This window comes from Tinamus guttatus, unplaced genomic scaffold (genome assembly GCF_059628265.1).
Source record: "Tinamus guttatus ecotype Peru unplaced genomic scaffold, ASM5962826v1 Tinamus_guttatus_pri_ptg000153l, whole genome shotgun sequence".
NCBI classification, from domain to species: domain Eukaryota; kingdom Metazoa; phylum Chordata; class Aves; order Tinamiformes; family Tinamidae; genus Tinamus; species Tinamus guttatus.
The window spans coordinates 331,257-459,015 of record NW_028288687.1 but is presented as its reverse complement, the minus strand read 5'-3'; the positions used below and the strand labels follow the sequence as shown (position 1 = coordinate 459,015).

The following is a 127,759-nucleotide window of genomic DNA, read 5'->3' as shown; positions in this document are numbered from 1 at the left end:
AGCTGTACGGCAGCTGACACAGGCAGGTAGCTGTCACGGAGCAAGCGTGATGCACGTGTGCTTCTGTGTGGCCTGGTGGGATCTTCCACCTGATGAGGGTGCTAGCTTGGGTTGTGGGAAAGCCACATGAAAGTGCTTCCTAACAGCAGGTATCCTCAGATTTTATGAATCATCTACCTCAGCTTTCCACTCGTAGGAGTAATCTTTTCTTCAGGATGCTCCTGAAAGAATAGATCTATTGAAAACTGTGAGGCACCTGTGTGCTGCAGGGCTTGCAAAAGAGCCACGACTGAAGCAGGGGGAATCTGTCACCTATCCACAGCTGTGCTGCTGTGACATGGCCATGGACAAGTCACTTTGTCCAATACTTACTTCCCCTTGGCCTGTGTTGTCTACAAGAGTAGTAAGTTCTTGAGAACAAGGACAGTTTCTGTGATGTGCTTAAATGTTCATAACCAGTCCAGTCGTCTCTGAAAACACTGTGCTATTTCTAAAGGAAAGCAGAACATTTGGAATTTCCTTTCCAAAGAAAACCCTCATATTAGCCTTGTAATACATGAGGATTTGTTAAGTCTTGTGTGTTTTGTGTATATGTGCGTGTTTACCTCTGTTGAAACCTGTTGCTTAATTTGATCGAGGAATGTAACTAGGAGTTGTGTAAAAAGGCACAAAGATTCATCATGCATAGACTTAAACATTTGTATCTGGCAAATTAATAAACTTTCATGGTCCAGAAGCACTACTGGAGTCAGCAGGCACAAAGTGGGTCTGAGCTGGTGCCAGCCCTGCCAAGCTGGTGTCTGAAGGGCAGGATGGTGTCTGTGCCACGTCCTCGCGAGTGTCTTTGGGGAAGCTGATAGCAGCCTTGATTGCAAGGGGTGTATAACGGGGGAAGCCATAGCTTGTGTTTCAGTCTGTAGATGCAGATGATACCGCTTTAATCCTGTTGAACATGCGTGGAAAATGTTTCCTGCTGCAGATGCCTCATGTCTTTTCTGATGGAAATGGAGCTCCAGATTTGCCTGCACACAGAGTGAATGGGACCCCGCGCTGCAGACCTTTAAATTTCACACCTCTTTATGAGCTCTCATCTGTGACCTTGCTCAGTAGAACATCCCGCAGGCAGAGCGTGGCGCACACAGCGCGTCTGCTCCGTGGCATAGCGGCTGCATTCAAGCAAACGTTGTTCCGTCGTATTTTGTTTTTGTTTTTATTTTAAAATCAAGAAGAGCTAACCGAGCGCAGGTGCCGCAGGGCCGTGTCTCTGGTTACTTGCTGTGCTTTCACAGGGGCGAGCGATGTCCCCGAAGGCCCTCGTCGCCAGCGCTGCGGCCGGACGAGCCCCTTGTCCTCTAGATGGCAGCTGCCCCCCGCTTCCGAAACGCCTCGCTCCAACCGCAGTGCCAGAAGGTACAGCCTGTCTACAGCTGCCTGTAAAAGCCCTTTGGCTTTTCCATAGGCAATGTATTCTCTTGTGGGAGGGTGTTTAATGCAGCACAGTCGGAAGATCCATCAAACGCGCAGCTTTCCTGCTGCCTGCATCGCTGCTGAAGGAATGGGGCTGGCGCGGGTCCCCTTGGGCCAGGCTGTGCCCTGTGCTCACCCAGGCTCTAGGAGGGAGATGCTGCCCGCTGCCCTCCCGTGCAAGCCTGGAACGTGGTGCAGCCCCTGGGAGAGGGCCGGGTTGCGGAGCCGCAGCGGGAGACCTCGGCTCCCCACGCTGCAGCCGTGTCCTGCCGCGCAGATGTGCGCCTGGGTGGCACTGCTTCACATGCATGGGTAGAATTAAGCACAGAAGTAGTGCAGAGCCTGTGTGCTGTCCTGTGTGCTGTCCTGTGTGCTGTCCTCCTTCTGCAGAGCACATCCCAGTGCTGGGAGCAGACGCGCTCACCCGGGCAAAGCGGAAGGCCTTGGTCTCCTCTCTGCTCTACTTTCCGTGGGATGCACTAAAAGCCTCAGTAATAGTCCCCTAACACTCCTCAGCAGATCAGCAAGCTTGCATGCAGAGCACATGCTCTGTGTAAGTGTATCCCAAAGACATCATATTCAGGGTAGGCTGAAAAGTAGTTTCAGAAGGGTACTAAACCCTTCAGAAGGGTTTAGTAAGTGCAGGAGCTCAATCTCATAGCAAGAGTCAAAAAGTCAGTAAATATTTTGTTACCCCTGGTAGCAACATCCACCACTAGAGTATGTGTAACTGTGTTACACTCGCCAATAAAAGTTTGCAAGGTAACAATTGTCTCCTGCTTCTGACAATAAGCTTTTCTTTCTTCTTTTTTTTTTTTTCTTAAGGGTGACCTTGCTCAGAGTCCGGCCCTAGACTTTGGCAACTTCAAAGTGCTGTCCAGGATCAGCAGGGAATTCTGCCGGCGAGGGGCTGCTGCCTGGCTGCCTCCTGCTTCCTTTCTCACGAGGGGTGTCCTGTGGCTTAACATCCAGCAGGCAGGTTGATCAAAGGTAGCCGGTGAGAAACAACAACCAGGGGTGAGAGAATGAAAGTGGAAAGATGCCTTTTATCTCGAGCACACTGTAATATATGTTAATAATTTAGAGCATCCAAGGACAAAAAGAGAGCCCTTGAAAGGGAGGTGAGAGAATGGCAGAAGTTTCTGCGAGTTGTTTACAAAGCAGCTAAATCAAACAAATCTCTCATTTGACTCTAAGCATAAGAAAGAGGTGCGAACAAATTCTTAATTAGATTGATGCCTGAGGCAAAGTGCCTTATGCTGAAGTTAGGTTGCCTAGTGTTTTCTTTTTAAAGGAAAAAATAAAGAAGGAATAATCTGAAATCTGGAGGCCAGATCCCCTGCTGTGTTGATTGCTGGTGTGAATAGCCCTAAAGGTTGCAAGGTTTGCCTTGAAGTGGAGCCCAGTCTGCGGGAAGCTTTTGCCAGCCCCACAGTTCCTACCTTTCCCTCTCCCGGGGCTCTGCAGGGCAGCTGCAGGGGCATGGACTAGCCAGGGCCGTTTTGCTTTAAGATGGAGCAGCCCTCGTGCTGCCTCTCTGCAGCTTTTAATCCGGGATTTTGGAAGTTTAGCATAGCTCTGGGCTAGCCAGGCAACGCTCCTTGGAGGCACTGAGCCAACTTCTGTGCCTTTTGTCCGTATTGTCCCGCGCTGCGTGTGCATAGCACTGCCTGCCCTATTGGAGAGCGGCTGCTTCACCCACCTGAGCACATGCCCTTCCTGCAGTTCCTGTAAAAGGAGTTGTATCAGCAGATGTGTCATTGCAGTTCCTTGGGTACGAGCCAGGCAATATCCTCCGTCCTGGACGCAGGGCCGGGGGGAGCGCAGGGACAACTCAAACGGCTCCTAGCCCGAGCCCGGCTCTTGAAAGCCCTCAGCTATTACCCCTCACCCGAGCCAATGGGCTCCGTGTGTCTGCAGAGCAAGGACAGCTGCGATTTAAACCAATGGCACATTAATTGTTAAATTACATTGGAGATCCCAGGAAATGCCTGTTAGTGCCACATTAAAGCCGTGTTACTTTATCATGATTAATTGCACAAGGGATATCAAATGAATTATTGATTGGGCTCCCATTACCGCAGCAGCTGCCTGTCATTACCGTGCCTGGCGGTCTGTGATAAGTATTGCTGTTGTCGTTTTCTGGGCTAAACTCTCCAAGAGGAACCGGAATCTACATTCCCACTGCTAATAGATGCCAATTTTCCTGCTTTCGGTGGTCAGCGGAGAAGGCATTAAAGGATAGTCCAGACACAGAAGAAATAGTCTTAAGTTGCTTTTAGTACTTTGTTAAGGCCTGAAGAATTAAACCGGGCTAGAAATATAACCCAGAAGGAAGCAACCTCCCCCAAAGTGTTATTAGTGCAATCTTTGAAGAAGGCAACCGCTAGGCACAGCATGTGGAGATCAGCTTTGGTTTCTACTGTGTTTGCTCCATATCCAGCGTTACGCAGAGCAGATCGGTTCTGCAAAGTGGGGCAGGGCTGGGCGTACTCTGGTGTGAAACGTGTCCGCTTCTGCCACTGCTTTCTCTCTAACTTCAGTGGTGTGTCAGAATCTCTTTACTATTTTAGCTTCAAACGTGCTACGTTTTAGCTGCAGGTCAGTGGTAGAGCAAATAGCCTGTTTCTGATGATGCCTCCCAAACGCAGTGCCCGCCAGCAGCTTCCTGCAGAGCCTGCTCTTCCGTGACGTCCCTGAACGCGCTTTGTTCCTGGCACTATAGGAACGACGTGGCGGGATGCGATACGTGAGCGCTATAATGCGCCGAGGGGCTATGACTAATTGCCATGACAGGGCAGAGCGGGTGGGTGCATTGCGGGAAGCGAAGGCGCACGCTCCGCTCCGCGGCCGGATCCGCGGCAGCGAGGGGCTCCGAGATGGCACCCGAAGCCCCTCTCAGCCAGCTGGCTCCGTCCTACGCGTGTCCGAAGGAGCCGAGCTCACAGAGGGGCCGTTTGTGGTGGGTTAGTGAAAAAAACAGAAAAATACAGGAGCAAAGAGGAAAAGCGTCTCCTTAGGGCCGTTGTTACTTCTGCTGTTGTGACTGCAGGATGGTTCTGCCCTTGCCCAGCATTCTGCACCGTCTCAAAGCAAAACTATCCATTTACGTGGTTTTCCATTCCCGCAACTCTCAGACCAAGAGGAACGCTGCAGTTACCAACAACAGCACATCAGAAAGCATTATTAGCTTCACTAAGAAAAACATTATCAGCGTCTGCATTTTACAGTTGGAGAAGCTCAAGCCGTGAGAGGTGAACTGATCTACTCTACGATAAAGAGCAACCATTTCCTAAATCCTGCAGAAAAGGGCTGAGCACCTATCAGCCACAGCCTCTGCCAGTGTTTGGGAGTGTTGGGTGCATTGCCTTGGTTCTCAGTGCTGCATTTTTCCCAAACAGAAAAAGGCTGATAATGATTCTGACATTGCTCTTGTTTTTATTAAGCATTTCACTCAAAGATTTTTTTGAGATAGATTAACTAGTTAAACTTGAAAAGTGAATTGATGCACTTGTTTCTGAATTCACAGACTCACAGAAGGGTTGAGGTTGGCAGGGACCTCTAGAGATCATCCAGTCCAACCCCTGCTCCAGCAGGGACACCTAGAGCTCGTGGCACAGGGTGGTATCCAAGCGGGTTTGAAGATCTCCAGAGAAGGAGCCTCCACAGCCTCTCTGGGCAGCCTGTGCCAGGGCTCTGTCACCCTCACAGCAAAGAAGTTCTTCCTCACATGGAGATGGAACTGCCTGGGTTTCAGCTTGTACCCATTCCCCCTTGTCCTGTCACTGGCCACCACTGAGAAGAGCCTGGCCCCATCCTCCCTGCATTCACCGCTCAGGTACTTGTACGTGTTGATCAGATCCCTTCTGTCTTCTCCAGGCTAAACAGGCCCAGCTTGCTTAACCTTTCCTCATACAATAGATGCTCCAGTCCCTTCATCATCTTTGTGGCTCTCCGCTGGCCCCTCTCTAGCAGCTCCACGTTCCTCTTGTCCTGGGGAGCCCAGAGCTGCCCCCAGTGTTCCACGTGCCTCCCCATGGCTGAGCAGAGGGGCAGGATCCCTCCCTGGCCCTGCTGGCACCGCTCTTCCTGCTGCAGCCAGGAGCCCATTGGCCTCCTTGGCCATGAGGGCACGTTGCTGCCTCGTGGGGAACTTGCTGTCAACCAGGACTCCCAAACCCCTCTCTGTGGAGCTGCTTTCCAGCAGGTCAACCCCTAATCTGAAAAAACAAAGGTATAAACATCTCAACCTCTGTTGCTGTGCAGAGTGTGCAGATCTTGACTCTGCCTGGTTGTGTGATATTTTTAAAATGCTCTTCAAGTGCATGGAAAGCCTTGTGGTTGTCTCTGGTGGGAATAGGAGAGGAGCTATTTATGAACTTACAGCATATATAACCAAATAACCTGCTATGTGTCTGCAGTTGTGGCCATTGGGCCATCATGGACTCTTTACAAAAACAGCAGCTACACCCTCAGCCACTGAAGGGAGGGAACAGCCAAAGTCTGTACAAAAGACCTGAATGGAGAGGCATTAGGAAGAGCACCAGGACTTGCTGGGATCATCACACGTGCACCTGCTTTGGGATACAGGAATGGGAGAGGAAGGAAGCGAAGGTTTGTGTTTGTTACCATGGTTCCAAAGAGAGCTATTCACTGCAGTTCTTACGTACAATCTGTGTAACATTCCTGTGTCAAGGCACACTTGAGTGTGGGTTAGTCCTCCTGCACTAAGCTCTTGCTCACTCCTTCAAAACTTGCCTAGCAGCCAGTTTTTCCAGCAATAGTCCCTTCTGCTCTAAATGATGCCATTGTCACTGTTGCAATCCCAGTACTGAAGTTTCCATATGTTTTGCTGCTTGCGTATTTTGGGGAGAATGGAGGGAATACTTCTGTTTCTGGTGTGAAGAAGCTCGCTCTCCATGCACTCCCTGTTTGGGAACGCCTCTTGGCCTGGTGCCCTGTCCCTCTGTGTGTGCCCTTTCGTGACAAATGTGCTCTGGATTCAGGCAAGCAAAACCGTCACCTGTGGGACGTGCCAGCCTGGCAGCACCGTAGCAAACCTTGGACCTGCCGCAGTGAAACGGTCCCCGCGAGTCCTGCCAGGGTAGGAGGCTGGTCCCAGCGCTGGTGTCCGGCTGTGCATCCCATCTGTGATCCCGGAGTCCCTATGCCAGGGACACTGCCATGCTCAGTGTCTTTGCTGCTGCCTTATTTTCAGGGCAACCTAATTCACTGTGTTGCAGCGTCCTTGGTGGGGACAGCCCTTGGAACTGCATCACCAGTTCCATCCTAACAATTCCTACTGGTTCCAACTCCTTGTCCTCTGGCTGTTTGAAAAATACCATTTCTGTAGCCCTCACAACACCTTTGCAAAGCGAGGAGTTGGTTTGAGAGGCCCCAAACTGGCATTGGCAGAAACTCTGCAAAGGAAGCCCTTCATCACGGCCTGTCCATCGCCTGTCGTCTCCAAGCCCCCACGTGACAGTTTATAGGCCACCGTGAAAAACAGATGTCATGATCTTTTACTGTTTTTGAGCAAAATACATGGAAATCCAGAGATCTGAGGAGCTCGTGTTCCTAGGCTACTGTTTAAAGCTGTTTAGAAATAGATTGAAACTGGTCATTTAAGCTATTTATAAAGGCACTTAGTAATCCATACAGCACTTTTTACAAGGAGTAGCTGTGTGGCCATATCTGCTTTGTGTGTTGAGGGGTATCTCGGAAGGAGTAGCAATGCCAAGGGCGATGCAGAGCAACAACATTAAAACCATTGTGGTTTTTAAATATCGTAATTTTCAATTCTGGTAATAATGAGACTGGTTAACAATTTTGTTGGTAGACTGTATCATTCATCAGGACCATCCATAGGGCAGACTGACTGCTGGTGGTTTTCTATCATTTGTGGATCAAAACTGCCTTTGCTAAATATTCCAGGTGTACTGTGACTAAACAAATAATCGGTTGGCTGCTAAAGCAAAAGCACATTAGTGCCACGATAGTTAGAGTGAACCAGGCTTACCAATTTTATATTTCCTGCATTTAATCAGATGTGCCCTGCTAACTTTCATCAATATTTTTTTTAGGTTTCTATCTATGATAATGTTTTATTTCTGGAGTGTCTCTGGAGGACTGAAAATTGAAGAGTGATTTTTGCTTTTGCAAAAGAAATATAAACCAACACACTGCTAAAACAAGGGCACTTAATAAAAATAAATGAATTCAATTAAAATAAGCTCACTCAAAAACATGCCTGTAGTGCAGGGCTGCTCTGCATGTTCCTTTTAAAGTCTTGAAGAGCAGGGGCTGTAACTGCAGAAAAAAAGAATGTGTTCGAGATGAGCACTGGCTGCAAGCTTGACCTTGCATTTTATTTTTGAGTGCTCTCTCCTTCCAAAATTAGATAATTCACAGTTAATGAATAGCAGCTAATGAATAGCAGCTTGCTTCTGTATTTCTTAATATGCCAATAGCATCCAATCCAATATCGGCATAGATAGCAAAATATAATCTGTTCTACGTGGGAGAAATTTATGGTGCTATAGAAGCTCGAGCATTAAACATTGTATGTGGATTACTGACAGCCTGCTCTGTTCCTCACAGCCTCATCTATGTAAATGTTATTAGGCACCAAACGGGGGGAAAAGTGCATGAAATGGAAAACTCTGATTATGCTCTTCATCTGCAAAGTCGTTTAAGTAGTATCATTTCAGTGCGAATGTGTAATTTGGCATTAAAATCCCCTAACAGGATTACCCCGTGGCTCGCAGCCCTGCAAGAAGCGCTTCGAGGCAGCTACGTGTACGGAGGAGCCGGGACGCTCGCGCTGTGGCCGTGCGGGCAGCGAGGGCGCGAGGGGCTCGTGCTGGATGGAGGTGGTTCCTTCCAGGAGAGGCTTCCCAGTGCCTCTCCACTCCGTGCATGGGAAATGGCCCGGGCTCCAGTTTGCGGTGGATTTGTGGTGATTGTGGATTCAGTCGCACGCTGAACTAAAATGAGAATCGTCTTGCAAGCCCTGCTGGCACCGCTAACCCATCGGCTGCAGCCAGGAGTGACACGAGTACCTGTGCTCACACGTGGAGACCAACAAAGACTGTCAAGATCCAGCAGGATGTTCTGGTAGGAAACCAAGTTAGTCCCAACCCGTGCAGAAAATGCACAGCAGAAAGAGCCCAAACCGACCCACTGCACAAGAGGCTGGAGCAGGGCAAGGGAGAGGTAGGAGGGTGCTGGGAGGGTTGGGCACTAGCAGAAGGGATCAGCGCCGGGTGCCAGAGGACAAGGATGGTCTGTGGTGAGCAGTGCCCGTGGCCCAGTACTCGAGATCCATCTTGGGACAGAGCAACATGACCCTTTCCAAAGGACACATCACATGTGTCATGTCTCTCACGGGATTTCCTAGGTCAAGGTGATGCACCCTGAAGTCTTCGAGGTCATTCCTCAAAATTCATGGGGAAGAATCCAGGGATGGAGCATGCACTTAGAAGAAATAGGTTTTATCAGGGAGTTTTCTACAAGCCCAAAGATACCAAAAATGAATCCTTTGCTTTTAATCATCCTGCAGGAATGTAACCCAGCCTAGAGACATTTTCTCACATCTTTTGCTGCTTATCTGGAAGGGCACTTTTGGGGCATTAAAGTAGGTTTTGAGCATCAGTTGCAAATCTCAAGCCATGGCTTCCCTTGGAAAACATGGGAGGAAGCAGCGTTTGGAGACGCGCTCTCCCTCTTGGTGTGTCCTGGCTCTGCAGAACGCCTGGGAAGCGGCTGCATCATGTTTTATTTCATTGTCATTTATCATCATTTTTTTCACCTTATTATTCATCATCTTATTTTATCACATGTAGTAACATTTATGGAGCAGCAATGCGCTTTGGCTGTGTGTGTGTCAGCAAGCCATGGTTTCTTACCCAAAATAACTTAATAAATTCCCTGCTTTTCTTCCTTGTTCCCCAAGTTCCCTGGCTTTCCTCCTTGCAGCACCCACCTTTCACCTGACCAAACAGTGCTGGCCCTCGGAGCGGTGCATGCAGACACCAGCCCAAGTGTTTGCATTCCTTGGAAGCTGAGGTCCGTCACTGCTGCTTAACCAGCCTTTAATGAGGCAATATCCTCCTTGACCTCCCTGGGAGCCCTGGAGCAGGAATGGCAAAGCCCGGCCCTTGGGAAGCGGCCTGTGCTAGCGTCGGTCCGGATCACCCGGTGCGATTGATCGAGCAAGGGGGCAGTGGAGGCAAGGGAAATCCTTGGCTTTTCCTGGCAACCAGGAGCTGATTCCTGCTTTGGGACACGTTCATTTCCAAAAAAAAAAAAAAAAAAAAAAAAAAAGCAGCAGTGGCAATGCAGCCCTATCACCTCTTCTTTCCTCAAGCAAAATCCGCTTTTTCCATTGGAAAAGCAGTATCGTTCACCTCGCCGCGGGTCCCCGCGGGCCGTGCCAGGCGCCGCGTCCCCGCGCAGCGGCTGCGGCGCTCGCGGCTTCCCGCAGGCAACCGTGAGCCGAGGAGCCTAACGAGGCCACCTGGATTTCCTAAAGCACTTCAGGGCTTGCTTTCTTCATGCATCTGATAAAAGCGGGCTTTTTTGCTCGTTATTTATAATGGTTCCTCTTGAAAGGGGAATTGCAGAGTTTCTGCCCGTTAGCTGCAGCGCTCAGCACCGAGGTGACAGCTCTTGCCGGCAGATCTGAAGGTGTTTTGGGGACATGGGCTAATTAAGTGTGACAGCAGGGCTGTCGGGAAGAGGTGCCAGCTTTGCCGCCCGCTGCAACGTAGCAGCACTGGGCCTGGGCTCAGGGCTCATTTCCCAGGGAAGACTCATTTTTATATTGTTTTTTTTTGCCGAAAAGCAAAATGATGAGCCCTGGCTCTGAGCCTTGGTTTTGGGAGACACATCCTAAAAGAAGAGTGTTTCCCTGGTCTGCAGAACCCGGAACGAGCACGTTGGGGCTCTGCAAGGCGACGGGGCGAAGGACAGAATGCAGAGAAACGCTGGCAGAAATGCAGTTAAAAAATTACAAATGTGTTTTCCTAAGCCCTGCAAAGTGATGCAGAAATGATGTGGTGAATAAATCATCACGCAAGTGTTGCTCTCTGGCACCGTTTGGCTCTGCCCAGCGATTCCCAAGTCATTTCCAGGCTTTTGAAGCATTTTATGATGGGAAAGGCAACTTCCCCCTGCTTGCCTGGCACGGGAATCTTTATGGAAATGGAGATGAGTGAAGGGTTATGTTTTCTTATCTAGGTTTTCTTTCTAAACAGATAGAAGTAAATTAAAAAAAAAAAAAAAAGGTTTAATGAAGGCATTTGAGAACCATGTGGCTTTGCAGGGTAATTTAAAACCTTTAATTATTTCTTAAATCTTAAAACCTTCACTAGCAGAGCCAGCCCAGGAGGATGACCTCAAGTGCAGGGTAGTGGGAGGAGAAAGTCATGCACACTCTGCCTTAAATAAATAAATAAAAATAAATCTCTACAAATCCCACAACCACCACCAACAAAAAAACTCAACACAAAAAAACGCCAAACATCCAGAAAAGGAAATCCTTCCAAACACCTAAAACACCGCCAAAAAAAATTTAAAAATACCCTAAATAACTAAAAACAAGCGAAACAAAAATTGCAAAACTAACTACCCTTAAAGCCTCTTTCGGGAGCGCGCGGACCCGCGCCCCGCTGCGCGCCCGCGGGGGGGCGTGTCCTGGCGGCGCGGGGGCGTGGCCGGCGGAGCGCCCCGCCCACTGCGGCCCCGCCCGCGCGGAGGCGCCGCGACCCCGCCCCGCCCCGCCGTGCGCGCGGCGGCCGCTCCGCTCCGCTCCGCTCCGGGGCCGCCGTCCACGCTCCGCGCTTTGCGTGCGGCCGCGGCGGCGCGCGCGGGGCGCCCGGTGCCTGCGCTGCCTCCGCGCCGCTCCGCCGCTCTCCGCGCTGCCTCCGCGCCGCTCTCCGCGCCGCCCGGCGCTGCATGGGGGCCCCCCGCGCGGCGCCGCAGCCCTAGCGAGGCCGCGGCCCGGCGGCAGCGATGGAGGAGGCCGCGGGGCCGGCGGCGCGGGGCCGGGGGCCGCTGCGGCTGCTCGGCCTGGCGCTGCTCTGGGGGCTGGGCGCCGCCGAGGCGGAGTTTTCCATCCTGGACGAGGCGCGCGTGGTCGCGACGCAGATGAGGAAGCTGGCGGCCGAGGAGCTGGGGGTGGTCACCATGCAGGTACGCGCCGCTCCGCGCCGCCCTCTCCTCTTCCCCCCTTTTCTCCTCCGCGAACTTTTCCCTCCCCTTCGCGCGGGCTGCGCGCGGCCGCCTCCCCCCGCCGTGTGTGGGATCAACCCCCTCCCCGCAGCGAGGGGCTTTGCCCAAACGGCCCCTTTCTCTCCTCAAAAGCGGCCCCGTCCCGCCGCCCTCGCGCCCCCCGCGGTGTCCCCGGCCCTCCCGCCGCGGCCTCCCTTCAGCAGGGGGTTGCGGGCTTCCAGCAAATACAAGGAAATCACCATTTTCGTCTTTATTTTTCTCATTTTTTAAAAGAAAAATCTCTTTTGCATATGGTGTGCATATGTGTGCGTACGTTTCCCTTCAAAAAAAAAAAAAAAGCAGCGTTGCTCTGCAGACGGTGGAGAGTTTACGTAAGAGAAATTAAATCGGTGTCTGCTTTAAGTCTGAGGTAAATCTGTTTCCCCGGTGGCTTTTAAAAAAGGAAAAATCAAAAAAATGTGGTCATCTGCAGCCTATGTTCCCTTTGCCTTCAGCTTTAAGTACAGCAGCTTGTGTGAAAATACGGGGTTGTCTCCCAGGCCGGCACCTTGCTGTGCTAAACCTAAGATAAGCCGGGTCTTATATAAAAAAATACGTAAGGGGCAGTCTGGGTGTCACTGCACGGGGATGTGGATAACATAAAGACAACATAAAGTTGGATAGCTTAATGCCCAGAAGTCGTCTGCTTTGGTGAAACCCATGGTTAAACGCCAAAATGCCTTTTTCTCCTGAGCTCTGGTTTTGGACGTGTAATATTTTGGCTGTTTTAACGCCTATCGAGCTAATAGGTCTGTCCTTTGCTCCCCCGTAACCTTATTCCAGCCTTTGGTGGTTAAAACGGGTGAAGACCGACGTCCCCTGGTTTTCAGAAGCTTTCTTGCTGACTCGAACAGCAAAACAGAAATGGTAGCACGGGCACCGCTGCAGCCTCGGCCCCGGGATGGGGATTTTGGGAGAAATGCCATGGAAAGGCAGAGGGGTCGGCCCAGCTCGTGCAGAGCTGGGGGTCCTCGCCCTGTTTTTAGGCAGGGGAACGTGCGGGGCGATGGGGACGGCATCGTCCAGGACGAGCGAGGTCCGCGGGATTGTTGGAAGAACGGCGGGAGCTCTTGTGCTGTGCTTGGTTATGAAGCTGTCGATGTTCCTTGGAGTTTAAGGAGCAGTGTGACAGCAGGCCCCAAATCCAACCACACAAGGGCGATGGAGGGACCTGTTGGTCCTTGCAACTCAGCCCAGCGTAGTGGATGTCCAGACGGTTGGAGCGGGAGAAGAGCTGCTTGTAGGAAGCCTCGGAAATGAAAACTGCTGTGGACCCTCGTGAGAGGCCAAAGACCTCCTGTGATGGAAGGATGCGGCCGCCGGGAAAGGAAGGGTTAATGTTGGCTGTTTGGGAGCTGCCTTTTTGTTGTGGTTTTGGCAATTGTGGAGGAAGAAGCAGCCGGGTTTGGTGCTTCTCTTGCTCCCTTCCGTGGCGTTTTGTTCCCGTGAGCCCCGATGTCCATGGTTGCGATGGGCAGGAGGTGGCGTCGGCAGCGGCCGCGTGGGCCGTGACGCTGGGAGAGGGCTGCGGAGCCCGGCTCGGAGCAGGTGGGAGCGCTCCAGCAGAGCCAATCTCTTCTACCAATATAACTACCTAGTCAGTATAGCAGTAATAAGGACTCAGTGTTTTTAATATAACTGCATCTCTTTCCGTTGCTGATAAAATGAGGTACATGGACACTGCGCTGGAAGCCAGGGGAAGGATGAGGAGGGAGAGCCTCCAGCAGTGGCTTTTGGCACTAGCATCACAGCCTCTTGCTCGAGTGCATCAGCACGCTCTCTGCCTGTTACTTTTAAGCAGTGCTTTGTTTTCTCGCACACGAGAGCAGGGCATTCGTGGAAGTGCTTTGATTTCATCAGGAAATGTGTTCCTTGGATGATACTGCAGAGAACAGCTGAGGGTAACGGAGCCAAGGGACGACTTGTGAGCTGCATCCACCGTGTGCTGAGCAGCGGCTTAACAGCTGCTTAAGCGTTAATTTAAAATATATTGGGAATACATTTATAGATACTTTGGATGATACAAGTGATGTGCACTGCTCTATAGAAAGCTGCATGGGTTCAAGGGTATCTTGGATGTTATAATTTTTGCTATTATTCTGCTAGAAGCAATTCAATGCAGAAAGTTCATAAATAGTCTGCCTTGCTGTCTTGCCCCTATTAGTTATTGCTCCCACAACATTTGACAGCTTTGCAAAACAAATGCAGTTGGTGACATTGTTGTATTCTTTTGCATCGTGGCTAAAATACTATTTTAATAAAGGATCGTGTGTACAGGTATATGTGCCAGCTTCTAGCCCTGCGTAGCAGAGATGATCGGCGCTGGTTCTCAGAGTTCTTCCATGCTGCTTCTAAACTGTGGTCGAGGAAGAGCACTCGTGTTGTTTGAAGCACTTTCCGTAGTGGTGGACGAGCATGCTTAGGTTTCTAAAGGTGATGCAGTAACATTGGAGAGATGGAGGGGATGATTTCAGTTTGGCAGCAGCCCGTATTTGTGCAAGACGAGGAGCGATCGTAGCTTGGGGGCTGCGCACGTTAAATAGTCCCGTGTCATCGGGCACAGGGAGCCATCGCTGGGTGAATGAGCAGCTCGAGAGACAGCCCTGAGGATTCTCCTGGGAGAGCTGACCTCAGCAGTGATTAAAAACTAAGCACCCTTTTGTGCTAAAATTATAACTAAATTGGTAGCTATGCCGTGACCTGGCCTAACAGAGGGATTTAACTCTCCTGTTACCTGACTGATCTTTGACTTTGTGGAAGCTTCAGAATATATTGTTGGCTGAAACGATTGAATTACTTTGACCAAGAGATGGAAAGAACAGGAGAAGGATAAAACGGAGCCACAGGGAATATCTTGTTTGGTTGCAGCATGGTTTAACTGCCTGAATCTGCACCGAGGATGGCTGCATTGTACCTTACGGTGCCCAGTGTGCCAAAATACCAACATCTGCACCTGAGAAATGGAGAAACAGTCTTTATTTGTAAAGAACTGCAAGGATTAAGCAGTGCTCTGAAGATGTTGGTAGCTGCTGTTACAGCTTGCAGCTCGTGTGTTGATGTTATTGCACGGAGAGCAGCAACAGTTGTAGGCCCAGAGAGCCTTGAAGATTTTTGAGGACAGCCCTTCCATCTTGCTCCTTGCACAGAGTAAGTCTGAAGGATTGAGGTCTTTTTCCTTGTCAACTACTGGCTCTGGGAGGATGGAAGAAGAAAAAGAGCATTTTTGACTTGGAAAGTAGCAGTACGAGCCATTTTTCCTTGCTTTTTCACTGTGCTGTTCTTTTCTTTGCATATTAACACATGCTCGGGCGCGGTAGGCATGCGGAGCAGTTCTCCAGATTGCCTGGCAAGCATATTACTTGTTTTCCTCGTATCTTGTCCAGCCCATATGTTTTTTCAAGCAAAACAGATGGAAGGCGGAGCAGAAAGCAAACAGACTGGAGATGTCCTCGGGGCTTGCATGGGGTGGGTGACACGATGCCTCCCTTTGGGAAAATCCACGCGGATTCCTGGGTGGCAATTGGGAGCTGTAGTCCCAAGGACTGTCCCCTCATTGAGGCTCTTTGGAAATAATCAGCAGCCAGGGAACAAAACATTTCACTGAATGTGATGGGTATCCAAGAATGGTCCCCTGGCTAATCATAGGGAATTTGTGACTTGGAAAAGGTAAGTCCCATTTTAAGTTGCACTGCAAACCAATTTAAATACCAGAATTATAGTTTGCTGCCTCTGAAATAAGGGCTTTGCCTGTTCCCCTGCTTGCTCTGCGCATTTGAGGGTAAATCAGTGTTGGTGAGCTACTTAGGCAACAAGTGTGGAAAATACTGCAAATCCTCAAGCATTGGCTCTAAAATCTGGACCTGTTTGTGCAATTTGGAGATCCCTTTTCTCCCCTTTCATATGCCCTCACATAAACATTCCTTTTAAGCAAAAGGACGGTATGGAGAGAGGCTTCTGTGTTGTTTTTTTTCCTTGTCACTTTGGGGTTGTTTCCAGCTTGTGAAAATGCCATAAAGCAAGGCAAAAATAAAAATACAGCAGGAAGATAAATGCTTGACCGTACCTTTTTTATTATTTGGCAGGGGTGCACACTTTAATAATTACAGTGTAGAAACCAGTGGAGTAAAAATCTCATCTGTTTCACATGATTATGTCTGGTTCGCATCCAGCTCCACCAGCCCTTTGCAAGGCTCTCCGAAAGCCCAAGACGGCAACAGTTTTTCAGCCTGTTTCCCTTGGATTTTTTTTCCTTCCCTTTGCATGAAACGCCTCAAAAAGACATCGCAAGGCCCCGTGGCAGGAGGGCGGAAATCGGGAGCGAACCCGAGTGTTTAACCGGGCTTTTGAGCCGCCGCTTCAAAGCGCCGAGGCCCCGTTGGCGCCGCGCTGCGTCCGCCGGCACCGCCGTCCCCTTCAAAAGCGGGGACGGCAGCTGCCCTGCGCCGATAGGAATGATTATCCGGGAGAAATCCAGAGCCGGCGTCGCGGCCCGGCTGCCACGGGGCTGATAACGCCCGCGAGGAAGAGGCAGCCCCGTTCCCGGCTCCTTCCCTAGCAGAGGAGCAGCGAGTGCCTTGAACGGAGCGGGGACGCGGCCGCGGTGCCAGCAGCTGGGGGAGGAGAAGCAGCAGTGCCAAGCAAAATTAGGACTTTGCCTTCCTTTTAAGGAGGAAAAGGAAAAATAAGGCTGACAGTAGAAAGAAGTGTTAAGTATTAACAGATCCTTGTTGTGTTTATCAGTTACTGCGTCCGGTTTGTCAGTTTTGGGTGTTCTCTGCAAAGGAACGATCGGAGCCTTGTTCGTGTCTATGGGGGATCTACCAGCTCTGCGCTCGTGCGTGGAAGCCCCAGTCACAAGGAAGTATCCCAAATTTCTGCGTTTCCTTTTAGCCTTTCAGGGCTGCTCATAGTTTGTCTCCCTTAAAGCCATGATGTGGGACTCCTCGGGTGTGATTCCGACTGTGAGTGAACCCGCTAATGGCAACGTGTGTCCTTCTGCTTAGGAGACAGCTTGGGAATAAATGAAACGTGATGGGGAGATCTCCCAAGGATGGCTCACCCATCCTTACCATGAGAGCTTAGGAGAGCTTCGCTTAGGAGAAAATAATAAGTCTTATTATTTTCTGAACGTAGATAATGTAACTGAAAGTTTTGATTAACTTCTTTGATCAGCCCTCGTTTCATATGTCAGAAATTCCGCGGGAGTTTTAATTAATTGCTCTGCCATCTCCTACCATAGTCTTAGTGCAGGTTGCAGTGTAAAGCTGTGAGCTACGGACGGTCTCAAAAAGCAGAGCACTTGGCAGCCAGAACTGTCCTGCACTTCACTGGTGCTGAGTAACGTGTGGTGTTAATAAAGCCTGAAAGCACCGCAGGTTCTGTTTTGCACTGAAAACAGTTTTTAAAAGTTAATATTTAACCCACGGCCTAAGACATGGAGGTTTCCAGTATAAAACTGAGTACACACCGAAGCAGAGCTTGAATCTCACTTTGAGTATTCCTGGTTTCCTCGTGATACGGGATGTGGGATGGTGAGTCTGGAGTTGGTGGTTCTTCTTCTCCGTTGATCCTGGGATAAATTAGCTTCTCCCCGGTCTGGTTTTCTGTACAGTACTGTGCTATGACTGTTTTGCTGAGAAAATTTAAGCTAAGTTTTGAAACAGGTGCAGCAATGCAGGTCGGTCACTTCCGATGTTGTGACAAATTTTATTTTTCTCTAATTTTTATTTTTTCCTCAGTTGCTTGCGGGATGTCTGTAGAGAGTCTCTCAAATGGGTTTGTATTGAGCACATTTGTTCAGTTACAATCACTAGTGTAAACAGTCGTGTCTCCAGCAGCCAACTTTTTGCTGGTACACTTCTCCTTTAAATGCACAATTTCAGTCTGCTTTGCCTATGTGGTTCAAAGTTGCAATTTTTCTTCACAGAGAAGAAAAGTCCTAACAGCTCTCTGAAAATAACTGTAATTGTACTTCGAGGAGTTCTTTAGAGCTCTCTAACGAGTGGTTTCTGTCCTTTTCTGGCTATCTTTTCCACATGCTCCCGAGATGTACCAGGAATTTTTGGCTTTACTTCTAGTCATCGCAGGTAGGAATAAGGCCCAGAGAAAAGGCTTTAACATAGACACATCTGCAGAGGTTTTCGGAAGCTGGACCTCCTTCTGAAGCATCTCCTGTGCCTTTTCTCACAGGGATGCTGGTTTTGGTGCCACTCTCGGTGTCTCTCAGGGTACCATTTAAACGCAGGTCCTAGAGATGGAATCTCCATCCCGGTTGGGATCCGCAGTTGATTCCTCTTGGTGCAGATGGTGCGATGCCAACATGCCCAAGGATCCGGGCGCTTTCGCGAGCTTCCTGCTCCGCTTCCTGGTCCTCTGTGCTCCCAGCAAAGGAAGCATTAGAAGCATTTCCCCTTGGCCATGCTCCCGCCTCCGCAGGAATACCGAACAAAGCCCGGGAAGGTGTTTGCGGAGCTGGGGCGGCGGGAGAAGGTGCAGCCTCCCAAAAATAGCTGTGGTGGGAGCCTTTTTGCCTGCAGCGAGTTTAGGCTTGAAGCCAAGCGTGGAAACGGTTCCCCAACCCTTGGGAAGGCTGCACGGAAAGCCAAGAGGGTTTTCCATGTTGAACGATGGTTGGGGAAGCAGGGAACAGCTCCCACTTAACCAATTTGTACAAAAGTGCTCGCTTTTCAGAGGTGTTTGAGTGGAGTTTGCCTTGTCTGAAACGTGCTTTGGGACAGCAGGAATGAATGGGATCCGTGTAGCCCTTCCTGGCCCTCTGCTCCTCCTTGGACCCAACTCCACCTTGCGTTTCTGTGCTTTCCTTCACGTTATTGGGGGAAGCCTAGGAAAAAATGGGCAAAACCAAAGTAATATTCTGCTGGAACCCTTTATTAGAAACTTGTCTGCAGAAGGTGTTTGCTGGTATTTGGATGCTTCAGAGATCTGCTTTCCCCGCCCGCCTTTCCCTTGTGTTTGTGGGAACCTAAAGGAACGCCAGCTCGTGTGGGTCACAAGCAGGAGGTGGTACTAAAATGGGTAGCAAGTTAATAGAACATCTTCTATTAACTGCCCGGAGCTTCTGCAGGAATCCTCTTACCAGGGCAGCCAAACGAAGAGCAGCGACCGCCTCAGCTCCGTGCATCAGGAGCTGCGCTTGGGAAATCTGTCCGCCCCGGGGGCTCCTGGAAATTCCACTTCCCAGGAGCCGGTTTTATGGAGACGTCTTGGGCTGCTGCCCTTCAGAGGGGCCAGAGCAGCCTTCCAGGTGCAGCATTTTGGGGTGATCCCCGGGAAAGCGTTGTGCAGTGAAGGAGCATCTAGTTTAAATGCACCGCAGCTCTGCTCTGGGCGCTTTCATAGCCTTGTTCAGCCTGGCAGTAGCTTCCTACTGCCTTTTATTTCTTTTGCCCGTGGCTATGGATGAGTGACAGGTGAGATGTGGGATTTACATCCTCCGTCTGGCTTGGTGGCGTTCAGCTACAGAAAACAAACATGCAGGGAAAAATGCACTTTCTGGGCCAGACAGGAATGGAGCAATAGGCACTGAGGATGCCTGGTTTGACAAATTATACAGGAATGGCCATGCTTCTGTTTTTGAACTGGAAATTTCAAAGTCTTGGATCTGCTGGATTAAAATTAGCAAACATTATTGCTGGATGCAGAAAGTCTCTAGTGTTTTACTTCTGGGAAGCTTTGGTTTTCTTTAAGCGCTGCATTGCACAGGATTTAAGGTGAGAAGTAAATATAAATATTAAAACCTTGACCTAATCGAGGAATAAAAACAAGGACAACTCCACATACCTAAATTTAACTAGTGGTATGGCAGCATCCTGGAATGTAACATCAAACATTGGCATTGCCATCCTTCCCTGCAATCGCAGGCCAGTAACTACGCTGGAGTTTGTTCTCTAAAGAGGAAATAGAATACAATTTTCAAAATATTAAAGGCAAGGAAATATTACCTAAATTTTAAAAGCTTATCTTTATTTTTTAGAAACTCTTAAGTGTAAATTTTCCTGAATGATTGATTAAAACTGAGGTCATGTAGGCAGCTCACCTCTTCTCTCGAGTTACTGCTTAGTGTAGTGTGATTTGGGACTAAATAAGTATTTTTATTTTTCATTTACTATTTTAAAGTAGATTAGAACTATAATTTTAAATTAAAATAGTCTCTTACTTTTACTAAATCATATCCGTTGGTTTTCACAGATGTTTAGGGCATTGCTTGTTGCAGGGAAAGGAGCGTGTTGGCTGTTCTCGGTCTGTGTTTTCTGAACCTCCGGTGATCCCAGGAGCTGCTCCGAGGGATATGCCTGGAGCTGTTAAAATCCCCTGGCTGAAGGTCCCACTGGTGTTGGCCAAGGTACCCGCATTGTGCTGAGCTAACTGCTGGGAATGTAGGATTTTGTTCCAAAAATTCTGCGCAGTTTTTAACACTTTTGATATTCACCTGCTGTCTTTCCATTAAATTATACTGGTTTTGCATTAAAGCTGCTGGATACAAAGACCAAATTAAGATAACCCAGCATAGACATAATGGTAGATAACTAAAACTGGCCTAATCTGATTCACTAGTCATTTATTTCCATTTGATTTAAAAAAAAAAAAAGCAGCATTTGCAGCATGTGTTCCACCATGATGTCACATAAAAATAATTTTGCCTCCCCCTTCGTATATACTTATTTATTCAGTTAACTGCAAGTGGGGAGATGCATAAAAAACAGATTCTGGTAACATCAACCTCAGACTTTCAAGTGTAGCTTTTTATATATGTCCAGGAATAGATTCCAGCCTCCAAAAATAAATGAAGCCCAACATGTATTACCACAATTTTCTGTGTTTGGGCTGGTGGATTCGTGTTTCGAGGAGCAGAGGTGCAGTGACAAGGGAGAGGAAGGCTCGGGGTCACAGCTCGCAAGGTAGGCAAGCTGCTGAGTACTTGTCTGCAAAATGAGGCTTGCTGAGTTTCCTCTGCTTCAAACAGCTCTTCTGAATGATTTATTGCAGGTTAAAAATTCATGCTAGAGAAGAAGAGGAAAAATAAGCGGCTAGAATAAAGTGATGGAGTCATTAAAAACTTAAGAATCGCCCTGTTTTGGGATCACTTAAAAGCATGATGAAAGCTGTAGCCACCGTGGGTGAGGTTAGATGACAGCGACTTGCTTTAGAGGTACCTAAAGATTGTGCTGTATAATTCGGGCTTATTCCAGACTGCTTTTTTAAAATCCACATCTTGGTACTCTTTTAATACACATAAAAAAAGTGCTCATACGGCACCTGTCCGCATCCAGCACTGCGGTAATCCGACCGGTCCGTACAGAAAATAACCCGATTATAGCAGATCCCCTGACATTTTATACTCGATGGAAACTTCCTCGGCGGGGAGCTGGCCGGACGCCTGGGGCTGCCGACGGGACGCCCGGGCCATCGGCTCCTCCGGAGCGTGCGGACGGGGAGGAATTTGGGGATCGGCCGCTGCCGTGTCGCGCTGACACTTCATCCTGATAGTGCAAACAGATGCACGGCCTGCTAGGGAGCCTTGCCCTGGGGCGATGGTGGAGCCACTGTGAGCAGCAGACCCTCACCCTGGTTGCCCACCTCTCCACAGATATGTTTAAAATACTAAACTCCCGCTGTAGTGAGTCTGCGGGCTGCCTATGTGGCAAGCTGCAGGTTCTGAAAAGGCCAGTTTATAAAGCTGGAGTAAAGCCATACCCAAGCTGGTAAAAATTGTCAGCTTGTGGCCTTGCTTTGATGAAGAAAAGATAGATTCTTTCCCCTTTTTTTCTTGTTTTTTTTTTTTTTTTCCAGTGGACCAAAATAACTCGCTATCCAAAGCAAACGGGCCCTCTTCCGAAACTTGCTGTTCCTGACCCGCAGGAGCCAGGGTGCTGGTACCAGCAGGAATGGGTGGAAGCACGGGATGCCTCTGGCTAGAAAGAGGTGACAGTGGGGCAGGGAATAAAGGTCCCTGTATCTGCCTTATGTTCCCCCATGTCTGGTGGTGCAGCTCTGGGAGAGATTGGTGGACATGGATGCAAAATGCAGGATGGGAGGGCAGAAACTCCTCGGGTGGCTTCTGAGCCATTCAAATGTTGGCGCAGCTTCACGTGGGTCGTGGCGAGCGGAGCTGTGGCCCTGCGCGACCCACCGGTCACCCCAAAGGCTCCAGCGCAGCCTCGGAGCGTCACGTATCCCCGTACGCGTCGGCACTGTTGGGACTGGAATCATCCTCTTTATTTTGTGCTTGAATGGTCCATAATGTGGGATGCTCATGGGTAGGAGTGCTTGTCTGTTGCCACATGAAAACCCAAAGCATTAAAACACAAAATAAGACCTGAGCTGTCTCATTTAGGTACCAGACTTATTTGAACATTACTACAGGGGAGCTATGAAGCATTCCCAGCTACTCACTTCCAATCCCAGTTTTCCAGTAATAGACTTAAAAATCCTATTGTGCAGTCGGGTTAGTGACTGTGAGTCCTCATAATCTCCTTATAAAAATGTGTGCCCACGAACAGGACATATTTAATAGACACACTGCCCAGATGAAAGGCCGCATTGTGGAAGGGAGCCTTTGTGCCGTGCTGGATCTCCCGGCAATTCCTGCGGCGCTTCCCAAGTCTCGCTGACACCGGCCGGCAGAGGGAAGGCCCTGCCGCCTTTCAGCTTCACTGGAGAAGAATGGGAGCGGGCCGGGCGCCGCGAGGGAGCCCGCGGAGATCGGCACCCGGCGCCGCTTTGAGCCCTTCCCAGCCCCGGCCGGGGCTTTGCATCGCAATGAGGGCCGCGGAAAGCCGGGAAAGCGGCAATTCCAGGCGTTGGGCTGCATTCCTCAACGCTGCTCCTCGCGTGGCCGCGACACGGGCTTGCTCAGCCCCGAGTAAATAAAGGCTCTGCAGCCTTCGCTGCCCGCTAGGTCCAAATACTAGGTCTAGCTGTCTCATAGCCATCGTAAGAGCAACAATTGTGGGTTTTTTTTCCAATTCGTTTTCTTTTAATTGAGATCTGATGTTATTTTTAATCTTCTGTTCAGTCAGTTGGATTTTGGTTGTGTTTTCTCTCTCTGGCATAGCGCAGATTCTTGGCAAGGAAAAGGTTTTCTGTCTCAAAAACTAAGGTTGTGAGGTCACGTGCGCCCAGGCAAACAACTTGGGAACAAGGATCTAGTGGGCAGATAATGAAAATCTAGGAAAAACAACAAAACAAAACACCCTGAACTCGGGCAAAAAGTCAGGGAATTTTACATGAGAGAAACTCGCATCAGAGAAATTTGTTTAATTCACATGCTGTTTGGTTACAAGAAGGGAGAGCTGGACCCCAGCAAACGCATTCTGAGGTTCGGAAACATGATTTAAAATTCACAGAGAAGATCAGAGGGGTGAGAAAAATGCCACACACTTTAAATGACAGTGTTAGTGCTGGGTAACCATGGTTGGGATCCTTTAGAATAGGGTTTCCTACCTGGTCAGCCCGTCTGACCTGGTGGGAAAGAGGGGTGTAGTCTGTCTGTCGCTGATTTGTTGCTTGTTGGCTGCTCTGCGAATGCTTTTTACCTATTTCTACCAAAAAGATACAGGAAAAGACAGGGGGACTTGCTGTGGGTTTGGTGTCTCCGGACGCGGAGCGGCTGCTGGTTGCAGATGGATGTCCTGGTCTGCCATGTAGCAAATGCTCCCTGGAGACTTTGCCTCTGCTTCCTGGCTTGGACATCAGCTGATTCCCTTCATCAGGTTCCTCTGGGTTTGGGATATTCTTTCTGAATGGGGTAAGGGCCCAAGAGAAGGAGCCAAGAGAGCAGAGGAGGGAGGGGAAGGATGGGGTCGGGATTGCCAGCCTGATCTGAAAGAGACCTGGGAATCTGCCCATGGGCAACCCTGGCAAAGACGGATACGGAGCCTGTGATGTGCCCTTAGTTTCTCCTTTTTAATCCCCAAAATAGGTGGGTGTAGTGAAATGTCATCTAGCCATTCGTTCACTCACGGATTCAGCTTTCAGCATGCCAGCATTGCTCTAGCTTCATATTTTCTGTTTTTTTTTTTTTTAATTATTATTTTCCTTCCTCCTTTAAGTCAGCTGTATTCCTGCACAGTTGTTGAGCTGCATGAGAGCCTCTCTGGGCTAATCCAGCCTTTGTGTGTCTCCTCATCCCGAAGTGCTTTAGCGTTCCCTTCTAGCGGCTGTCGTAGTGAATTTTCACTGATGTCCTGCATCTGCGCTCACAGTGGGGAGGGTCTCTTGTTATTACTTCAAATTCTGATAAATTCCCAAGCAAGGTCAAGCCAAGAGTGAAAGTAGCTCTGTGTTGGCCTTGGGTTGAGTGTCTGCAGGTTGCATCGAAGAGTGAAGTTATTGGTCTGGTTAAGCCCCGAGGTGGCTCAGGGAGAAAGCTGAGGACTGAGAGCTCTGAGGTAGCTTCAAAGAAGAATGAAGGTATTAAACTGAAAGATATTGCAGGAGCAAAATATATTATTGCCATATATTGCCAAAGTTTCATTTGAGTATGAGTTGAGAGGAGGAAATGGGGGAAAACCAGACTCCCTCCATACTCCTTGAAGACCTGAAAGCTCCTCATTTTGGAGAAAACCGAGATGTTCTCCACTGTGTCAGTGCTGCTACAGAGAATTTCAAAAGCTTTTTGAGACAAATCACCCCTTTTTGCCAGCAGCCCCAGCGCGTCCCTCTGCTGAGTGCCTGGCTGTTTGGTGGAGACACAGGCCCTCTCCAGGTGTTTGTAAACTGAGTCATTTCAAGTGCCACCCACTTGCATTGATCTCTTCTTGCCAAAGAAAACATGTCACCGAAATGTCCATAAATTCCCAAATCCCTGATTTAATTCTGCCCCGTTTAGCTCTGTTTGGTGGAGTTCATTCCCTGGATCACGGCTTTGCAGGACTTGTGTCTCTCCAAGCAGGGAAACCCATGCAGCGTACGCGGCGCTCCTCGCGGTCAGCTATGAAGACGCGCACAGGTTGGGAAAGCTGGAGGGAACTTCTGCCAAGTTTTCATTAATTTCATTGCATGTGCAACACAACATTCACTCAGGCCGGTGAGGCTGCCAGCGTGCGCTCCGAGCCTCGTGTTTGGATACTCATTTACTTCAGCTTATTCAAAGAGAGTTGAACATGGAGCTGAAAATCGGGTTCTCAGTTTGCCAGATGAAGACTCCGGCTGTGCCCTAGGTCCACTTTGCTCCAGTTTTTAAGGAGTTGTTCAAGAAGGGACTGCGCAACAGTTCATGCACTTAATTCCCTTGCTTGCCTGTCTCTGCCCTCATTCCTTCCTTTCACCACATTTTCACAGCAGTTGGGACTATATAAAAAAGGAATTTTGCTGCTGCTGCTGTGCAGAATGGAATAACAAGTATTCATTATTTTGCTTCTGGAAAAAAAAAAAAAAAAAAAGAAACCACTATTGTTGTTTTTACCATTTTGTTTTTTGGTGGCTAGAAATTGAAACAGGAAGTGACCCGAGACACCGTTTCCATGACAGCCTGTCACTCGGATCCCGGTTTCAGGAAGATGAAAGGCCGGAGCTGCCTTTTGATAGGAGCGGCTAATTGGTTGGCTGATAGAGGGAGTTTTTTAATGTGCAAAATTAAAGGAGGGAAGAAGTGGAACAGCTGTGTTTTGGTACACGTGTGTCATCCCAGATAAAGCTCTCCAAGGAAACCTGGCAGTGCCTCAGCCAAGGGAAAACGAAAAATTCTCGAGAGCAGAAATGCGGCGTTTTGCAGGGAACTTGCGTTTGAAATCCAGCGCTTCCCAAGGAAGCTGTTAAGCACCGCACATATGGGCTCTTGCTCCGTGCAAAGTGTGGTCTTGTTTTGTGTTTCTCTCCTGGCAAATTAGAAGAAAACAGCAAAACGCTGAACTTCCCTTGCTGTTCTCCTGGTCAGGGTGTTCCTGTCCACAAGCTCCTCGGCTGTATCTGGCGGAGCAGCCGAGCACGCTCCTCCCGCGGCCCTATTGAACAGAGCTGCCCTACACGGAAAGTTCTGGGATTTGATCAGTTTGCGGCGTCGTTTGCTCCTGCTCTGCGAATGTTTGTTTAGAATAAAATAATCAGTAGGGGGGAAAAATGAAATCTCTTCCTGCAGGAATCTCTAGTACCGAGGACGCGGTGCTGCCTCTTGTGCATTTCCCTCCTCCTTCCCCCTTAGCAAGCTGGCTAATTACATTTCTCCTCCAGAAGTGGGTCATTTAAATCAATATGTAGAAATCCAGGGGTGAAGCAACCTCTGCTTTTCCTGGTTGCCGTCGCTCGCGTGTTATTAGCGTGCTCATGTGGAGCAAATGGGGAAGTGAACTGTCAGAAAACTGTGAAATTCCAGCTGCGCTTTGGGCATATGCCGTTTTTGTTGGATGTCGTAGATATAAATCCGGGAAGGGGCTCTGGCTAATCCGAATTGCCATGGTTCAGCACGGCCTGTGAACCCGCGCCAGCCGGCAGCGGGAACGCGCCATCCTCATCGCCCTGCTCGAGAAGGGGGCTCTAGTTCTAACGGGCAGGAGCAAAACCGCGTTTCCTTTTAGCAGGAGGTGCAAATAGGGTCATTTAGCTCTTTTGTGAGTTCTCTTTTTTACGAGTTTTTAAAAGTAAATGTAGGTGGCACCTTTTGCAGGGTTGGCATGCAGCTGGATGGGAGCTATGAGCTCTGTTTTTGCCGTGTTAAAGCACGTTCTGCTATAATATATATAATGAACAGGACATATTGCTAATATAATGGAAAAAAAAAAACAAAAACCCTCTATGTCTTCCTAAGTGTTGAATGCGTTTGCAAAGCCTTAAATGTTGCCCTGCAAAGAGCTGTAAAGGGTTTGCTGTGATTTGAAGGAAACCTCTGAGCCAGAGGAGCAGCTTGCAGCAAGGCACCAGCTTTGCAAATCCCCTTTTTTATGAATAATAGCTTTTGGTTGTAATAGGTAGAATAGGCGCAAATAGATGAAAAAATACTGAATTAACAGGCAACTAGTGATTGCTCTGTTTAGCAAACAGCTTCGTGAATTGTTGTAAACAATCACGAATTTGTGAATGTTATTCTTCAGGTGCTGTGCTTGGATATTTCTTGGTGGTCTCTTGTGTACTTAGGAAGGGTTGGGTTATCCTCCCACTTTTTTTGTAATTTAACGTGAAAGTCACCACCTTGTAATTCTGAACGCGGGGAATAGAGTACAAACGTTTTCTTCTCTCTGGATAATTTGTGTTTTCCTTGGTGAACGTGTTGGACATTTCCCTTGGTGCTGAGGAATGCTCATTCCCGAGCGTTCATCTCCTCGATTCCGTCCACATTCAGAGTAACATAAAAGCTTTTATTTCTCTCCAGTGTCTGAACTCGCATAATCCTAATGCAGAAGTGGATTACAGAGGAATTCCTTTGCACTCAGACGTACGTGCAGCACGCAATTATGTGGAAAAGCAAAATAAAGGGAATTTATTCAGGTTTCCGAGTTGCAGGTGGTCTTTATGCAGCCTTAAATCCTTTATTCAGTGTCAGATTTAACGTAGGGGTGGAGCCCTCAAAGGCCCCACTTACCTGTTACTGCTGCAGCGCTTGGGCCATGACAGCGGGTGACGTGGGCAGTATATAAATACATATATATATGCATGTACATACACATATATATACTATATACGTATATGTATACATGTATATACACATATATACACTATATATGTAAATGTATACATGTATATACACATATATATGTATATAAAAATCTATCTGCCACTTGTGTGCTCACATGTCATTAAGAAATGGTCAGGCAAAGCGCTTCAGGAGTCTAATGTACAAATTCTGCTTGTTTTGCTGGATTACTGAAAAATGCCCAGATTTGGCAGTGTGCACATAGAGATGTTCTGTGTCAGAGCATTAAAACAAAACAAAATAACAACAACAATAAAAACAGCAGCAGAGAGTTTAAATCTCGCTTGCACAAACTCAGGCTCTTTGGTTTGTTCTCTCACGGGGAAGGTAATGAGGTTGCTTTGAGGGTGTTACTGTGAGTGCAGCGATAGCAGAGCTTCCCCCATGGTGATTTTTGGTGTGCACGTTTCCTAAACACCCGCATTACCACATCCCTTGGAAAAGTTTGGGGGATTACGACAGTCAGGAAAATACTGTTCCTCATTTTCTAATGCAACAGTGTGCAGCAAATCTAGGTTTCTCATTGACATCTTCTGAGTTTGCATAAAATGTGCTTTTCACCATGGAAAACCTTGGAAAATGTACTAAGAACGAACTAAAATATATTCTGAGGGAGAAGCTGGCGCTGAGCATTCTGATTTCAAAACCCCTTTGACTGATAAATATTTTACGTGCGCTGGAGCATCCTCAAACGTGAAATATGAATGAATGTGGGGAAGCCTTGCAGGGCTGTGGATCCGGGAGACTCCGGAGCTGCAAGTGCAAATGTCTGCCCAGGGCAGCGGGGTTATTTTTCATGAAGATGCTGCCGTGCACAGGGTGGGCAAGGGCACCCCTCCACTAAGGGGGTTCATACAGGCAGGATCTTCTGGAGGAAACCACAGCAGAGATTTATTTGGAGTAGATGAGCAATCTCTAGAGCTTCAAAAATTCTTCATCTGGACAGAGTTAGACTTAAATTGGGATTTTTAAAAGAAGTGAAATAATTCCGTTCTGAAACAAAAAACATTTTAACTGTATTCATTTAGCAGGAGCAGTGGAGCTCACTGTAGAAATGGTAAATGCTTGAGAGGAAAAAACAGCTTGCAGTAATATTTACAGAAGGAATGAAAAATAGTAATTGCCTCTGTCATTGTTTTAATTTTTACAGTGTGTGAATGTGAGTCCTCTTTGATCCTCTCTAGTAGATACCCCCCCAGCTGGCAGTGAACAGCACATCAAAAAGGATTTGACGCTACCATTGCATATTTCCTGTTGGGCTTTTTGTTTGTTTTTCTTGAAAATCTGGTTCCTTCCATTTTAACTTCCTTTCTTTGCAGTGGAATCTGTTCCGGAATTCTCTCGTTTGCCCCCCAAGTTCTTGGCCTGATGTTGCAGGGTCGTGCGGGTGCAGAGGGTCCTAGGGCTGCGCTCCCCGGTTTGCAGCCGTCATCCGTCACCTCCTGAGCTGTCTTTCATGTTGCAAATCCTAAGTTTAATGACAGCCGGTTCTAGATTTTCCTTCTCTCCCCAACACCTTGGGTCCTGCAGTCCTCAACTGAGCAGTCATCCTCGCTGGGCTTTAAAGGTTGCACCAGGAGAAAAACAGCCCAAAACAGAAAACCCAGGTGCTAATTTAAGGAAAAATCTCAGCTATTTTTAAACATTATAGTCTTTCCTTCCTTTTTTCTTCTGTTTTTTCATCTCTTTTGCATACTGATTTTGTTATGTGCATGTTTTCTTAGATGTTCTTCAGCTACAATATAGGCAGGATCAAGTCCAGTCTTCCAAAAATGCAGTTTTCCAACCAAAGTTGGATTCTGGGGCCGTTGAACTTGCCACCTGCCGTGTCGCGAGTTCGGATACTGACACAGCTCGTGAAAAATGGGAATTTTTCCTAAACACGTGCCAAGGACCCAGGAGCTGCCGAGCGACCCGGCACTTCCCAGCCAGGCCCTGATCACGGGCAGCCCTGGCCAGTGCAGGAGGACCCGTTTAAAGGGCTTTTTTAATGGAAATGCCTAAGAAGTGACGTGATTTAATCTATAAACTCAGGTACAACTTAGGAGAATTAGTCCTTGTACCTTTTCTTTTAACTAAATCTCAGTGAGAAGGAATCCTGCTTCGAAAGAAATACTTGGCTTCCCTTCAATATCGGTGTAATTTTTCTGTTCCCACAAATATTACGAATTAGTGAGTATTTCAGCGTTCGTTTTCATACAGTGCAGCAGCACCTTCTGCAAAGGCCTCTGGAAAAAAAAAAAGGAAAGAAAGGAAGGGAAGAGCTCGCCAGAGCGGGTAGACAGCTCCCATGCGAAACCGCAGGAATGTGCCCACGCGGGGAAGGGTGCCCGATATGTTGAAATAGCTGGAAAACGGCCATTCCGGAGGCAGCAAGGAGCGTGGGGGAAGCTCCCCGTCCTGCGCCGAGGGGTCGCCTCCGGAGGCGGGAAGCACGCGGAGGTTTGGGGGGATTTCTTCCATCCCACGTCTCTTGAAGCAGCGTGGAGGAACTGAACTGATCCGCGCTCTAATTGAACCCCGAAATGACTCAAATGTTACCCCAGTGCTGCTAATCATGGAAAAGAGGGTGCTCTGGCTTTTCATTTTTATATATATTTTTGAAATTCTTCAGTAGAATTCCTCCCTTCCTACCGTTGGAAAGATAAGAAGTGCTGTAATAATTTCAGCAGTTTTTGGAGGGCTGGACTCTTGCCGTTTTCAGCTAGGAAGTGCTCCAGCTGCTCCTTCACTTCATGGATGACACTGTTTTCATGGTGTGTGTTTATGATAACATATTTAAAGTGGTAAATAGAGGTTTGCCTGTACTCGTACAGCAGATTAGAAACTCTGCTTTGCTTTTGGGTTTTCTGTGGGCCTTTGATGCTGTTTAGTCTCTTGCCTTGAAATATGGCTCCTGCCAAGGTTGCAAAAACAATAAGAAAATAACGTTTGTTTTGCTTTAAAGCCCTAGGTAAATAAGGACACCCTGCATCATGGCAACTTGCTGGAGAGTCTCAGAGACCAATACAGTAGCCACAAAAGTTTGTGCTTAGCTGCCAAATCACCAAGTCTGTTTAAGTGCAGCGAATACCTGCGTGTGCCGGAGTGCTGGTGAGCGAGCTTGGACCTCCTGGAGACAGGCAGGAACACGATGTATTGGATGTCTGTGTTGGGGAGACCCATTTAGAAATGGGAAAAGAAGTTTGCCAAAGCTATGTCCATAGTGAAACCCAGTTCTGCCCGCCTGGAGCCGAGGACGGGCGCGAGCTTGGCCTCCAGCAGCTCTGCTGCTGCAATTTTGCTCTTCAGCCCGTCCCCTCATTAAAACCTGCGTTTTCTCTCCCTCTTCCACGTTGGAAGCTCCTCCGCTCTTGATTAACACTGAAGTTTTTGTTTGTGTGCGTGTGTGTTTTTTCTCCCCCCTTTCATGTAAATGATGTCTTGTGATTTTGCTTGCTTTTTTTCTTTTTTTAATTAGAAGAATAAATGCTTGCATTCATGCCCAAATGGCTTTGAAGTGCTGCAGGAATTCAATTCATGAGCCTCTCCTTTTCTTTCCCTGATTTTTCATCTCTTATGAGCAGATAGCATCTAATGGCCCCGCTCTTCCCAGATGATCCTAGCTGGTTTCTGGGGGTTGTTCTGCAGGAGACCAGGGCAGAGTAGCTGGAGGATGAAGCAGGACCTTGCTGCACGTTGGGGCTCTCGCCGTTGCCATCTGCTCTGCAGAGTGGGATTCTCTTGCATGGACTGTCTCCAGCCATCGCCTTGCAAATGGTTTTAAGAGTTTCCTGCAGAAACGGGTGTTTTTGGTTCCCCTGGCCTCGCTCTGCATCCACACTTTTATTTTCCCCTGCGGGATGCGGAGTGTTTACCTCTGTTGTAGCTCTGTTTGGTTTTGTTGATAGGGTCAGGCTGTCTTCTGGCTCGTGGAACAACCACACGGGGAAAAGCAGACGCAGAGCTCGTGAGCGCGCCGGCGCGCTGCGCCCGCTCGGCCCTGGCCTGGGAGCAAAAGGAGGAAGCAGCATTTTTGATGCGGGTAATTGGGATTTTGACAGCATCTAGGTGAAACGCTGTTTCCTAAAGCTCCCAGGGAATATCAGGGGCTTTCAAATCTCCCGTTCAGGAAGCAAAAATTAAGCTATGCCTCAAAAAATCCACGGCAAATTCTCTCTTGCAGTGCTGTACGCTTCTGGAATGGATGAGCCAAATTGTTGGGGCTGTTTTTCCACCTGAGAAACGTTATCCCTCAACACCCGTACCCAGGACACGGCCTGGAGTTAATGTACGAGCACGGGGACTGAGCTGCTGGTGCCGAGGGAGCCACCATAAATGTTGCCAATTCATCACTTATTTCCAAATAACCTGAAAACCAGCTTAGAGAGGAGGCATGGGGTAGTTAAGATAATGCAAAGCCTTCATCTCTGTTTTCCTTTTATTTCTTCTTTTAAAACTGGATTGCGAAGCTGAAAGTTTTTAGGAACAAACTTAGACTTGCAACTTCCAGGTGCAAACCCGCAGCAGGGAAGGCTGCCGGAGAAGCAAGGCGAGCGGCCCGTGGGGTGTCTGCACTGGTGGTTCTTGCTGAGAAATCCGGAAAAACGGAGCTCTTGGGCATGGGAAGCAACCGCTGCTGTGACCGCGTTGGCATCAGCGCGTTCCTCGTGCGCGCAGAAGTTCAGTGTGCTCATTTGTGACCGTAAATTCTTTCGTTTAAACTTGTTATTTGGGGATTTTTCTTCTCCTCCAGTCAGGTATACATTTTTAAAAGAGATATATAAAATATATATATATATTTATATACCTTTTAAAAAGATATATAAAAATATATCTTTTGATACTTGTGCAGTGCAGTGTTGTCCCAAACAGCACAACTCCTGCCTTGGTGGTGCTAAATGGAAAACAGAATCACGTGCACCCAGGGCCTGCTTTTTTTTTTTTTTTTTCTTGGTTTTACTGTAAAATTATGCAGCCCTAGCTGGAATGTTAGGCTGCTCAGTGTTTTTGCTGCATATTTGCTCTGTATTGAATTAATGACCAAAGTAGAGAAGTGCAGCAATTAGACTAAAACTATATAAAACCCATTTGGCTGTAGGACTGCATCTATTTACATGTTTAAGTCTGCTGCTTAACTGTTTTGCTCTTTTTACTTGGTCATTTTTGACATTAGCTCAAAAAAAAAAAAAAGAAAGAAAAAAGGAATCCAGAGGTAGCTGAATAGAATCAAATGTCACTTTAACTCCTGATAAATACTTAAATTAAAATGAGATGCTGTGGAATAAGGAGAGTCTGCAGGACTGGGACAGATGGAGGCTGGAATGACAAACTGGAACTATTTGTATTTTAAAATTTGGACCTGTCAGGCCTGGGTTAGTTCGGTAGTATTTGAGCTTCAAGCCCAGCGTGGCCTAAGAAGCAAGAGGTATAGCTGAAAGTCACCATCCTACTCATGAATAGAATCATTAGCCATTTTAAACTTTATTTTAATCTATTTTAGCTGAGTGCAAAGCTCCCAGACAGCATTTTCCTTTATTTACTTTGGTATCATTTGTTATCTTCAACTATGGCTGGTTATACACTATTAATTACTTAAAATATACTGTAAATATGATAAGTTCATGGAAGTATTTAATGTTTTACATCCTATAGGCAAGAATGAGGGATAAGTGTAGGGAGGAAAAGAAAAGCCCCAGTCCTGTTGGAAGACCATCTGCTTTGTATTTTAGGGCTGGGTAACACTAACTTTCCTTTTCTGAAATACGGCCATACACGTTGTCAGGAGTATGACTGTGGTCAGGTTACACTGGCTAAATGAATAATCTTTTTAACATGTGGAACTAATTTTCTAGAGGGTATTTTACCCTCTCGCTCTCTTTTCCTCCCTCTTCCCCAGGCCCTTAAAGAGGAAGCGGGAAAATCTGCTGGGTTCCTGATTGCATTTTTGGCAGTCGTTCAGTTTTCCCGGAGTTTTCTCTCGCTGTAAATGCCTGGCGTTTGCCAAGGAAACGCGTTTACGAGGCGCGCGCGCTGCTCGGAGCTTTCCAGGAATGCCCTGCCCCGACCACCTGCCCCTCGGTGCTCCTCGGGCCTCCCGGGGCCTCAGGGCATTTCATATGTGTGTATGTATACATATATATATACATATGACATGTAGAATAAGCAAGAGCATTCAAAGGGAGGTGCCAAAGGGCTGTTTCAGGTGATGGTGCGGCCTCGTTCCCATGCTCAGCGTCCCCGAGCCCCGTGTGGAGGCTGCAGGGGACAAGTCACCTTCTTGCCCCGTCTCCCAGGTGTGTCGAGCAGCGCGGGTCCTCTGCAAACCTCATTTGCTCGGGTACAACCTGCTGTTTCCTCGTTTCACCCTCATTTTGCAACTGCTTGCCATGGAAATACCCCTTCGTCTGGAGACGGATGTGGGCGTTCTGGAGCAGCAGCGGCGCCTGGGACTGGTTAAAAGCAGACGAGGCCGTTGGAGGGATCAGACGTGCGCTGAGCACGTGTTGGGGCAGAGGCAACAGAGGCCTCTACATTCAGAGCCAGCAGCTTTGCCTTTCCCTTCAGTTACCTGCTGGGCCGTGGGGTAAACTGCAAAGATGGGGCTGATGATCCCCCCCGAGATGACTTTTCTCGCACGCTGCTTGTTTCCTCGAGGTGGAAGTGTTGGTGGCCGCACGCTCTCCTGCCGCTTCCCGTGCGCCTCTGCGCATCCGTTTGAAACTCAGCGGCAGGAAATGCAGGAGGGTGCGAGAGGCCCGACAGGTGAAGGCCGGGGGTGAAATCCTGCAGGATTCCCCCTGCTTTGAATGAGAATGGGCGTTTCACGGAGAGCCCTTGGTGGTGGGAAAAGTCAGCTCGGGTTATGGCTCTGTCCTTTGTCTGCGGGAGCACCGGGCGGCCGGATGGAATTCCTGGTGGGAGCCATCCCGGCAGGAGGGGTGGGTGAGGAGGGGGCTGCATTACTGCATGCACAGGGAAGCTGTTTGGAGAACAAAATTAGAAAAGAGAGGGATTGTAACAGGAAACCTGAAGGAGATGGTGCTAAGAGGACCTGGGGCAGGATTCCTTAAAATTCCTCATTTTTATTTAAAATGCTGCTTTTGTAACAGCTCCCGCCTCAGGACTCAGCACGTCGACCTGCATTCTCTGCGGAACTCTCTGTTCTGTCCAGGGTCTTTTCCTTTCTGATAAAGGCGTTTGTTGATGCTTGACAAATAATACAACTAAGCAGGTTCATTAGGGAGATCTTTCCTACAAACAGCCTGTCTGTGCGGCAGGGACCGCAGTTTGTGCTGCCCTCATCGCTGCCCTCATCTCACTGCCTTTGCCCCGTGCTCTCTTCCTCCAGTTCACTTTAAGTATCTTAAAAACGTGTTGTGAAGTCTTAGAGGAGAAGATCAACGGCTCTGCCTGCTGCACCCTGTGGAGGATTTGTCAGGTATTGGTTTGCCCACCCCTTCCTCCACCCTTTAACATGGGAAAAGGGCCCTGGCGGGGCCTGGCTTTAAGCAGCCCTGCAGTCCCACCTGGTTGTATCTGACACACGTTTTGCCACGGCTCTTTATTTGCTTGCTTTCCTAATGTCTCTCTTCTCTCAAATGTGACAGCTAAGGGCAGCCCGCATCCCACGTTTGCTCTAAAAAAAAAAGTTTATCAGTGACAGTTCTGCAGGCTTAAAAATAAGCATTTCTTGGGAGCAATGTAGAATCATAACACAAATAAGTAGAGAAGACAAAGGCGGAATAACAAATACGTTCAATTTGAGGATGTTGCTGTTGTCTTAAAAGTCCTTTCACCTCTCTGAGTCTGTTTGCGGTGGCACCTTTGGTGGATGCTGCCCTCTGAAACTGAGAGCGCCCTGGGTTACCTGAAGGAATGAATGTATGTATATATATATATACATACATATATATGTATATGTGTGTGTTTTAAATAGTGTGAGTGTTGAACCACCTTCCATCTCGGTGCACTTTGGTGCTGGGGGCTGTTTCCTGCCCCCAACCCTCATTTAACCCCGAGGACTTGAGGAACCGACGTGGTTGATGTTTTACCTTTCGTGCGGAGCTCGGTTTAAGGTGTTCTCTGAGTTTAAAAAGCACAGTCTTCAGCTTTGACTTTTGACTAAAATGTCCCCATTTCTGTACGTGGCCAACGGAAGCTTGGGTTTGCTGGGAAATGTGACTTCTTTCTCCCTGGAGATGTCCTGCCTTGGTGTCCTGCCCGCCCGTTGCTGCTGAGCTGCACCCGGGGAAGTCTTAGCTGGTGTCTTCCCAATCCGTCCTGGAAAGGCTGCCTGGAGGACGCCAAGCTTGAACCCTGCTTTACTCCCAATTTACCTTGCTCATCAAATATTTGCTTTGTTCCTCAAAGCTGAAGGTGAGGCAGACCCAGCTGCGCTGAAATGCAGATCTGGGAATTCAGATCTTGAAAGGCAGCTCAGAATTTGGGTCAGAACACATGACTGGTAGTTCTGTTTTTAAGTGAAAACCATGGCACGAGCAGGAACCAACTCTCTGCCCGTGCCGCTGCGTCAGAGCGAGTCCCCTTGAACATTTAGGCTCTTCCTATGAGGCTGTGCAGCTTATTTGCTCGTCACCTGCGAGGCTTCCTTAGCTTTTCTTGGAAGCAATCGCTTAGGATGGTTTTTCCACCTAAAAAGCAGGACGACACGGGGTGCAGGTGTGGGCTTGCACCTCGCACGTGCCTTGGAAGGGTGCGCGTTGCTGTTCCCCAAGTTCCCCTTTGCTCTGGGGGTGCTCGAGGCCTCTGCACGTTCAGTCTGTGGTGGCCAAATTTGTCCCCAAATGCTACAGCCCTTCCTCAGTTTGGCTGTTGGTTTAGGTAGGTCCGACTGTTGGGCTCACCTCTCTGGGGCATCTGCAATTTTAATTAAAAAGAAAATAGTAGTAGTAGTGCTGTAAAATTTGCAGGGCCTTGGTAGAAGTGGAAATCCAGCTGAATAGGCTGAACAACATAGCTGAGTGGCCAGGTTAACTCTGCTTGTGCTGCGGCTTCTGTGTAACGGCGTGAGATGTTCCCGGCCGTGATCCGGAGCGCTCCGAACCCCGGCGGGGGATCCACCAGGGACCAGGCCCGGGAAGCTCCCTCTGGAGCTGAGGGGCCCTTTCCTTCGCCCTCCTTTTGATGTCCGGAGACCGAGTGCCGCGCGGAGGGAAAAATTCAACGCATTGAAAACATTTTACAGCAAAACAATGTGCTTTAATGTACTTCCCTCTGATGTTTAGATTATCTTTTCATCTCGTGAGGGGGGAAAAAAACATGTTTGTCGTTTAAGCGCAGTTTTAAACAAAGGGCTTTAAACAAAGGTCCGGGGGAAGGGGAGGTCTCAGCGCAGGGGCGGCTTTTAAGAGGAGCTGCTTTTTTTAGCTTGCAAGCTCTGGGAGACTTGTAAACGGAGCAGATTTACTGCTGCCCTTCCAAGTGCTCCTCGAGGACCGCGCGCTCGCGTTGCGGAGACGCCCGACCTCCTCGGCGGGGAAGGCGATACGGGGAGGGATGATCCTGAGCAGAGCAAGGCCGTGGGGTTTGCAGGCCGCTGGAGATCAGCCAGACCTGGAGAGCTCCAATGGCTGCAGATATTAAGCCTTGTAATTCCCGACGATTCCCCCTCTCCCTGCACAAAACCCCAGGAAGGGGCAGACCCTTGGCCAGGCTCCGCTATAGCAGGCGTTCCTATAGCACGTACCAACCTGCATCTCTTAGGGCTTTGGGTTGCGTTTTACAGCGTTTTTCTGGTTGAAAACGTGGACAAGTATCAGCATTTTCATAGGGACCTGCCAGAAAAGCAATTTCAGTCTCCCCTGTGGAATCCTTGCTTGGAGAGAGCGCGCTTGCTGTAGGGCAAAGAGGCGGCCTACAGGAAACCTACAGCTCTCCTTGTCACCATGAGCTCCCTGTTCCCTGCTGTGCAACCGCATGGGAGCCCAGATGGAAGCTGGGGGTGCTCTGCAATAGTGGTTATGACAGCAAAGTCTTGTCACCTTCACCTTGACTTCTGATGAGCAATAATCAATACCGCTCTCTTAGGTATTATTATTTCTTAGGTCTCTCTGCCCAGGGAAGCCCTTCCAAGCGGAGGTTTCCATCCAGGGGTGGAATATTAGCAAGGTTTGGAGCCCCCGTTGCCGCAGGTAGCCCCGAGCCTCTTGTGCTCTGGCAAATTGTTGGCACCTGGCAGCCATTTAGCGGATTCTTGGAATAGTTGGGAGCAACCGGTACTTTAGGAAATAACTCTGTTAAGTTACATGTTGAGCATCAGAGAATAGTCCCAGTTTGCGGGGGCGGTACCTTCTCAATGCAAAGCATTTTTAGTGCGTTTTACATCTGTTTGATGAATTAGCAGATGTTTTGAAAATACCGTTGTGTGTTTACCTTCAAAAATATAAGCAGCTCTCTCATGTAGATGCAGGAACGTGGATTGCTTACATCAATGTCATTACCCATAGGTAAATCTGACGTTTTAGACCTCTCCCCCAAATGAAATGTTCCTTTTCTGACCCAGACTTCTTCCCCCATGTGCATTTGGGAACTGCTTTACGTGCTGCCTGTAGCACCGTGTCTCTTACGCATCCTTTCTGGTTGTGTTTCAGAGGATTTTCGACTCCTTCGTGTACACGGAGAAAATCTCCAACGGAGAAAGCGAAGTGCAGCAGGTAAGCCCGACCCCCATCCCTGCGACCTGCTCTGCGCGGGGAAAAGGGCTCTTTGGGTTTCAGAAGCAGTTGTCAACATTTGTGAGTGGTTGGGAGTATCCTGCAGGGACAGTTTTTTATTAGGGATTTTCGTTACTTTGTGCATTTTTTCCTAAGGGAGCAAATTTGAAAACACTTGGACTCTTCAGTTTAGCATTAAGGCAATGCACCGTCTAGCACTTGGGCTGTGTGCACTTTAGTACTTGTAAATGCGCTTGAGGAATTAATTTGGGGTAAATTTTAAAACAGCTCCAGTGAGATTTAATGTCATCCTTAAGAAATTAAAGTACTAATTCTCACAGCTTCATCGTCATGGTAAATGCAATCTGTTGTGAGAGGAGGGACAAAAATTGTCCTCTCTAGGCAGCCCGGAGGCCAGAACAAAGAACTGGCTTTTCATCCCGCTTTGAGCAGGGGCTCATTTATACAACGTCAGCAAGTAACCTGACCTCCTTAGACCCCTATCAAACCAGCCTTAATGCTGAGTAAAAACAAGAGTGCCTCAGAGGGGAGGTCTCCCGGGGCCGCGATCGGCTCTGCCGCCGCGCAGGTACTTTGCCCTGTGCACGGGCTTTGCATGCGTGCGTGCATCGAAACAGAAATGTATTTAAGCAAATTAAACCTCTAAGTTATGTTTATGATAAAGTATTAAAGCTACCAGACCAGAACGTGTATTTTTCCCAAGTCAAAGTCAAAGCAGAGCTGAATCAAGTGGGGTTCTGCATTCACATACAATGCGCTGAAGCTTCGGGCTGGTCTGAATTGGAGGGCAGGGCTCAGCTGCTTTTCTGTTTCAACGGATATAGGGTGGCTTCTGATAGGATTATGATCAATGTAGGAACGAGGTTAATCTGCAGAAAATAGAAGAGTGGAGGGAAAATTCCAGCAACCCCGGGTTTTTTGTTAAACAAACAAAAAAAAAGACAAGTCTTTGGTGTGAAATTCTTATAGCAGTAAGTGTGTAACAAAGTTAACACATAACATTGAATGCAGGATCATGGGATCTGTGAGCTAGAATTGAAATTTGATTTTTGAATTGAAATGATAGAAATGTTTAGGTTAATCTCAGCGTGTGTTACAGTAAAATTGCCAAGGTTTGTGGAAGGGGCTTGGGGGAGGAGTGTGCGTTTCCCTCTGGTTTGGCTTGTGCCCATCCCTTATTCCCAATTTTGTTTGCTGTGTTAAACCTGTGTATGGGGAGCACCAGAGGAAACTAGAGCAAAGCTTTAATTCCAGTAAAGCCCATGTTTCTCCTATGAACCATTGCTACACGCTATGGGTAATAATGTCCAAACCCAGTAGCAGATGTTTTGCTTTAAAGGAGTTTTTCCTAGCTTCGGTCAGCGGGGGGATTGGATCCTAGGTGTGTGTTTTGTTTTGCATTTCCTTCTCTTTCTCTGGATTCGGCTTGGCCAGGAAAAGCAGGTTCCCGTTTTGAGTCACCCAGCTCTCACTTGAGAAGATCCTATAGCACAGGGGTAGAAAACTTGCCGTGCGGGTTGGATGACAACGCAGATGACGGTGCCTCTCCTGGGTTTGGTTCCCTTCTCTACCCTAGGTCACTCTGGGTGTTCGCTTCTCCAGGGAGTTGTGAGGACCTTCCAGGTCTCCAGTTCTTTCTGTCCCCCCTGTATTTGTTTGATTTCTGCTTTATCATTTCTTCCCCTCCTGCCTTTTTCCTCCTTCCCTCTTCGTAACAGCGATTCCCGTTTTTCCGTGGTGTGTCCAGGTGCTGCACGCACCATGGTGTTTGAGCAGTCCCTATGAGACTCTTGCTCTTTTTAATTTGCATGATGTAACTTCCCGTGTGTGTGTGCAGGTTTTGTTGGTGTATCAGTGAAACACTGTAAATAAATAAATCTGCTGAAATCGGGACTTAAAATCTCATTGGCGCTAACAAAGCTCTTTAACCTAAGCTGCCAAACAGGTAATCTGTTTTATTTTCTAAAATAGCTTTTTAAAATCTAGAAAACGAGGGAAAATGAACTGGGTGTGGAAGTCCCGGGGTGCAGGGCTGTCAGGTGCTGCTGCAGCCTTTGGAAGGGCCGGTTGGGTAGGAGAACCAGGCAGGAACGGGTGCTCGGACCCTGGGGAACCACTTGGTGCCCAGGGCTGGATGTAGCAAAATGGTGACAGGGGGATGTTCAGGGAGGAAGCTGCCTTAATACACACGGTGTTAGAGCCCAAAATGCTTCTCTAACCTGCTGTAAAGAGACCAGCTCCCCGGTGAGGATGGGCAGGTGCATGCGCTGTACCCAAAGCACCCACAAAACGGGGGTTTAAATCCGAAACTCTCCGGACTTTGAAAAGGAGGGATCACCAGCTCCGCCTGGGAGATAGGGTAGGGTTTTCCACGAGCTTTGCTGGGTGGTCTGCGCGCCACAAAAGAGCCATGTGGGCTGGATTAGACGTATCAGATGGCTTTTGAAAGCCAGAAGTGTTTGGGGGAAACTGAGAAACTGAATTGAAACTTCTTTGTAGTCTCAGCTATAGATTCTCTGCTTAAAATCTCCACGGCTTGTTTCCCACTCGCAGATGTATGTATTCACTCTTGAGGAGATATAAATAACTGTCTAAACATTATAGGTAGTGTGATGAATGCTTAGCTGTCAGAAGAGAGGAACGAGGCCCCAGCAAAGCATAATTACAGTGGTTAAAAGCTCAACAGTGAAGTGGATGGAAGAATAATTGAGCACTTCTGTTTCATTAATGGCCGGGTCCTTTAGCCCTAATGAATCGCAAGCAGGAGAGCTGGAGTTTTACGAGTCAGAGCAGGACATCCAACTGGATCGTCTCGAACAAACGCAAACAAATGTAAGCAAATTAAATCCCCTGTCGCTCATTCCCGAGTTTGTCCTTCATTAACGTTTTTTAAGCAACTGATACCCAAAGGCAATTAATTACGGTTTTATTTCTGCTGGGATTTCTTTTTCTCTGGCAAACCGCTGAATTGTGTGGGGATTTTTTTTCTGTATGTTCCGAACTGTGTAAATAATGACTTTATTTGCCGGGAAAATGACAAACTGCAGCTGTGGGCCTGCAGGCCAGGCAGTTTAATGTGCTTGCCCCATGCCATGCAAGGAACGGCTTTACCTGCTGGCTAAACTCCCCAAGTCCACAGCTATCCGCTAATAATAATGCCATGTAACCCTTTTCTCTTTGAAGAATTTATTAAAAAATAGATGGTAATCAGCAAAAATGGTCTGTTTCCCTTTCCCCTAAGTTTTGTGGCTTATTGTACATGCGTTTTTTTGCTATTGAAGTGGTGGTAGCGTGAACGAGGGATAGAGGTTGGAAAATGGCTAGCTGCAGGTCAGGAGGGATCGAGGGGGCGGTTTTGAAGGAAGTCAGCAGATATTGAGCAGCACGAGGGGCCTCCCCTTTCTGACAGCACCGGGGAGAGGAGGCCAGAGTGAGAAGAGGAAGAGGGGGAGGTTTTGCGGCCTTGAACAGGGACATATTCACGAGAATCATGCACAAAAGTCTAATACCTTAAATGCTAACAATTTGCCTGAGAATTCACAACGTAGCAGCAACAGTATTGGCAAAATACTGCGCTGAGCGGGTGCTCCTGCTCCACAGGGATGATCGAGTTGTTATTTTAGCTCTGCTGATGAATAAAATGGAAAGTGTGTTTGCCTTTAACGTGGATTGTTTCCTCACCTGCCTGGAAAGCTGAAGTGTGGCTTCATTTTCAGGTTTTCCTGTAGTATTGGCCATGGTTCTCTGTCTTTTTTTCTATCCCTAAGAGTACAAATGGCAGAGATTCAGATCAGAAGATGCTAGGATTGCCCACCCACCTTTTTTTTTTTCCTTTTTCTCCCCAAATTGAGGAGATTTCTTCTGCTCAGAGCATTTACAGTAATGTTTCAGTGCCTCCCGCTCCAAGGCCACCTCTGCCTTCTCCAGGTTCTCCCCTCCATCCAGGTTTTTCTCTGGCTCTAACTTGCCTTTCCGAGGCCTTGCTGTAAATTCAGCCCAGCCTGGCTGAGCCTGGAGTTTCCACTTCCCTGGCTTTGTGCTCCCGCCGCTCTTCCCGGTGCACAGCGACCCTCCGGATCGCACGCAGACGGGATGCTGAGGGTCGCCGAGCTCTCCCGTCTCCAGCTCCTTGGAAATCTGCTGCTTCCTCCTGCCGGTGCCTTTGGGTTTCCCCTTTCCGCGCTGCACTGGAGCCCTGCAGACCTGCCCTCCACCAGGCCGCTCCGGGAAGCCCTCCCTGCAAGGGTGTCCTAAAACTGCCCCTGGGGCAAACACCGACGTCTCGCTCCTGCTCCGGATAAATCCCCTCAGGATCACCGGCTTGTTGTGTTGTTGGGTTGGCTCTTCTCTTCTTCGGCCCAGCCAGAGCCTGGCGCTCCTGGGCTCTGCTCCCAGGAGTTCCTTCCTCGCTGCCGTGGTCCTGCTGGATCCTGCAGGACTTGGCACGGCCTCCGTGCGGCTCGTTAGGTAACGCGGCGCTTTTCCCAAGGCTGCTTCCCAGCCCGGCTGCCGCTCTGCTCCTTCTCTTGCTCCATCACCTACTGCCAGGTGGTGAAATTACTTCCTCCTTTGCAGAGCTCGAGCTGTTCCATATTTTCCCTTGTTTCCCTCTGCCAGTTCATTTGCATTGTGTTGTTTTTACGAGCTGTGGGAAAGGACACGGTGATCTATAATGTGTTTTGCTCTCGGCGTATGCAGCGCTGGGGCCAGCGTCGCTTCAGATGCCGCCCGCGCATGGCATTCCCGCCTGTTCCCAAAGAATGGGCTCGTTGCAAAGAGAAGGAATGAGATTACGACTGAGGAGACACTTTGCAGTCACACTAATGGAAGAACTCCTCATCAATACACGTATTTAAAATCAAGATGGGATGTCTTTCCAAAATTACCCCGTGCCTCAGTCTGAAGGGCCAGGCTTGGCACAGAAAAGGTTCGGTCCTCGGCCTCCGCTCACGTCCTGTGGGATTTCAGGTCAGGTAATGGGGAGTGCCACGATGAAGGGCTCCGTGTGCCGCCTTCGCCATGTTCCTGCGATGATTTTGCAGGAGATGAGGCCCTTTTTTTTCTGTTTTTGTTGCGGCCACTTTGGAAATCACTTGCCTGAGGGAGCCCCTCAGCAAACCCTGCCCAAATGGCTCGCAGATGGGAAGCCTCAGACAAGTGTTGAAGTGAAGAGGAGTTTCCTGCATCTTAATGAAATGCTATGAATATAATGTTGCTCTGCTCCAGAGGAATACGGAAGGCTTGAATCCATAGTCATGTGGATGCAGGAGTGCCTGGTTGTCATCCTGAAGTCCCTCCAAGACAGAAGTCCCTGGTGGCCCCTGAACCCCTCTGGGCTGGTAGAGCAGCAGATCAGTAGCAAATCTGTTTGAAAATTCCCAGAATAAGGATCTGTGGATCCACAGTACCACTAACTCATGACCCGTCTCTCAGAGCCAATTCCCTCCGTTCCCTTTTAAAAAAAGGGAATACTTCAGAGCTGGAGAGCCTTGAGAGGAGAGCAGCTTTTCGGGGAGCTCCGGAGAAGGGTGCAGACGAGCCGAGCGGCTCTGGGACGACGCGGGAAGCGGCGCTGACACGAGGGCCTCGGCGGGGACGGCGCCAGTCGCGGCGCGTTAACCAGGGGCTCCCGGTAGGAGAAGCCGGAGCGACCGTCCAACCTCCCCACGAGTTGCAGCCCCTTTGGCCTCCTGCCCGCTGCTAAAAACAGCAGCTGGTGGCGCCGCGGCCGGAGCAAAGGCTCCTTCCTCGCCTCGAGCTCGGGCACGAGCCGCCCTCTCTGTCACTCTGTGCCGGGCCGGCGCCGCGGCACTCGCTTTCCGCTCTGTTAGAATGGTTGAGGTGGTTTGTTCAAGCGGTTGCATGGTTAAATGCTCTGCCCTTTTGCAGTTCTCCCGTGTTTGCTTTCTGCATGTCTGTTTTTGTGCATTAAAAAAAAAAAAATGTGGCTTGGATCTTGCACCCTCCAGTGTGCAACAGCGCTGCGGCTCGGGGCAGGTCCGCGCCTATGTGAAATGGGAATAACACGGAAAAAACAGTGCGTGGTATTTTGGTGCAAGATTTTCTTAGGAAAACAAAAAGCCCATTTGAGAGTGCAGGGTTTATTCTGCCACTGTCTAGCAACCAAGCAGAGTGTTTTGCAAACAGATTGCTGTGCCTGAGCTGGTGCAGTCTGCGCGTGCATGGGCATGCAGGGAGAGGCAAGCCCGGAGTGTGCTCTATTCCTGCTCTTATTTCAGTCACTAAGAGCTAGAACGACTCTGCACTGTTACGAGTTTTAGGAAGTATTTTGCACTCCAGTGCGAATAAAATGCTATTCCAGTGGAATTGTAATTTTTAATTAATAAAATTAAGCTTTTTTGTTTATTTGCTTGGGATGAAGCATAAAAAAAGCGGAAACCTTTTTGATTTGACAGATTAGAACTTTTTTTTTTTTTTTAAATAAGTTTTCAGCTGCCCGGTGCATTACTCCCAGATTCTTAACCCAATGCGTGTGCGGTAATTGATTTTCAGGGGAAACTTGCTTTTGGATACTGTTGCCATTGGTATCAGCTGGGTTCTTTTGAAGCAGAGGGGGCGGTTGGCTGTTTTTCGAGTGGTTTTCGTTGCTGGGGGTGTTGGCTCATAAGCAGAGATGGGGAATCTCCGGGTCCTTGGTCTGGATGCCCCCCATGACACAGTTTTTCTGCCTTCCAGAGCTTTAGCTCGGCACTTGCCAGCAGTAGCAGAGTGTTGCTGGCAGCCTGCCTTGCTGCAAAGCAGGTTTTTGTGGAGAATCTCCTCTTTGGAGATGCCTGGGGGTCTGTTTCACGCTGGCTTCGGTGGGGATCCCGTTTGGGATGCACAGGGATGCTCTGGCTCTTCCCAGCAGGCTTGTCCCACCCCGTGCGGGTTGGAGCAGCTGAGGGTGCCCGAGTTGGGTTTTTGCTGACCATCTTCTTCCTTGAAGATAACAGGGGCAAAGCGTGTCCCGTCCCGGTGACATGCGCTCGGCGTGGAGCCCGTCACGGCGTCCCTTCTTCCAGCAAATGTGACCCCTCTGCTCTCTCTACGCTTTCAGGTGGGGAAGCCAGGCAAGAAGCACACAGCTCCGAGTACCTGCTCGAAGCAGCGCTCGGCGCCCAAACTGAGAGGGGAGCTTTGTGACCGTGAGGTTTAAATGCCCGAGTGTAGGAATCTTGGCTTGTGCACGTTTGAGACGCGCCAGAAGGCCACGCTTTGCAGGTCACGTTTGAGCCCCCGCAGGGCGCAGCCGGGCAAAAAGAAAGTTACCCTGAATATAGAGACCCTGCAGCTTGTTACGGAGCAATTTAATAGCACTGGATGCCTGGTGTGTGGGGGGCTTTCGTGGGCCTCTGATGTCTTAGCAATAAATCATTCTGCAAAACCAATTAGGTCTAATTCTGCGAGTCGTTTGGACAAGGGTCTATTAGCGGCGGCGCTCCTAGGAGACCTGTAATGGAGCTGCAGCATTCGAGGGGAACAAAGGCGGCCAAGCCGCTGCCGCTGCCGGCGCCGGCCTCCTCGTGCACGTCAGGAGGTAAATCACGGGGAAACGGCCTGTTAATAAGAGTCAGGAGAGATATTGGTCAGTGCAGGGGTCCCGGACACCCGGCGGCGTTTCCCAGAGCACGGATGTCATGGTGCCGTTTAAGCCGTTGCTCTGTGTTTCGGATGGCACAAGGAAGAGCTTGGAGGGCAGAGCAAGAGGGATGAAGGTGATGAGGTAAAGAAGTAACTCTGGCTCCAAAGAGGTGAAATATTCCTGGATATCCAGGGCCAGTAATGAATGGCATGGAGATGGTTCCTGTTTTGGGATGCGAGCTGCAGGTGAGATGAGTTGCAGGAGGTGCGGAGCGGGCGCCAGCCGCGTTGCGCGGCCGGGGCTGCTGCGTGACACCGGTTTCCCCGTCGCCTGAAAGCCGAGGACCAAAAGTCTCACTCGGTGTTTCCCATAAAACCTGACGCTTCCCAGGAACGGTGTTTGCTGTCGTGTTTGCTCAAATCCTTCACGGTTGTCACCTGCAAGGCTGCCAGCAGCCAGGGACTGGCTGTCGTTTCTGCCTGCTGTAGCATTAGTTAAACTGCTGGAGCTTATGGCTAGCCAACCATAGGGCACAGTGAATAAAGAGCTTGGATGGAAGGTGCTCAGCCCTTCCTGATGCCGCCCGGAGAGCCCCAGGAGGCTCCAAGGAAGCAGCTCCGGGTGCCCCGGCGGACGTGCTGTCGTCTCTCCTCTCCTGAAGCGGTGGCAGAGGTGACCACGGGTTTCTGTTGCAGAACCAGTGAGGTCTTTGGGGGGCTGTCCTACGGGATCCATTTGTGGGCCTTTCTTTTGCCCAGCTTTGCCACCCATCCATGGCCCTCACCCCCTTGTCAGGCCTGGACGGGATCCTAGGAGCGGGGAGAGCAGTCACGTCACTGCGAGTCACCCCGAGGTGCCAGCCCTTAATGGAAGGGGAGCTGGAGGAAAGGGAAGTTTGGCTCTTCCCTCATGCACAGCTCGGTGTTCAAGCACCCATCCCTCTATGATAAATGTATTTTATCCTCTGGCATATTCCCCTTTCCGGCCAGTCTTACTAGTTACTTGTCTTCCCAGTGGCTTAAGCCAGCAAGATGGAAACACAATGAACAAGGCAGACAAGAGCTGCCTTTAACATACGCAGCTTTCCCTTTTCTTTCAAGTTTGCTAGTATGAAAGGTGATAATACAAAGAGTGACCCAATTCTCCTATTTTCCTCTCTGTTTTATTTTTCTTTTTCCAGTTGGCAAAAAAGATCCGTGAGAAGTTTAACCGCTACTTGGACGTGGTGAATCGGAACAAGCAAGTGGTGGAAGCGTCGTACACGGCGCACCTGACGTCGCCGCTCACGGCCATCCAGGACTGCTGCACCATTCCCCCGTCCATGATGGAGTAAGCACGGGACCCGGGAATCGCTTGTGCTCGTGTGCTGCTTATCGCTGCAGTGGTGAAAAAGATGAAAATGTTTCACTTTTTGCAGCAGAAAAGCCTGTTTTTTGCTTTTCTTGGTGACGTTGGGGAAGGACCGTATTGCAGGCGGTGCTCCTTACCCCGTCCTGTTGAGAACATGTTTAATGAGGAGCTCTAAGCAAGGACTAGGACTCGGCGGTAATGGGCTGGGAATTAAATTGAAAAAGACTGTTCAACCCTTAATTGTAGAGAAGAGTCTTTTATACAGAATAAATCCGATAGCATCTCAATGACCAGCTAATATCTGAGATGTGTTATATCAGGTTCATATATTATGTACATTTTAGCCTGAAGTTGGCATGGGCTTTTTTTTTTTTTTTCTTTTTTGGAAATGCAGTGACTCCTGCATTACTGTTTAAACATGTGGATGTTCCTGTTTGGTGTGCAGGGAGATTTACAGGAGTAGGATACACTGTGTGGAACCTGAGTTTGCTCGTTTAGCATGTTTGGAACAGCCCAAATCTAGATGATCAGTTTTATTTAAATTATGCTGCATTTTGCTGGGTAGCATAATGGGTTTTTCCTACTTGTAGTATGTAAGGTCTAAGTTCTCGAATAGCAATATAATAATTTATTTTAAACAATGAACACTTTAATAGTGATCACAGAAAGTTTGAATGAAGTAGAGGTGATGGACTTAGGTAGATTTTTTTTTTGTGGTTTAGTATTTTTACGTAGTCTTTATGTTTTTGTTAACAAAATCACTGAAGTTTGGCCTTCACTTTGCCTGTGTTTGGCTTGAAAATCTGAGCTTTGACTGCAGGTTTGTTTGCTGTGTTACTCAGAATACTGCACCCAGTCACTATAAACGAGTGATGTGGGGTAGGACTTAGCAGCCAGGACCTGGTATCTAAAATGAACTTGGCATTTAAATTGCCCCTTTAATTGAGTCGTGAGATATGGCAAGGATAATAGTATTTATTTTATTGCCGTTATATAGTGTTTGGTTTCGCAATGAAGAGTCCAAATGACTAACTTGTGTGGTTGCTGTGTGTGGTGGAGCTGCCTTAGGCCGTTGCTGCAGCCTTATGATGCATTTTATTGGAAAACTGCTTCAGCTCTCTTTGGATTTGCAAGCCCTGACCAGGGCAACTACAGTTTTGTAGATTTTTTGTGATTAATTCCTAGCGTATTGCAATGAAATGAAAATATTTTTGCCGCCTATTCCCTCCTTCCCCATGGTCTAGGTGCAGCAGGGGCTGTTGATGCCATCCCAGCAGCCAGGGTCGTCCAGAGCTGGTGCTGGTTCTGGGCCAGGGATGCAGAACAAAACTGAAAACATGGTTTGTCTCTTAAAAGCTTGGGACGTGCTAATTTAGAATTAAAATATAGCTCTCAATTGCTGTATTCTATCATATGCTTCCGCTCATCCTGCTTACCAAGGCATTCAAGCACATGCTCTTGTAAATGGGAGATAATCATGTACTTAAGTATATACTTAAGTACTGCGCAGTAGAGGTGAGCTGCTATGTTGGTACTGCAGGGCAGAGGGTCTGTGTTTTTCTTTGATTTTTGCTGTTTGCGTTTTCAGTTCTACTTTATAAGGTTTGGAAATGGGGAAAAAAAGCAGGATGAGCTTGGAGGAAGGGGCAATGTTTGAATAGAGCAGCTGGAGGGTTCAGCTTTCGGAAGCAGACGGGACTAAAATCCGATGTCCGGGCGCGCATCCGCGCTCTGTCTGTGGCCGTGAGGTCAGCAGGAGCCTTGGGGTTCCCAAACCTCTGCCCTGGGCTGGGAAAGCACCTGGAGCAGCCCTGGTTCCCGCTGAGCAGAGTCCATCCAGATAACGTGCTCCGGGCACTAGGTGAACTGGGGGAGATAAGGCAAGTGGATGGCCAAAGTGGCATAGCTCTTCTAATCCCTGAAGAAATCCCTGCTGGAAAAACAAGGCTTCCTGTTTCCACACTAGCAGAGGCCGCTGAAGAAGCCGTGAAAAGCAAATTTCATGGAACAGTCACGTGCTAACCTGATAGGAGCGGGTGGCCCTTCACGAAACAATGTTTAATGAATTACCTTCCTTCTTAGAAGTGTAATATTTTAGTGTGCAAGATGATGTGTCCTATTTATCATGCTCAAGATGCTGCTTTCCTGGTAAGTTTGTTGGGAAAACCAGGAATCAAAACGGCCAAACGTGTGGGCTGAGCCTTGGCCTGCAGCCGGCTCTGCAGGTACCGCTAGATCCCCTCCTGCAGCGCCAGGAAGAGCTCGTGTGCATGAGGAGGGATTTTGGGAGCCCTGTGTCAGGTGAGGCCACCCCCAGAGGGGACCGTCGCGAGGGAGTAGAAAATAGAGTTTATTTGTCAAAGGTCCTGAGCACCTGCAGCTTCTCCACAGCTCCTGGGGGAACTTGCAGGGAACTTGCGGGTTGGGAAAAGTGTCCCAATAGGGCTTTAAGAACCATGTCTTGAAGCAGTAGCTTTCCATGTGGTTGTGGTTTTAAGAGTTCTGAATTACAATCAAAACAGTTTTTTTTCATTAAAGAAGTGCTGTTCAACAGGATGGCAACACTGAGGGGGAACATGAGCAGCACTGAGTATTTGCAGAAGGAAAATCCAAAGGCGGGAGCGCGCGTTTGTGTGTGCCTTGCTGGAATAGTCACCGTGCAGCTGGGATGGGGTTGCAGCAAGAAACATTTCACCTTTTTTTGTTACAGACAAGTGCCACAAGTTTCCAAAAGCCGGGCATCTCGTAGTGCAGTGTTACAGGTTTCAGGCTTTTGCTTCTGCTGCTAACGTGAATGTTTTGAGGCGCCTTGAAATCTGGTTTTGTTCTGTAGGTAACCTTGCCCAGAAGAGGCTGTGGAATGCTTTTATCTAAATTGGCCAAAAGAGATGGAATGGGGAAATATTTGTTAGCGTAAAATACTACTTGACAATTTCTCGTTGCAAACATTAGTGCAGCTATTTACACAAGTGAGTTTACAAACCTATTTTTGGAAATCATTTACTCCCAGACTGCGATACTGCCTTCACAAGCGCTCCTTTTTTTTCCTCTCTTTTTAAACAGATGGTTAAATATTTGCTAATGCCATTCAGTTTTATTGCAGCCCTTTCTGTGTTTATCCTTCCTCTCGGGAGCAGTTAAGTGGGAGATAACAGCAGGCCCCATGAGTTCCTTGGGTTGCTCCGGTATCTTAAGAGCTGCACTTGCAAGAGAGAAACGAAATGGAGCCGCTTTTGCTCATAGGCAGCAGCAGGGACTTAGTTGAGGACTTTAAAGGAAATGCCACATTTTCAATGCATGTATGTAATTTCATTTGCATGCAAAAATCATTTTTAGATTTGTGCAAATGGAAGCCAAGAGGAAATAAGTGAATCTTAAGACAATGAGACCTCCTCAGTTGATATCTGAGTGCCATTTTTAGATATTGTGCCCTTATTTTTTTCCCCAAACCGAAACTGTACAGAAGTTGATTTACACTGTAAATTCAGGCCGAACGAAATCCAATTGGAACTCACTTGAGCACTGTTTTGATGTAAGATTCAAAGCTTCTGCAAATTTATTTTATCTTCTGCATTTGCTGATCTCCTGCTTGTAAATCCTGTTGAAGGAGAATAAAAATGAGTGCAGCCTGATGGGAATTAAATGTCTGAAGTTCAAAGCAGTTTGCACATCAGAGCAAACGTCAATCAAGGGAACATCTTGCAGGCGAGGCAGGGAGCACAGCCCTCCGTGGGGAGGAGATCAAAGTGGGAGTCGCAGCGCTCTCCTCTCCCTCGGGATGCAGTTTCGATCGGTTGTTCATTAAAGTGAATCCAGAAGGAAGAGTTTTTTGTTTTCTAAAGACAGGGAAGGGGAGGAAGGGGGATGGGGTGACTCTGGCTTCTCTTAAAACTGAATTTCAGCCAATGTTTTGTTGTTGTTGTTGAAGGGAAAAAAGTACATCCAAAAATAAAGGCGTTCCTTATTTTCTGGTGAGGATCCTGCAGGGCTTCCCTGAGCCTTGGTTCGGTGCTGTCATCTAGAAGCTTTGGGGCCAAATGGAAGAGGGGTCCCCAGACCATGGAGCGGGCGCCGCTGACAGCGGTGGAAGGTGCATTTGAAACATGGATCTTCCTTGCAGGCAACAAGACGAGGGATCAGCTCCTGCCTGCGAATCCCGCCATAAACCAAATGTTTTAGCATTTTCTTCCAAAATAAATGGTGTGAATGAATGATGTTCAAAGGCGATACTCTTGTAGAAAATGTGCAGCGTAGAGGATCGTATCACAGTACGTGCAAAAATGGTTGTTACGGCCAAGAAAACAAGAGTTAACGGTAAACCCTCAGTTGCAATGTTGAGGCTTTAATTTAAACATTGCTTTAATGCTGAAGATTGCTGAATTGTTTAATACTGCAATCTTAATTGGAATGACTTGAATCCAAACTCAGCAAATGGAAAATTCTCCGGCGTAATTAAAATGATCACAAATACTGAAATATTAACTTGCCACAGTACTGGCTATGGCATATCTCTGCTCTGGGTTTCAGAGCATCTGTGTTTGCAGTCAGAATTTGTCTCTGCAGTGCTGCTCTTTCACGGATCCAGTTACAGTTTTAGTTTACATCCCTCTGCAGAGGGATGAAGGATGCAGAGAAGTCAGGGCTAAGGTAAACCGCATCTGAAAAGAGACTTTAAGGTGGACTTTAAGCACTGTTTCCAGGAGGGCACCCCTTAGACCCAGCCAACAGGCCTTGTGCAGGCTGGTGGTTACCTTCTGGGGTTTAAAGGTTCTTCTTCTGCACATTGTGCTTGCGTTGCTGCCTTCACTGCCTTATTCTCCCTTTGCCGGTGGTAACCGCAGCAGGGCCGGGCCGCGCGGTCGGAAGCGCAGCCTGCAGGGAGTTTTCCCTGCTTTTCCCGGCGTTCATCTGCTGGAGACCTCGTGTTCCAACCCTGTGCTCCTGTGCCTGGGAGAGCTGCAGTGCACCTTGAAGCCTGCTGGGAAGAAACCCAGCGACGCACTCGGTGTTTTTCAGCTGGATGCTATTACTTCTCCAGCTGGTAATTCAGAGCTGGTGGTTTGGCCATGCAGTAACCATAGGCAAGGTGTGTATGTCATTGTGGGCAAGCTTGGGGGGGGGGACTTTTGGCATGCAATAAAACTGGAGCAGAGAAAGGTTCCGGGTGCCTTTGAATTAAAAAAGAGCATTTACCCCTGGTGTTCAGAGCCGTGAGCGGTGTTTGTTGCCACTACATGAGCCTGTTGCCATTGCTGGTAGGTTTTGATGGGAGCACTGGGGTAATTAGCTAACATCCCAAAGAGTCATCTTCCTTCCCTGAGAGACTGCTCTTTAGTAGCCCTTGGAAATACTCTTCAGCACTGAAATGTTTAATTTGCACAGTCTCTCTCATCTCCAGCTGTTTTTGCCCGAAGTAGACACATTCCCTGTGAAACCCGTCCGTTTTCTATTCATCTTGGTCCTGAGAGTTTTTTTGTCTGGCAAAACAATTAACATTTCTGCTTGCTTGCTAGGAACTGTGCATTTTCAGAGCAGTTATATTTGCATGGGGGTGGCAAAAGGCAAGAGCGTGGATCCAAAGCCCACCTTGCAGTGAAATGCCGGGGCCTTTTCTCGCAGGAAAGGGCCCTGGGAGCTGCTCCAAGAGCCCTGTCGGCGCTGTCGGAAAGAGGGAGCTGCAGCTATTTCCATACAAGCACGAGTCCCTTCTCTCTCTTTTCCCCTTCCTTTTCCTGAGGCCTTTATCCTTTTTTATCTTTCTTTCTCCTGAGTACAGCTTTGTGAAGATACTAAATTTTTGGTGCCTTTGTCACTGTAATTGTCTGCATCTGTCTGGTGCATCTCTTACAAGAATAAAGCAGGCACAGGTGTGGTGTTTATGGATATAGCTTGAACTGACTTTAAATCATATTGGTTTAAAACGACACTGCTCGCATTGTGGTATTTCTACATAGCAGTGAGGATATTGCAATATTAACTGCTGAAATTTTATTTGCTTTTTGCATCATCAGAAATTAAATTTGATTATAGTCTTCAGACACAACGTGTGCTCCAAGCTGTGACTGTGCAAGACCAGGTCTCTCGCGACTCTGCTGGAGTCACGATGTACAGTCTGATTTAAGCCCTAACGAGAAACAGGCTGAGGAGTTTTGTGCATTTGTGTAGCAGGCTATTATTTTAATTGTTCTCAATGGACAAAATCATTAAGGAATTTGGTGCTAAGGTCTTGGGAAAGACCTTTTCGACTCGTAGGGCAGAGTTTGTAGCTGTGAGAGGAGAGGCTGCTTTCTTCACCCGTACCAATCCAGCCCTAGGCTGCTTGGGGCAACTCTGCCACCTTCCTTTAGGAAGGAATTACTTTCAGTTGGACTCGGCGAAAATCCATTGGGTTAGGAGAGATTTAGTTTGCTTTACAAGGCTTGCTTAGTGCTCCATAACTCACAGCTCCCTCGCAGGACCCGCTCCCACGCGTCTGCGATCTCAGGTTTTGCCTTTCCTAATTTAACCGTGTTTTGCTCCCTTGTCTGGAACTGCTCGGGCAGAGCACAAGGGGAAACGGTGTCTTCTCCTTTCTCCATTGCTGAGTTTCAGCAAGCCAGGAGAACAGCGCTGGTTTTGCACTCTTGGAATACTGGGAAAAAAAAGGATAGTGGAGCAAGTGTTTATGTGCAGTTAACAATAAGCAAGAAAACAAAGAGCCCTTGGCACATCCATAATGTACATATGCTAAAATGTGCTCAAGAGAGCCTGGGTGAGCACAGCATTATCTTGAGCGAGTCGTGGGTATGCCATTAATATTAATAAGTTGGCCAGTGTCTGCTGCTGGAGTTGTATTTTGTGTATTTGGCTGTTTTAATCTTGACAGTACTGAGCAAACCTCCGGTCTGCCCAGTCGAGCTCCAGGATTTGCTGCCTGCCAACTTGTGTGCGAGAAGGAGAGCAAGGAGCTTCCTCCAGGCTGGGCTGTGTGCAGCTTCTGCATGCAAGAGTCTGCGTGTAAATTCAGGAAATTCTCAGAAATAGGTTAATGGTAGAAAAATTTTTTGATGTCAAGTGAGTAGTTTTTGAAGGCTCAGAATAATCAGAGTGGGAGTCAAATGTCACCATATTGCTCAAGATGAATAAAACGTTAGGAAATAAAATTATCCTATGTAAATGATACGGAGTTGCATTACTGAAGTCCTTGAAAACTTCAAATGTGTAACCCTTTAAAGCCCTTTCTTAAATCTTGTTAAAACATTGGTTTAATTTATTTGATCATCATAAGAATTATGCACTCGGAGACTTTTTGCATTATAACTAGGAGCATATTTAAACTGTTTTACCTAATAAAAATGTAATGAAGCCCAGACTATAAAGCTTGTTACCCTGATTGAAAAATAAATCCTCCAGAAAATAAGCTTACAATCACTCTAACTTTTTAGACTTTTTGCTTTCTAAAGGCATAAGGAAGAAATCCTCTTCATGCACAGTACTTGGAATAAATTATATTAAAAGAAAAATAAGGAGAGAGGAAACACTAGTGCTTGAAGGGTTCTCAGTATTTAGAGAAGTTTGGTTCAGCAGCAGGAACAAACACTCCTTCTGGCACTCTCCAACACTGGGCAGATTTCCCCAGCTAGAAGCTCTACTACTTAAATCCACACTAAGCCAACCTACTCTTATGTTTGTACCTCTCAGTGAATATTACTGCAAAAAAAATGCAAGATACATTGAAGAGCAGATGCAGGCCAGATCCAATGAGCTCTGGATTTCACGTTTTTTCCTGGACCCTTAAAATATCTATAATGTTTGCGTTTCCAAATAAATAATGACTTTTCATTGAACCTTCAGCAAGATCTGCTTCCGTGTCAAGTCCTGTGTATGCTCAACAGATAACGTTAGCTTGCTTTGCTAATCTTGTTGTTTGTCGTTTCAGATTTGATGGGAATTTTAACACCAACGTTTCTAGAACTATTAGCTGTGATAGACTGTCCACCACTGTTAACAGCAGAGCCTTCAATCCTGGGCGTGATTTAAATTCTGGTAAGTAGTATAACTTTGTGTCTTTCTCTTTTTTATTGTAGGTTTGTTGTGTTTTTCTTTTTTCTTCTCCCCGTTAGACTTTAATGTTTCCTTGGCATAGAGAGTTAACATCGATTGTCATAGCAACAAGCTCTTACTCTCCTTGAAACTGTCACACTCTTCTTAATTTGAGATTTCATGATTGAAAGATGATACCTAAAGTAATGCCCTTAGACCGAGTACTTTATAAAAATGTCAGGAAGATTTATTCCAACCTACCGTGGATAATTCTGTTGCATTTTTTGCACTTTTTTTTTCTTCCATGATATTTTCTTGTTGGGCCTGCCCACGCCGGCATCGGGAGCGTCGGCTCCAAGCGGAGAACTTCCTCTGATCTTCCTAGCTGAGTTCAGCTAACGGGAGGTTGTGTTTGTAGCGATACGCAAAAATACAAAATAAAAGGACAGCCTAAAATATTTCCTCCCTTTGTCTCGTCAGGGCGTTTCTGTCTTGACAGTCGACCCATTTGCTTGACACACTTAAAAAACTGGAGATCTTAGAACCAGAGACACATGACTTATCCCTGAGGAATTCAGTGTTTGGTCCTCCTGCAAGATTTTCTTTCGTTACATCTGGTGAACTTGATTTAATGCAGGGATTTTTTTCTTTTTTTTTTTGGTCATGAATTTACCCAGCTGTTTTATCTTGTGTTTTAACTTTTTATGGTGACTTAGTGTTTTATAACTTACTGCGCTATGGATTCTGATTATGGACTCCATTTCGCACAGGTTTGGGGATGTTTTTGGCTAGTGATGCTGTATCCCTTCTTAGAGCTTGACATCAGCTCTAGATAATTACTCTCTTAATGACATCTAAAATACGTAATTAAAACCCCAAAGAGAGCAGAACAAGCAGCCCTCACAAGTTCCTTTCCATCCCATGCAGTGTACAGCACATCTTGAATGCAGGTGCTGGCCAGACAAGCTAATTGCCTGATATATGTGTTAGCATTATTATTGGTGTGGAGTTTTCCATGCTAAAGATAAGCAGTCTCTGGTCCCTTTTTATTCCTTGGACCTTGTTTGACTCATAAGCTCCCTCTTTAAATGAAAAAAATGGTTACTTATAATGTTTAAAATTGTGCAATTGATGATTAATAAAAATAGTTTTTGAAAGCAATTTTTTAATCACCACTATAGTAGCAAAGCACTGGATGAATCCCTAACTCAATGTTTTTAAGCAGACTTTTCCTTCTCTACTGCAGAAGATATTTATAAAATAATATATTAAACAATTATCCTACTTGAGTGGATACAAATAACCTAAGCCAAATGTTTAAGCATACTTAAACATTTACAACTTTTAATTTGAGTGGAAATTTGTGCAAAACCAAAGGGTTCAGGTGTCTTCTTGTCCTGACTTAGCGGTTAGGTGGGACCTGGCAGCAGGAGCTGGGCCCCGTGTCCCTCCTCTCCTGCGGCTGGAGGGCTGCCTGCCCGAAGGAGCGGGCGCTGCAGCAGTTGTGTGGGCAGCAAAGGGCAGAGGAAGAGAAGAGGGAGTTGAGAGCAAAAAACTATGGACAGGGAGGGCTGCTGGTGCCGGGGGTTACTGCAGCAGCAGCCGTGCATCCCGTGCATCCCTGCTCTGGGGCTCCATGCATCCGTGCTCTGGGGCTCCATGCATCCCTGCTCCGGGGCTCCGTGCTTCCCGTGCATCCCTGTGCTGGGGCTTCATGCTTCCCATGCATCCCTGTGCTGGGTCTCCGTGCATCCCATGCATCCCTGTGCTGGGGCTCCATGCATCCCGTGTCCGGGAATCCACGTGCTCCCACACATCACGTCTGCAGGCATTCCCGCGGGATACAGCGCATTGCAGGAGCCCCCTGGACTTACAGAGAAGGAGCTCCTGGTTGGGAGCTCCTTGGGAGCACCTCTAGTTGGGGGCTACTGTTTTCAAAGAAGTAGATTCAGTTCTGTTTTGACCCTTCAAAAATGCTCTGTCCGCTTCTTTTCTTTTCTTTTTTTTTTCCGTTCTTTTTTTTCAAGTCTTGACAAGTTTTCACTTTGTATTAGCTAAAACTTTATTTGCATTAATTTTAACCATTACTGCAGAATAGTTAAGGTGAGGGTCTAATCTTCAGATTAAATGGTGGCCTTCAAGCAGTGTTAGATAGCTGTCCCCACCGGTACAAATAGTCCTTCATTTATCAGAGAGAAGGAGAAAAGACCACACTTACACAGAGCTAGGACATGACGTTAGCAGATTCCTTATTTATTTCTTTTGAACCAACTAAGGAACCAATAAATCTTTCTTCCTGCCTTCCCAAATGTCTGTCACCTTCCCCTGGAGCCTGTGGAGCTGCAGTCTCCCCGTGACTTGGTCCTAGCCTTATTCACCCGGTTGGTGTTTGGGTGAGTTAAGATACAGGGGTTACGTCCCCCCTCCCCAAAACACGCTCCTCTGCTCAGCTCCTCTTGCGTGGGGAAGCTGGACTCACTCTTTAAATGACATTTGGAAATGCCTTTGCGCTTCAGAGTGAAAAGACCCACCAAGGAGTAAACTGGGGTTTGTTCTGGCTAATCCCCTCCGTCGAATTTTAATTGGGTTTCAGTTGCAGAGGCTTTTATTTCCAGGGAAAATGAGCCAGAAATACAGTTTGCTTCAGAAAAGCCTGGGTCAGATTTGTAGGCCTGGCGAGCTAAAGAGAGAAGGTCTTGACTTGTAAAATGAGCACATTTGCTTTCTGCTCAACACAGAGCATTTCTGGGAAGCGCTCGGGATCTCCATGAGGATTTTCTAAATGGATATTCTCCAGTGGGATGCATCAGGCACAACAAAGTTCAAATTTTTTGCCGGGTGAGAACTGTGTGGTCGGCAGCTCTGTAAACGTAATGCTCAAGAAGACTCCAAGAAACTCTTGTAATGAGCAATTATGTTCCATAGTGCCTTTTTTTTTTACTGACTATTTGTGCTGTTCTTTGAAGATTAATTAGTTAATGATTTGACTACGCTTTGAAGATGCAAAGTGGTATCTAGAAGTGCTAAGTGTTATCATATCACATTTCCTTTGAAGTTTTATGATCTCTGTCACACAGGGCTTTCTCTCTAAAAGTCCTTTTTGCCTTGGTTAGATATTTATAATTGCAGAGAGGCAGATCGCTTCCGTAGGACCATGCTGGTGCTTCCCAACTCTATTCCATGGGCAACAGAATCCAGGGTCAGCGCTGCCGCCCTGGGCACCACGGGGACAGAGGCTCTCCAAGCTAGCAAGAATAGTCACAATCGGCCATTTATAGCCCCAATTTGTGCCTGGAATTAATGGATACCACTAAGATTTCTACCCCTGTAAGTTTTAGCTTCCCCAAGCAGTGTGATGTCGAGCCAGAAAAGCAGAATCACGACACGTGCTCAGTGATGCAAGATGCTTCCTGCTGTATGTTGAAGTAGGGGAACAGGGAGCTGATTCTCCTTGGCAAAAAATGGCTTGGACCTGACCAGAAAACAAATAAAAAAATACTGCTCGAGTTAAAATGAGACCCACAGATCTGGATTCAGCATAGGGAAGCCTGGGAAGTTGTGTAATTAGTGAGATGTTGTGTGCGCGTTGCTGCGACTTCCCCTGTGGTTGAGCACAGGCAGGTTGCCTTGCCGGGTGTTTTGTTGTTTGTTCAAGAACGTGATGGTAGGGCTGGCAGGAAAAGAGTTTATTTTTAAATACGCACTTAAAGCTGATATGGTCCATTTTGAATGGTAGAAAAACAAAAAGAATTTAAATATCTCATGATGGGCATGTACAGGAAGCCAGGAAGGGAACCCGGGAGCCAGGCCATGTCCCTGGCACATGCTCACCAAAGGGCAAACCTGATCTTACACTGCCTTAAACCTTCAGTTAATCTAGAACTTTTAATTAACTTATTTAATTAAAATTAATTTAATTAATTAAATGTTGCAGTGATGAGCAGTGCTTCCTTAAAGAATTTTCTCTTTTTTGCAGAGCTGTATGTTTTAATGGGAAGGTCAGTAGGTTTTAGGCCTGGGAAGTGGAGGAGGTCTGCAGCCCTACCCGGCAGCTGCGCCCTGTTCCTGGCTGCTCCGGTGACTCGGGATATGTCGTTTGCTTCCCTCTTTCTTTGCTTTTTCCTCTTTATGATGAGTTATTAATGTTCACCTGCTGCAGAGGAATTTTCTGGGAGGAATGTTGCTCCATACTCAGATGTTTCCATTTTGCCTGAATTTCGTAATTATTCTGAAAGCTGGAGCTGGGAATTGATGCCCAGTCAAGACGGTTGAAACCCAACGAAGCCCCAAGTCACCGCCCGACCCGTTGAGGGTGCTGTGTGCTTGTCCTGGCGGGTGCTAATTCTCCAAAGGAGACACGTGAGCAGCCCACAGTCCTGTTCATTATAGCACAGCGAAAATGAGAAACTTCCGCTGTAAAAGAAATACATATTTTTCATGATGTAAGCTTATTTTCTTTCTGAAAACTCCATGGATTTCTCCCATGGTTTTCTGTCATCCCGGCGCTCTGCTGTAGCTGTCCGATGTGGATCCGCTGCGTTCCTGCGGCACTGACGGGTGCGAAAGCGCCAAGAAGACACGATGCCCTGCAGGACATCGCGCTCATCCACTCTTCAAATTACCTCCTTTTTTCGCAGAGATCTTTAGGGCATAATTCTTAGAAATCTCTCCAACGAGGTGGCAATTGCATGTTAAGCGAAACTCGGTTAAACAAGACCTAGTGTTATATTTCCAGGAGACTTTAATTGTTTGCAGGCCAGATGTGAAGTTTTATCACTCCACAAAGAGCCCTGCCTGTGTTGGACCCTGGATCTTCCCCGAGCACATATCTGGGAGGCCTGGAATAAACATCCCTCCAGCTTGGTCATCCCTTGGGTAACTCCCTTTTTCCTCTTCAACCTCCAGTTCTTGCAGATAATCTGAAGTCCAACCCGGGGATTAAGTGGCAGTACTTCAGCTCCGAAGAAGGCATTTTCACCGTTTTCCCAGCCCACAAGTTCCGGTGCAAAGGCAGCTACGAACACCGCAGCAGGTAAGAGCGAAAAGCCAAAAGATTATAAAACCTCAGGCATTGTTTTCCTTTCAACATTATCCCTGGCCAAGAAGGCAGCAGTTATACGTAACCTTTATTAGGGTCTCTTGAGTTCTTTTAGGTTTGTTTATTTTTTTTTAAGCAGCAGTTCTTTCTTTTACATAACTGTAAAGTAAAAATTAAATGCACACTGATTCCCCACTTCTCATCAATGGAATAAGCTCCATGTAGCAGCACCCTGTAAATTCTGGGTGTGCCCATAGGCCAAGTTTGTCTCTGCAATTTGGCTCAGCCTTGAGCAGCGTGTGTGAAGCAGTAGGTGCGTGGTGGCCTTGGCTGGCAGGGGCAGGGGACAGCGGCGAGCAGGGACACGGAGGAGCCGTGTGCCCGGCTCCACCGGACCCACATCCTTCCCTGGCACCTCCGTGACAGACTGTGGTGGTGGAAACTCTCTGCTAAGACCATTCAAAACAGAGTTTGTACAAGTCGCTCAATCTTTGTCTCAGTTTCAGCCTGTCTACATCACTTATTTATTTTATTTTACTTTATTTTATTTTACTTTATTTTATTTTACTTTATTTTATTTTATTTTATTTTATTTTATTTTATTTTATTTTATTTTATTTTATTTTATTTTATTTTATTTGCTAGTGTTTCCCTCAGAGGGTAGTTCGCATGGATTAATTAGCTAATACTTCAGTGCTTTGAAGATCAAACGCTCTGTCTGGGTCCTAGGTATTAACACCCGTGCAGAGCTGCAGGCTCTTTTACAATTAAGGGCTGATTTGTGCCAGTTGTTTATGGCGGTGCCTTGTCTAAAATCTCCTGCGTGTCCTTTGCTCTTAATAAGATTGCTGTGGTTGCCTTTGATATAATAAAATGTAGATCCCCAAAACTCATATGTGGAGTTAAGTAGCTTTTGGGTCTGGGCTAAAGGGGAAAGAGAGTTCTGCCTCCTGTTAAGGATTCTTCTAATTCGTTCCATGTTGAAACCTTGAAAAGAACTTGTTAAACCTTTCGCACATACCTCACAGTATTGAACCATATCTGAACACCGCCTCGCTGGGAATATGGGTTTTGATGTTAGCAAAAAATGCACACATGGAAGCACTAAGAGCCCCTAGCAGACTCTACCAGGAATGGGCAGCGCCGTTCCAGGCTGCCCGGATCCCCCGGGCTGCGGAGCGCGACCTGGCTAAGCCCATTCCCGAGCACGAGCCTGACAGTAAAAACCACACGGGAAAGCCAGGGTCCTTCTGGCTGTGCCCTCCTGTCCTCCAGCCCTGCTTGTCCCCTTGTGAACTTCCATACAGAGCTCTCCTTTCCCCACAGAGTTTTCTTGAAGGCAAAAATTCCCTTTGCAATTCACTGTTTCTTTGCGGGGTGCTTTTAATTCCTGCCTGCTCTCCCTCGTAACGTTTTGGTGGAAATCTCCTCCAGGCCTGTCTACGTTTCCACGGTCAGACCTCAGTCTAAACACATCGTTGTCATTGTGGACCACGGGGCCTCGGTGACGGAGACGCAGCTGCAGATCGCCAAGGATGCAGCTCAGGTTATTCTGAGCTCCATCGACGAACACGATAAGGTACCGTTTCCCTCAGCCACGGGCATGTTTTCAGTGGTTTTAACTATACCCAGTGTTTTCAGTTTTTATCCAAAGCAAAGTGCTCTGTGGCCTCCTGGGGACCCGTGGTCTACCTCTAACGCGTGATGAAGGCTTAAACTTGCTAGTGAAGCCTGTATTACTACTGGGAAATGTTTGGGCATCCACAAACTGAAAAAAAAATCAAGGGAAAACCACCAATGTAAAGCAAAATCATGTTTCTTAGTAATTTTTCATCTTGGTAGATGCTTTTGGTAATGGGCAGCACTGTGATGCAGGTGTAATTCTCTCTCTGAGGTGAGAGATTGCTTTGTGCAGCTCATTTAACCTCTGAGTCTGTCTGTTTTTAGCCTGTGCAAATGGAAATGATTTATTCCCCTGCCATACTGGAGAACTCTGAAGTATAATTAGTGTTTGAAAGGTTCCCAGAAAACCGAGATAGCAGCAGGAGAAGGTTAAAGCAAAGGCCTGGATACATCAGGATTCTTTTCCAGGCTCTGCCACAGATACTCCATAAGGCAATGAGAAAGTAGCTTAACCCAGAATTTTTTAAAGTAGGGATTACAACACAGGGGGTGAAAGAGTGCTTTATAGGACCACAGGTTGCCCCAGCTCCATCTGCACGTTCAGCACCTCTGTGATTGTGGAGGCTTTATCTTTCCTCTTTTGAATTGGAAGTGAGTTTCAATCAACTTAACTGAAGTGCTGTTGATTATAATCTTTGCTTTAAGTCAGCCCATTAGTAGTGTATGGCAAAACACTTCTAGCTAACGTGGTTGCTTTCAGAGCATTTTAATATGGTATAAGAGTGCTGGTAGTTTAGCAGAATTGATAGTATTTAAAGTGTCAAAAGTATTTGAATGTAGAGCTCTAGCAAAGAAAATATATTTAGGATACAGTGTATTACTTGGTCAGTAACTTAGTGGTTTTGAAACCTATTAGATAAATAATTATTGTGACTTTCTTGCTTGAGTCATAATTTATAATGAAGTATGCCAACACTTAGCAAGACTAGTATCTTATGCATATTCATTAATGCAAGTGTTACCACTGCATGCCTTAACTTATCTACAGGGTGAAAGTTGATGGTAGATTTGGCTCATTTTCACTGATACATTAAAAACCACATTGCTTTATGAAAATTTCTTTAGGTATCTCATTTTCTGCAGGCGCTCTGCTTTTCTGCAGGCTCTCAAGGATTTACTGAAAGTGCTCTGTGTAGATTTTGTTCTGAAATATCTTTAGTTTGCTTGGGTTTCTGCTCAGCACAGTATAGTACCTATTATATATGAGCAGTGTGAAGCTGACTTCATCTGAGAAACAAAGAGCAAAGTCTCTCTTGAAATCACCATAAGTCTAATCCTCATCAAATTTGATGGATTTATGCCCCAGGCATTTATTTTTTAACAATTGAATTTTAAATCCACAGAATCTCTTCTATTGGCTTATCATTGTGTGTTCTATATCGGCACGTAAGGAATTATAAATGGTAAGGTAATCCAATAGAGTTTCTTCTCTTTTAAGATCTCTGTGTTAACCGTGGCAGACACAGTCAGAACCTGCTCGCTGGATCAGTGCTATAAGACGTTTCTGTCCCCCGCCACCAGCGAGACAAAAAGGAAGATGTCCACCTTCGTCAGCAGCATCAAGTCCTCTGACAGCCCTACCCAGCACGCGGTGGGATTTCAAAAGACATTTCAGTTGATACGAAACACAAACAATGGCACAAAGCTCCAAGGAAGTAAGTTTCTTGTTGTGCAATCCTGATTCATTTTGAGGTTTGCAAATTTTGTGTATGATTTTCTCACTTTGGCAGAGGTCAAAGTAGTGTAACTGTGGGTATTTAAAATAAATGCACATGTTTTTGTTAAGGAGCATTTGCTTGATCTGAAATCTTCACATTAGCTTCTATTTTATATCACTTGGGGACTTCGTTTTGAGTTGTAGTATGAAATTAATGCAGCGAGTTGCTACATTGCTGAATTACTTACCAAGGATTGGAAGGATAGCAGTGGTGGTCTTTAATAAAAAACAGTTCATGCTGCAGCTTCACTGATTCATTGCCAAAACATACATGTATTATGTGCAGTCTGCTTAACTGCAATCCCAAGGACGAGGTCACTGCTTCTGGAGGAAAGGGGGGTTCTGTTTGGTGGGTTTTTTTGTGTGTTTGTATTGGGGGGGGCATTTGTTTATTTTTTAGAATACCAATTATGGGTGATGTTTTGTGGAGTGTGAGGTTGGCCTGGCTGAGTTTGCATTTAACTGATATATATTAAAATATATATATTGTTTTCATGAGTTTGTTGATGCAGTGCAGAGCCCACAGCTTGATACTGCTTTTTCATTGTCCTGAAGGGCACCAGCTCAGTTCACTGCACATAGTATAAAGAAAAAAGAAAGAAGACACGTACCTTGCTTAGCTGAAAGATAGCCTTGTTAAGGGCAGATTTTTACCATCCTCTGGCAAAACAATGAAAAGGGTGCATCTTCCTGGCAAAAACAAGTGAAAAAATAACTCAGAAAGCACACACCACATCAACAGTGCTGGATTATGTGGGATAGGATGTGTGAATCATTAGCAGCTATTCCAGGAGCCTTGGCTGTGGAGTTTTACAGCATCCTCCTGCATCCCTCATCTACCTGGTGCTCCTTGTGATTAGGAAGTCTTGGCGTTTCCTTCGTTAACATGAAACCACATGTTTTTACTAGGTTTCCTACAATTCTGAGGCGTGATTACATAGGGGGAAGTACATGAAACCTAAAACACAAGGCAAATGTTTTGCATTTAGTTGTTTTTGTAAGAATGGGAGATTTTAAGATTCGCTGTGCAAATCAGAGCACATTTCACAATCCATATGATAAGGCGCAATAGGTTTGAGAAGAGGATATTTATAAAACACATCTCCTTTTTGCAATTAATCCTTTCATCTTTTCTTTTTTTTTTTTTTTTTAAAAAGTAAAACAAACATGGTACCTGTGCTGTTGCTGGGAAAAAGATGAATATTTCCCCTAGAAGTGCAGCCAGAACTGTATTACAACTGCCCTAGCCTTCTGCTTCTTCTTGTTTTAACTCCTGAAATTAAAGTGCAGCTAACGTTACCCCTCCTGTTAACAGTCCCATATAGTTCTTTATCTCAAAAGTTCTGGCCAAAAATGATTTCAAGTCACTAGGGACAAAATACAGAAGTCAAAGTGGTCATAGCATTAAAACCTCTTTATCAGCAAAAGGCAGGTGGGGCAGCTCTGGGAGCTCAGTAGCTTTGCTGGGTAGCAGAGAGATGCTGAAAGCAACAGCTGCCTGTGAAATTCTGTAAATTACAGTTTAATGAGGAACAATAAAATTCGCAAGGCTCCAGTGTGTTTATCCCCTGTAGAAACAGGACTCTTGCAAGTAAAGCCGTGGGCAGCGCATGCCTGTGTGGGTTTGTAAGCAAATGTGAGAACTCTTATCCTGTTTCTCCTTCTGTTAAAACCCTAACGTACTTTCTGCCGTGTGTATTTCTTTTTTCTTAGATACCGATATGGTCATAATTTATCTCTCAGCTGGGATTACATCGAAAGATTCCTCAGAAGATGATAAAAAGGCCACTCTGCGTGTCATCAACGAAGAGAACAGCTTCCTCAACAACTCGGTGATGATTCTCACCTACGCGCTCATGAACGGTGAGAAATGTCCTGTTCCTAGTGGTGAGGTTCCCCCCTCTGCACCTCCTCCTAGGACTGGCCTTACCCGGAGGAGGATGTTAATGGGTTTGGGCTCAAATATTACCTCTTTGGTGTAAAAAGCATGTGTAACGTAAAACAGGACCTCAAGGGCTTCCATACTTCAGGGCCAGACTTAAGAGGGAGGTTAAATTTGCAGATCGCTCACACAGCAGCTTGCTGTCCTGTGCCCTTCCCAGGAAAGCAATCTCAGGGAGAGGGCTGTACGTTACATTACTAAAAGTGGCACGGACTCTGGCCAAGGAAACTAATACTTAAGCTAATGGATCGTTTCATTCCAAGTTTGAATACTTATTTGAGCTCTGATATATCCAAAAGTCTTTGATTTGTCTGCAGGAATTGAGCTTGGAGCTTGCATAAAACATGCAGCAAATGTCCAAGCTAAAGAGCAAAGCCTGTTTTCTCCAGAGCTGGATAACAGGCTCCTAGTCCTTCACATGTACCAGCCCTGGACAGGAACGGCAGTCCTGGGATTTATGGGTCACATAAATCTTTGTTGAGAGCGATGGTGGGAACAACATGTTGAATTTTTGTACAGTGTGACAGTGTAAGAGGAGATCTTGTTAAATTTTGTGCTGGTTAAGAGCACAAAACCATAATAGTCATTATCATATATGAATAGTTGTTCAGCACTTCACCTGATTGCTTAAATATGTTCAATCCTATGGTATAAATATATGTATCGTTTTGCTTTTACTTCAGAGTAAGATGAAGGAATATTGATGGAAAGCAAGTTCCTTTTATCTCCTTCCTTGTGTTATTTCTTACGTTTCCCTTTCCTCAGAGGGAGTGACGGGTTTAAAGGAGCTGGCCTTTCTCCGGGACCTGGCGGAGCAGAACTCCATGAAGTACGGGCTGCCAGACCGAACGTCCTTACCCGTGATCAAGGGCAGCATGATGGTCTTAAACCAGCTGAGTAACCTCGAAACGACGGTGGGGCGGTTCTATACGAACCTCCCCAACAGGATGATTGATGAAGCAGTCTTCAGCCTGCCTTTCTCGGATGAAATGGGAGATGGTAAGTGCTTAGGAAACACGGAATTTAGGCGTAAAAGCGTGAAGATTAGGTTTCCTTTTGCTTGCCTGTGTCCCAAAGTATTGTAGACTTAAAAGGTGACGCTTTTAAGTGTATTCCCAAGGCAAATGTAAAAATAGCCAGTCACCCCAGCAGTACGTGTGAGGTTTATATCTGCAGAAGGGCTGGTTATGAGAAAAGCAATAACAGGGCAAGAAGCGGGTTCATTTAGGTGGGATTCACAGAGGACAGGCTGGGAACAAGCTGGATTTAGTGGAAAAGGGCCATTTAGCACATTTCCCTTCAATCAAAACGGCCCATTGCAGCGAGGAAGGGAGCAGGGTTCAGCGTGTCCTGGTGCTGGCAGAGCTCCCCCGGCTGGACGAGCACCCGCTTGCAGGTTCCCCTGCTCTTGGCAGATGCTCTGGCTTCCTCCGTTCAAGTTGCAGTGATTTTCTCTCTCCTGCAGCCTCCTGCCCTTCCTAAACCCAGAGCATTTCCTGGGAAGCTCAGGGCTGCAGATCCGTTAGCTCCCTCTAGCCCTGCTTGTTCAGCAGCTCTCTTGACTTCTCTAGCTCTGCTCCCATGCTCTCCAAAAAGGTGTGCAAAACATCACAAAGATGAGAAATACAGCAGTGATTGTCTTTGCTTTGACAGTTTAACAAATTCTGTATTTCTTAGCTTGCAACTTTGCACATTCTTCTATTAGTTATTCTGTAGTAGCACTCGAGGCTTATGCTGAATAGTTCTCAAGGATTTCTGAGTTTAGGAAGGCCATATTTGCCTTGAGCATTATGTCCCCCCATGTGGGTTAGGACCCTCTTCTGAGTCAACAGGGTACTTTTATATTTTTCAGACATCTCTAATTAAGCTCTTATTTTATCCATCTCTCTCAAAGGGTAATGGAAAATATGAGCCTTAGAAATGGTGCAGTAGAGAAGATTTGTCTTACATAAATGTCAAGATATGTTTGAGAGCACGTGGACAGTTGTTATATTTGAAAGAAGGTTTGAAAGAAAAGGGTCACAGAGTTTCCAAAGAGAAATAAAGTGTTGCCTAGACTTCCTACCCTCTTGAATCATTGTGTGGCTATGTTTATAATTCCCAGTACAATGGCTGTATTGGGCTCTAGTCAAGCAGAGGAGGTTTAATATTTGGAACATACTAGATGAGCAACAATTCATCCCTATTGCTGCTTTACAAGTCCAAATTCCTTCCCTTTCTCTTTTGGAGTTTCCTTAAACAGCAATGCTAAAGGAACAAATTAGCAGCTTGACTTCTCATGCTACTGCATTTCTTATTTGCATATGTTTTATATATGTATGTTCCAATAAATCATGTAGATTAAATGAAATTAATTTTAGGTCACTGTCAAAGGAGTAAAATTAACTACTTAGTGTAAGAAAACCCAGCCATGATAATCTCTGGAGCTCCCGACAGGAGCCCCGGCTCCTCCTGCATCCCAGTTTCTGGCGCAGCTCCGCAGGGATGTGTTGGGAGCGCTGCTTGGACATCTCAAGCCCAAGGGTCAGTGGTGGGTGCCGAGGCCTCTCCCATCTTCCGTGTCATCCTCCTGTGATCCCACATGTCCCCTTGTCGCTGTCGCTGATGCCGTGTCCCCGCATGGAAGCACAAGGCACCCGCTCTGCTGCCTCCAGTGCTCATTAACTGGAGGTCGTTGCTGATCTCTTCTGTGTTCTTTCTGTCTCTTGCAGGCCTGATAATGACTGTAAGCAAACCTTGCTACTTTGGAAACCTGTTGCTGGGGATTGTTGGAGTAGATGTTAATCTTGCGTATATCTTGGAAGATGTCACCTATTATCAAGATTCCTTGGGTTCCTACACATTTCTCATAGATAATAAAGGTAACTTTTTGGTTCACATGATCTCTTCCTACCCCACTGATCATCAAAAGCAAACTGCTAATTCTCGTGTCTCTAATCTATAAATAATGAACTATAACGTTTATTAAAAGATTAATTGCAACTTGTTTAGTTAGTTTTGCCTAAGGATTGCCAGATAGCTAGAGACTATAAGTGCATTCAAGATTTGAAATTTCTGCACTGGATCTCTAATATCGAAATCTTGACTGATACTGAAAGGGATTTTCTACATGTATAAATGATTTTTTATTGGATGTAGGGCAAAAGGCAAAAATGGAGTGTGTGTATGAAGTGCTTTTTACTATTTGTCTTTTTTTTTCTGATCCCGTATTCATTCACCTTTTGTTTGCAGTTTACCAAGCTTGCAGTTTGCAACTTCTTTGGTGATAACATTCCTTGTTTACTTACTTTTTGAAAGCATTTCTGAAAATAAGAAGAGCACTTGTATGTAGTTACTGTATTTGTTCTTTGTTCTCTCTGTCCTTAGTGGATATAATGCATTCAACGTATGCTTCATTATATGCTTATCTCCAGTGTGTGGATATAACGGATTCGATGTGTTTCTGTTTCAGGATACACCCTGATGCATCCGTCCCTCACGAGGCCCTACCTGCTGTCGGAGCCGCCGCTCCACACGGACATTATTCATTACGAGAATATTCCCAAGTTTGAGCTGGTGCGGCAGAACATCCTCAGGTAAGGATCCTCCGGAGTGCAAATCCACACGCTAGCAGCCCTAAGAGCACTGGAAGGATTCTCAGAGGGGAGTTTAAGAGAATATATGGTGTAGATTCCTCATCGTTATCACTGAAAGTTGCTTTTCTTACTATGTCTGGATGCTCAGATGGAATTGAGGACCGATCTTCTTTTGCTAATGCAGAACAATTCTGTTTTTATTTTTCCTCCAGCTTTCTTCATTGTCTCTGATGTGCTAAGCAGTGGTTTCCACAACCCATGTAGGGGGAGAATCTTTATAACCCCGCAAGTCAGGAAGATTTTCCAAATATTTGGTCTGGGTTTTTCTTCCTATCCAGTAATTCCAGTTTCACTCCTGATACCTTTTCTCTCTGTTGGAAGATCAACTATTTTAGCTGTTGGTAGATAGTTATTATGGCTGCTTAACATTGTAAGATCATAATCATAAGGCTGGCTGGTTCCCATCTGATCTTTCTCTTTGCTTTTCTCCTTTCCCTCTAGTAATTTTGATGTTCTTCTCTGTGTTCTCCAAATTTCAGAAATCATTTTAGTGTTGAAGTGCCAACAATTGAACTGTTATTTAAGATAATTAACTCCTGTTAATTCCTTTGCACTCATTTTTTCGCAGCATTCTGCAGCATGCCAGAATATTTGTACCTTAGGTTATGTCCTTCCTTCTGTCTACCTTTTTTTTCTAGTTGGATCTGGGTGTCTTTTTTAAGCTTTGAACATTTCTGGTCTGAAAGCAACGTTAGAATAGGCAAAGGTGCACTATGATATGCATGAACAGTTCTGCATGTTTAAGCCTTGCTATTATTAGGTATAATTTAAAGTCTACCTGCTGCTTCTTATCCTGTATTTAAATTGATAGGAAATGAGTACCATTCCTGTATTCATAATGTATCAGAAAATGATAAGATCGTGTCCTGTATGACGGTGCAGAATAGAAGATTTTTAAGGCTTAAGATATTTTTTTAAATTCATTTTGCAGTTGAGAAAGTCAGGTTTTACTCAAAATATGCTTCATTGCATATACTTGCAGGAAAATATGCAGGTATTTTCAGGAAACCCGGGCAATCTTTTCTTCACCAAAGATATATAACATTCAACCCCTTGGCTCTTATGACGGCTTTATGGAAGTGCAGTAGATGAGTTTTGTTGAAGAGCTTTTGCAGTGTTTAACAAAATGCTGGCTCTTGTTTTTACCAATACAGCATCCCCCTGGGCAGTCAGATCATTACGGTCCCTGTCAACTCCTCGCTGTCTTGGCATGTAAACAAACTGAGAGAAGTTGGAAAAGAAGCCTACAATGTCAGCTATGCCTGGAAGATGGTAAGTCCCTCAAAGAAAACCAGTGCACGGTTGCATAGAATAAGTTAAATTATTACAGAGTGTATTAATATATTGAATATAGTGACGTATGAAGTATTGCTCACACGGAAGTATGAAAAGTTTGGATTACATGGGAGCATGAATGCTGTTATTTTGTAAAGTTTGCATTATTGGAACTGAGGAGGATGTATATGCTACAGGCTCTATTACCTACTGGAAGAGTTGTGTCTTTTTCTCCTTATCAGTAACAGAAATAACAGTTGTACACAGAGACCAGTGTGGTCTGAATGTTTTGTCTGCCTGGTTCTTTGCTGCACGATCAAATCCTTGTTAGATCCTGGAAGGGGAGTTGTCTGTTGTCAAAGAGAGTGGGATTATGGTCCTGGAGAGGAAGGCTAAGTGGGTTGCCACCTTCCCAAACAGGATGGCGTGAGCGTTTCAAGAAAACATAATAAGGGCTAAATAGAAAACAAATGCTATAAAACCTACATGCTTCTGTTTGCTTGATGATTTGCTGTGTTTTTCAGGTCCAAGACACGTCCTTTATTCTGTGTGTTGTGGTGATACAGCCAGAAATACCTGTCAAACAGCTTAAGAATCTCAACACCATCCCCAGCAGCAAGCTGCTGTATCACCGCTTGGATCTGCTGGGCCAGCCGAATGCCTGCCTGCACTTCAAGCAGCTGGCAACCTTAGGTAACGCCTTCCTGCGCTTCATCCGTGCCCTGTGCGGGTGGCCAGAGGAAGAACTCTTCCCACAGAGCAGTGGAAATGCCCTCCTCTTGAGGAGCTTTCCTGCGAGGCAGGTTTTCTAATTCGTGTTGCCTTTGTGCAGCCCTGCTCGATCCTCGCGAAGCTGCTGAGCACTTGGGCAGCGAACGCAGCAGAGCTCATCCTCAGGGTGGGAGAGAACTGACCTGTGGGTCTCGCTCGATCTAGTTCCAGCAACAGGATGGGGAGAGATGTCCCCCGTGGCCTGCGAGTCGCTCCTCTTGGCTATGAAGCAGCTTATTGGCAAATGGCTCGAGCGTGGTGGCCGGGCACACCGCACTGCTGTTCTGCTGACTTGGGATCTATGCAGATTTTTCACTGCCATAAGGATTTAATGCCATCGATTTTGACACTTGAAAGTCAAAAGTTCAGTCTTTGAGGGGAAACTCTGAACTTTAATGTGCAAAGTTTCCAGATCTTCTGTACCTGCAGAAGGTTCGCAGGTCACTGACACGTTTCAGAAAGGCAGGCTTCTGCTGTTGACAGCTACAGTGATTCTCTTCCACCTTACTAATTTCAGCAGTTGTTCAAGCACTTGTGAAAGAGGCAGGGTCAACATGTCAGGAGAAGCTTTAATGTCTGGAAAGGACAGGGAGTTTCCAAAATCTTTTCAGAAATGTAACATATCCTAAGAATATGTTAGTGAAGGGAACACATCCAACACATCATAAGTTGCAAGCTTTCACAATAATTATTCAATTTTTGGTTCTTTAAAATTTATGTTATATTATAGAAAGTTCTGAATTAACTATTGGTTTTGGCAAAGTTTGAAGGTCTGATAGCAGATTATAGAATAGTGATAACTGTCTTGCTACATGGCACTGCTGCAAATAATTAAGTGAAATTAGACTGAGGAGTTGTGGAGGAGCTTGATAGTCCTATGGAAACTGCTTTGCCAGTTGTTTAAAACACAAGAGATTTTGTTTAAATGTAGTGCCTAGTTTTGGTTGTCTTATATCCAAAAATGCAAGCTGAAAAATGGAAAATATCTCAACAACACAGTGCTAAGATGAGAAATGGAAAAGCTTCATGCAAGAGAAAATGCAGTCACAATATTTGCTCTGCTAAGCAGATGAAAGACTCAAATAAGTGACTGCTGTAGATATGGTTGCTTGATGTATGGTGATGGGTTGTAGAGGAATATGAATAAAGGGAGACAACTTCACTTAGTCTGGTAGGATTTTTTCCTCTGGAGACCCTTGCACCCCTGAGAAATCTGGTCTTTTTGACAAGAAATCCAAATTTACGTTGTATTTAAAATATTCAAGAAAAGTCATTCTTAGCCTTCAGCTCTGCATCATCGTCATGGATCTTTTTCTGCTCTTCTGTGTTTTCCTTAACCAATGTAAACCAGATCATTAATTTCTTCTTTATCGTGAAACCTTCTTTTCTGAAGGTTATTCAAAAAAATTGCTTGAATTATGGCTATCACTAGAAACTGCAAACTGTGTTAACTACCTATGGGAAGTAGCAAAGCCTGGTGGTCCCAACCCTCACGTCCCCTCACGTGCAGCTCACTTGCACCTGAAGCAGGGGGGCCCTTTCCACTTTCCGTGCTGAAACCGGAATAGCGGAGAAGCCGGCGCATCCCTGCGACTCCTTCCGCTGGCCGCACTCCCATGTGGGCCTTCACGTCAGCTCCCCGCTCATGGTCAGAGTCTGTGCAGTTCATTGTCCTCTTAATTTCCTCCTGTTTCGTTCATTTTTAGAAAGCCCCACGGTCATGCTCTCTGCAGGCAGCTTCTCCTCTCCTTACGAGCACCTGAGCCAACCCGAGACCAAGCGGATGGTGGAGCACTACACCGCCTACCTCAGCGACAACACCCGCCTCATCGCTAACCCTGGCCTGAAGGTGCGCTGCCGCCTGTCCCCCCGCCGCCTGTGTCACACCGCTGGGGGGACCTCCACGTTCATGAGGTAGCAGAGGCCCTGCAGCACTTCCCTCCCGATGCCCATGGCGTTGTGGAGCTGCAGCGATGCCTCCCACCCTGCGTGGGCAGGAGCCCCGTCCCCTCCTGGGCTGAGCAGGCCTGGAGTTGTTATTGGAGGGCTTTGAGGCCAGCAGGCAAGAAAGAGCTGAGAGAGGAAAGGAGGCAGAGGATAAAGAAAATTTGCAGTGACAACCCTAAAAATGAATGCTGGAAAAGTGGAAGCTGTAAGGAATTCTTAGAGGGAAGTATCTTTGGGCTTTTAGGCATATAAACAAGAAAATTCTGTTGAAACATTGACATTTTGCAAAGCAGACTGTACTGTGGAGCTAGTAGCAAGGGCACTTCGTTATAACCAGCCTTTCCCCCACGTAGGAAGCGCAAGGTCTTGCTGGTGCGAGGTTAGATGATCTACTTGCACTTAGATGGTCTCTGATGGGTCATTGGGACACGCCGTGAGCAGCTCATCCTCTGTGAGCGCCTTGGGGGGACCCTGTCAGCTCTGCCTTTTGCCTTGCAGTTCTCTGTCCGCAACGAGGTGATGGCCACCAGCCACGTCACGGACGAGTGGATGACCCAGATGGAGATGAGGAGCCTCAACAGCTACATCGTGCGCCGCTACATCGCCACCCCCAACGGGGTGCTGCGCATCTACCCCGGCTCCCTCATGGACAAGGCCTTCGATCCCAGCCGCAGGCAGTGGTGAGTTGGGGTCCCGTCACCCACGCGGCAGGAAAACATTTAGTTTCAATTCCATGGAAAACCTGGTTGCTGTGGCCGGCTCTAAGCTATTAATCCCAAAATGTTTCTGCAGCAAGTAAAATACTTGATGCTTTAATGCAACTAGCTAAAGCCTTTATGGCTGTAATTTCAATCCTTTCGTTTTGAGTGGTAGTTTCTGTTTCGTAGGCCCCTTGTAGCAGTGGGACTATAAATACACAGAAAAGCAGCAGTGCTGATCTTGTCATGCCTTTTTCACCTGTGAAGGATTGGCTGATGTGGCGCTCGGTGACCTTTGCAGCTCCTTGTGGCATTCTTAGTCGTTAATACTTTAATGGCTTTGTTGCTGTGTTTACAGTGGGTTTCCTCACTTAACTCCGGGTAGGAATTTGCCGGCTTCACTGTGCTCTGTTAATTATGCACTAGCATCTGATTTAGGAAAATATTTGTATAAGCTGCAGATGAGAGCCCGAGACACTAGAGCACTCGAGCGTGTTTTGGCATGTGCTTTGCTAGAAATGAAGGAGCCAGGGACTGCTCAGCTTCCTGCAGCCCGTGGAGAATAGTTAATGTTGTTCCGAGTGTGTAGGTTTTCTCCCATTTTGTTGTTTTCTGGGTTTTTATGGACAGATAAGGTGATGGAATTTTTCTCTTTTGGCAAGATAAATGACAAGCATTCCTGCTGCAAATGGACTGAGCATGCCTTTCCAATCCCGTGTGTCCATTTCTAAAAGCTCCTTTTTTTTTTTCTTTTTTTTCTACCTTCACAATTTTTTGCTTTTTTTTTCTATCTTTAGTTTTAAAGTTTAGTTTAGATAGTTTAAAGTTTTTAGTTTTATACACCCTGAGGTAGTTGTTGTGCACATGCAGCCCAAGGAGGAGTGTTTTGGAAAGAACATGCAATCCAGAGTACCAGACTAGTAATAAAACAGAACTCGGTTAAGCTACTTGTACAAAACAAGAAAAGTGATTTTAACAATTAGAGTGTTTTATAAGTTTTCCTCTTGCTGTAGAAGATGTTTGACTGCATTGTGGCTTATTTTATGTTGCAAGCAAGTTTTCTGAGAAACTCTAGTTTGCAATTGTTTCCTGGCTTCTTTTTGCCTATAAGACTGGCTTGCTCCTGTGCTTGCCCTGTAATGATGTGGATTGTGCTTGCTTCGAGAGCTCAAGTCTTGTCTGGCTCTGGCCGTGTGTTGTTCTGGAAAAAAAATAGTAAAATTACTTTATACGTATTTTACCCTGAAGTGAATTGAGCTATTTTAATACGTTTGTTTCACCCTGAAGTGAATTGAGCTATTTTAATACGTTTGTGCTGAGGAATTATTTCTTGAACCAATCTGAACTATTTCAGTTCCGGGTTTTAATTATGCGTGGGTTAATTTTAAGATCCGTAAGCAGAAACATTAATTCAGGAACATGTTGTTGATGCTTGGCAGAAGTTGTGTCTCTGGGAAATCAAGGGTGCTGCCTGCAGGTTTTAAGCTACCAGTTCTCACTAACCCAGGTTGCTTCTTCTGCCCTCCGTAGGTATTTGCACGCAGTGGCCAACCCAGGCCTGATAACGTTCACGGGGCCCTACCTAGATGTCGGAGGGGCCGGCTACGTGGTCACCATCAGTCACACGGTCCATTCTTCCAGGTAGGCTGTGGTTTGAGGTTTGTGCCGAGCAGGAAGACTCCGAGTTACCTTCTAAAGAGATTTGCATAGGGGAGAGCAGAAATGCAGGTTCCAAGAACTGAAAACCAAAGCTGTTCTTAAAGTGCTTTTGAAGAAATATAGCCTTGTTGGTGCAGTGGAAATAGTATATTGAAATGCTGCAAAATAATCCATGCATATGAATAGGTTTGTATTCTTTAGCTTCATTAATATATTCATATATATTCATTAATATATAGTGTATAGAGGAAAAGATTGATTGGCTGAGAACGTGCTCCTGGTGACATGAGACAGGGATTCGTGTATCCCAGACGAGGACGTAGGAGGGGGAGAGGGAGCCCTTTCATACGGCAGTTTTGGATGTGTTCCCTGTTCCCTCTCTGCTGGTAGCCAAGCAGACTGATCTACTTTTTCATCAAGACAGCTAATCTCCAGATTTCCTGCAGTTTGCTGAGGCTGCTTGCACACAGAAGGGGCAGGAACCCGTGGAGGTTTGGAAGGGAGCGAGAGGTGAAAGGAAATCTGCCTGCCTGCTGGCAAGGCTCAGTCCACGCGACTGTCTCGAGTAAAGAGCCATCCTGCACGCTCCAAGCAGTGTCATTTTATCACGGAGCTGTTTTATGCCAGGGCTCTCAGGCATGAAAGAACGTAAGGAAAAGCCTGTAAACTTTGGCCTGGACTTGCAGTATTGCAAAAAAACGGGTGACAACACTGGTCTAGGGATTAAACAACCACCTCCAGCTAAAGGACCCGTGGTGTTTAATTAGCCATCTGTCAGTGTTGATAAAAGGAGTGTTAGTGTTTCCTTCGTTCTCAGCAGTTAGTATTGCCGCCATGAGAAGTGAGGCCTTCCTCTTTTCTGAATATTTTTACAGGGCTGAAATGATCCTTTCCTCAAGGACTGGGGCATTTTTTGTTTCAGTGATCCAGCAGCCGAGATCCCGCTGGTTTGAGATGTACAGAGTTAAAGGAGCTTGTGAGCAATTAGAAACACCAGAAAGTTTCAGAAATACTGGTTGTTCATTTTGGCTTTTATGTGGAGCCTGTCCCAAGGTTTTCACTGAGCAGGTGGCTTCTCCACACTCCATTTAATATCTGTCCAGTAGAAGGGAGCTTTTAACTCAGTGCTGGTAAATACACTCCCCAGAGCAGCAGAGTTTAGGGCAGTTGCTCTTCCACTCTTCTCCAGAGACATCTTGGCTTCGCCTGTGTTTTCCCACCCCACAACATGGCTTTATCTCTTTTGGCAGGAGTATTGTCAGGCTTGTTGTCTGTGTGGTTTTGCACAGAGAAATTGCTTAAGAAAATATGCCCTTCTCCGAGGAGAGAGAGAAGCGTGATTAATGAAAACTCTGATTTCTGTCTCGAAGGGATGGTTCAGTTCACTTCAACAACTGCTGGCCTGGCTCATTAGGCTGTGATTAAAGAACAGTTAAACAGGGTTAGGCAGATGGGAATGTGATTCCTAGGTAAATATGACCTCTAAAGATTATAATCATATGCAGTTATAATCTCCAAACAGTTCTTAGTTAAAAACAAAAATTTTAAAAGTGCAAAACAGTAGAATTAATGGACATGCATCCATCAGAAACTAATATGTGGGTTTAAATTACAATATTCATTTATCTGGAACTGAAACCTGTCTCTTTGCCCAACTTTATGCACTGCTCTGCTTTCTTTTTCTGACAGTTGGGAGTAGGAGATTGATGCACGAAATTATTTAAAGCAACTTTCATCAGAAAACCAGAAGGAACTAATGCTTAAAAATTAAGTTAAAGTGTTCCTAGTGTTCCTAACAGCTTTTTGCCTACTGGAATTCAGCAGTAACTTCAGAACACCACAGCTTCACGCCTTGTCCCACGGAGTTAAATGTGCCTGTGCTCCTTCACTGTCATCCTTTGTCCCATTCATTCTCCCTGAAACGGGTAGAACTAAAAATAAATCAGATTTTTCAAATAGGGATTTTAGCTTTGAGGCTGCCGTGTCGTGTCCAGCGCGGGGGCAGCCCAGGGCAGGTCGGCCGGGGACCTGGAGCGGGCTGCGAAGCAGAGGAGGTTGTTGGATGGACGTGCTTGGGGAATTCTTAATTCTCACTTGTGTCAATAAGAATTAAATGGAAAATAAGTGCTGGTCAGATCTAAATTTTCTTAGAGGACAGTCTTCAATTTAAGAAAACAAGTGAAAACTAAATTCTTGAATACGTAGGAATGGGTTTGAGCTGATCGTTGATGTGCTAGGGAACCTAGTCCCTCTTATTAATTAGAGAATTGAGTTATTAAGCAAAAACATTTTCAAGTCTGTTTTCATGTTATTTTTTCCCTTTGCAGTGCACAGATGTCATCAGGACACACTGTGGCAGTGATGGGCATTGATTTTACCCTGAGATACTTCTACAAAGTTCTCATGGACCTGCTGCCGGTGTGTAACCAAGACGGAGGAAACAAAATTAGGTAAACCTTCCCTTTCAAGTAATACATATCTTTGGCCTCCTTTTTTTTTTTTTTCCTCTTTTTTCTTTTTTTTCTTTCCCCTACTGTTTTTCTTCTTTCACCAGAGGAGGTCACATGAGGGTGAAAAAACAGCAGTAGTTTGGGTATGCAGTAACTCGATGACATGGTTTTGGCATTGTCATTACTTGTTTGTTTTTAAACCTTAAATTTAGGAAGGGAAGTGGCTTTCTGCTATTGTGCCATTTCTTTCTTTGTTTGATTTGTGGGGGTTTTATGTTTGATGAGGCGTAACAGGCGTATCAGGTTTTTGGTCTGGAGTTCTTTTTTTTGGTTTTGTTTTGTTTTTCTTTTCCTGTTTAAAAACTATTCATAACAAAAGGTCTCTGCATTCCAGAAATCAGGAATGTCAGGCACATTGTTAAATGCTTTTTTTAGACCATACACAGAAGCCGGATGTGCAGGTATAGAGAGAGCTAGTTTTAACAGTTCAGCAAGTTTGTTTATTTATTTATTTTAATGCATCTCTACAAAGCATTCTTTGGGTAATGACACGTGCTGGGGTACTGATAATCACGAATGAATCCAAAGCAGAGAACAGAGGCCTGGTGTAATGCATTGCAGAGCCAGGCATTGCAGATTAAAACCTCTCAGCACACTGTTTTCTAGGTGAGGATCCTGGGGCACAGATAGGATATAATTTCACTGAGATCACACGGGAAGTTCATAAAGAACCAGAAAGGGGAGAGGAAAGACAGAGAAAAATGAAAATTAAATAGAGGTCATTTATCACCCCTCAGTTAAACTTGAATTCAAGGCTGCTTCTAAAGCAGGAGGTCATTAAATGAGAGTGTGAAATCTGTGTTCAGTTAGTCATAGGATAGATTAATAAACTGTTAAGTCTTTTGAAGTTCATGATGCTTTATATTTTATTTCTGTTTGTTCTCAAATCAGACTTGACAATACGCCGATTGGCCTTTCTTTTTGTCACTAGTCGGTTCTATTTTCATGTTCCTGATGTCTGTCCAGGCTTGCTGCAACAGAAACAGGTTTAAAAGCTTCAGGGAAATACGCTTATATTCTTTAAATACTTTTTCCAATGAACTTTTTTAATGGTCATGTTCTTCTTATTAAATGGAAGCCTTATTCCAGGTGTAAGGGTCGTATTATATTTCACAGTAGTTTTTCTAAAAGCCAAGGAATTCTAACCAGAGGCTGTACCCTTGCTTTGTTGTGGGGCAGGTGCTTCATTATGGAAGACAGAGGGTATCTCGTGGCACACCCAACCCTCATCGATCCCAAAGGACACGCGCCGGTGGAGCAACAGCACATTACACACAAGGTTTGGCTCTTTTTTTCCCATGGCTTAGAGCTACCTTTAATTTCAGAGATTGTAAGGAATGCAGACAAGTTGCTGTTTGTGCATGTTTTTAAAAAAGGCATAAAATCCTATATGTCTCCCTTTAGGAGCCTTTGGTGGCCAATGACATTCTCAACCACCCCAACTTTGTCAAGAAGAACCTCTGCAACAGCTTTAGCGACAGAACAGTCCAGCGGTTTTACAAATTCAACACCAGCTTAGTGGTAAGTGTGTGTGTGTTTTTAGTTTGCTTCTGAGCTTGCTTGGTTAGGCTGGATTCCTTTTGGTAGGAACACAAATCCTTGCCAGCACCAGCTGAAATGACACCAGGGCCACCCTTTTGTGTGGGTTGGCCTCTGTCTGCCCTCTGCAAACACGAGGTCGGTGATCTGGAGCGCAGGCGTTTGCTTGCACGAGTCAGCTGCCCACCATGGGGTACGGATGTGAGAACTGGCCAGCTGTGCCTGCTGTCAAGCACTAGTCTAGAAGAAGGTCTCTAGCACGAGGTTAGAAGTTTCCAGCAACAGTTGGGAATTTTTGCATCGCATCCAGCCATCGGACGTCTCATTTCCAACTCTGACTCATGTCATATCCTCCTGAGATATGGACAGCAAAGGTCTTTAGTAAACTTCTAACTAGGTGGCCAGTGCATTTACTGAAAAAACGTACATGAGCATCCAGGGTATATAATATGTCAGACCACAGTCTTCTGAAGAGCTGGCCACATGATCCTCCAGCGTGTTGTGCATGAGCTTCCTCTTGCCTCTGCCTTGCTCGGAGAGCAGAGCCAGAAAAGGCTGTCATCTCTCTCTATGTCCTGGATGCTGATGGCAACGGATCCACTGCTTTAGGACCTCTATAAAATAACGCAAAAGATGCCAAGCTCCATGGGAGAAGCCGTTCTTTAATACTTTCCAATTATTACTGGGAGGAGAAGGTGGGAAATGAGCGTCAGAATTATTTGAAAGTTATGTCATGAGGCATTGATTTATGTCAGATGAGTTTGAACATTTTCCCCACATTTGAAATGCAAAATAGCAAAGTGTAAAGGAAATGGTATGGGACAGAGCAAAAACTTAAGATTATGTCATGCAAATCAGTACAGCGAATGAGTTTGCCTCCCAAATAGATTGCAGCTGTGGGGCACCGTGGTGTGTTTTTATAGTACATGTGCCAGGAAGCTTTCAGCGAGTTTTGGTGGTGCCTCCCAGTCAGAAGGAGCCTCTTTGGGAAGGGCAGAGCTGGCTGCCACGCAGGGAAGGGTGGGTGAGCGGCACGTCGGAGAGCAACGTAACCCACTTGTGGTGGCGTTTCAGACGAGGCCCCCCCCAAAAAGCACATAGTCGTGGTGCTTCTACTAAGGCTGGTTCTTCTATCCTCACCAAAGTCTTCTCACCCCATGGTAATTTGAAAGATAGGGAAAACACAACAGTTGGAATGATTTTATTGCAAGGCACCTGAAACGAAGGTGCCCTGGGACACCCGTGTCCCCAGCCCTGCTGGGGAGGGGGACGGACCCCAGCACCCCAGCAAAGGCTCCCTAGGCCGCCTTGCAACCCACCTTGCTTTTCCGCAGGGAGACCTGACCAACCTCGTGCACGGCAGTCACTGCTCCAAGTACCGGCTGACGCGGGTGCCGGGCACCAACGCCTTCGTGGGGATCGTCAACGAGACCTGCGACTCGCTGGCCTTCTGCGCCTGCAGCATGGTGGACCGGCTGTGCCTCAACTGCCACCGGTGAGCGGCGGCCGCGCTGAAACGGGTGTTCCGAGAGCTCCGCGCGGTGCCACCCGACTGAGAGCAAAGCAGTGGCTTTAGCTCACGCCTGCTTGCCCTTGGTCGTGCTGTTAGCGGGTTAGGAAACACTCAGGGTTGTTTTCTCGGACATTTTCATATGCTTTGTTATGCATCAAAGACCATGACTGCTTAAGTTCCTCAGAGAGGGAATAATCTGTGGTTAAGGCTCTTTGCTCTGGCCTATTAATACCCACTGTTTTATGTGAATTAATGTCTTTTCTTCCGTGGAGGGGGGCCTGTGCTTGCAGGAGGTATCAGCATGACCGTGTGTGTTGCACTGGAAGGGAGCCTTGTGTGTAGGCTGAGGTCTAATAAGGCTTGTCTGGGGGTTGTTGTCTGCCTTTTGGATGTAGCAAGGTGCCGACTGTGTCCTAGCCGTGAGGTCGGATCCAGGAGGCTCTGTTAAAGCACGGAGCCAGGTCCCCGTGGCAGCCAGGAGCAGCCTTCACCGAGGGCCAGGGAGGCCTTGGGGTGCCGGTGCTGCGCGCGGGCGGCCTGATGCTCATGCTTCTCTCTTTTTCTTCTTTTCCTGCCACTCAAGAATGGAACAAAACGAATGTGAATGCCCTTGTGAGTGTCCTCTGGAGGTAAACGAGTGCACTGGCAACCTTACTAACGCAGAAAGCAGGTGAGGACCCGTGTTCTGCTCAGCGGCATAGCTGATGGGTGACAGAACGGACAAAACGGGCTGCTAGCTCATGCTGTCTTCCAGCTGATGCGGGATTCATCATACAGTACTTTTATAAACATAATTAAGTTAATCTGATTTGTAGTAAGTCATTTTTTTCAATGTTTGTGCTTTGATTACTCCTTATATCACAAGGTTTTACTTTCTGCCCCTGCAGGAATCCTAGTTGCGAAGTTCATCAGGAGCCGATGACTTTCACAGCGATTGATCCCAGCCTCCAGGATGCTCTGCCACAGTGTATTAATACTCAGTGCAATCAGAGAACAGAGAGCGGGTAAAGTGGAGTCTTCCATTCCTGAAAATACCCTGTGCTCTTGAAATGATTAGGAATGTTGTTTCTTCAAATTAAGATAGCTCTTCTTTATGAAATTTAGAAAGGAAAGGAGAAAAGTCTGCTGCCAGACTGAGCTGTTATAACACCCACTCCTGATGCCATTAGGCTGCAGGGCAGAAATATAAGACCTCAGTATTCCTGCTTGAGTCACGTAGCACATTAATAGCAAACAAATGGCTTTCCTGTCACACTTTGTGACTGCCTACATGAGAACCAGCAGTTGTGCGGTGGAAGAACAGATCTGCTGTTCAAAAGACGCTCCTTTTAGCAGAAGGGAAGTGTTTGTCTGTCTTGTGTGGGATTTGTGGACCAGAGTGCTCATGCAAACCAGAGAATGCTGCCAGGGTGGCGAGCTGGGAGCACACAAGAGGTCTGAGAGCTTCCTGGTGGTTTCTAGTTTCCTGCTTCTCTGTTCTGCTGCTGGCATTGCACAGAGCAGCTTAATGGCTTCTCCATTTTTTTGCCAGCTATGAGTGATCTCCACAAACTGGAAATTGTGAGAACACCCTGTGTTCTGACTAGAATTCCCAAGCTCTTACCTCTCTCTTCTTCCCAAGCATTGCAGAAGAGGGCTGGGACCTTACTTGGGCCTCACAAGCCTGAGAAATGTCTCACTGGAGTTATGAGTGGGAAGTTCTCCATTTGCTCAGTCTGAGCAACAGAGAAATAGTAAAATAAAACAAGGAGTCTTGCAGGATGCTTGTTCAGATTGCAGATGGTCTTGAAAGTAAATCTTTTCTGTCTTTGTTTCAAATTTTCAGGGATTGCTTTGGTGTGTTGGACTGTGAGTGGTGTATGGTAGACAGTGATGGAAAGACCCACCTGGATAAATCCTACTGCGCCCCTCAGAAGGAATGCTTTGGTGGCATCGTGGGAGCAAAGAGCCCCTATGTGGATGACTTGGGAGCTATAGGTAACTCTGGTTTTCTAAATAGCTGCTATTTTAGCTGCTGGTGTTTGGTAAGACACTTTCAGTCAGTGCATGCTTCAAGTGACATGTTTAACTTTTATGCTAACTGTGGGTTATCCTAAAATAGTACATCAGGCTGTAAAGGCTTGGCATCAGGACTGTTGTGGGTATTATGTTTTTGAAAGGCTTCATGTAGCCCAGTGTGTCTTGCATATTCCCGTCCTTAGGATGAGTGTTGCCCTCCCTGAATTTCCCTTGGAAGCGTGCTTCCCTGTGCCTGCCTTCCCTGGAAAGCCTTCTCCAGCCTTCAGAGATGTTGGTGCAAACTTCTCAGCAAAGCATTTATGTATTTATTGTACCTCTGATTCGTCCCTTTGGCGCAGGGGACGAGGTGATCACTCTGAACATGATCAAAAGCGCCCCGGTGGGGCCGGTGGCCGGCGGCATCATGGGCTGCATCATGGTGCTGGTCCTCGCCGTGTACGCGTATCGTCACCAGATCCACCGCAGGAGCCACCAGCACATGTCACCTTTGGCTGCACAGGGTGAGCAGAGAACTCCGGAGAGAGAAGCAGGGCTTGAGAATTTAAAAGAGATTGAATTTAAAAGAGAATTTAAAAGAAATTCACCCATGCATGTAGTGTCAGAAGGCGTCCCGTGGTTTTCTCTCCCCTCAAGGCCTCACCCTGTTGTATTCCCATTTCCAACGTTTATAAAGGCAAGCTCTTGTCCACATGCTTGTGTATTACTGCCCTCTCCTGGGTGCTGCCAGACCTGCTGCCTCCTGGCAAATGTGCACAGAACTTCATGTTTCCAGGCTGGAGGCTGAAGTCTGTTCTAGAGCAAAGGAGGTCAGCCCAGCTTTACGGTGTTCTGGACCTTGTGATAGCACCTTGGTCCTATCCGTTTCTTGCTCCTCAGCACTGCTGATGTTAGTGTTACAGTTTTCACACCCCTGTTGCTAGGACTCTTTTGGCTGTGTCCTTTTTGCTCATATTCCTACTCCTCTTCCATGTGATGCTCATGTTCATGGGATATTTATTATATATAGATCAAAACAGGAAAAGAGAGCAAAATGCTTTCTTTTATGACTCTAGGGAGCAAGGCATAGAAGCCTTTCTAGGACCTTTAGGGCATGATGAGAGACTGTTTTTGTAACAACACCATTAAAGTCTGAGGGAGAAAACTGTTTGGGAGAAAGGAATGCAGGCAAGAGAGTGATCAATCCTAATTACCTTTATTTACCTTATATACCTTATTTACCATAGATTATCTTGCCTTTATTTTGAATCAGGTCACTGTCTTTAAAGCTCTTCCCTGCTGTAAAGCCTGTTCCTCTCAAGAATGAGGCACGTATCGTTTTCCTGCTATTCCTAGTCCCAACTGCCTTGAAAATAGCTTACCAGGCTCCAGCCATATCTCTTAATGCAGTACTGCAAAGTGCTTCTACCCCGTTATCAAGGTGATGGTTGTTAGCAAGTTCATCCAAAATTCTTCTCTTAACAGTTGCATTTTTCTGTTTGTAATGGTGTGTAGAAATGTCCGTGCGCATGTCGAACCTGGAAAATGATAGGGATGAGAGGGATGATGACAGCCATGAAGACAGAGGAATCAGTAAGTACCCGCTCACTTTTCTGTAAAAAGTCCTTATTTAAGAGTAAATGAACTGTTTGCTTTCTTATGTGCTAGAAAAAAAAATGTGAGGAAATTCTGTGCTGATTAGAAAATGACTGGACAGTGTTTTAACTTAAATTGTAATGTAGGCTGCACATTCAGCCTCCTGCTGAAAAAATACCCTTTTTCGTAAAAGTTTTCTGCATTACATGAGCAGGAAGTTTGTCTGTTCTGCCCCTCTTAGTCCACTTCTCCATGGCCAGTCTCAGAGATGGTTCTGAGGCAGCTCTAAAATTGCATTTGTGCCCGTGTAGGGGTGAAAAGCTCCTCCCTTAGTTCAGCCTGGCCAAGGAGAGCACCGCCTGGCACGTCCATAAATCTCCCTTGACTTGGGTTGGTAGTTCTGTACCGTTCAGCAAAAATAGCACTTTATACATGGTGCTGCTGCACTGCGAGTGTGTCCAGAATCTGGGAGAGCTGCAAAGTCAGGCCAGATCCCTGTCTCTTATCCCCAACTCAATAGGATTCAGTCAAACACAGGATTTGATACTGTAAATGTGTGAAGACTGCAAAAAAAAGCACGTCTGAGATTCGTGGCCTGCATCTACTGCTTCTACAAGTGCTTTTTAGTTGGGGCCTTTGTGGGCGCTTGGTGCCTCCTGGTTTCTTCAGTGCTGTTACAGTCATTCTCTAACTTCTGTTGATCCAAGTAAATGAAGCAAATGCGTTTCTTCATTTCGATCTGTTCCACATTTGAATTTACCCCTCCCCTGTGGTCTCGCTCCGTGAGGGGAGCAGCTTTGGGAAGAAGGGGCTCCCGGGCAGCCTGGAACCCGTGGAGCCCCGGGGAGCTCCCTTCCCCACCGTGTGCTTGTGTTTCCCCCGCAGTCAGCAACACGCGCTTCATAGCGGCGGTGATAGAGCGGCACGCGCACAGCCCCGAGCGCCGGCGCCGCTACTGGGGACGCTCGGGCACCGAGAGCGACCACGGTAAGAGCTGGAACCGAGCCCTGCTCCGCGTCCGCGGGTTTCCTCGGCAGTCTGGCACCTTGCAGATAAGGTCCCCAGAAGAAAAACCCGTGACGGAAACCTTTGCTCCCTGTTGCCTCGCGGTGAAACGGTCCTTTCGGCAGTGACGCTGTGCAGCGAGGGGGCCGGGGTTGCAAAGAGCGGCTGGTGACACCCAGTGCTCTGTCTCCGAGGCCTGGGTTTTGTCAGCTCGCCTGGGGGATTTCAACATTCGCTTGAGGTGATGGAGCTCGCGTGCTTCCCCGGAGCACGGGGACCGCTCCTTCCTTAGATGTGGCATGCCTGGCGTCACATAAAACACCCATTATAGCAGTGCGTGCTGGCAGCCCGCGTTGGCTGAGCTGCAGTTAAGCATGGATTAAAGTCGATGAGTCAGAAGCTTCCTTGGCCTTTCTGTTGCACATTCAGTCAAGGCCATCACCATAGAGGACATCTTATGTCACCTTTAAAGCAACTAAAGTAAACAAACGGTCAACATTGTCTGTGTGTATGAATAGCTATGGAGAATACCCAACTATGGGTTTTGTTTTCTCCTTTTTTTTCCCCACTCTATTATAACCCCTCACAGAACTGATTTCTCTCTCTTGCCCCTACAACTAGGTGGTCTTAAATCATAGGAGCAGTTAGAGGGGTGTCGTGCTGCTGACTCCTGAGGAGGGCTCGGTGTAAGTTAAGAGGAGGTTGGCCAAGGCACCCTGCCACGGACGTCAGCCCGCGCTGCGTGGCTGGGTGGCTCTGTATCTTATAACAGACCTGTTCTATTATTAAGACAGTGGTTGCACTGATGGAATTGCTCAGGGACAGCAAACCTCAAGACTACAGCCTTGGGACACAGATGGACGGATGTCTGAAAGAGGCACAGTCTTGATCTAGGAGGAATTATCCTGGATTTGGGGTCAGATTACCTGTGATGAGGCTAAGATAATGCTACTTTTGCTCCATTTCTTATAGTCCTAGCAAATCCTCACCATCTTTCTTGTCAACATGTCAGGGCTATGAGGGTAACTGTCCACCCTCTTCATAAATGTGCACTTCTATTTTTAGTTTCTGTAATTTCCTCTCCTTCAAAGGCCTGTCCAGTTTTATTCCCTCATTCCTCTCTGCCAACTAGAAACAAGGGCCAAGGCTGTGGAAAGTGAGAACCAACTTGGGGTCCTTAGCCTGATATTTATAACACCTGTCTTAGGTGTCTCAAGCTGAAAACCCAACAAATTGAGATGCTCAGAACCACTGTTTTGTTTTGTTTTGTTTTCCAGGTTTTAGCCAAAGTCTTCTCTGAAGGCACGTTTTCTTAATTAACACAAGGTCTTTTTCTTTGGAATTATGTTTGCCTTTTTGCATTCGGAAGTACTGAGGTCTGGTTTTTAGAACAACGCAAACCAGACCTGACCAGTGGTCAAGCTCAGTCCTGTAGCAGGTGCTAGCGAAAACCTGACCTTGTCTTGCAACAATCAGCAATTACCAAACTTTCTAATGAGGTTCTTTCATTAGAAAATGCCAGTGAATATAATGTCTCATTATTTATATAGATGCTTCATTTTTTTTTTTTAACTTCTCAGACGCCAGGAATAGATACCTTGGAGGAAGGAGAGCCTCAAGTTAATCATGTTATGTGTGCATGTTCAGTGGAAAAAGTCTGCATTATTTGACTAAATGGACCTGTGTAAAACACTTCCATATGGATTCAACGATTAATTTTCTGGAAAGTTCACCAGTCTTAAAAAGAAATATCCTTGGGTTTTTTTTTTTTGAAAATAGATCCCAAGAGCATTCTTTTCCATTTAAAAGCATAGTATTGTGTTAATATAAAATATGATAAGATCATGTGAAGAAGTTTTGCTGGTTACAGAATAGCTGGGGATCCTTACTAGCACAGTTGCAGTTTGGCATGAGTAGAGGTAGAGAAAGTGGGCCCCACTTGTTAGTGTGTAAAATCCAAGTAATCTCTTAAAAGATAAAACAGAGGATAGCAGAATTTTGGGGAGAGTTGTTAAAAATCAGCACTAACAAACCTTCCATAGTGAACTGCTGTGTGCCTAAATTGGTTTTGCTGTTTGGTATGGCCAGGCCTGTAGGCTCCCCAAGGAAGACTGTGGCAATAAAAGGGCTTCTGTTTCAAAATTACAGAGGATTTTTACCCCCCTTTTCTCTTAATAAAAGCAGATGCTACTTTATTCTGTCTGAAGAACAGACTGCCCCTGGTCGCGTGATGTTTTGGGGCAGTCAGCGCTGCGAAACACCGAGTTTTCAGCCCTGCTTCTGGCTTTTCCAGGCTACAGCACGATGAGTCCTCAGGAGGACAGCGAGAACCCTCCGTGCAACAACGACCCGCTGTCGGCCGGCGTGGACGTGGGCAACCACGACGAGGACCTGGACCTGGACACGCCGCCGCAGACGGCCGCGCTGCTGAGCCACAAGTTCCACCACTACCGGCTGCACCACCCGACCCTCCACCACAGCCACCACCTGCAGGCGGCCGTCACGGTACACACGGTGGATGCCGAGTGCTAATGAGCGGCCGCGCGACGATCCGTGCAGCAACGGGCAGCCCCGGTTTGTGCTTCTCGCCAGGAACGATTTAACTAACTTCCCGAGTAAACTGTTAGGCATAAAAAAAAAAAAAAAAGCTTTACATTTTCCTAAATGGAAGGTTGGCTCTGGAGTGGAAGGGAAGCGTGCGTGATGAATGGGCCTGCCATAACATTTAATAAAACGGAGCAAGAGGCATGTTAGACCTCCAAAAACAGGGATACAAGTTTATACAGCAGCTGAAACTCTGGAAGCCCTGTTATGCTGAGCCAAGAGAAGGGGGAGCGAGCGAGCTCAAAAGAGCCAGAGATGATTTGGTTTCCTTAACTGGAAGAGCAGAAATGTGTGCAGCTGAAAACTTAAAAAGGTGCCAGGCAGAAGGGGGAGAAAAGGTTTTTCTGCCATTTCTGCTTTGTGCGTAGGAAAGTTCACTGCTCCGACCATTGCTGTATGGAACCTGGGACAATGCATCTCAAGATTTTTAAGAAAAGGATTATTTTTCTACTATTTATTGAACTTGGAACTTGGGGGGGGAGGGAGGGGAGAAAACATGTTAGCAATTCTCAAACGACCACATACAATCTGTGATGGCGAAGTGGTTCTTCTGAGGAAGACGCCTGTTTCGTATTAGCTAATGCTCATCCACTGCCCCAGTCTGCGGAAAGGGAAAATGAAGAAATCATCTCTGACATGTTTACATTAGGAGTACTTTCTTTGCCACGATGGTTTTCTGTAAATTTTACAACCTGAGTTCTATTGCAGTATTTTCTTCCTATTTGCAGAAGAGAAGTCCTGTCGTTTGCTACTAAAATTCGGAGAATCCTGCCCATCTATCTCTCCATCTTTATCTCTTCAATCGCTCTTAAAAGCTCTTAAGGTTTTCTTTGTGGAAGTACTCAAGAATTTATTTAGCGTTAGTTATCCAAGAATTCCAAATGAAATCTGTGCCATTCTTCTGTTTCTTTAGGATGCAGTCAAGATCAGAAGTAGGGATAAGCCAGTGTTTTGTAAAACTTGGGTTACTGTGGAAGGTCTCTTTAAAATCGTAAGCTGCTGCTGTTTGTCTGGAATTTAACATTGCTTGGTAATTGAAACAAAGGTTATTCAAGTCTGTCTGCCTACAACACAGGGCATCATAATTATAAATTAGTTTTAAATCGCAGTGTTATATTTTAGATTCACATTTTGTGATTACAATGATATAAAAACATTCTTGCACTGTGCATATGATAAACATCCATTTATATGTAGGTTTTTTTAAAATCACTTGTTTTAATTAATATGGTACTTAATACTGTATTATGTAAAAGAAAAAATAATTGGTTCTTAAACAGTACGGTAAAGTAACTATATGTGTGATATCAGGATACCCCTTTATACTATGTATAAAATTAAAATCTCTAGTGAAATAAACTGTACATAAAGTATAGTTCTGTGGATAACTCTTTAGGTTGAAATTATTCCGTTTCACTGTGAATTTTTTGACTGAGTATGACACAAAATATGTATACAAAACGATGCTCTGATTCTTCCTATCAACAGTCTCAAAAGATCTAATCTTTATAAGGTGCAGTGATTCAAAGCTTCCTATTTTTTAAGCCTGTCGGTCGTTACTTGGGAAATGAGCAGTTCTGGAAATGGTCGGTCGCTCTGTAGAATCACCAAAGCAATTCACTTTTCTTCTTTTACACCAGTTGAACACAAGCTACCAAGCCGGTTGGCTGTATTTATCGTTCTTATGTTTTTGTGTAAAGTGGGCTGTAGGGTTTTTTTGCTCACCGGAGAGCTGTAGAAATCTATTTTGGACTGTTTTGTGTTCTCAAAGGGCTGTTTTCTGATGTCCTGTAACTGTTTTGGGGTCAATTTGTGGGCCAAACTTGCTAGAATTTCTGATTTTTGAATCTAAAAAAATACTGGCTGTTGGGCAGTGAATACACTGGATTTTTTTTCAGATTTGCCTTTAGAAGACAATACATTGGCCTAGTAGTTTTGCTAGACTAAATAAAAATACCAAGAAGCAGAATTTTTCAGTGTAAAGGTAAAATACCTTTCAGTGTGAAAATTATCAAACCTTATGTAAGTTTTATTAATAGCTTGTATTAAACACCAGGGAAGATGCTTTAATTTCCTAGTACTATAGAATCCTTAGGCATCAAGAAAACCACTTTAATTTGCTAGTCCTGTAGTCCTTGTCCTTAAATGTGTTCCCCTGCAGTTTGCTGGTAGATGAGATCTGAGGTCTGGCTGATTTTGATGAAGACTCTGATCTAGAAGGCTGATTTTGGCCAAAAGCTGTTCCCATAGGGCAAAAGGGGAAGTTATCGGCGTGTCTGGTGAAATTTAAATAATATTTTGTTGTATATCTGAAGTGTTGTATAGCACCTGTCTTTGAACAGTTACCAATAATAACAGGATATCTTGTTTTTACCTGTAAAAGCTTTTGTAGAGCTGTACCTTATTGCTCCTTCATCACGTGAGATCTAGGACATACAAATTGTTCCTGATTCCTGCAGTCCAATCATGCTTGAAGCAAATAAGAAGAGCCAACACTGATGCTATTAAGGAATAATTAGCAATCTAGAGGTGTGACAAATCACAAATTCACATGCTCACGGTTAGCAGGGATAAATCTAGTGCTAGAAAATATACTATCAAGTCGTTTAAAACCTTCCAACTAAAGGAGGGGGAACATGAATGTCCTCGAGGGCATTGCAGCTCTTCCAGCTTTCCGGTGGTATCGTTGCCCTTCCCTCCGCGTTGCTGCTCGCTGCTGCCTCGGCCTCCTTCCCTGTATCCCACTTTGCTGCCAGACTTTGTGGCCATCTTGGGTTTTTTCCCACTCATTTCTGAAACTTCATTGTATTATTTTCCTTTATGTTTTCTTTCACTCTTTCAGAAAAAAAAGGTCTCTTGAAAGTTGTTTTTTTTTTTTCATCAAGATCATATGAGTGTTGCTTTTGGTCTCTGTTCATTAATGACAAATTGACTTAATGCTTTCAGTGTTTGAGCACTGGGAAGTCTGTTGTGTTTCATGTTCCATCCAGGTAACCCACCTGGCCTGCCCGCTGTAGAAGCTGTTTACGTATTTAGAGGTTATTGCTTCCAAGTGAATTCAGATAATCTTAGTTTAAATTATTACTTTAATTTCAAATGCGATTTGGAAAGGAGACTGTGTTGCAATTTGCCTGTGAACATTTTATAAGGCCACTTAAGCCATGAAATGTTATCTTTACCTTTGCCCTTGGCAATGAGAGAAGCCAGAGAAGTCATGAGATGTTCCCAAGTGCAGCAGCAGTGGGAGTGTGAGTGGGCAAGACGAGGATGGGCAGCGCGTTTGAGTACCAACCATTGCAAGGCCTGCAGAAAACATGGAACGGACAAGAAAAAGGATGCAAAAGTCCTGGATCAAGTGACGAGATTGCCGGGAATCCCGCAGGTTATATGGAGGGTAAAGGTTGGCTTGCCGTGCTCATTGCTGTCGTTTCAGTGTTCTTGTTTGCTTTTAAAAAAGAATCCCTGTTATGGATGGGATTTCCAAAGGAGCCTGAACTAAACTTCCAACTCTTCGGTCCCACACCGGTTATTTCGGATAACTGCCGGGTTTTCTGTACAAACCTGCCATTCCCCCAACAATGGAAAAGTAACACGAACGTGGCAGCGTGGGCCTCATTTCCAGCACTTCGCCTGGGGAGAGGTAGTTTTTTCCTCCCCGTTCCGTGCTCTGAGTCACACGAGGACCTTGGCCCAGCGTCTGTGCCCGGCCAAGGCGACGGGGAAATTCAGATGTTGCAGCCCAAGAGCAAAGTCCTGCCGGCGGCAGGGAAGGGTTTCCATCCGCCCGCCATCCCTGATGCTTCCCTGCCCATTTGGAGGGGCTTTTTAAGGATGGAGTGGATGCTTTTGCTTCCTAGGAGTCCAGAGGAGCCTGAATTGGCAGGAATTCAGAGCATATCTAAGGCTTTGTGTGAACAGGCATTTCCGAAGGGACTTAGTGACTTTGCTGGCAGCCAGTGCTGCTAGTTGCCTGCTGAGATCCCGGCAGCCACTTCCACCTCTCTTCTGCAAATTCCCATTGAGACTTTCAGTGGATTGTAGATCTACTAGTGTATTAAGGGATAAGAAACATCCCAAGTGCGAAAACATAATGAGATCTACTGTGTTTAACCAAGGCTTTTGTTGTAATTTAACACAGTTTCATGTCCATCAAAGTGACAGCTGGTACCAGTTAGCAATACTGATGGCCTGAGCAAAGAAAAGCAAATTTAAAGAGTGGCTCAAAATTTATTGTATCTGGAGACGTTGTCTTCAGCTCAAAGGTGAATCATAGAGGCGTTGCCTAAATTTTGATGAAAAAAAGAACACCGTTCTATTCTTTATTATCTTTTATATTTTTATAGTTGATCCTGGCAAAAACATGGGCTTCTTGGAGCGCCGCCTGAACAAGTGCTCTCCACTGTTATTGCTACTAATGGAATAAAAATAGTGGTAGCAAGGAAGGGAAAGCGTTGGCCAAAAAGCGCAGCGCGGGAAGCTCTCCCTTCCCCACCCGCCGCCTGGCAGGGAAATGGGATGAGGGAGCTGCGACTGCTCCAGGGATACATGGAAAAACTCCGGCTCGGAGACCGTCAGGGCAGCGCCTTTTGCCAGCAGCGTCTGCGTGAAAATGAAGGCACAAAAGAGCCAGGGCCGTGCACTCGTTCTTCCAAAAACTGGCACTTTCCACCCTTTATTCAAGGAGGCATCATCGGTGCAACAGCAGCTGAACAACGGAGCAGCCTGGGCCTGGATTGCCAAATATTTCCACTTTGGCTGAAATTGGCAGATTTGACGAGTTTTTAAACTCTTCCACCACAACTGGAGGTAATAAAAGCAGACAGGCACGCTGAGATGGCTTGGCATTGGGAACAGCAGGAAACGGGGAGCTGTGAAATGGGCTGGGTGTATTTATTTTTGGTTTTCCAACCTTCCAACCTTTCCAACCTTGGTTCCAGTATCAATTCCGTGGGCACAGTGTAGAGTGTGTGTTCAAATCATAAGCCATTTGGAGAGAGGAAAGGTTAAGTAATTAAACAGTGTGATGTAATCCTGCAAAATAATATTAACCTCTCTAAGTGTGTTTATTTCAACTGCAGCTTAATTGAGGAAATCGCTATAAACGAGGCAAAATGCGTTACCTCGGCCAGAAAACCTGGATAACAGGGAGTGGATTCCCATGAAAACAGAACGAACGTGTACAAGTTAGTGTGACACTTTAACAGTGTTTACAGCAGAAAGTCATGTTGCATGACAGTTCCTATGGAAACCCTTTCATAACCGAATAGCAGACTAGTTGGAACCCTCATAAAAAATTGAAGAACACGTTGGGAAAGTTTAACTTGACTTACGTTCTTCCTGCCAGTTTTCCGTATTTAACAAGTTGCAGCATTTTAAGGTCAAGGTATTGTTGTGGTGTTTGGCCTTCTGCAGTCGGCTGTCAGGATAAATCACTGCCGAGCTTGCAAAGCAGAACGAGTTGCAGAGAGACACATACCGGCTACGCAGTCATTCAGAGCAAAGCTCCGTTGGGTTTTCTTGGGGTTTTGCAACTAGCCCATCTTCAGCTGATGTCAATCAGCTAGTCCTGGAGATGTCCTGATTTGCAGTAGTGAATGTTTTCATTCAGTATTATCATTTCGCTATTTGTTTATGGGAAATGGTTTTATGTCTTCCTGGCAGCTTTCGATATTTGTTTCCGATTTGTAAGAAATAGGCACTTGCAGAGAAGCTGCAATGACAGAACGACTTGAAATTTGCAGCGTATTCACTGTATAGTCAAAAAAAATACTCTTTGTAAGAAAGTGCCATGCAGAGCTGGGTGGGTTACACCTAGTTTTACTAGAAACCCCCTATTTATTTATTTATTTATTTAGAACAAAAATTTCCAAAATGTATTTGCTGCTAGTATGCTATTTCTGAATTTGAAATTGGCTCTAATGAAAGAGGAAAAAAATAAGAGTCGGGCAGAGAGGAAATGTGATTTCAAGCAGGGAGGGAACTGTTTTAGGAGAAGGTATGGCTGAGATTTCACTGCGAATGCATTAGCCTTTCCAAGCACTCTTGGAAGAGAACTGTACTTATTTTGTAATTTAATATTTCTGCTTGACCTCATTTTCCTTTATTTGAAACTCTGATTCAGGGATCTACATTTGCTTTATAGTGGGTTTTTTTTTGAGTTTTGCTATGCTTTTGCTGTAAACATAACCTTTGTGCTCTGGATGTTCACTGGCCAACAAAGGTTATAAATGCTATTGCAAAGACCGCGCTTCCCAAAATGGATGTTATGTTGCAGCGTAATGATATCCTCAGAATAGTTATTTGCTTTGTAAGTTATACTCCTCAACTCCTTATTTTATTTTTTTATACTGTCCATTTGCAGACCACTGTCTTTTTCACGCAGTAGAAACTGAGGCGATGTTGCTTCCCCGTCTCTTCGTGTTACTGAGTTAATCCATCATTCCCAACGCAGCGAGGAGCAGTGTTAAACCACATTTCACAGCTATCGAGTTCCACTTAAAAAATATATATATGAAAAAGCAAAAACAATGTTCAGCTGTGGGCAAAGTTGCCTAAAGTGCTTTTGTGTCTGGGTGGAAGAAAGGTTGAGGAGTGAAGAAATCCCTTTTGGAGGGGTGGCATATGCTGAAATACCTGACGAATTGCAGCGAGCGCGAGCTATGCGCTGTCAGTGTATATAAGGCACCGGCTAAGGAGTGCAGGGGAAGTGAAAACAGCTGCCGAGCGGCTCTGCCGCGGAGCGGGGGCCGCTGCGCTCGCCGGAATGACCTGCTGCCCATCTGGCATCTCGCAGGCGAGACGGGCACCGGCGGGATGTGACGGATGGGCCTGAAGCCTGATCCGCTCCTGCTGCAGTTCCTAAGTGCTTGGAGAGCTGAACATTAATCAAAGGATCTCGGCTATTAAAATAAGCTTAGCAGTGGAGGGAGAGGCCTCGCGGTACCCGGCGCAACCGAAATTCCAGTCTAGACACGCAGATTTGCCCCCATCGTTGGCAGGTGCGTTATAACCCGGCACTAAAAGCCGAGCCTGAGGCTGCGCCGCAGCTGCGGAAGGGTTATAAAGTCTTTTTACTTCATCAGGATACCAAAAATATCGTTTGCTCAGATACTGTGCTATTCTAAGTTGGCAATTTGAGATGAAATCCAATCTGTTCCTTAATGATGCACATTTTAATTGTTACTGCGCTGCAGAAGGTTATACTGAAAATGCCAAACTTATTTAAACGTGTTAAGAGAAATGGTGAAGGGAGCCTTGGCACCTATGGTGTGTTTTGTAGGCAGTTTGCATTGGTGAGATAAACATGTTGATTGAATGCTTAGGTGATCAGCCCTGAAATAATTAATGGTGGTGACAACTGAAACTGCATCTTTGCCTTTCGAAAGTTTAGCTCCCTAAGGAAACAAAAGGAGCAGCCAGGGCTTGAAGGAAACCATAATACAGAGGGAATTATATTGTTTATTCTTTGTTCACACTGAGTGGTGCTAGAAATTGGGGATTTTTATGGAAGAATTTCCATATAAAGCTGAATTTGCAGCAACTGATGGATTCCAGACCTGCATTGCAGGGAAATGAATCAATTGTTTCAGGTTTTTAGCAATTGTTCAGGTTCCTCTTTTGCATAAACAATCCTTTTCTAAAGAGTTTGCAGATATGTTCCCAGCGGCACCTATATCCAGGGCATCTTTGGGATGAATTAGGTTTTGAAACGTTTGTTTTTATTTGACCTGCACAGACCTGAATTTGTTTGAATGCCCAAGTCCATTCAGAAAGGCCGTCTGTACCACAAATCTAACACTTTCCTCCCACCAAAATGAAAAATATGAATCCGTGTGGCTTGTACTTCAAGCTGCAGAAGTACGGGCAAGTTAATCTGCAGCTTGGCTAGGAAGGAGGACCACAAGCAACCCCTGGGGTAAGCAGATGATTGTTAATTAACGAGGAAATTAGTGAACTACAGATAAATTGAATTGCTGCAAAGGGGCTTATCTGTGCACATCTGTCCTTGTTGTGTCTGCGTAGGAAAGCATGGTCTCAAATCAGGCATGTTTTTTAAGTGAACACATGCGGGCTGTGGATCACTGTCCTTCTCGCCTTTTATTTTTCCCCATACCGGTTAAAAGAAACATGGGATGCTTGGCTGGTGGCTGCCTCTTCTAGCGGCCCCATGTTGTGCAGACCGTGTCTCTGCGCTGGTGGCAGAAACCATGTGGTAAAATAGGGGAATTCCTGCGGGAAGGAGCGGATTTTGTGAAGCCAGCCAATGGCCTAAGTGCTGGGATGGTTTTGTGCAGGTTCAAAGGAGACCGGATTGCCGGTTAGCACCATCTTGATACCACCTTAATGCACCCACTGGTCATCTGTGGAGATGGTAAAGGATGTCTTTAGACTCTTAAAAAAAAAAAAAAAAAACCTTTATTGGGGCATAATTTCAAATATTGTTCTCTCGTTCTTTAAAAGGCACATTTTCATCTGAAAAAAAAAAGGGGGGGGGGGGAGGCAAATCTTCACTTCTCACTAGCGAAACACACAAAAACCCGTATTTTCCCCCCAAGAACAGGCAACTTCGTGCAGCCCCGCTCCGGGGTCGCCTCGCGGGCGCTGCCGCTGCCGAGCACGGGCCGCACGCGGGCTCCTCCCGGCGCCGCCACGCCGGTCCCCCCCGCTCCCGGTGGCGACAAGGCCCAGGGGGGACCCCAGCCCCGGGCCGGGGTCGCGGGCGGGCAGGTGGCGCCGGCGCCTCCTCACGCGGGCTCCGGCCGCGCTTCCCGCCGCGCTTCCCGCCTCAGCGCGGGGAGGCGCCTGGGCCCCCGCTCCCGCCCGCCCGCCGCGGCCGCGCGCGCTGCAAGATGGCGGCAGCAGCGGAGCGCGGCGCGGGGCTGCCCGCGGAGGAGCCGCCGCCGCCGTGGGGAGCTGCCGCCGCCGCCGCCGGGGCTCGCCCGCCGCTGGGTGCCGAGGAGGTGGCGCGGCGCCTGGGCAGCACCCGGCGCCAGCTGAGCAACCGGCGCAAGATCCTGCTGCGGAACCTGCCGGCCGAGAGCAGCAGCCAGGTGCGGGGCGGCGGCCGCGGGCGGTGCTGAGGGGGCGGCGGCGCCCGCGGGCCGCGCAGGTGGCCTGGGGCGCGGGGACCTCCGGAGCGGGCGGAACGTGCCTCTCGCTGGGCGAAAGCAGGGCTTAAAAGCGCCAAGCGTGCTCCCCACGGAAAGTTCTTTTATTTATTTATTTATTTTTGTCCTTTTTTTCCCCCTCAATCCGTCGGTGCTTTTGGAAGTTTCCCTGCAGTTATTGCGGTTGTGAGTGAAAAGCGGCGCGGTCCCCAAGCGGTGCCCGTGGCGCGCGAGGCGGGTGTTGAAACGCTTCACTTGCACCGTGTGCCAGGTCTGTAGGTGCTCCCACCTGGGAGGATGTTTAACCCATTACACTAGCGTAAAAATACTCAGTTCTGGTTTTATGTGGAAACAGTCTTTGTACCTCACCCCTTTTTTCTCTGTAGATACCTGCTTACTTAATTTATTACACGTTTACTCCCTCGTGCGCGGCGCCTCGCGGCCGGTTTGGCCGCACTGCAGGTAGCCGGTTTTGTGACCAGGGATCGCGGTGCTCCCATGGGACGGTCACTTGGTGCTTCGTCTCCATCCCCCCAGCGCCCTCCTCTTGCCAAGTCATGGCTGGGGACACCCCGCAGACCCACGAGGGCCGTGGCGTCCACAGACGCTTCTCCCCACAGCAAACGGGTGCCCGCGTGGAGCGGTTCCACGCAGACCCGCTCTACGTGGGAACCGTCAGCCTTGGCGTTTGGGCGCAGAGCGGCAGCGTGACCGTCTAGTTTTACAGCCATACGGCGTCTTGGAAGCTCGCCCGCTTTGTTTTGAGGACGGAGAAGCGGCGCCGAGACCAGCGTCTTCCTCTCGATACGCGAGACCCGCGTGCGCTCGTCTGCTGCGGCGCTAGGAGCGATGTCACCCTGCGATACGATGGCGGAAGGTGTCGCTTCAAAGCACGTTCCAGCAGTTGGTGTCGTTATAGTGGTGGGATAGATAGTATAGTATATATGGTGGTGGAATAATCACAGTTTGCAGAGGAACTCCGTCTCCTGGAGTGGCTTTGCAAAGGATAAGTATGTTTGTGGTCAGGATGTTAAGCATAGCTGTATATTTGGCTGTCATGTTCCTTCCATAAATTACCATGCAATTTATCTTATCTTAAATCAAATTAACACCTTTGGTAAATACCATGCAAAGAAGTTTTCTTTGCTACTTAGTTGGTGAAAAGACTTGTTGTTCAAAGAACATTTGTGAAACTACCACACAATTTATTCTGTCTAAAGAAAGAGATGATTATGAGTGAAAATGCAGCAGAGGCTTTCAGAATAGCATCTCCAAATGTAATTATTCATCTTTTTTGTTTATTATTGCACATGTAGTCTTCTGTCATCTTGGAAGGTGATTTAACCTGAATTAAATTGAGATTTAATAATTTGCTCCTAAGGGCATAGGAAAAATGTATCTTAGTTGAGAAGTTCATGAAGTAGTAAAGATAACTCTGTAGTCTTAGAAACCAAACAAATAATTTTTCAAGTGCCAGAAGAGTTGCCTTACGGTTATGACAAGGAGGAAGAGGGTGGCCACCTTTGAATCTTGATAAATTCAATTTCCCTCTATAAATGTGTTTGGCAACATTGGTATTGCTAAGAATATCCGGAGCAAGTTTTTAGGAGGAAGAGCAGTCCAACGAAAGCGCTCTGCAGCCTGCCTTTCTCAAGCAGCTCGTTGTTCCTTTATTAGCTTGGTTCGTCACGTGTAGGCAGGAAGGGAAAGCAAATTAAAGTCAAAATTATTTAGAGAAGATTCCTCCTGCATGGCCTTACGCCTTGGTCAGTATTTGCTGGTGGGTTTAATACTGCTCCAAACAATTCTCTCACTAAGTTAGGGGGAGTGTGGAGTGTTTTTTTTTTTTTGTCAAATTTGTAGTAAACATTTTTGTCACTGCCTTTAATGACTACTGTTCTTGAAGGCAAAGTCTCTGATTACTGTCCTGTTCGCAGCTGAATTACTTTTGTACTGCCATATTGCAGGTAAGTGTTCCAAACTTGCCACTTAATTCCCCTATTCATCCTCATTGAGTTCCTCCAGGTAGTGCCTAGACTGTGCTCGACTCTGGCTGCCAAGAGCTCACCTCATAGTTTGGAATTTTTTACCTTAACACCGTATTTGTGCAGACACAAACCCACGTTATCGAACATGTGGTTCAGCACGCTGACGTAGCTGTTGCTGTGATCTCTGTGAATCCTGAGATAAAGCACCATCGATAGCTGCACAGCTGTAATTTTTATTACTTTTTAGATTGCCAAGAATATAAAATTATGCGAACATCGATTTGTTCCTGATCTGACTGAGAACCCCATTAGCTGTGTCAGCATTGGTAGTAAAACTGCTTACGAGACCAGCTCCTGCCTAAACTAATTCGGTGTTTTCCCTTCCTCCCCCGGCCTATTTTTTTTTTTCCTATCATTGTGTCCGTATAAAAGCTATATTAAAAACTAGTTCACTTCCCTCTTTTAATAAGGCACTCTTTCTTCTCTCAGCCTGGCCTTCCTTCTCAAAAGCCATGAAAGAGATGCAATCAGGTGTGCGCTGAGAATATAGGATGCCAAGGGATTTATTTTGCGTGTATGTCAGATGCTGAGGCAGTTATCGTAGCACTGGCTACTGCTTTAAGCCTCTGCGTTCAGGATGAGTAGAAGTTTGGTTATCTTTTTTTTTTTTTTTTTTTTTTTTTTTTTTTTTAACTAATCAGCACTGAGAAAACTCTCCTGCCTTCGCTCCTAAAATGAATGACCAACACGAGCAGTTCATTTCTTGGTTCCTCTCTATGCTTTTTGCAGTTAAGGAGCCAGTGATGCAAACGTTGCACGTGCTTCACGTAAGGCCAGTTAGTTATTTTAATGCTCTGTCATTCTTCTTTGGCACAACAGAATCTAAAGTCAAAGCATGCAAATGTTGGCGAGGAACCGGTACAGTCCACTCTCGGATTTATTTTGTGCCTTGCAACCTGCTGTTGCTCTCCGTGTGGTTTTCTTTTCCCCCAGTGTCTGCTGTTCCTGATCAAAAGACAGATCGCCACTTAGAGTGATGCTATCTCTGTTTGTCTCGGTTCTTTCTGGATTAACTGGCACAGTTTTTCCTTGTTCCTTTTTGATGAAAAGACTTTTATGAACTCTGCTGTTTTAACGAAATCTCTGCCTTCCACATTGTGCCAGACACTTAAGTGGAAGGGGTCTTTTTGTTTCAGTTTGTCTCCTGCCATCCTGACCAAACACAAACAGCTTCCTAGCTGGATAGGAGGAGTGCTCACGTCTTAGGATGGACACACTTTCTGATTTTTAGTGCTTTCCTTTTGCCTTGTGTTCTTGCTTTCTCTTGTTGTTTCTCTCTTTTTCATATATTTAGTTTGCATACACTCAGGTATGCTCGGTATTAGTGTGTTGACAGAGGAATACTTCATCCCCAGGCCCTGAAAGAGCAGAGGAATATGTCTTGCATTCCTTATCCAGGATAAGTCTATTGAGAAACTCTTGTTCTTCTGTCTCAAAACTTTCTTGAGCTGGCATGGAGGTCCCAATCCTTGCCTGAATTTTTGCTTGTTAGCCATAAATACTAAGGAGCAAGGGAGGCTTCCTTGGCAGTTGATGCCTCGCTGGTGGAAAGCTGAGGACCTCTTGTCTCTGCCAGCATGACCTGACAAGTTTAAACTTGTACCAGTCCTTGTGTTTTGGTATGTTGACCTCTTGTTGGTAGTATCTAATGCTTATAAACCACACTTCTTGCTCTCCAGCACATTTTCTGTGGGATTTCCTCAGTAACAGGTTATTTTAGACTGTGTTGATGTTCTCCTGCTTTACTACCATTCCTCACCACAGACTTTCTGTACATCTAACCTGAACTGCATGTGTGGTCATGGACTCAATGCTTTTATGGTCTAAAACATTGTAATTTAACGGTACCCCTTTACTGCATTAGTAGACGCAAACTTTTTTTTTTCTTCCTGAGACATCTTCCTCTTTCCTGCTCTGCCTGCACAAATGAGAGTGGAAACCTGTCAAGTTGTGATGTAAGCTGTCTTGACCAGCCAAATACTTTACTGGGTTCGACTAGTTAAAAAAAAGAAGGGGAAAAAGAAAAGAGATTTCAATAATTTGTGTTTCGTGAAGTTTAGGCCTTCAGCTACTTACTAGGAGCCAAGTTGCAGACCAGGCTCATACAGTGTTTATGTTGGAAACGCCACTGGGGCTTACGATAGAAATCTTGCCAGGCACCATTATAATGGTTTAACATTTTTGTTGCCAGAATAACATAATTCAGTATTTACATCTAGAGAGCAAGAAATACTTAGTTTTAGGCTGCTGTGGGATTTATATACAATAGATTGTGCCAGGTGATGATTAAGTAATTCTTGCATCTATTTTTGCTTGCAGTCCTAGATCCTTGGTGTGACAAGCTAATTTTATTAGAAATGATATGTTGAGCTTTCTTGATTTGGTAGCTAGGGCGATCATGTCTGCTAATGCCTGCCCCTTTCTGTGTGTTGCTAAAAAGGGGGTAACAAAATACAAGAACAATCTTCTCGAGGGAACGCGTTGTTGCCCTTCAAGAGATGCTAATTTCAAACAGATAATGCACAGTGAAAACTCATGTTGATAGCTTGTCTTGTGTAGAAAAACTATGACTGGCCAAGAACTGAAATATTTTCAAGATTACTCTATTTCTTAGAGTAGTAAATAATACATTTTACATTTTCTGAAGTCTGTCTAGGCTATGTTCACAAGTGCTTTCTCTTAAACTTTAGATTTACAATTTGTTTTTGTGTTTTCCGTGCTCCTAATGAAGTATGAGCTGACTACTCTCTAGATGAGATTTTAGTTTTTACTAACGATTAGGTTAGATTTTGGAGTTTATTTTGAATAACTTTGAAGATTTAAGGGCTGTGTAATAACTAAGCATTATTAGTTACATTTCTGTCCCAGGATGTTTAGCTAGGGCTTCTGGCACGGCCCGTGTGTTTATGTGACCGCTGCTGCCCTGCACGAGCTCCCTGCGCTGTGTTTCTCCTCCTGTCGGTATCGCGGGGTCCCGCGGGAGCCGGTTTTCCTCGGCACGGGCACCGGCGCGCCGGGAGCCGCTGCTCCGGAGCCCGCCGCGGAGCGCTCCTCGGAGTGCAGTTATCGAGAGCCGAGATGCACGTTGCCGTAAACAGCACTTGTGTTGGAAACTGCGTGACCGTGATAACGCTGCCAGAGAGCGTCGGGACGGTTTACGGTTTGGGTGGCCAGAATATGATTGTGCAGGACGACGGTGAGTGTACGATGCTCGTGGCAACTTCTGCGGGTCAGGGGATAGGGCAGGTTTGCTTAGGCTTGGTACGATTCACTAGGATCATTTATTCTTGTAATTGCCAGGGACATTCAAAGTCGCAGTCCTGTGCCACGTGCTCTGGGTGACCCTGCTTGTGCAGGGGGTGGTTGAACTCAATGATCCCCAAAGGTCCCTTCCAACCTCTGTGATTAATGCAAGGAAAAGATCCTTCACAGAATCACAGAAGGGTCGAGTCTGGAAGGGGCCTCTGGAGATCACTGAGTCCAACCGCCTGCTCAGGCAGGCTCACCTAGAGCACGTGGCACAGGATTGAATCCAAGCAGTTTTCGAATATCTCCAAGGAAGGAGACTCCACAACCCCTCTGGGCAACGTGTTCTAGTTCTGTCACCCTCAGAGTAAATAAGCTTTTCCTCATGTTCGGACAGAACTTCCTGTCTTTCCGTTTGTGCCCATTGCCTCCTATCCTGCCTCTGGGCACCACGGAAAAGAGTCTGGCCCCATCTCCTTGACACCCACCCTTCAGATGTTTGTACACATTGGTCAGGTCCCCTCTCAGTCTTCTCCAGGCTAAACAGGCCCAGCTCACCCAGCCTCTGCTCACAGGAGAGATGCTCCAGTCCCCTCCTCATCTTTGTAGCTCCATGCTGGCCTCTCACCACTAGCTCCACGTCCTTCTGGTGCTGGGAAGCCCAGAACTGGACACCTCATCCGTATCCCCCATGGGTTATTTTCCTTCTGAATTAAATTTTCAAACAATCATTAAGAAATCATCTGGAATCATCTGGTTCCCAGAACATTTTTTAAGACAGTGTTAAGGGCCATTTGAAATAATACCTCCTTTTATTTAATTGCCATATAAAACTTTTAAGGCTATTCTTTTAAAATAATGTATGAAATAGAAAAAAGTGGGACAGTAATAACTCCAATGGGAGGAACTTCAGGGTCACAACATAGTGACCTCTCCAAAGCTTGGGAGAAAGCCCCTTGTTTCAACCATCTCTCGTGATGTTGAATGAACCGCTATCATAATTCTCATTAGAGAAATGCCCATGGTGAAAGCACCTACCTGGCTTGGAGCATTCAGAAACCACACTCTGAACAGAAGATGGCCGGTCGCCTGAGAAGCACAGCCATATATTATTAACGTAGTGTTTGACAGCTGTTAGCTAGTGAAACTAGAGATTGGTGTTCACTTGACTAAAAGGTGTACACCTGATACCAGCCAGATAGGACCCAATTAACCTCTAAGTGGCTTGTGTTGAATTAGCAAACCTGCAGGAAGACTGGACTACTGGAAATTATCTGCAGTGACAGATAAAGTTTGTTCATTAGTCTGTGTTTTGTTTTACTGTTTGCTTTACTGTTTTGTTTTACCCAAGCAAGAACTAAATATGTCCAAATTACTACAGACTGCCTCTTCTGGAGGCTGATTAGTGTTTATCTCTTCACTCCTGCAGTTGAGTGCTAATAGTCCATGTTTTTTGTGTTGTGCACGTGCATACGTTTTGCTGTGGGGAGCTGGGACACAGTTTCTTACTTTCCTTCCCTCTGTGTTCACTCCTCCCTGACCTGTCCCCTTGCCCTCCTCTTTCCCCATTAACTACTCTGAGCAAATGAAGTCAAGGGGGTTCGTCGCTGACCACCTGCTGTTGACAGAGGATACTTCCCGAGGGGGTATTCTGGGCAGAACTCATCGCTAGTAGAAAGAATACCCATTATTAAGGGAGCAAAAATCCGTTAAAATGAATTTGAGCCATTAGAGGCAAATAGGGTAATTGTTGCATTTGGTCATGGCCTTGCCTGCCCTCAGTAGACTGCATGATGAGGTGTTGCTGATATCCCTAGTCTGGGTAATGTTTTAACTATGCCAGCGGCCCTTCTGGGAAATTGTATGATTTTTTTTTCCCGTGTAATGAACTGTGGGGTAATTCATCTTCATCAAAAGATAGCCAGCAAGACACCCTGTTGTGCCTGTGTGCCTTCATATACTGAAAAATAAATTTATCAAATTCAGTAAGCTCATTCTTCATATGAGATATAACACGGCTACAAGATTATAACAAACACTTTTATAAACAAATATTTGATAGTGTTTCCGTGGTGACATTTTCTGTTTATTGGGAAAGTTTTGGTACAAAAATGAAGCTGAATTTGTACACCTATTAAGTCTGGTGAATTATTTTGTCTCATGTTGCTTGTACTTGTCTCTTTCAGGAAATCCATGAGTTATTTAAAGATTATGAAATAAAGTATTGTTATGTGGACAGAAATAAAAGAACAGGTAAGAACTTAAAATCTTCCAGTGTCATATATTTCAATGCTGTAAGGAAATTACATGTATAAAGTCAGCAGCTTATCTGCTAGCACATCCCCCCATTACCTGTGAGTTTTTTGGCTGTAGAGTTTATCAGCTTCTACCAAAGTCCGGGGAAAACTGGAGAGCTTCTTAGAAGTTAGTGAGAAGCTGATTGCCCCACTGTGATGTATTTTGGATGTTCCCCTTAATCAAGGTCCCTTTGGGACACAGTGAACCTAAAATTTCTAATATCCAGTGAAAATCTTGGGGCTTATTTTAGGACAAGTCTTGACGTGTGTGTATGACTTGAGCAGAGGAGAACATCTAGCACCAGATGCATTTGTGTCAGGTAGTATAACCTAGAGGTGCATTCTTTTAGCCATACTTAAATCTTTGAAGGAAGCACTTTCTTGAATTAAAGCAAATTATTTTGCTGCCATTTAAAAGGGTTTTTTTTTTTCATTTTGGAATTAATTTTCTAAATAGGAGATTCACAGATTTCTACTGCCTTTGAGATGTAGAGCTGGGCAAATGTTTCCCTGTGCATCCTTGTCCTTCCAAGTCACCCTAGGTACCATGTACCGCAGCCTGTCCTCTCATGAGGTGACCTGGTGTTGTAAGACCAAGTCTCAGTGCACTGTCAGTGTCGGATCTCAGGCAGGATTTTGCCTGTACAATGGTGTTTCTGGCCCTTGGGAGCAAAAGTTTGTGCTTCAGGGTACAGTTACCTTGCAAATTTGATTTTTGAATTGCCATAAGGCAGGTTTGTGGGGGAGGCACTGTAATCTGCTAGCTATCAACAGTCATACATATCTGTTGGGCATGCTTGGAAAATACAGCTAGTTGCAGCTGCTGGGAAAGTGTAAGGTGAATTCTACCATTTAGTCCAGATCCTCTCATATATAACTGTTTTTTACTACATGCATATTTGTGTTGGTTTGAGAGTGTGTATGTGTATGTACGTCTATATATGCGTATATAAAATAGCTTGCATATTCTTTTTTTTTTATGTTTTACTATGTGCCTCTTCAAATTCTGGTGGCTGAAGTACATTTCTTCTGCTTTTTCCTTCTCCTTTTGATAGAATAAATTATGTTATTTCAGGATTTAGGAGATTGAAAGCAGCTTAATGTAACAGAATCTTAACATGTGGCTATGCAATCAGCAAAGGTTGTCCTGAGCCTGTTGGCTCTACAAACTCATGTTCTTAATATTAGAGATTATTTGTGAGGTTAGTAATTTTGCTTTGCAAAATTTGCTAGTGGTTTTGACTGTGTCTGTGCGTGGTTCCCCGGGGTTAATCTGTCTTGTTTATGTAAGTATCAGCACATCAAAATAGCCATCTACCCAAAAAATATGCAGTGCAGCATGAATAGTTTGTGTAGGGAATTTCATTAGTATTGATAGTATTGATTTTTTTGCTTGTTGTTAGATGCATTTCGTATCTTTTTAGTTTGATGGAAGTAGGCAAAACTTTGTAGAGCATTGTAGTCTTTTGAATGGGATCTAAAATTCCTCAGAATAAAAACAATATTTTTACTTTACCATACAAACTTAATTAAAATAAGTAATGAACTTATAGAAATAGCCATAAAATTAGTTTTCCAAATGTTTTCAAGTCATTTATCCTAAAAAAAAAGGAAAAAAAAGAAACGAAGAAGAAGAAGAAAGAACATTTACATTTGTTTGTCCTCTATCCATACCTTTTGTGTAACCATTCCTAGAATATCAAACATTACCCCGTTACAGATTTTTTGCACTACCATGTTAAAATACTGGGTTGTACAGCAGGGGGGATTGCTTCCTATTTTATATCTGTTTCAGAACCAGATTGCCCATTTCCTTACAATCTTGCCATTATTTGATTACTAATGCATCTTCTAAATGACTACGGATTGTAAAATCCACTGCAAACGCCTTGTGTTTGTACAAGCTGATTGCTTGCACAATCCGTAGCACCATTCCCTGGAATAGCAGAACTGACCTCTCAGATATTATGTTTTTATCAGCACGATTATGCTCAGTTCTTTATTTGCTTTGTGGATTGATACAAGATAGTCACATCTGTGGCACAGTCCAGATAGGACTTTAAAATACTCTGGATGTTTATATTTTATTTAGAAGTGCTCTTTAGGTTGCTGTAAGGTTTGATTATTTAGCCATGAAGGAAAACATTATCATTTTTGCCTCTGAATAGTGTCATCTTACAATTCCCCTTTTTTCTTTCACTTGTGCAGTGGTGTTGGTAGAAACGCATGATTAATAGGTGATCGAGAATAAAAGATGTTTTCTGTTCAAAGAATAATCTTGCAACCAGAGCTTCCTGGAGTTGAATTTCAGGAAGCGATCCTCTTGCAAGAGGATAGGCTTTGGTGTGACTAGCAGAAATTTGCCCGGAGTCATGGTGTGGTTTATTCATAGCAAGGATCAGGGAGAGAATTGCAACAAAATAACTGTGCTTGGAAAAAAAAAGTGCTAGTAACCAAACCAGAACATCTGATTTATGACTGTGAATTCTGAGCTATTCTTAGTTTTGGGATAGTTAAGAATACTGTCAGTATTTTTTGGCTTGAGTTCTTCCTACAGAAATGCTAATTGCATAGTGAGGAGGAAGGCATTATTTATACTTGTTTCTGGACAACTGAGACTCCAAATTTGGTTGCAGGGTAAGAAAATTCAGTTACCGCAGTTTCCAGGCTGCGGTCAGAGTAGGCGGATTGGGAAGGGATTAAACTACTCTGCTTGGCCTGTAAGAAATGTGAGGAAGATCCTGCATCACCCAGGCCTGATGCAACATCTGCACCCCACAGTGTGGGCTGCCAGGATGTTTTAAGTAGTCGTGTTCATGACACAGTTCCATGTTTTCTTTGCTTTTGCTTCTTAAGGCTCAGAAATGTTTGTATTTGATGTATCTGAATAAATCTGTGGCCATAAGGCAGGGTGAGATACCTTTGCTGCGCTTCTGGCAAGGTCAGCCAAGACTTTGCGGAGATCCAGAGAAGGAGAGATTTTCTTCCTGGGGAATAAGGGTCCTTCTCACGAGCATCATTAAGGAGACTTGGAATAGACCCCTAGAATAGAATCTACCCCTAGGGGTGTAATTTCCTCAGTGTGGCAGACAGTTGGGTGGCATTTGTAAAGTTTCAAGCAAAACCTGGGACTGAGTTTGAAGGGAAACCCTTGATACCTTTGGTGTGGCAGCTTTCTAATGGTCTAAACACTAGCAGAAATCATTTATCAGAGAAATGGTGCATTTTCTTTGTCCGTTCAGCAGTGCTAACCTCTCAAATATTAGGCCTATAGGTTGAAGCCTACATACAACATATGATAGCAGAAACTGTTGGAATTTCTAGGCTTTCAGTGTTGCCCTTTCTCCTACTATTTTAATGAATGATATTTTCCCTCCTGGTTTCCTTGTCTCAGTAATGAAATTGCAGACAAACTAGGTATGCACAAATATATTTGAGACTTGCATGAGCTTACTTAGAGTAATTAATAAGATGTTTTAATTTGTGAATTTTTTAGTAATTCCCTCTAAAAACTTTTTTTTAGAGGAAAGGGAATTGTTAAGATGCTGCAAACTTGATACCACATCTTTCATACATTTCTATTAAATTTATTCCCAAGTTAGAATGTTTACATGCCTTAAGGACTTGAAACCTAAAAGGATTCAGTAACCACAAAGTAAGAATTTATGGGTGCTGCCCTCAAAGAATTTCAGTTGAGGCAGTAATATGTGGACCTCAGTGGAAAATGTAATTATTCTTTGTTTACCAAATGTGAAATGTTATTGGATACTAGGTCATGAGGGTGTATATGTTTATATACACATTCACATTTAAAATTCTTGAGTTAATTGGATACATTGTCAAGTTGATGATGTCAAATTTTAAAAAACATAACATAAATGTATAAATGCCAGCATTCCTAGCTGTCTATTGCTTCTTCATGGTAAATGCAAAACCCCTGTTTTTCTCCTGTGACCTACATTGATGGGGTTTGGGTGGGCTCGGGGTTGAGTCAGGCTGTCATAGGTCCTCGTGTAGCTGGCAGGAAGCTGTGGTAGTTAATGTAGTTTGTTTTGGTCTTTTACAGCATTTGTTACTCTGTTAAATGGAGAGCAGGCCCAAAACGCAATTGGGAAATTTCACCAGTATTCTCTTCGGGGAAAAGAAATCTCGGTGCAACTCCAACCAACAGATGCTTTGCTGTGCATTACCAACTTGCCCATTTCCTTTACCTTGCAAGAGTTTGAAGAACTTGTGCGTGCCTACGGCAATGTGGAGAGGTGCTTTTTGGTCTATAATGAAGTTACTGGCCATTCAAAGGGCTATGGCTTCGTGGAATACATGAAGAAGGACTCTGCTGCAAAGGCCAGGCTGGAACTGCTGGGGAAGCAATTGGAGGAGAACACGCTCTTTGCACAGTGGATGGATGTTAATCAGCTGACTCCAAATCTTATTCACTCTAAGTGCCTTTGTGTAGATAAATTTCAAAGAGACTACGCTGATTCAAAAGAACTGATGCAAACTTTCTCACTGAAGTATAAACCTGTGTTCTGCCAGGTACGTTGAGTTTATAGCTTTTGGAAGATCAAGGTTGTGATTTAAATAGTCTGTGTATACTTCACTGCTTGCTGTTTTGTCTTTTTGTTTTTCATTTAAGTAGCGAGTGGCGTGCATGCGGATTGCAATATAGGATGTGGTACAGATGTTTTATTGGTGTGGGTTCGGTGGTTGGTATTTATTGCCTGGGAATTCTGCAGGAGACCACTCCCATGAAATGCCAGTAACATGTTTATAACGCATCCGTTTTCGTGTATTTTATTGAACGCTATTTCAAAAATATGCTACAACTTCTGAAGTAAATGTTACTAAATGGTTTTACTGAGCCGTAAAGAAATCCATGAGCGCTATAAGTGCAGCTGTAGATTGTGAAGAGTTGTGGAGAATATGTAGAATTAATACCTTTTAAAAAACTGTCACTGTCTAGAAAACTCTGGCACTATCTGATGTGTTTTTTCCATGGCTTGGGATCTCATAGCTGCAGGCATGCTATAAACTGAAGTGCTGCATCTTCTGGGAAGCTTTCAGGTACAGAAGAGCTTAGATCATTGCTTGTTTTGCAAGTGTAAGAGTTTCCTTCTCATCGACATGGCCAGTGAGATGCCTAAACGACACAGAAAACATTGCTGATAGAAGCACCGTAGGCAGCAGCAGGAAAGCTGTGTTTATAGGCATGCATTTGGGTATGATTTCACTTGTTTTTTGTTTCATTAAGTGTCTCGGAAGGCTGCTCAGGGATTAGCTTCAAGGATAAGAGCCAGGGATTTTGAGCATCTAAGAGCAGGAGGTCCATGAGACTGTCTGGTCAGACCACCTGCAGGCCATTGCGCCTCCCCAGGGCCTCTTCTGGGGAATGTGCACTTGGCTGCAGCCTGTCCTTGCCCTGGCTTCATCCAGGCGCATCCAGAGGCGGATAAACCGCAAGGGACTCTTCGGAGCAGCCGCCCGTCCCTTGCGCTGCGCTCCTGGGTCCGTCTCCTCCGTTGGCTCCAGCTTTGCTCCACGGCTGCCTGTTGTGTCTGTCTTACCCTGGCTGAGGAGCCTTTGCTGCCTTCTGGCTGCTTCCTGTAAGCAGGTATTACTGTAATCAAGTCCCTGCGCAATCTTTTTTTAATTAGCTGAACAGATTGATCTTTTAAAGCCTTTTAGTGTAGGCCATCTCCCCAGCTGTCAGGTAATCCTGTGCTGTTACCAGCTCCCCTGACAGTTTTTTCATTGTCCTTTTAAAAATATGGAGTTCAAAGACTAGCAGATTTCTTTGATAAAGCCTGCTTTTCATTACACTGTTCAACCCTGCATTAGAGAATTCTTAGCTGAACTCAGTAGGATCTTTTTCTTTCTTTTTCTCATTTATTTTGTATTATTCCAAAGTATACTTTTAATACTTCTTTTTTTTTGAAATACTTTTATTTCTGCTCTATTGAAAATGGAAACCTCCTTCACAGAAAGGAAACAGCAAGAGCTAAAGGCAGATATTTATGCCTGGTTCTTCGATGTCTGGCATAGCCTAGGAGGAGCTTGCAGGAACGTCTGTATCATCATGCACTTCTGCACTTTAATGAAGTGGACAACTCCTCATTGCTTTCCCAGCCACCCTTAAATTGTAATTAGGAGGTCTCCATTGGTATTTAGATAAGGGCAGAGTGGTTTTCTTCAGTACCTGTTTGTTTGGGAAGTTTAAAAATTACTGATCCATTTGCAAATATACTGATAGCTGCATTTTTACATATTAAGGGAGTTATATATAATTTTTATATATATGTGTATGAATATATGTATGTGTGTTCTCCACAGCTTTTTCACGGATACTCTTAACAGTGGCACTGTTTGACCACCACCTTTTTCTTCAAAATCATTTAGATTTATATTTCGGCTGTTACTGTACTTTAAGCTTTGCAGAACATGGGGCCAAATAGTTGGGAGTCGGTTGTTTTTTTTCAGTGAAATCTGGAGGATGCTTTCTGTGTCCCTGTTCATCAACACAAGTAGCAGTATATAATTGCTGTTCATTTTGTGACTGGGCATTTTTGCTTAAACTTTACTCTCTCCCTCCTCACCCCTTTTTTGTTTGGTTGAAATCTGCTCGTTCTGCTTTTAAAACTCTTCAAACAAAGGAGGGAGCATTGTCGGACAAGTAAGCCCATTTCCAGTCTAACTGATTGATCAGTCTGGCATCTTCTGCTGGCATTAAATACAGCCACAGACTTGCATCTTCCCAGAAGGCAGTATATGTCACTGGAATTTACCCTGTTACATGTTTCAACAACTGTCATGTAGTATTCTGAACAACATTTTCTTTAGTGAAGGCTTAAATAGGCTGAACAGTGAAGAGTTTGTAATTCTTAACCTGCAAAGGATAAGAAGCATGGGGCTGCATTTAAAAAGTCCTTCTCAACCTTTCTATGCTTTAAAATAACTGTTAGATACATTTCATAGCTCAGGTTCTCCATGAGATTAGAAGGAAATGACAGTGGTAATTCAAATAGATACAAGATGCCTGCCAAATATAATGTGAAGCAATGATATTCAGGTTATATTTACTACATTTGAGAAAGAGACATATTAATTTAGGTAGGTATTAACATGGGATGCTGACAGTTTGCAAAGTATTTTGCAGGGGCAGGTGAAAATACTGCAAGACAAGTCCCTGGAATTGTGCATTTTTTGTTCAGTGCGTTATGGCATGTTGTTTCAGTTTGCTCAGGATGAAGATAGTTGTGTTGGTGACTTTGCAGTGGTGGAGTACGAAACTGCAGAGCAGGCTGAGAAGGTGCAAGAAGTCACCCATGGCATGACCATCAGGGGGAAGAGGGTGCAGGTGTCCTACTGCGCCCCGGGAGCGCCGGGCAGGAGCACGCTGGCAGCGCTCATCGCGGCGCAGAGGATGGTAAGAGGGCCCTCGTGGCAAATTCCGAGTTCTTGCATGCGTGTGCTGTGTGTTCAGGGGTACCTTTGAGCAGGGAAAATCCACGTGAAGCTTCTCTTGTGGTGGTGGTGCTTGGCTGGCCAAGTGAGAGCAGGAAAAACCTGATGAAACACGAACGCTCCAAGTACGATGTGCTGAAGAGCAGCTCCATGAAATAACACTGAAGTTTTGTGTTTGTATTCATGTAAAGACTGAGAGTGAAAGCTGTTAGTACGATAAAATCAGTTTCTTGAATCTGCCTTCAAATGAGTTGTTTGTGCCCTGAGCGACTGGAATTGAATCGAGAAGCTTTAGCTGGATTTGCATTGGGAAAAACGTTGAGTTTTTGGAAGCATCAGCCAATTTGCGTACCTAGGTAGCCTATTTTTCTCCTCCCTGGACAAAACAGAGCCATGTGCTGCAAGGAGGAAGGGCAGATTATGGCCATAAGACAGCACAAAGTTACACTTCTGTAGCTTTGTGATTTTTACTAAATATAATTTTCTGTGAGAGGAGTTGTTTCAGTTCAAAACAGGAGTAAATGGAAGGGGAGTCTCTTGAAGAGATATAACTTGGTTTAAAACAAAGTGACAAGTTTTCAGTTTTAAAATAAATTTCAAGGTAATAGAAACAGTTTAATTTCATGCCCAATATAGAAGAAAGCTTTCTGCACCCGCATGTCATATCAGATGATTTCCTAGAAAATTGGATGTGATAAGTGTTACATGAAGCTGTCTTGAAAATAAAGCAGAACAATCTTGCTATACATCTTTATAGAAGGGGAGATGAGTGGAGCTATTATAAGAGAGCATGTGTTGTTCATGTTAACCATGCCTTTTGTTTCCTCCTTTATTGATAATGCCTTCTTGTGTAAGGAGAAAAAAAGAAATGGGCCCTAGGGAAAAATAGTAGGTTTGAAGCTTTTAGGGAGTAATTAGGAGGTTTGTTTGTGGGGGAAGGTGCATAGAAAGGAGCATGAAACAGGGAGGGAGAAACTGGCATTATTTTCGTGTGTAAAATGAAATATATATCTCAATGTCACACAAGTTTGAGCTCTTTTTGGTCTGAGAAATACTAATTCGTAATGTGAAAATTGCTGTGTTGACTTGTGCTTAGACTTTTAACTACTGCAAAGTCTGGGAGAGAGCGGGAACATTCAGGTGCTTCTAAGTCTACTAGGAAGCAATAGGAAAAGTGTGAGAGCAGAAACTTAAGACACTTGTCAGGAAAAGAGAGGAGGACAACACTGATTTTACCGTAGTAAAGAGAGTGCTGGGGTGTGTTCTGTTAGTTGTACAGAACTAAAGTTATTTAGATTTGGGATGTGGATATTTTAGCTCAGGTTCTCCATCTTATTCAAGAAAGTAGTAGTTACGTGGGGATTTAAGTGTGTTCTTTGTTTCCTCCTGACCCTAACGTTTTGATATCTCTCTTCGTTTGAGATGAGGAACAATAGGAAAGGATTGCTTCCAGAACCAAATCCAGTGCAGATTATGAAAAGCTTTAGTAACCCAGCAATGTTGCAAATGTTAATGCAGCCCCAGTTGCGTGGACATACTGTTAAACCTGGTAAGTTGTTTAAAGCTGAGCTTAAAAAGAAACCCTGTGCTTAGTGAAGATGCTTTCAACAAAGGAAAGACACAGGAATAGTGTGTAACAGTTTCTCAGTGTGCCTGTGTAGGCACTTTTTCATTCTTTATGACAGCGACAACAAAGAGGATTGACAGGGTAAAGTTTAGTATTAGCCAGAAATACCTTTGCACCAACTCTGGAGTCTTATATTAGAAGCAGATCTAAAATGAAGTCTCTTCTCCAGACATAGTCAAAATTGCAAGTTTAAATCTGATTCCAGATCTGAACTTTACAGCATGGAGTCCTGCATCTTAAGTTCATACTATTTTTAAATGATTATTCAGCCTTGTGTGCTACTATAGTTGTACTCAGCATTTCATAAGAAAAGCAGTAGCCCAAAACATTTCTCGGAAGGAATTTGCTTTCTCAATGCAGTGAATGTGAAAAAAATATATTAAGAGCAATCTTACCACATTTCAGACAGTGAAAGTACTGGGAACAAGAATAAGATAAGGAACAAGCAGATAAGCTGGGAGGTGGGAGCAGTTAAGAGTGTGTGACACATGTACTGTACTGTTTCTCACTTTTCAATCTTAACAATAGCCCAGAATACAATTTTCATGGGCATTTGTCACTGGCTTCTGTCTTCCTTTGAAAACTTGTCATTTTATTGGTAGCTTTGAATATTCAGTCTCCTAATTTTCCCAAAATTCTCTCTATATTTTTTTCTTTCTCTTGCTGTGATCATTCTCTCAGTGCTGTAAAACAAGTAATTGTACTGCTGTGAAGTCCTTGCTTTTACCTTAGCATTTTGATCCATTAATAACTCTTGTTTTGTTAGGCTGTTACTTTTTACAGTCTGAAGTTTAATTGATGAACTCTGCTAATTTTCTATATTTTTAGAGTCGGATAAAGAAAAATTTTGTGTGAAGTGACTATATCTTTCAAAGCACTTTAGCTAGTGCTCTGGTCTTGCAGTTGGCTGCAGGCATTTCTGCATCTTTGGGTAAAGTTGTCACCTTCAAAGGGATTCCGTGAATGCACGTTTGGTCTCTAAGACACAGCTAACCCCAGATCAAAGCTGGGTGCATTGGAAGGTTTCATTATAGTCACTGTTACTATATTGAAGATTTTTCTGGAAACCGAATATGAAAAATATACAATAATTCTGTAAAAACCATTTCCCTCCACCTTATAAAAATCCTGTTATTTTTTCTTGTGTTTCTAAAACAGTTCTTGGAGCATCTGCGGGTTTACCTCACCTTATAAACACAGCAGTTGGCCCAGCTTTTTTGCAGTTGAATAAAGTTCATCAGGTATGTCTCTTAACACAAAATATCTTTTATCAAAGCAGATATTCACGGAGATCTCAGCATGAAAAAATATTTAATTTTTTTTCAAGAAACTTTGTCTAAAAGGTATTCTCATTAAAGCTGTCTCTTTGAAAAACAAAACCAAAAAAAAGGCACTCATGACTGAGGGGATATAAGTGAGAGCTCCCTGTTCTTACTTTCCACAAGTAACTTACTTTATCTTACTGAGGTTTTGATTTTCTAGCATTGTCTGGTGAAGCAACAAGTTGCCATTTCTGGGAAGAAAATCACCTCTTCTAGAAGTAGAAGAGCTTGGGGTATCCATTTCTCTTGGAGCTGCTCATACCTGTTGCCTGTAGAGATCATAAAATTCTTGCCTTGAATAAGATAAATCAATAACATTATCTTAATTCTAAAGCTTGCAGGAGTCAAAATGTGCTACATTTGCCATAAAAGCAGTAATTTGCAGATATTATTACTTAGTCAAAAATAAGTCAAAGCAACAAAGTGTTTAGAGTGTTCTTGGAATACTTCATTGTAAACTTGGTATGACTTCCATGTAGAGTCCAGAATTTCTGAAAATTCCTGTAAAACCTATTGAGGATGAGTTTACCCTGGAAGTGAGTGGTGAGGATAAAGGCTGGAATAATCAATCCCCTCAGGCAGGACTGTTCCCTGCAGCCGTCCGCGTGGCCAGCGCCTGCCCAGCTTCCTCCTTACACTGGGCTCCCCTCGGCGGCTTCTCCAGTGCCACAGCTCTGCTAAAAGCCACAAATTGCTTTTAGTGTTCATGAGTATTCATGCTGCTTTTATTTATTTTGTTTTTCATAGATCACTATGAGAGACTTGAGTCGATTCCATTGACTTATTCTCTCTGATGCTTCAGAAATTGCCATACAGCAAATAAAATCCTCTTAAGTATTGGTTATTATTTCTGCTATTCTTTTGGCAGATGTAGAATTATAGATCTTAAGAGATCTATAATCTTAATATAGATCTTAAAAGAAACTAACCTAAAATGCAGTAAATATATGTAACTTTTCTGGTGTTCTCCTAGAAAGTGCCAGAGGAATATATGCATTTCAAACATTAAATGTATATATATATATTTTTTAAAATTCTGTGCCTTCCCTTGAATTGCTTTTTGCCTTGTGTACTGAAAATATTGCATTGGTATTTGCTTGTCCTTTTATTTTAAACAGCATCTGCAGTTGGTATATTTAGTTATTGCTGCTCTTTCGTCACTCCTGGAGAGTCTGTGCTTCCTTGGAAGGCAGCAGGAATGCTTTCTAATCACAGTTTTACCCAGCCAGGAGCCTGGCTGATGATGCAGTGCTTTGGCTTATGGTGCTGCAGCCAAACTAGTGCTTTCTCTTTGGAGAGACACAGGCATCTAATGCACTTCCATGGAGCCTCCCATCCTTTCATTAGCTCCAAACCTCATCTAATAGCCCGAATCCTGTCGGTAGTGATTTGATTATCTCAGTTCCTCCTGCTAGGCTCATTTTGCTGTTGTGCAGGGACTTATTCCAGGCTGTTCCCTAAAGCTGGAGGAGTGGGTCGCTGTTCCTGTCCTGGGATTCAGTGTAGTCCCAGCGCAGGGGAGGAGAGAGCGTCTCGTGGGTCCGACTCCCTCCCTGCCAACGCTCATTCAGCCTCCTGTGCAGTTGCTCTTGCTACTTTATATTCAGGGTTTTCTAAAATATTCTACTATGAAGAAACTATTTTTAGGATGATTCTGCCAAAATATTATGAAATAATTGATAAAGAGAGGTCCAACAGAGAGAAATTTGAACAAATACATGACTCACCACTAACCTTTTAGTTCTGGAATTAGCATGGCTTATAACTCCTTTCTTTTAATTTTCTTAATTATGATTACCATGTGCTACAATAGTGCATTGTAAACGTCTTCAGGGATGTGTTTTCCTAAGTCATATGTCCGTTTACTTAATTTTACTAATTCAGGGAATCCTTTTGCAGTCTCTAACCAGTCAGATTTTCCACTCCAGTATAATCTCAATTGCAAAACTTTCCGGAATACATTTCCTTTGTTGGCATAACCAAGTTTAGGAAGAACATCCAATGGTGTTAGTGACAATAAAGGGCTGCACATAATATCTATTAGAAATCTTTCTTAAAATAGCAGGTACACCAGCATTATCCAGAGGTGGCCCTTTTGGATTTTAATGGCTTGTTTCTGATCTAGAATCTAGCATTGTAATGCCCAAGAGACCCTTGTTTCATGCATTGTTTTATTTGTAAAAGATTTGCAAAACCACAAAGGACCGTTCCTTCAAGTGAGTGCCATGTTATAGGCTTATAGGGGCCCTTTTTTTCCACGAAACCTGACCATAGCCTGAGAAGACACAACCCAGCCTTGAAAATATTTGTGAGGTGTTATGGAGCTAACCGTAAAATATGCAAAACGATATGTGCTGAGAGCTGCCTTCTCCTTAGGTATTGGCTTCATTATTGGTTTTATGGCGACTTTTGCAAGGTAGGACATTTCAGAAAATGAAGAGGGCAGCACTCACCGAGATTTCTGCCAGTCCGTGTCCCGATTAGCCCTTCTTGCACTGCTGCACGAGGAGATGAGCAGAGCAGCTTCTGTTTTGCCTGGCAAATCACGCTCAGGAACTGCTGCCAGAAAGATGGTTAAAAACAGCTTCCAGCATGTGTTCAGCTAGCATGAAACGTAGCGCGGCTTTGTGACCTGGCGTGGACAGAAGTTTTCTTTCAAACCTCCCTGGGTAGCAAGGATCCACCTCCTTGGGTAGATGGGGACATCTACCCAACCAAAGAGGATTGTGGTGGTGAACAGCGATACAGAAATTTTGGGTGAGACTTATTTTGTGGGCAGCGCAAATCACAGTGCGAATGAACTGACCGTTTTTTCATGTTTCTGGAATAGAACTTGGCATAGAGAGTTCCCACTAGAAAGAGGTAGGGAAAGGTATGTGGATATTCCTCTTTGAAGCAATGATGCTGTTTGTGAGGCCGGGCTGAGAGTCCCAACTGGTTACAACAGAGCCCAGAGTCAGTAGATTCCTGGTGGAGCTGAGGTGCTAGAAATGCAGAGCAAGGCACAAGGCAGTCCCAGGGGTTTGAACGGATCATTTAAATTTCTGCAAATAGTATTATGTGAAAATGTTTCAAGAAGGTGCTGTTTTCCATGTTTCCCAGCTAACGTTTCTTTCATTAATTTCACAGAATTCAGTTCTGGGGAGCGCATCTAATTTACTGCTGCAGAGCCCTCCTCACCTGCCATTGCCACAGCAGCAGCTCGTGAAGATTGAGAACGTGCAGGCTAATAGTGTAAGGTCCTCACTAGCTCTGGCTGTCTTTGCATACTCATATAACTGAGAGAAGTAATATGTTTTGCTTTGTTTTTAATGTTTATAATTCCACTGTTAGCCCTGTCCAAAAGGGTTAACTGAAATCTGTTAATCTGAAAATAATAAGAGCGAGCTGCAAACAGATGATTTTAGTCACTTAGACCTTTTCTGTTCTTCCTTGCAGAAACCAGGTTTGCTGGGGGAACCTCCGACCATGCTGCTGCAGACAGTGCTGGGAATAGGGGTGATGCCATCTGTGAGTTCAGGCATGGGAACGCGTGGAGAAGCTCATAAGTGTAAATGACACTTTATTTCCTACCAAATCAGCTTGAAATTATGTATTTTATTTTCTCCCACTTTTAGCAAGTGCAGTAATTTGTAATGTAAGGAAAGAGCTGTAGAGTAATGCAAGTCATAGAGCTATTCCCTGTGAAATGTCTGTGGATATTGCTGCACTGATACGTTTTTTCATCAAGTGGCACAAAATCAGAGGCCTTCCCAGTTCAATAATCTGAAATATTTTAGGGTTAAAAAGAAGTGCAAACAGTGTACATATAACCATTTAACTGTTTAAATTCTGTGACAACTGTACAACTCCCTTCTCCTCCTAAAGTTCAGCATATTTTAGTTCTCAGTGTGTTATATTTACTCTTACAGTTTAATTGATTTATAATAACCCTGTAGTAATATTTTTACATTGTTTATCTCACCCAAATTGCAGTGAGAATGAGACCGTATGTCCCAGCCACACTTCTAATTTCTTGTGGCTAACTAAGCCTGACTGAATTTCATGGCTAGGTCAAACACCTCTTGCATCGATTCATGTCAAGTGAAACTGGCTGGGATGCCATTAACTTCGCTTAGTGCACTCAGAAGTCTTACTGTGAACTACTCCTCTTCCATTTTATGTTGAATTTTGGCATAAAAGGGTTTCTTGTTAATGCATTTATCTTCCAAAAATAAATGGAGATCAGCCATTGTATCTGGCAGCTTTTTGTCATTAAATTGTTGGTAATCTGTGCATGCCTTAAGCAGAAACCAAGCATGAAGCATGTTGTCGTGTTGCCTGGCTTCTCTCATCTCTTCCCTCAGGGAGTCCCCTGTGGCGTTTGTTGAGTATTTGCAGGTTGTCAGAAATTCTGCTTACTCAGTCACCAGCATTTTGAGTGCATTTTAATGTCTGGTCTTTGATACCCATTTTGAGTGCAAATTCCTGGCATCCCAGCGATGCCTTTAATTTTTATGAGCAGAGATGAGCTGTGACACTGCACAGTGTGTCTTTTTATGCTGCCTCCATTGAGAGCCACATGTTCCGCAGCATAAGCTGGAGCCAACCCTTGTTTAATACTATTTTAGCAGTTACATTTTTGCTGGGTGCCTGGGCTACATTGTTAAAGCAATTCCCATCTGTTTATAGTTGTAGACATGATTTGATTAATGTACTAACCAGTAGCAAATAAAAGCTTTCTGAAAGCTTTTTTTTCAGAAAACTTTTTTTCAGAAACCTATTTTGAATTTTTAGATTTTAGAGAATGCTTTCTGGATGTTTTGTTTGTAAAAGGAATTTTACTAATACCAGCTGCTGTTAGATTGTTTTCCCCGTATCCACAAACAAGACCTCTAGGATGTTGTTCAAAGGCTTTTTGAGTGCTCAGTAACTGGTTATGAAAGGGGATGTTTAGAATGAGAATATTATCAAAAACACTCACAGTTTTCTTTTATAGAATTAGCTTTATTTAAAGTTGTCTGTTCCTGGGTTGCTAAAAGAATAAAAACTATCATCAGAATCCAGCACCCTGTGACAGCTGTGAAATAGATCTCTAAATGTTTTTCCCCTCGCTTCATAAAAACCCCAGACAAAACGCACAGATAAATCTTCCCTAACAGAAAAGTTTCTCCATTTATGGCTGACTGCAGCATCTAATCTGCCTCCAATTCGAACCGCAGCCGCGGGGATGGGCATGTTGCCATTCTTCCCGAGCCAGCACGTGGTGGGACAGGCTGTGCCAGGGCAGAGCAGCGCTCCGGAAAAACAACCCGACGCGGCGGCGGCGGCGCCCGCGCAGCCGCTCCGGCCCCGCGCGGCCCTCGCGCATCTCCCCACACGCGCCAAGCAGCAGGGCCAGCCGACAGGCCCCGACGCCAGCCTGGGGGTAAGGCGCCTTCCCGGAGCACCGTTCCCTTCTCTCCTGCTGGTTTTCCTCTCTCCTTGTGTGTGGGTTTAATATTTGTTAATTTGTCAAGAGTTAACTGTGGTTCTTCACTATAAAACTCGCTAGGTCGTAGGCTCATCCAGGAGACGCTCTAAGGTCGTTTCAGTTACGAATTACAGGGAGGGAACAACAATGCTCTTTGGTGGTCCAAAGGAAGTAACAAAGGAATCCTTTTTTTTAGTGCTGTTTTTTTTTTTCCATGTGTATGCCTCATAATATTTGATGATGAAATTATCCCCAAGGAGATGTCCCTTTTTTAAAGACTGAAAATTGAACTTGTGATGGAATTTAGAGACCAGCAGGTCCCCAGATAGTGTTTCTGTACATATGTGTAGTAATATTTCCGCTTTTCACTTACTATCATCTTCCCAGTGTGAAGTCAGTTTTATTATTTATTTCCCAAAGCCTGAGGGGGATTGAACCAATTGTTTTTTTCTCTATTTCTTACGATCAATAGAATTTGGTCCACACTTTTGCTTTTTTTTATAAATGGCATATACATGGAAACGAGAAGATCTTATTTAATTCAGATCTGCATCTTCCTTACATTTTTTCTGAAAGCAGCTGAAGTGCCTAGATTCCACGGGGTATTGGTGGCTCTATTCTTTACATAGCTCTGACAGATTTGGCCCTACTTCAGAAAGTGAACTTTTTAAATTTTTAAATCACTTTTTGCTGCAATAAAGTGTGATTCTGCATTTATATGCCTGAGTTTTACCTATGTTTGTCTACACATGGCTAAAATACATAAGGAGTGTGTTTGTGGCTATAGAAAATCAGCGTCTGAGCTCGGTGGTTCCTGTAGTTAGAAAGGAATGTGTTGTTTATGGTGAAAAGTTCCTTTTTGGTAGATGTTCTAATTGTTTCCTTTTCCGCATCGGCAGACAGATGGCCCCATTTGCAGAAATCACTTCCTTAATAAGACATCCACGGCTTGCCCGCTGATACTGAACAGCCATCCTATCTTAAATGCCAGCTTTTGTGTCCAAGCTCCGCTGAAGCTTTTGGTGTTTGAAAACTGGGCTCGCAGTTTGTGAAAAGCTGAAGATTAATACTATTTCACGTGCTTTTAAATAATTGCATTTTTTCTTGGGAAAAAGCAGTGGAATATATTTAGGGTGCTACATAAACGTCTGAGCTGTGTATTTCAGACAGGCTATCCAACTTGCTTGCATAAGTGCTTATTTCAACCCTCTTTTTGGTGGCTTTTTCCAATATTGTAAACAAACCTACTGCTCGTGCATGAAACATAATGTTGGCCTTACCGAGCCACTCCGCTATTGAAACGAGCAGCTCTTGGCAGCAGGTTCCCCCTCAGAATAACTCTGCTTTTCCTCCCCGCTGAACTACTCGTCTCTACCTGCAAATTTTCTTCTTTTCCGCAGAGAGCCCTTCCCCGTCACGGGGCCCTGCCCTGATACCCCCTAGCCCTCGTAGGAAAACACCCCGGGTGGTTTGGAGACGTGAGTCTGTCCTCGTGCTTCATTTCTGCTCATCAACATTGCTCCCCTTCACGACTGGTGGTCAGAGCGAGGGCTTAGGTGGCCGGCACGGCGCAGACATTCCCAGCTGAACACAGGGATCGTTTGCCCTCCGTTTGCTTGTGCCTCTGGATTTGATTTGGCTCCGCTGTGTATGTGATGCTAATTCCCTTCATCTGTGGTTGCTGCGGTGCTCATTAGGCATTTTCTTGAGTGTATGAGCTTTGAGTTGTTTTTATTTTTTCATGTTGCTCAGTAACTTAGAGTTTAAAGCAACACTTTCCTTAAAAAAAAAAAAAATCATTTGGCAAGGAAAAAAATCTAGGCAGTGTATTCAGTCAACGCGTCCCCAGTTTTTATGCAAAAAAAAAAATCCTGCTGCTTTTCATAGGGCTATACTTTTTTTTTCCCCAAAAATCATGCTGGGACTCATCTCTGACAAGTGTAGGAATATAAAGCATGCTGACACACGAAACCTCTCCAATTATTTCACAGACTCCCCTGAAAAAACAGACGTCGCTGCTGGGAGAGCCACCAAAAGAAATTCGCCTGAGTACCAACCCCTACTTGAATTTGGCAAGTGTGTTGCCTGGTTTGTGTCTTCCAGGTAAGCAGCTCTCATAGGACGTTTTCTTGACCAGAGTGTGGCAAATTCTTACTCTGCTTGGCAGGTGATTTGAATAACCACAGCATTTATCTTTAATTAAATCCTACATTCTGCCTTGACACTGCTCTATCATTTACTCTCTTATTATTTTCTTCTAAACGCTGTTTAAATTGGAGCGCGGCACAATCTGAAGTGGCGAATTTCTGTTGTTACGCCAGCAATTGCCCTGCTGGAGTGCAACAGGACTGAACTGGACTTAACTTGTGCCATTAAGGTGACCCGGGTATTATTTGTGTTCTGGACAGCAATCGCCAGCAAAGCCTCTAGTCCGCTGCAGCAGACGGGACTTGCACACAACGTTTTGGATGCTGCTGGGTCTCAGGGAGCTGCATCACAACATGGAGTGGAAAATTACTTCAGTTACTCGCAGCAGCCTGGGGAGTACACCCAGGTGAGTGGTCTCACAGCACTTCCTTTCTTCCGAAGCCTGGTTGGTCCCTCACTGCCCTGGCAGAAGGGTTTTTGGCTCGTAGATCCCTTGTTTGGGGCCAAGGTCGACTGTTGCTTTTCTCTGTGGACTTTCCAATGCACCTCGTGGTAGACACGCACCCTGTTAGCCGAGCACGGGGCTGGAGGGGCTTGCCCAGCATCACAGACCACCCTTCACGGATCTGAGGCTTTCCTGCAGCCCAGGCCCTCGTACGTCCCCTTCCCTGGTAGCCCTGCGAGGGGCACGGAGGAGATTTAGCCCCAAGTACACTTAATCCCAGTCAGAAAAAGCCTCAGCACGTTCCCTGCTGCAGGTCATAGTTGTTGCAAGATTTCTTCTCCAGAGCCTTTGCTGAATTCAGTGCAGTCAGCCAGAGAATTATTTTCAGATAACTTCTGGCTCGGCCTTTGTTTCTCTTCAAAACCATGCAGTTTTCCCTCTTCCCCTTTCCGAAACAGTTTTCCCAAGCTTTGGCTGGGTCCCGAGAGCAGTGTGGTCTGTGCAGCAGAAGTTCTGAGGCAGCTTTGGGAATTTTTCCGCTTTCTGCCCGTGGGTTTTGCTGCATAGGATTTCTTTACCATATGTAACATTTGGTGATCAAAGTATGGCCATAAAGTGGAGGCTGCCCCTGATCAGAGAGTACTGACAGCAAGTGCTGAATTCCACAAACACCGGGGCTGCCTGTGGGATAACAGTGCTGCATTTTCATTAGCCATCACTAATCCATATAGAAATACGATGGTGCAGATGAGTTTAGCTGTTTGCGAAGCACGTATGGATCATATTTTCTATACTGTTGTATTGTATTTTCTATAGAAAAGTCTTGGGGCTGCTCTGAAAAAGCCCTTGTGGTTGTTTCCTCCTGCCCCCGTCCCTACCATCCCCTCCTCCCCTGTGTTAGAGCCGTTTTGCCTCATCCCACGGTGGGGAGCCAGAAATGTGCTCGGTGACAAGGGAATCCCGTCCTTGGTGACAACGGAGCGGGGCTGCTGCAGGAATTGGGGTCCCGGGGGCAGGGATGGCTCCATCGCTCGGTCCGTGGGCGCGTGGCGGGGCCGGCGCTGGCTGGTGCTCGCGTGAGCTCCGTGGGACGGGACCCCGGGGAGCATTTGCTGCGACAGGGCCCTTTGCCAGGGCCATCCTTGCGAGTCGGAGCGGATCCGGTGGGAATCCGGGTGAGAGGAGCAGGAGAGAGTGACCTGCAACCACCTGACCGAGCCTGGAGGGTCTTGCCCAAATCTGATCATTGGCTTCAAGTTTATTTTGATGCCTCCTGAAGACAGTTCCCATCCCCTGGTCCTTAAAATCCTGTTTAAAAACAGCACTCTTGCAGTATTTAACGTTATTTATCAGTAGCACGACGGACATGGACGGTGTCGCTGGGGTGCAGAGGTGCTGCACATCGTTCTCCACTGTCCCCTGCGTGTGCCACCGAGGCTGCGGTGCCTTCTGTATCTTTGGTCATTCATGTGGGTTTGAGTGTTTGGTTTGAGCAGCGCAACTCAGTGTGTTTTGATACTTCTTGGGGAGCTTTGCCTTTAGTCATTCCCGTGTCCCGCGCGGTGGTAAGAACTGTTTGCACTGAGTGATGGTGGTGGACAGCCAATGGGCAGAGGGTTCCTCCTCCTTTGCAGGAGGCTGTTCAGCAGCGCTGGCTGCATCGTGCCCAGGCCAGAGCCCGGGGGGCTGAGACTGGAGCCTCCGGAGCAAGAAACAACTTGACTCTCCGGCCGGCCGCGCCGGCTCTCCATCCCAGCCTCATGGGTGTAGGAAAACACTCCCGCCATGAACAACGTGCCGTAAAGTTATTTTCCCATCAGTCTAGGGACTGTTTGTCTCCCAGGCCACTGCATAGCCCCTGTGCTGCCAAAGTTTTTGTTTTTCTAAGGAATTAGGTAAAGAAATCCTGCGTGGCGCTCAGGAGAGCGCCGCGTGCCTGCACTGCTCTGAACGGCTCCCTCCTCCTTTCAGCAGCCGGGTGCCATTGGGGTGTTTCCGTGCCCGCTGGGGGCTCGCAGGCTTATCAACCACAGTGAATTATCCAGCGTCTTTTCCTTGAACCACCTTCCCGCGGAGCCCGTTCCGCACTGGGGGCAGCCCTGGCCTGGCTGCAGCCCCGGAGGGGCTTCTCCTCCTCGGTGCTTTGCTGCCACCGAGCGGCTCCCGGCACGCGGGACGCTCCGGGCCCCCACGCTGCCGCGGGCGCTCTCCTTCCCACGCGCGCGGCGGAGCACAACCCCTTCCCGCGGCCCTCGGAGGAGGAGAAGCCGAGCGGAGCTTCCCGCCCCGCGCCCTGCAGGGCCGAGCTCAGGTACCACCAATCCAAACGGGAGAAGAGAGGCTGGAAGTTGGGAGCAAAGCGCTTGGGAAGGTGGCGCCTGCGAGGATGAACAAGCCTTCGAGGAGGTCGGCAAGGAAAGCAGGAGGAGAGGAGGTAGTTCACGCTGTTTCGGGTTTTTGTCTGGCAGTGGGCACCTTTGGGATGAATCTCTGGAGTCAGCAAACCTGCTACCTCCTATTAACGAGGCCTTGGGAGAAAAAAAACAACACCTGGAAATGTCTTTCCCTTGAGGAATGTGCCAGGAGCCAGATGCAACCTGCTTCCGTCAGGCTCACGGAACAGAACTGGCTTTGTGTGTTGCGCCCGGGAGAGCCTGGGCTTTGGCAGTGACGCGTGCCGGCAGGATGGGGAGATGCTGTGCAGGTAGAGAGCGGGTTTGGAGGAGACCGTGAGTCCCGACTGGAAGTTGCTTTAACACAGACCGAGGGGATGGCACCGCAGGCTCTGCCCGCCCTGGGCTTCTCGTGTTCCTGGAAGTCTCAGGGAACGGTCTCATGGCCCAGGTCACTCACGGTGCTCCCGTTTTGGGGATGAGATTTGCTGTGAAATGGTCTCTTTTTCGGAGGAGCTTTAAAAGGAACATGCAGCTCTAGTAACTCCTGACTCGTGGGCTGCGCACAAAGCCTGGCTGCAACCGGGTTGGTGTCTGGCAATAAAGGTGGCCGAGGCCCGAACACCTTGTGCGCCAAAATTGCGCTTTGCAGTTCCAACTACCTGTGGTGGGACTGGAAATGAGAGAACTTGCAGCACTGCAAGGGAGGTGACACCTGGGCTTGGTGCTGGCCGCCCCGCGTGGCAGCGGAGCCCGGCCCGGTGCCATCGGTGGCAGAACGCGAGCGGCGCTTGGCACGGCCCGGCTCGTGTGGATTTCGCCTTCACGACTAGGCACTTTTCTCATTCCTAGAGTTAATCCTCAGGGAAGAGGATCCCCAACGGCCCCCGGGGAGGCTCCGTGTTGGGCAGCGCTGTGTTCAGCCTGCGCGTTGCTCCGGTAGCGGCGCCGGGCAGAGCCGCGGCAGGGCCGGAGGTGGCCGGAGCAGCCGGGGCTGTCGGAGCAGGCGCTCGGCCCAGCCCTTCGGGAGCGAGCGCCGCTGCTCCTAATCCCAGAGCCGCTTCAGCCCGGCCTCGAGCAGCGCAGCAGAGCCGGGCGCTGGGGCAGGGCCTCGCGTGCCCTTGCAGAAACCTCCTCTCGAGCTCTGCAGCCTTTCCTTCCCCGCAGCAGCGGGAGGCGTTTTAGTTCAGGGAGTTTTGTTTAGAGAACGCCGCTCCGCTCCCTGCAGGAGCTGCCGCCGCAGCCCCGGCGCTCACGCGCTTCTCGTCCGCAGGTGGCCGCGAGCCGAAGCGAGAAGCGGGGCTCGTCCTACCTGGTGCCGTCGCCGGAGCCCGGCCCCGGGCCGTGCGTGGGCCCGCAGGCGCCGGGCTCGGCCGTGCGCTACGCCGAGTCCTCGCTGAAGAAGAAGCGCGTTTACTGACCCGCATCCGGGCCGCCTCTGCCCGCTGCTATTTATTGCTGCCTTCGCTTCAGCCGGTGCCGCTGCCGACGCGGGATAAGGATCCCGACGGAGCCTCCCCGTGCGGCAGGCGGGTTTGCCGGGGGCTGTGGCTGTTGGCGCGAGCCGGGTGACCCGCGCTCCTGCGGGATGGACCCACCTTCCCCTCTCCGCATCCCGCTGAAATGAACAGCGGTCGGACACGCAGAAGAAAAGTAACAGGGTGATTTTTAGTAACGTACCAGCCAAAAGCAATAAAAATACTGAGGATGGACCTCGGAGCCCTGCCCCAGCTTTCAGGCTGAACAAGTTAAAGATGAAGACATCTTGATAGTAATTTTTTTTTTAACTCAAGAATGTGTTTTTTTCCACAATTTTGCTTTTTCCAGGATTAAGACCTCTGCATTTAAGGCCTTTATATTTTTAATACTTCCTCTTAATCCTGGAAGGAAGACCTACCAAGTGTATTTAGAGCCTCTGTGCTGTTTTCAATAAATGTTTGTTAAAAGTGAGCGGCTCTGCTGTGCGCTGTGTTGCAACATCAGGGCTGCTTCGAGCAGGTAGGTGGTATCTGCCCTGAAGAGCTTTTACATGGAAAATTTACACGTTGTGGGTGTGTATGTTGGGAAG

General features: G+C 46.0%; 2 protein-coding genes across 2 annotated transcripts; both read left to right on the top strand.

Annotated features, from left to right (window-relative positions):
• The first annotated feature begins 11,499 nt into the window (after positions 1-11,499).
• On the top strand, positions 11,500-88,088 carry CACHD1 (cache domain containing 1). The gene is made up of 27 exons (XM_088522416.1): positions 11,500-11,661; positions 37,978-38,040; positions 46,827-46,975; positions 54,915-55,021; positions 59,924-60,050; positions 61,491-61,635; positions 63,178-63,394; positions 65,170-65,319; positions 66,164-66,397; positions 68,110-68,259; positions 68,850-68,973; positions 70,188-70,305; positions 70,833-71,001; positions 72,786-72,928; positions 73,525-73,706; positions 75,255-75,365; positions 77,711-77,833; positions 79,073-79,172; positions 79,298-79,414; positions 80,767-80,927; positions 81,529-81,615; positions 81,833-81,949; positions 82,771-82,922; positions 83,303-83,464; positions 84,456-84,533; positions 85,422-85,523; positions 87,835-88,088. The coding sequence occupies exons 1-27, from the start codon at positions 11,617-11,619 to the stop codon at positions 88,071-88,073; spliced, it is 3,672 nt and encodes a 1,223-aa protein (XP_088378542.1). The 5' UTR covers positions 11,500-11,616; the 3' UTR covers positions 88,074-88,088.
• An 8,906-nt stretch (positions 88,089-96,994) lies between these two features.
• Positions 96,995-127,178, top strand: RAVER2 (ribonucleoprotein, PTB binding 2). The gene is made up of 12 exons (XM_088522423.1): positions 96,995-97,195; positions 104,733-104,799; positions 108,910-109,379; positions 112,075-112,266; positions 113,727-113,853; positions 115,090-115,172; positions 118,383-118,487; positions 118,692-118,803; positions 120,425-120,660; positions 122,697-122,808; positions 123,114-123,259; positions 126,965-127,178. The coding sequence occupies exons 1-12, from the start codon at positions 96,995-96,997 to the stop codon at positions 127,109-127,111; spliced, it is 1,998 nt and encodes a 665-aa protein (XP_088378549.1). The 3' UTR covers positions 127,112-127,178.
• The last annotated feature ends 581 nt before the right edge of the window (positions 127,179-127,759 follow it).

Coding starts and splice junctions, on each gene's coding strand:
- CACHD1 (XM_088522416.1), top strand. CDS start 11,617: ATGAGGAAGCTGGCGGCCGAGGAGCTGGGGGTGGTCACCATGCAG. Junction 68,260..68,849: donor ATTTCTCATAGATAATAAAG/GTAACTTTTTGG, acceptor TTTCTGTTTCAG/GATACACCCTGATGCATCCG. Junction 85,524..87,834: donor GGGCACCGAGAGCGACCACG/GTAAGAGCTGGA, acceptor TGGCTTTTCCAG/GCTACAGCACGATGAGTCCT.
- RAVER2 (XM_088522423.1), top strand. CDS start 96,995: ATGGCGGCAGCAGCGGAGCGCGGCGCGGGGCTGCCCGCGGAGGAGCCG. Junction 120,661..122,696: donor GCCCCGACGCCAGCCTGGGG/GTAAGGCGCCTT, acceptor ATTATTTCACAG/ACTCCCCTGAAAAAACAGAC. Junction 123,260..126,964: donor AGCCTGGGGAGTACACCCAG/GTGAGTGGTCTC, acceptor TCTCGTCCGCAG/GTGGCCGCGAGCCGAAGCGA.